This window comes from Lepisma saccharinum, chromosome 20, assembly GCF_977018435.1.
Source record: "Lepisma saccharinum chromosome 20, izLepSacc3.1, whole genome shotgun sequence".
NCBI classification, from domain to species: Eukaryota; Metazoa; Arthropoda; class Insecta; order Zygentoma; family Lepismatidae; genus Lepisma; species Lepisma saccharinum.
The window spans coordinates 66,761,654-66,905,832 of NC_139248.1; the positions used below are offsets into that span (position 1 = coordinate 66,761,654).

General features: G+C 37.9%; 3 protein-coding genes across 4 annotated transcripts; all 3 read left to right on the plus strand.

Annotated features, from left to right (window-relative positions):
* The first annotated feature begins 6,311 nt into the window (after positions 1 to 6,311).
* On the plus strand, positions 6,312 to 24,016 carry LOC146003309 (serine/threonine-protein phosphatase 2A catalytic subunit beta isoform). The gene is made up of 6 exons (XM_083141566.1): positions 6,312 to 6,548; positions 10,232 to 10,441; positions 12,674 to 12,937; positions 15,483 to 15,655; positions 17,174 to 17,281; positions 23,338 to 24,016. Exons 1-6 carry the CDS (start codon positions 6,447 to 6,449, stop codon positions 23,408 to 23,410), a joined length of 930 nt encoding a protein of 309 aa, XP_082997692.1. The 5' UTR covers positions 6,312 to 6,446; the 3' UTR covers positions 23,411 to 24,016.
* Positions 24,017 to 48,994: 24,978 nt separating this feature from the next.
* LOC146003677 (uncharacterized) lies at positions 48,995 to 74,339 on the plus strand. Of its 2 annotated transcripts, XM_083142038.1 has the most exons (5): positions 48,995 to 49,338; positions 59,977 to 60,175; positions 61,341 to 61,511; positions 71,094 to 71,188; positions 73,050 to 74,339. In XM_083142038.1, the coding sequence occupies exons 1-5, from the start codon at positions 49,258 to 49,260 to the stop codon at positions 73,128 to 73,130; spliced, it is 627 nt and encodes a 208-aa protein (XP_082998164.1). In that variant the 5' UTR covers positions 48,995 to 49,257; the 3' UTR covers positions 73,131 to 74,339. The 2 variants fall into 2 exon arrangements, with proteins under 2 accessions (XP_082998164.1, XP_082998165.1); XM_083142039.1 differs by lacking the exon at positions 71,094 to 71,188.
* Positions 74,340 to 90,355: 16,016 nt separating this feature from the next.
* Positions 90,356 to 118,590, plus strand: LOC146003310 (small ribosomal subunit protein RACK1-like). The gene is made up of 7 exons (XM_083141567.1): positions 90,356 to 90,576; positions 95,284 to 95,492; positions 97,974 to 98,084; positions 101,650 to 101,745; positions 111,209 to 111,319; positions 112,635 to 112,775; positions 115,961 to 118,590. Exons 1-7 carry the CDS (start codon positions 90,468 to 90,470, stop codon positions 116,135 to 116,137), a joined length of 954 nt encoding a protein of 317 aa, XP_082997693.1. The 5' UTR covers positions 90,356 to 90,467; the 3' UTR covers positions 116,138 to 118,590.
* The last annotated feature ends 25,589 nt before the right edge of the window (positions 118,591 to 144,179 follow it).

Genomic DNA, 144,179 nt, shown 5'->3' on the forward strand with positions numbered 1-144,179 from the left:
TAAAGAAGAATTATATGAATGAAATAGTTAAAAGGAAATAATTTAATGATAGATTTAGTTTATTTTACGTCACTTTTCTACCATTTTTGGCTGATCGCGAAGGCAGTGGATGAGATTGGGCAATATGGTATATTTTATTTGGTAAGTGCTATATTTTTCATATTTCAACATATTAAACATTTCTGATTCTAAAATGGCGTAACAAAAAGATTTTTTTCACCTTTAACTGATATTTTCAAATCCCAGACTGTTATCCATAGATTAAGATTAAGAAATGAAACTATCAGTAATTTTAGAGCATTTTTAGGCTAAAGTTTTGCAACGAAGGCTTTCAAATATAGTACATGGTTGGAGAGGGCCGAGGTGTCAAATATGGGGCAAGTCGCCACGCTATGCCAACAGCTTTAAAATTAGATATTTTGATCTGTAATTATCGTAGCAGCTAGGTACTTGGTATTGCGTTTGAATGAAATCAGTCTGAGCTTTACATGTCTTTTCAGATCAATGGCCCCTCTTAGATGTTTCAGATTTGAGAGAAGAACCTAAGACTGAAGGCGACCCCCCCCCACTACCCCCCAACCCCGGGATGTCTAAAATATCGGTCATGCCTCGACTTTGCCACCTAAAACTAACCACCCAACATAAAAATAAATCACCCGTGAACATAAGAATGAGCGGTGTTACCTCTCTCCGAGGTCTAAAACTAAGCCATCAGGCCTAAACATGACGTTTAAAATAAAAAACTTTTAATAAATGTAAATGGCCATGAAATAAAAGTTCCTCCCTTCCTACGAGAGGAAGTGGTTCATACACTCCAAAGTTTGCAGCGTTAAAGCCCGAAAGGGCAGAGAACTGATGGTGTATAGGAACGATACTTGTCTGCAGGGGCGGCGCCAGAAATTTTCGACCGGGTGGGCAGAAGGTGTATATTAATAGATTTGGGTGGGCAGTTATAAATGTAAGGCCATATACGTGTGTGTGTGTGTGTTTGTATGTATATATATATATATATACATAAGACATATATGTACGACATACATGCATATGTATACCCTTCTCTCTTACACTCCCGATTTCCCTTCACTTCTTTTCCCTTTGATTTTCATCTTTTCTGTTTTACTCACTAATGCCTTCTTATATCTTTCTTTCTCAGCTTGTTACCTCTTTCTCCATTTCACTTTCTCTCGTTCCATTCCCCAAATGTTTCTCTTAACTGCCATGCACACACACATGTATGTGTGCGTGTGTTTGGTGTCTTCCCTCTTTCTTTTCTAATCTATTCTCGCATCTTGTTCCACTACTTTGTCTCCTTCAAGGAAGTGTTTGTGCGTGCGCAGCCATACATTCTAATCACATTCTTTCCTTCACGTCAATGTAGTGAAATAAATTTGAATTGGTTGTATCTCATTTTGTCCTTCAAGTGCAAAAATACAAGGCACATACCTACTACACTTTATATATTAGGACCGCGACAGTGATAGAAATTGTGATGCTAGACAATGGTGAAGGATTAAATTACTTTTTCGTAATTTAAATGCATGTTCCTGATCATATTACTTTCATCATATGAGTTTTTTGACTGAAACTTGGCTTACAAAGTTATTGCAACTGACAAATGTATCTGAATGCAGTAACGGCTATCGGGTGCCAAAACTTGGGGGAAAGGACAGTTTACTTTTTTTGGTAGAAAAGTCTTAGCATTAAGAGGCCAGTGCGGGTACAAAAAGTGACAAAATGTGGTGGTGGGGGGGAACTCCCCCCACGCTCCTCCTAATCGCTGCCACTGAATATTTGGGTTAAAATTAATGTCTTATTGGGAATGTACACACATACATGGAAAAACCAATTCTTTGTTCATTCTGCTTAAAGTATCCCCAGGCTTATGAAAGGCTATCTTGACAAAATATTGCCCAAAAGTAATAATCAAGTAACAATGAAAAATCTGTCAGCTAAGTTGTTATTCGTTTTCTGAAGTAAGTATTCGTTACTCATGCGGGAGAAGTGACACACGTATGGTTAGATGAACACTTGCACTTAGGTAACAAATAGTTTACATTTGGTAGAATGTGATTTTGGACACAAGGAATTCGTCGAAATTGATCACTATACCCGGTAATTCATCTCTTTTTCACAGATGACTTGGGTTGTATGGCGTGAACTTTTCGAAAGCGCTCAAATGTAAACCTCTATCCTGCGCAGTATACCCTGGAAACTTTAATCCTGCAGGCGAACGAGTCTCTGGCGCCTGGAACTACAGTTAAAATAATAATTTGGGGGGGTTGTATTTTCAATGTCTGTGTGTATTTGTCCCCCCCCCCTTTCGTCACTTTCATCTAATCAACATTGAACCTCATTGTCGACATTATAGCAGAAAAGTGATTTCACATAGAACAAATCAGTCGAATCAGCAACAACTTACTCTTTCAAAAGTGGAGTTTCATTAGTTCATGCCACTCCGAAAGTTGAGGTGGTGCTTTCAATTTCACAGTGTTTCATTGTCGGTTCAAGGCAGTTAACTCCGTGAACAATAACGTTGTTTTCCGAAAGTCTCAAATATTTATCTCTGGCAATACACCCTCTTAAACGAACGCATCTTTTATGGTGATAATATAACGCGTTCCCTGCGAGTTCTTTCTGTATTTTTTTTTCTCAAATGGCATAACGTTGTCGCCTTATAATGGAGAGGTTCTGGTTTCTACTGCCCCCTCCCCTGGTGGAAGCATTTGCATATTGCACACTGGTTCGGACTACACATTAAACTGTAGGTTTAGTCCCGATTAGCCTATCGGAGCATATTATTCGACTTAAAAACAAATAAACAAAATTTTCTAATGGATACTTCGTGACATACCTTTTCTTCTTTACTTCATCTGCATCTACAGATTCTGTTGACCATTTCGGCTAAACCTCTGATGCTTCTAAAGTTTAAACCATTCTCAAAACAAAGCTTTCCTTCCAACCGCTTCTTCTAATTCTACGTAAGTTAATCACAAGAAAAATCGCATGATTACGTAACTGATAGGCAAAATTTATGTCTGGAACCAGGATTTCTAAATAGAATTAGCCACCCATTATCAATTCAATAATTCTGTTGCTTTTTCCAAACCCACATAACTGTTACATCAAAATTAATATAACTCTGTATTGTAGTGGTTATTGTGACTGCTTCTTATTAGTATTTATTAGTAGAACGAATACAAAGTTGTTATTTTGTATACCATGTAGATATTTGAAAATGACAGGCTAATGTAAAATATAAATATAAAAACTGTAATGAAATAAAGAAAAAAACACTTCTGGAATTTCAATGTAAACCCAGTGGCGGCGATCAGGGGCAGTTGCCCAACACTTTTCGCCACTTTTGCCCCCGCTCTCTGCTAAGCCTTATCTACAAAGGGAAATATACTGTCTTTACCCTCCTGGTTTTGGAACCCATTCGCCGCCACTGTGTAGACCTAATTAAAAAGTCGAAATAATTTATTGTGTTGCTGGAGGAAGCAACGCTGAGGTTTTTATTTGTTTATTTAAATATTATTTTAATCATACGCAGGCCGGGATTTATATATGTGAAGACCCGGAGCTTACATCACCAAGACCCCACCCCAATCCCTTCCACACTTTCAGTTATAACATTTCGCCAAGCTACATGAGGTGGTTAGTTATACGTATTTCTACATATTTTTCATCGCATCCGAAGTACCTAAATTTTTCTGTATGTGGTACTTTTCAAAGCAGTTTTTCCCCCAGTGAAGGCCCGGAGCTGCAGCTCTCAAGTTCACCATAAACCCCGATCTCATTTTGACCATACCTTATATAATTTTGCGCCTTATAAGCCTATTAGCTGCTTCTAATCATAGAAGTATTCAATTGATCCCAGTTTTCTTGTTTCAAGATCTCTTGTAATTCCTTATTGCTTTCTAATGACAAAGTTAAATCAGCTTTTTATGGGATGATGATATGTGAACATTTCTAGTATAGATAATATTCATTAGTAAAATATACATGTAATGAACACCAGAATACACTTATTGCAACATTCACATATCTCTAAGTATATGTACTTAGTGAATTTGTTTGGGTGGGCAATCGGGTGGGCACAGAAATTTTTGGGTGGGCGCTTGCCCACCCGTGCCCACCCCTGTCGCCGTCCCTGCTTGTCTGTCTCTAGTCTCGTCTTTTTATGTCCTTTCTCACAGAAAATATAAATTAGTAAAGAAAACGTAAGGAGAGAAGTAAAACTTACCAATCTCTTGATTCTATTTCAGGCGACTAATTGCAGTGCACTGATGCGCGATCTTCCAGTCGATCTACTTTCTGCAAATGATTTAAATGTATATAAACTATATATGCACAGTTATATCGCTTGGTGTGGAGGAAATCCAAACTCATCACTACAATTTAAAGAGTAAATGCCGAAACACGTCTTCTGCAGTTATTCTACTCTGAACAATGACCGGATCGTCTGACCAAGTCTAAATTTGGAAAGGGAAGGGGAGATTAGTTTAGGTTTGAATTTCCAAGAACTTACAAGGTGCTCCTTTTCTCATGGCCGATGACCTTTTTGACAGCAAGGGGTCTCTAAAGAAATCTCGTGCTTGGAAAGTGCACCGGAAGATTTAAAGTTAAGCTGTCCTTTGTGCCCCTCCCCGGTGTAATGTTATATGCGAGCGAACTTGTAGGTACAAAACCTGGCAGGCTTCAAACAAAATTGGAAACAGAAGCAGCAAATTTCTACGGGGATACTTGATTTGCAGAGACCTGACTGCGATGTCACGTGCTTCTTGCTGTTAACGGAAACTTGAGTGCGCGTTCACAAATCAAGTGCAAAAATATTTTTCCAAATATTCTTCACAACCAAGATATATATAGTCTGATTTTCACATCAGGCAATACTGAAAGCACTTGTGGGTAGAGGCGGAACAACCAAGGGAGGATTTTTCATTTCTTGGCCATTTAGATTTATTAAAAGTTTACTGTTTGTTTTAAACGTCATGTTCAGGTCTGATGGTTTAGTTTTAGACCTCAGAGAGAGGAAACATCGTTCATTCTCATGTTCACATGTGATTTTGTTTTTTAACCCGTGCTAATAGCACCGTGCCATGCAGGCACATTTAAGGGATGTGGGGGTAGGGTCCACACATTTTCGATCTCGGACATTTTGGAGGTGATGTGATCAGCACCATGATCCGGCCGCATTTACCCCCAGGGTTGCCCCAGGTACCCATTCATTTTAGGCTGGGTGAGCCCGGGAGCCGCTTTTTGCACGGATAAGGCCAGAAAAATTCTGACCTTACATCACCCAACACGGAAATCGAACCCGAGTCTCCGCGTGGCAATCAGACGCCCTACCCAAAAACAACGCGTCGTCTCACATTCGTCTCGAGTTTTTTCCCCACCTTAACCTTTTTACCTAGGCTCAAGCTCCACCTGACCCCTGGTTCGGAGCCCTTGCATCCATGGAATGTAATAGTTGCAGATGGAAAATAAGAGATTTAAAATTAGGCTGCTCTCTGCCCCCTTCCCATCGGGTTACGCGGGGTTTATTCTTTCACACCGACCGCATCTCTCCGCAAAATCGAAGCGGCGAATTTCTAAGGGGATAATTCCACCTTACACTTGATTTGCGGAGACGTGGCTGCGATTCTTATCTGCACATGGATCTTTCTGTCACGTACTTCTTGCTGGTATCGAAACTTGAGGCCACGTTCATTTAACCATAGAATAACTATTCTATGATTTAACTAGTGCAAAAATATTTTTCCATTTTTTTCAAAACGAAACACAAGTTGGAAAAAAAAATAGTCTCATTTTTAGCTCGCGACCGGGGGGGGGGGGGCAAAAATACTATTTTGCCCCCTCCTCGATCATGATTGGGGGGAGCAAGTCGCCCCCCTGCCCCTCGGTTCCGACGTCCCTGGTCATTTTGACATTAAATTTACCTTCACACCCGAAATGGAAAATCCTAGAGATTCGGATTAGGTGAGACGAGAAATTAAACCACAGACCAATTGGTCTGTGATTAAACGAAACGGTGAGAGTTTTGCCGGGTTGGTAGTATACCTTCAAGGTCACCGGGCCCGGTGGCAATATGCGTCACTCTACTGCTGTTCTCTACATGGCGTTTATTCATTCTCTACTCCTAAACTTTAAGTTACTCTCCTTGTTTTGACGAAATATGTTGTTGGAAATATATTTTACTCGTTTGCTTTTCGTTGTTTTGTTCAGAATACATATTTTTTGTTGTTAAACGTCATATGTTGAAGTTTTATCGGCTACGTTACAAGTGGGATATTTTGTACATTTTGGCAGCACTGATGCTACCTCTCAGCAGCTGACGTCATTCACTACTTAGCGGCCATTTTCTAGTTGAATGTATGTTAGTTAATCAGTTTATTTTACATATGAAATTCGTGTGATAATTGTTTATTTTTGAAGAAAAACCAAAGATGGAGGATAAAGCATCATTAAAAGAACTTGATCAATGGATAGAACAGTTAAACGAATGTAAACAGCTAACTGAAAATCAAGTGAAAACTTTGTGCGAGAAGGTAGGTTACATATCTGTGAACGTTAGTTGCATCGACTCTATATCGAACAGGTAAAGTGTAATTGTTCAAATATCAGAAATATTAAAGGTAAACTGCAGTCCTAGATAAGTAACTGATATTTGCTGTTACTTTCGGCTCAGTACTTTGTGGTCGGTACGCGTGAGTGTTTCGTTATTATATGCAGGAAGTGTGTTGTCAGAGGCCTTGGTGCTTTAAACATATCATGGATGTTTTGTTTCCATGTAACGTCCTTGCTAGATTGCGCTGGAATATTTTTAAAAATAACATTTCATTCTTTTGTAAACCTCTGTCAGTTAAAGACAAGTAAAATGAGGAGATTGTATATTAATATTGTTTAAGTACCTTGGGCGTAGGAAGATACGTTCCCCTTCATTACAAATTAACGTGAGAGTAAGGAACACAGCCTACATTTCAAAGTTCTTCGCTCGACTATTCAAATATTTCGACTCCAACGTAACGTAGCATGATGTTTACATATACTTGTAATAAACAGTAGCTAGTTGTTAATTTGGAGTGATTTTACAATACCGGGAATTTCTCCATTTTATTTGAAATTCGGCATACTCACTAATTTTGGCCCCCTAATCACCAATCCACAGTTAAAATTTGGCGCTCACACGTGGAAATAGCAAAATAATCTAAATTAAGTTCTTATTTCTACACCCTCGATTTCCAAATTTCCCACCGATTCTGGGCTCCGCCCCTGGGGTAATTGACCTACCGCCCCCAACCGCTAACGTGGCCCCGCTTCCGCTCGGCGCCCCGGTTTTCTCTATAGTCTCCCTGTTAAAGGCATGTTAGAAATTGGCTGGATTCACATGCCCACAAATAAGTGCCAAATTTTAAGTGCAGATTCGTGATTACGAGGCCCAAATTTCGGTACTACTTTACTATACCAGAGACACCTATCAATGATTTATTTTGCAATTTTTTACATTGCTAACGTAGTATTCTGCATTGTGGAACATTTATTTGGGTGAAATAATTCATTTCTAACGAAAATAATGTCTATTTCTTACATTAACGAGTACTTACTGTTGTTCCTTATTTCCCACAAACCATCCACGGGTAGCCCCAAAAACCATTGACTTTAGCCCAAAAATTCACGATAGCCCCACGAACCATCACGGGGACGAGGTATGCCTACTAGGTTAGGTTAGGCCTGTTAGGTTAGGTTCCATTAGCACTCCTTTCGTTCAATTTAGCATATACGGACAATCCTGGGCGTATTGTGCTCTCATGCAGAAAGGAAATGGCGGCAGCAGCAATAGCACGTCGGAAATAGATTTTCGTACAAAACCACACACATTCGCATTAAAATGGATCAAAACTACATTCCCGAACATCAACAACGCTACAGAAAATCATTAACGTAAGTACTTTCTCCTGTAAATTTGAAGAAATCTGTCTCTGGTATAGTAAAGTGTTACCCAAATTTCAAACAAATTGGATAAATTCCCTGTATTGTTAAATTATACCGTTAATTTTGGTAAATTTCTCGTAACGGACAGACAGCTGAAATTTGCTAGTTCATTTAATTTTAATATTCGTACTTACGTATTCTGCATTGAGAAGGTGGCCTTTTGCTTATTTCATGGAAATAAGTTCTATTTGCGACATATCGAGTAAGTTTTCTTGGTTTCTTTTTGCCTTCGGGATAACGGTTCCGATTGTTTTATGATTTCTCCTAGCACAAAGACTAATTATCGTAGAATTTTGGAAATCATTGTCACACGAAATTTGAACCTTCCTTAAAGTAATGAGCGCTGTTTGGACTCGAAAAAGTTATTTATGTTGAGAAGAAACAACTTGAAAATTTCCTTACTCACTTCTCATGGACAAGATATTCTCCGTCGACAACCGAGTAAATATCGTAGATGCATGAGAATGAATGTAGAAGTAAATCAGAACCTTAGTAGAATGCATTTAGGGACTTTATTTTAATGCTAAGGGAACCAAACCTAACCTGCCTAATCTAACCACCATAGCATATATTGAACAAAATATTAAGTGATCGCTAAAAGACATAAATCGAAATCGAACCATGTAAAAATTGCATTCGTAGCATGATGAAATCGCAATAAAACAAAAGGAACTTGGGCCCCCAAAAATACCTACGTAGCTCCACAAACCATTGACACATAGCACCACGAACCATTCATACATAGCCCCACTGACCATTTCTGGTAAGGTTATGTTCGGTCACGTATAGGTTAAAATAGTTAAAAATTGGTTTCGAAAAAAATATGCATAGCCCCACAGACCATTCTCGCATAGCCCCACGATCCATTGACACATAGCCCCACAAAACATTTGCGGAAACGTACCTTCTTCAGTTACAAAAACACATGTTTGGAAACACTGACCGGGATTACGTTATCACACACAGGCTACATCGACCTGGAAGTAAATGGATGCAAGAGCTTTCATGCATCAGTCACACATTTATATCCAAAAATTGGTGATTTACCTTCCAAATTCTATGAACGATGCGAGAAAACACTTCCCCGAACTTCCAGAAGTGTAAAGAAACTGCATTCGGTAAGTAATTTCTCCTGTAAATTTGATGAAATCCGTCTGTCCCTTATGAGACATTTACCATTCGTACGTACATTCGTTCTAGTCATATTCCAATTGCAATGTAATTTATTGTGTATAGTTATTTAATTTTTGCAATCAAAACAAATCACGGTAACAGTTTACTATCCTTCGGAGACCTATAACTTCTTAGTATCATCAAATTTTGACATTCGTACTTACCTATCTGCTTCACGGAACATTCCGTGAATGGTGGCTTCCATCCTGGAATCAGTGGGAAATTTAAACTAAAAAATTATTTTCGTTTGGAATTTTTGAGTCCAAATTTCCCACCGATTCCGGGCTCCGCCCCTGGGGTAATTGACATACCGCCCCCAACTGCTAACGTGGCCCCGCCTCCACTCCGCCTCCCTGGCTTTCTCTATGGACTCCCTGCTAAAAGCATGTTAGAAATTGGCCGGAGTCACCTGCCCCCAAATGAGCCCCAAACTTTTAAATTTGAAGAAATCCGTTTCCAGGATACGGAAAACTTACCTGAATTTCACACAATACACCTTCCCGATGTTAGACAATATTACAGAAACTTGGTAAAAATTTACTATCCTTCGGACACCTCTATTTTTTTCGTTTCGTCAATTTTTGACATTTGTACTTACGTATCTGCTTCGCGGAACATTCCTGAAGGTGTATCAACGTTGTTTTGATGAAATTTTAACTATGTTTCCTAACCTAACAGAACTAACCTATCCACGTGCCAATGGTTCGTGGGGCTAGCTATTCTCCGTCGGAGAATTAATTTTCAACAAACAACATGAATTTCAGCTATGAAACATTCCCACATCACACAAAACACCTTCCCGATGTTCAACAATTCTACAGGAACTTATTACAGTAAGTAGTTTCTTCTGTAGAAATGAAGAAATCTGTCCGAAGGATAGTAAACTAGTACCCAAATCACTTTTGAGTTTAAGTTTGGATTATGTTGGACTGGAAAATAAATGCTGACAGTTGTGTTCCAGGGCTTTCCGACCACCTTTCTTAGTTTGGATGATGCATGTTATTTTTGTTGGAAACCCGAAATAGCTCTCTCTAATTATTCTTTTTTTCTTCTTTTTTTTTTTTAGGCAAAGGAAATTTTAGCCAAAGAATCAAATGTCCAAGAAGTAAAATGCCCTGTGACAGTTTGTGGTGACGTGCATGGCCAATTTCATGATTTAATGGAATTATTCAGAATTGGAGGAAGATCACCGGACACGAACTACCTCTTCATGGGAGATTATGTAGATCGTGGCTATTATTCAGTAGAAACGGTCACTCTATTAGTAGCTCTAAAAGTGAGTATTTTCCTATTTTTATATATTTGTGTGCTGATGGATGAAAGTGCATTTCTGTTTTGACGTTTCTTTATTATTATAGGTCCATGATTCCCATTGCATAATGATCTTTTCAAGTTTTACAGGGTATGAGGAATTAATTTATAATCCTGGAAACAGTTGTGTATGTAAGTTTAAAATCCAGAGAAACTAAAATTGCTGGAATTATTAATTTGTGATCAATTGTGCCATGATAAGGAGGTTGCACCATGTTCATAAGTTTCGAGGGTCTACACATAGTGGTTTGGATCCCACTTTAAACTGTAGGCCCATTCCCTATAAGCCTGATTGTGTGTAAAGTGAACTTGTACTTTGGATCAATTGTCCTTAGTGTCAATATTTTTTTTTTTCAATGCAATTGTAACTGACTGTAGTAGTAGTATAAGGCTGAAATATATTATTTTTCTGAACATGCAGCTACGGTATATGAAGGGTTCGAAAAATCCTTGTCGGCTTGGCGACTGAAAATTTCAGCCTGGCGACTGTTATGTCCTGCTGTAATATTGCCGTATTTTCGTTAGCCATTGATTTCTTTTCCTGGCGCCTGATTTTCAGAGCTGGCAACTGGCTTCGAAGGAGATTTTTCGAGCACTGGGTATATGTCAAATGCTTTTTTCATGACCACTAAGTTGACAAATTTAGAATTTTTAAAATGTTCTTTGTAAATCAACTTTCCCTCAGAAGATTCAGCAAGTTTTTTTAATTACATGAAAAGTGTAATTTTTATTCTACATAAGAAAGTAGGGTAAGAATTTACAATACCGGACCCCTCCCCGATATTTGTAATATTTCACGTACTCACTAATTGAGGTCTCCTAATCACGAATTCGAAATTAAATTTTGGGGGTCACATGTAGAAATTGCGAAATTGAGTGAGGAAATTTTGCTGTTACATTGCTATGAAACTAACATTTTTTATCTGTCCGTGATCGCAATTGGCCCACAAACTATTCACGGATAGCCCCACAAACCATTCTCGGTAAGGTTAGGTTAGGCAAACATAGTTAAAATTTGGGGTCGTAGAACCATGCACGGGTAGCCCCACAAACCATTCACGGGAAGGTTTGGTTAGGGAAGCGTAGTTAAAATATGGTGTCGTAGTAATATCAGCAATATATAAATTTCGTTCTAAAACATAAAATATTGCAATAACCGTTGTTTTCGTTCAGAAATCCAGGGTTTTTGTTCCGATCGCGGACCACTCAGTTTTGCTTATTTTGCAATTTCTACACGTGACCCCCAAATTTTAACTTCAAATTCGGGATTAGGAGGCCTCAATTAGTGAGTATGCGAAATATTACAAAAATCGTGGAGGGGTCCGGTATTGTAAATTCGCTCCGAAAGTATTAAATATACAAATTTTTAAGTTGCTGTCTGAAACTTTTTCTATTTGAGTATTCTGTAGACTGTAATGAACAATTCTAATTGTATTAACTGTAGTGTATAAATAGTGATTTCATAAAATAGAAATACCATTTTGGAAGTTACTTTTTGCACTTATAGTGTTAAAAAGTTGCATCAATAAATAGTGATTAGGCCAGTAAAAGTTTTTTTTGATGGTTTCTTTTGTGTCTTGTAAGTGTCTGATAATATGTTCTCATAGAAAGTTCTTTGATGTACCCATAAATACTGTGTCCATGGAAAATGTTGTTCTTATCTTCCAAATACTTAGGGTACTTAGGGAGAAGTGTATTTTTTTAAAAAAAAAAACTAATGGTTACAGAATTTCTGTATCAGCTGGCAAAAATCATGCGAACTACATCAAGGTGACCAGAGATTGCCACACTGTTGATCGTGGTTAGCTCGCGGGGGTCATTTCTAGTAGTTCGTGAAGGTTTTGTTAGGATTCGTGATTCCAGATATCTAATATGATATGTGGAAAGCGATTTTGTAACTACTACTTGGACTAGTGCTTCGCATCTCAAAAGATCACATGCAGATTTAGAGTTTGCAATAATTGTAGAACTTAATGATACTATATTCATTTTAACGTGTTTAGTATTTTGTATATACACAAAATGTTTGCTAAACAGCAGTGATTGATTGTGAGATGAATATACTTTCACCAAAAGTGATTCTGATATCTACAAATTACTTATGTACATTACTGTATAACACAATTATTTTTTTAAATCATGTGATTTAAATTAAACAACCCTGCCATCATATTTAAGTACTTGCATTGTATTCCAGGTGCGTTACAGGGAAAGAATAACCATTCTCCGTGGAAATCATGAGTCTAGGCAAATTACACAGGTGTATGGTTTTTATGATGAATGCCTGAGAAAATATGGAAATGCAAATGTTTGGAAATACTTTACTGATCTGTTTGACTACCTTCCATTAACTGCATTGGTTGATGGGCAAATATTCTGCTTACACGGTGGGCTCTCACCGTCAATAGATACGTTGGATCATATTCGGGCATTGGATCGCCTACAGGAAGTACCACATGAAGTAAGTTACACGTTACTTTGGATTGTGTTATATATTTTTAGTAGTATTTGTGTTACATCATGCTGTCTCTGGTTCATTCCCTAGTGGAGGCATATTGCAGAGTGGTTCGGATCCCATTTTAAACTGGGACCCCACTGCCTATTTTTAATTATAATGCCTTTTTTAATGAAATTTGACAATTTTTTTAAAATAAAATGTGTATATAAATTATTTTTCTCCCGAAAAACGTTGTTGGCATTTATTTTTCTTCCGTTTATTATGTGAATAATTTTCACCTTATTTAAGTAATATTGAACTCGTACATGTTTTAACATTACTGAAGGAGAAAACGTGTTAGAAAATAGTATTTCATGCTGAGTTAGGATATTGCCTTTCGGTTAACATTTCCTTGTGCATGATTGACTGCTGAAAACCTGTTGCAGAACACCTGCACAATTACATCCAGCGTCCGTGTCGGGAGATTATTGACAAGAAACAGCACTAATGCCCAAGGGCCTCTGCATGGATTCCAAAATAAAGTTCTCTATCTTTAGTTTAGTTCTGCACTTTGGAGGGAAAGGATTCTGTAGTTGTCGTCATGCTGAAATTTAGTGTGCCATTAAGTGGTAAGTTACATGGTTACGTGCATGAATTTTGTGAAAGCACATTTTCGACAGACTGTACTATTCTTCTCTGCAAGATATGTGAAAAAACAATCAACCATGAGAAAAAAATACTTTATCTCAGCATGTGTCAACAGCAAAACAAATCTGCTGCTGCTAAAATGATCGGAGAGAAGAAGATATCCCTTATTTCAACAGTGGGCACTTCATCAAACAGGCAATCTCAGTTTTCTCTTGAACTGTGCAAAGCTTTCATGGAAGCAGGAATACCTTTCTGGAAAGTGGAAAACAAGTCGCTGGGGAAATTCCTGGAGAAATACACTAAAGAGACGGTGCCGTCTGAATCTCTGCCGCGGAAAACATATTTAAGTGTCTGCTACGAAGAAGCTCTGCAAAGAATTCGTGATGAAGTTGGTGGAAAGATGATCTGGATTTCAATAGATGAAACTACTGACGCTATGGGATGCTACATAGCCAACATCATCATATGAACTATGGAACCAACATGATTAGAATCCTCGTCATTTCTTCTCACGTCAGAACAACTAGAGAGAGCCAATGGTTCGTCAATAGCTCAGTTATTCTCAAATTCCCTACTTCTGCTCTGGCCAGATTGTATACATCATGATGACGTGTTACTGTTTGTCAGTGATGCAGCTTCCTATATGAAGAAGGCTGTCATAGCATTGAAAATGCTCTTCCCGAACATGCTTCATATCACATGTGTAGCCCACACAATGCATAGAATCGCCGAATAAGTTAGAGTGTGCACCCAGAAGTGGACAGGTTGATTTCGAACACAAAGAAGATATTTTTGAAATCTCCCTTGAACCCGAACATTTCAGGAAGTTGCACCTGAGCTTAGTTTACCTCCGCAACCAGTCTTGACGAGATGGAGAACCTTGATATCACCAGCTACGTATATATTATGCTAACAACCTTGAAGAAATCCGTGAGGTGATCTGTGTTCTTCCAGAAAATGAAGCGGCTTCAGTTCTTGAAGTGATAAAACTCTGTGCTATTCAGAACTGAAGAATGAACTGTCGTTTATTTTTGCACATTATGGTGCATTGCCAGAGACAATTACAAAGCTAGAAAAAAGAGGTGAGACTCTTATAGCATCCATGAAAATCTTTGAGGAATCTATGCAGCAGATGATGGAAGTGCCAGGGGAAAAGGGGTCAGCTGTTGCAGAAAAGTGCAGACGGGTAGTAATTGCAAATGAGGACTTGAAACAATTGAAAACAATTTGTGATATTCTAAAAGGTGAAAATGCTGTTACCGAAATGAGTCCAGCTATATTAGCTTGTTTTATGTATGCTCCAATAACTTTTGTTGAAGTAGAAAGATCATTTTCTATTATGAAAAACATTCTCTCTGACAGACGACTATCAATGAATGTTGAGATCTTTAAAAAACACCTTGTAGTTATGTACAATGAAGAAGGAGAAAATTGAAATGCTCTTCCCAATGTAGATTTTAACATTTTGCCAGAAAGTATAGATGAAAGTAAGTGATTTCCAAATGTCCCTTTTTTAAAGTTTATTTTGCCTTTTTTTTTTCATTTTAAGTGCCTATTTTCCACATATGCCTTTTTGCCTGCCTATTTTAACGAAAATAAATGCCTGATCTTGTGGGCTCTACTAATGACTATAATTGCTGTTGTGGAATATCGTGTTGGGTGCCATATTCACTTGCATGAAGCCTTTGGCTTGCTCTGCTTCACGTTAAGGTAACAGACTTACTATATTTCACAATAGCACATTTCCACGAGCTAAAATTCAACTGAAAAAGTTCATAAACAAGAAAATCTTCATAAACCATGCAAGATATTTCTGTTTCTTGAGGGGTACAGAGGGTCAAGGGTATATTTGCAATTTCCAAAGATTTTTATGTATTTTTTTCAGTGTGTGAGAATAAATGTAAATGCTCATTGCTTGCAGGGTCCAATGTGTGATTTGCTCTGGTCAGATCCCGATGACAGAGGAGGCTGGGGCATATCCCCTCGTGGAGCAGGATACACTTTTGGTCAGGATATTTCTGAGACATTCAATCACTCGAATGGGCTGACATTGGTTTCAAGAGCTCACCAGCTAGTGATGGAAGGTTACAATTGGTACGTAATTTTCGCAGGTCAATTTTTACTATTTTGTTCTGAGGATAGCATCAAAAAGCTATCCTCTCTACAATGTTAGTGTAGCTAATAAAGCATGAAAACTTTCAGTAGTGGAACTTTTTGCAAGATTCTCACTGGTTGTGATTTATCTCCATTAAAGCTAATTGAATTAGTAATGTCTTGTCAGCACATTTCTGGTCAGGCCCATAGCCAGAATTTTTATATTTATATTATCAGCAGCTGCCATCTAAAGGTGAAAAGAGGGGGGGGGGGTGTAGAAGGCCTGAAGATGAATTTCTCAGTATATTTCAACCCTGTGCATGTACACACATGCCATGAATGCATGTGGGGTGATGTGGAGGTAGGTCTCCACATGTTCTTCATATCGGCCAATCAGCATCATGCCCTGCTGTCTTTACCTCCCCAGGTACACATTTACGAGGATGGGTGGGCCTTAGAGCCACACAGACACTGAAATGACTGGTAAAATTCGTGGTCCAGATCACCTACTCTGGGATTTGTACCGGGTCTTCCACATGGTAGCCAGATGCTATACCAATTGAGCTACTACAACCCTGTTTGATTCTGCTAAGGAAGTAAAATTAATTTCCATTAGAATTTTGTAGGATTTTTCTGAAATGTATGTGTAAATATAGATTCCATTTTCTGAAGTAAAACCCATTTCAGTGACATCCTTACATACATTAAAAACAGAGATGAATTAACCATTATTTTCTTCATGCAACAACATTTTTGTATGGGATTCATATTGAACAATTTTAGAGTGATACTTCATCGTCCTGGACTGCATTGTTGGTCTGGCATCTGGACTCTCAGCCAGTATAATCGTCTATGTGCTTGTGTTGTATTTTCTCCTTGTGCGCTTGTAATTGTCCCTTCATCCATTTCATCGTATCAACATGGATCCTCATGTTTTGGGGTCTCCCACATGGCGTAGTGTTAATGTCATCACCTTGTAATCAAGGGCTCGGGTATGATACCCAGTGGAGTCACAGTGGTTCAGATCCCACCTTAAACTGTACTACCAGTCCTGATTAGTCTTTCTGTGCATAAAGTGGACTTAAAACAACAAATTAACCATCTCTTCGTTGTGATTAGCTAAAAGAAGCAGAAAACTAAAGAAGAATCAATCAAACTTTCATCAGCATTGCTTAAATTTTGATGTTGCTCCATCTGCAATGTTTACGGTGTAATTTGAATTGTTTATCTTTTTTAAAAAATAATCTAATCAGTCTTTATGGTGTCTGTACATTACAGGAGTTTAAAATCATTTTGAAATCATTCTACTTTTGGCATGTCATGGTAGTTACAAAATTAATCAACTTAGCTGATTTTTAAAGGAGCGTGTGTGACATTGAAGTTGGTAAGATTTGCGAAATATTTGGAGGTCGAAAGCATGGTTTTCACCACATTGTTCTTGTACTAATTTATTGGCATATTCTGACTATTTTCCATTCGATCTAATGCAGTTTTGTCTTCTTCTTTTTTTTTTTTTAGGTGTCACGACAGAAATGTTGTTACAATTTTTTCGGCTCCCAATTATTGTTATCGTTGTGGTAATCAAGCTGCTATCATGGAATTGGATGATGCATTGAAATACTCATTGTAAGTATGGTTCCGTCTTTTTCAGTATTTATGGGTCTCCATGATAGTGATAGTGTTTGCTATCACATTGTAATCACAAGGTCCTGGGTTCGATTCCAGGTAGAGGCACAGTGGCATTGCCCACCAAAAAAATTAGAACAAGTGTATGTTGCTCAACAATAACTTCCATAAATTTGAAAACTTACGTACAAGAACATTATTTTTAAGTGTTCCAAATTTGAATCCTCAAATTGAGGCCTCTCCAATGACGTAGTGGTAATGTCGTCACCTTGTAAGCAAGGGGGCGGGGCTAGGTTTTATACCTGTCAGAGGCACATTGCACTGTGGTTCAGATGCTACTTTAAACTGTAGGTGCAGTCCAGATTAGCTTTTCTGTACATAAAGTGGACTTAGAAATTCTCAACCAAACTCAAATTCTGAATCTCCATGAAATTCTTAGTTGTATCACCACTTAATGTACAGTCATCTAACAGTCATTAGTGTTTCCTACATTCATTCTTTGTCTGTTCAAACTGTACAGTTTAAGAGTTAATATTTAGGTATCTTATAGATTAGGATTTTGCAATTAACTGTAAACTACCTGGTTCTCGCCATAAGCAGGAAAAATGACAAATTCAAGACAAATGTGTACAGAAAACCCAACTCCGAAACGCAATACATCCACAAACTTTCTGGTCACACTGCATGGCAGAAAAACAACATTTAGATCAACTTCTTCCAGAGGGCCATCAACCATACCTCGGAGCCTGAAGACCTGCAAACTGTATTCGATCATATCTCCCGTGGCATCAGCAATGGGTACAGCTGTGAGGAACTCCTCCGCTTCCTGAACACTACGAAAGGAAAAATAAACCAGCCACGTGGCCAGAAAGAAAAGATGAAAGAAAAATGGATCGGCCTCCCCCGACATCCTGGCCTAACGAAGAAAATTGAAAAAGTTCTAACCAGGCGCAGTTTCAAGATAGCAGACCTTCCATAGCCTCCCACCTAATCCATTCCAAATGATATTGCACCGACCCCAATGCAAGAAGTGGCTCTAAGTGATCACCTGCACACGTGGAAGCAAGTATGTAGGTATGACAAAGCGCTGACTTGATGAAAGGCTCAAGGAGCATGATGCTGACCATCGACTTAGGAGGACACGAAAACCATAACATAGACTCTGCCAAAATAGTTATGCAAGCAAAATCCACATTGGAAAGGTTTTCAAAAGAAACCTATGCAATACTAACCCCAGGGCCCTCAATAAAACCTGGGTTCCCGCTATCAGGAATGTGCACACCCACCCCCTTCCCCTCCATGACAACAAAACAAGCACCGGCCTCAAGCATTCTCAAAAAAACTTACCTGCGCATGTGAACAAGCGTCGTTCCATGAAAGCAGACGACGAGACTGAGAACCATCGCGTACAGTGCCAAAACCCCGATGCACGGTAAATGAAGGAAGCACTAGACCCACACGAGAATGGCAGAAAGTGAAAGGACCATGTCAACTATCGCTGCCACAAGCAGAAGAAGAAGGAACCACGCCGCCCGCAGCAAGACAGTACATGCCTGATGAAGCCACCAGACGGGTGGCGATATCGATCGTGAGAAAAATTTACGCGGATAAATGAAAAGTAAGCTTATCAGAGTAAATTAACTGTATAGTTGAATGCAAAGATAATAGTGATCATAGATAATTATTGGGTTTGTTTACCTTGCTTTATGCAATAAGAGGTTCAACAGTTGAAACAAAATCACTAAGAGGATTTCAAGGATGGATCAGTGAAAAGAATAATGTCCAATTTGCCTACTATTGTCTTCGCACTCATGCTACAACGAATTGTTTTCGCCTTTTATTTTATAAAATAGTGTTCTTGATAAACTGATTGCACATGAATTGTTACTTAGAGTAAAATGCTATACCTGATAAGAATATAATATCACATCGCTTTTCTACCTCTATAGGTTAATCGCGAAGAGGAAGAATGATGAACTAATCCCTTGAGGTGCAACAGCAATTCGAGGGCCAAAGCCCGCAAGTGAAGTGGCTCTTCATTGGCTGAAGCGTGTTTAGTGCCACAAGTCGCACAGTTTTCTGGCCAATGTTTCTTTCAGGAAGCCTCTTAAGCTGTGCTCTCCATGCAGGATTGGAATTTGAGCAGGAATCGTTAAACAAGGCAAAATGATCAGATGAAATAGCTGAGTGACAAATGTCCATGCCTGGGCTGGAAGTCACCCTATAGTTTCTCATTTGGAGTTAAACAATGGAATAAGATGATGAACTTCCACATATTCTTTGTCAGCTCCTCTTGACAGCTTCATTACTAGCAGTACAGTGTATATATGCCACTTGGTATTTTTATTTATAATAAAAAAGAAGTTTTTTTTTTTTTTTGCATTTTAGTCATCTTCTAACATACATTTCTTAAGGACGTCAATGAACCATACATGTTCTTCAAGGACCACATGAAATATTAAATCAGTTAACAGTATTGGACAAAATCCCTATTTTTTAAAAATGAAAGCTAAGTCACTTGGTCATTGATTATGCACATTTTTTGCCTTGGTTTGCTGATAATAGATTTATTGTTAACATTCAGTCTGGCCTACTTTACTGTTCTAGAATTTAGTGATTAGATGGACATGTTATCAGCTGATAACATTTGTGTTCATTCTTCTTGGCATTATTCATCAATTTCCCAGAAAATCAATCATACTAATTCCCATTCTCACTTTTATCTGGCTCTTAACTTCATATTTAAGTACCTCCCATCATCGCTGATGTTGCAACACTGCAATGTAGTACTAGCCAAAAAGTTTCAAAGTAGAGAACTATTATATTTGTAATAGTGCATACTTAGAGGCATGCATATTTCATTTTTGACGAAAACACGAAATATGAAATAACACACTCTAATGTTAATTTTTAATGTTTCTGAAAGGCATGAGGTGTATTTTCCTACCCTATTTTGTCACGAAATAATGCGAAATGAACTGCAAAATGCGAAATAGACTCTTAAACATGAAATTTACCATTTATATACCGACGCGACACTTTCTGAAGTCTGAAGTATCCTGTGAGTTATGCAATTCGCGGAAAATTCTGCTACACATGAATTTATTTAGATAGGTCGATTTGAGTGGTATTGTTCACCAAATTAATGCTATTCATATCTCATTTCATCCCTGCACACTCATTTTTACTTAATTCACACACAGAGATTAGCATAGTGTATTTAGAATAAATTTAAATACATGGTGGTTCAAAATGGCTTCACAACTTTCCAAGTGTATAAAAGTTTATTCGGAAATGTTACAGAACTGGTTATTGTGCCATTTTGTGAGGAATACATCAAGTTTGACTAGCATTGCCAAATTCCGCCGGTTCCATAAAAAATGGCTGTTTTCAAAAGTCAAGAGCCAGTTCGCTGTTTGTTGTGGCCACGTCCACTTCCAACAAGATGGCACACCAGCTGACTACCTCATCGAAGTCTGGGTTATCCTAATAACCTATTTCCAGGTCAATGAATGAAACCCCAAATGGAGGGGTGGCAGATCAGGTGAAGGAGGTGGCCATGCAATTGGCCCACCTCGACCTGTCTATCAACCTGAAAATCTGTGATTAAGTACATTGCGGACTTCATAAAAGAAGGTAAAAATTGTCCGGTTAAAAATGTGTTAAATGCCCAGTGTCTTCATGCAGTTTGTTACTTTTGAAACATACTTCATCTCAGATAATGCTCGGAGATACATTTTCGGATTGTTACATGAATCTTGAGGTATGTTGTTAGTGATTGATTAGTGGAGTTAAATTTACCATATTGTTATTAGTTTTAGAGATTGAAAAAAAATACATGAGGCATCATGTTCTATTATTACTTTGGACCTTTTTTTTCTGAAAGTACCAATATCAAATGCCAAATTTTAGCAGCATACAAGGTCTGACAATTAAGTTTACGAACTCGCCACTGTTTAGCGCTGAATGCAGCACTATACAAACAGCTCTAAGATTTTGTAACCTTGGTATTTGTGTCTCTCAGCAGTGTTCGCGTTGACGCGTAGCGGATTTGTGCTGAGTGGCATGCATTGTTGTTTGTGCTTGTGTGTGTTGTGCTGTTATGAAAATGGCTGAGCTGGAATTAGAGCAAGGAACAAACATCAAATTTCTGGGCAAGAGTGGGAGTAAAATATGGGAAATGTAAGTGCATGTGTGTGGCGAGAATGCCATGAAGAAAACAGCTGTGTAGTACAAATGGATTAAACAATTTTCTGAGGGGAGGGAACAAGTGACTGATGAAGATAGGGTAGGATGGCCAGTAACGAGCTGAACAGATGAAATCATTGCCAAAATTCATCAAATTGTGCATGCGAATCGGCAACTGACCATGAAATCCATAGCAGACCATGAACATTGATAGGTTAACTGTGTGGAAAATTTTAACTGAAGACTTGAAAAAGCCGGACGTAAACGACCGGAACTTTTTGCCAAAAACTCATGACTCGTGCATCACGACAATGCACCTGTGCACAGTGCACTGTCTGTACAGGAGTTTTTGACCAGAAAACAAGTAACTTTGGTGGCAAACCACCTGCAATACTCGTCTGACCTTGCCCCCAATGACTTCTTTCTTTACCTGAAGATCAAAGAAGTTTTGAAAGGAAGACATTTTGAGGACATTAGGGCTAATACGACAGCAGCTTTGAAGGCCATTCCAAAAACAAAGTTCTAAAATTGCTTCAAAGAGTGGAGTAGGCACTTGCATCTGTGTATAGCTTCCCAAGGGAAAACTTTGAAGGTTACCACAGTGCTATTCAGCAATGAGGTATGTAGCATATTTTCTAGGACAAGTTTGCGAACTTAATTGTCAGACCTCGTATAATACCAAGTTGGTACCATTTTTAATTATCACGTTGTGGCCATGCTTCTGTTGGGGCCTACCAAATTCAAATTTTGCAAAAAGAGAAAAAAAAAAGTTAATCTATTTGACAGGGTTTTTTTCATAGGCCCAATATAAATATAACCCAATCTGTTCTGAACAAAACAATGTACAATTTGTAACTACTGTTCTTACTTTCCGAGATATTAAATTGTATTTAAAACCTTGCAGAATTTTAAATTTTGTTCTGGAAACAGCTTCGATATCTAAGGGTTATAGCTAAGGATATACATATTTCATTTTTGAGGGAAATGTGAAATAAAACACTGTAATGTTCAATTTTCATGTTTCTGAAAGGTGTGAGGTGCTTTTTTTTTTCTCCATAATTTGTCCCCAAATGATGCAAAATAAACCCTTAAATATGAAATTTAGAATCTACCAGGTGGTTATAATTAAAGTGACGGTGTTCAGAGTGGTACAGCACGGGTTATAATGAGAGTAGCAGTCTGAAACTTCGTAGATATGCTAATGAAGCAATGCGCTCGCGAATTATGCAAAAAAAAAAAAAATAGTTCCAATTCTCGCCACCAGGGTAAAAAATGGCGCTGTAAGCAGTCAAAACGTGGAATTTTCCATAACTCTGACATCAAAGTCGGTGACATTGCCTAACCATTGTGTGAGCTCCCTGGTTGTTGTTGGTGACGCTTGTTGATTTTTCCTTTAGTAATGTTCATGTAATTCGAATAGTGAAATTGTAGCGATATTTTATTACAAAGAGTATTGTTTTCTGCGATTTATAGTGTTTTTCCTGTAACTATACCAAGTTTTGACTGCTTACAGCACCATTTTTTACCCTGGTGGCGAGAATTGGAACTAATTATTTTTTTGCATAATTCGCGAGCGCATTGCTTCATTAGCATATCTACGAAGTTTCAGACTGCTACTCTCATTACAGCCCGTGCTGTACCACTCTGAACACCGTCACTTTAATTATAACCACCTGGTATTTACAGACAACACCTTCTGATTCACCATTTTAACATCAAAATGTCATTTTATATACTGCTTTTGATCCTGAAATGAGCTCCATTTTTGAACTGAAATCCTGAGCTTTTATTTACCATAAATTTGTGCCGTAGCTTATAGTAAGCTGCTATTTGGAAGTAACATGAAGTGTATTTTCTTTTCTTTTTAGCCTGCAGTTTGATCCGGCACCCAGACGAGGTGAGCCGCACGTTACCAGAAGAACCCCTGACTATTTCTTGTAAGGCATATCTCAATGGGTGTACTGTACCAGCATTGCCACTGCAACCTCATGATGCAAAAAGAAAAAGTCTAAATGTCTTGGTGATTTTTAGAGCAACTCCATCGCCAAAATTTAATGTCCTTCGTGTATTTCATGTGAATCACCTAGACTTAGAACTTTGCCCCTAAAAATGCTAAGTAGAAGTCGTTAGGGTGAAAAGAAAAAAAAATATGAATAAAGAAAAATCCCTATCCTTGAGGCTTGAAGAAAAAATTTCCCTGGACTAGATTTTCTTTGGCATAGTTATTTGCAGTGTGTGTCAGGATATTGGAGACCTTGAGACGGGTCGGACTAACCTTGAGTGTGAGGTATTTCTCTCAAAAGTGCTTTTTTTATAGCCTGTAATCACAGCCATTATCCTCTACAAAGTCTGCATTGTGCAAATTGCTGAATCATGTATGTATCAGCCCTTTTTCTTTCGTTCATAAGTTTCTCTTCATGTTTTCTGAACCAGATGATGATTTTATGTATACATGAATTACACCTGTTTTGATCATCACCGTAATATTTGATAATACAATGTGATATGATTATCCTTACAAATAAAGTCTCAATATATATATATATACATTGTGAAAGTTATTTTGCATGCTGTGGGTATTGCGTTATAGTGATGGGTAGAAAAGTACAGGCACCTGGTCTCAACCACATGCAAATTTCCATCAGCCACCTAAATTTTTAAATTTAGTTCTAATTTTCTTTTTTAATCAGGGTGACTACTCACCGGGAATTATTGGCTCCGGGAGTTCTGGGTAAATTTCTTTTATTAACCCAAAATTTTTTTAATGTCCTTTGCAGAACAATGTACAGGTAAATTTGAGTTTGAAATTATTGTACAATTAACATTTTTTGGTACATTAGTGTATCCTGTAACATTTGTGGCACATCTTTGAAGATGTATTTCGAGTCCGAGTATGTGAACTGACAAATGTAAGCTCCACACCTTAAATTAAATATTTTTAATATAGTACATACCGTTTAATTGAATTAGAATTTTTGGATACATTGGAATCATGCAGACCCTTTATATTGTTAATATATTTTTGTATGTACATGTGTGGGTGGTGAGATTCGTTAATACACAAGATTGAAATTGAGAAAATATCTACTTGTATCCTTGAATTTTCGAAAAGTTCGTCTTGAGAACTTGGAATTATACTTGAATTTTATCATAGTCTTAGTGTGGCCACGCTGTTAATATTTCGATTTTGTATCCGGTAATTTCCATTATTCCCCTTCCCCCTTCTTTTTAAATAACTTGCACAGTATGTGTTTTTTTTATGGTATGTTTTCTGTATCACATGTATCAATGAATCAGAATAATAAACATACCATTTTAAATTTTTGCACTGCTGATTTTAAAATCTGCAGTGATATCGTAGAGTTGACCATATATTAGATTGCATTGCGTAGTTATTCATGCTCTTACCAGTTGAGCCTTCTTTAGGAAGGCTGCTTTGGGGCAAGAATTAATTACTTCCAATCCAATCTTGCAGTTGGATTCATGGCTTTCTTAGTCTGTCTTTGCAATAATAATAATAATAATGCTGGCTCATGTAAGAAAAAGAAGCTGGCGCCTGAATTATTTTTAGTTTTGTCCCCCTCCCCAGATTATAATACTGATTTACATTATAATTAGGGGCATGCATATTCCGTTTTTGACGAAAAAACGAAATGTGAAATAACACATTGGAATGTTAATTTTTAATGTTTCTGAAAGGTGTGAGATGCATTTTCCTACCCTGTTTTGTCACGAAATGATGTGAAATGAACTGCAAAATGTGAAATAGACTTAACACGAAATTTACCGTTTATATACCAACGCGACACTTTTTGAAGTCTGAAGTATCTTGAGTGTTATGCAATTCACGGAAAATTGATTAATTCTGCTGTAAATATTTGAGAACCAAAATTGATCCTTTTGTACAGAAATAAATTTAATATTCTGGTAATGATTTAATGTGCTATTAGGAGGGATATGTTTATTTTGTGTAATAGTGCAGTTTTTAAATCAAATTTAGGATTATATTCACATTTTAAAAACCAAAATGTCATTTTATATATGGCTTTTTCACTGCTATAACAGCGAAATTTCATTTTATTTACCACTTTTGAACCTGAAATTGACTGTATTTATAACGAAATTTTGCTTTTTTATTTACCAAAAGTATGTGCCTCTAATTATAATTTGACAACTAGAATTTGATTTGAGTTGCTAATTTTTTGTGATTTAAATGAAATTTGGCATCACCTGATCCATGCCATATGGGTGTTTTTGTGTGTTGCCTGGTGCCATGTTTATGAGCCTTCGGAAAATAGCCAGTTTGGTAGATATCACTTCTCATTGCAAATGTTGTTAGATTATATCAGGTGCAGCTCGTGTATTGTATCCTGGGAGTTCAGTTTCCACAATTACGAGGGTCGTTCAAGTCAATCGGGGACTTTTTTTTAAAAAAAATAGAAGAACAAATTTCAAAGTGTGGTAACTGGATTTATTTTTCCACATAACGTCCTGCTACAGTTATACACTTATCCCAGCGTTTAACTAACGCCTAGAATGCTTCGGTATAGAAAGATTTATCATTACGGCGGAACCATTGTAGGACAGCATTCTTCACTTCATCACCAGTGTTGAAATGTTTTCCTCTAAGGAATTCCTTCAGGGGTCTAAACAGGTGAAAATCACTTGGCACTAAGTCAGGACTATAGGAAGGTGTGGTAATATCTCCCAGCCGATTTCCTGGAATGTTTGGAATGTGCGTTGAGCGGTATGCTGTCGTGCATTGTCTTGCAAAAAGAGAACACCCTTTGTGATGAAACCCGGACGTTTCTTCCATAAACTCTTATGCACATCATTGATACTTGCAATTTCACGACAGGTTATGCGACGATTGTCCAGGATCAGCTGCTCCACGCGCTGAATGTTCCCAGGAATGACTGGCGTGGGCTGTGATCCACCACGACCGGGATCGTCAGTAATAAAGATACGGCCATCTTTGAAGCGCTTACACCATTCAAATGTCTTACTGCGACAGAGTGTCTCATCACTGTACTGAGCCTGAAGTCTTCTGTAAATTTCAGCAGGTTTTCTGTCCTTGTTCACTAATAAACTTCATCACAACATGCTGTTCCATGTAGACGTCCACACTGTTGTCCGCCATCTTGAATAACGGTCTATACAGAAGCGCGGGAAATAAGCGCCACCTACCAGTAACAGCACACAGTTGCCAGTTCCTACTGCATACAAAACCTCCAGCCTAGGCGTCTATTTAAACCTGGAAAAAAAATAAGTCCCCGATTGACTTGAACGCCCTAGATACCTTTCTCTCCTCCCAAACCACAGGAAACAATCCGGGAAGTGGGCATTAAATTTACTTGCAAGTAATAAACAAATTGTTTGAAAAAAAAATCTGCTTTTTAACTCAAATTTGAAACAAACACAGGTGCTTTTTTTACTTCACATGTGCTCCATGCAATGAATGAAATGTGTTGCCTGCTACATGTCCTGTGGACACTGATTATGGATATTGGTAGGTGTTTATTATGTGCAAATTCTGAGAAACCAGGGATCTTCCAGAGGGCGCAATGGTGACGTCATTGCCTTGAAATCAAGGGGTCCCTGGTTTGATACCCTGTGGAGGCACATAGTGTTTGGATCCCAGTTTAAACTACAGTTTCGGGCCTGATTAACTTACCTTAGCACAGAGTGGGCTTAACTAGCTGTTTTGCTATTTTCAATTTTCAACGCATTTTGTATAACTTGGCAGTTTTCAATTATTGTTTTGTTAAAAAAAAAACTTAATTTAATTATACAAAGAGGGAGAAAATCAATCCAAAATTGCAGCAATGGCTCCTTTATTTTTTCAGATTCCTAATTATTAAAATTCCTACATATTTTTGTTGTCACAGGAGAGGTAGTTGAAAATAATCTTATATTTTGCTGAAATTGAAAATGAGTAATGAGTATGCAACATAAAACAAAAGGGACCCGTAATTAATATGGTACGTCTGTCAGACTGTTCGCTAGGAATAGAATTGTAATTGTAGAATTCAATAAGTTTTGAAATCACAAGGCAAGATCTCACGAGTTTGGTTGGAGGGGTGCGATAAAGTAAAATTTAAATTCAGTGTGGTCCGAGAGATAGTCCATAGTAAAGGGTTAAAAAGCAAACTAAACTTCAATAAGAAGCTTATACTTACATGAACATCCGCAGGATTTTTTCCAGGGAGGGGCAAGCAAGGTAATTTTTTCCAGGGGGGGGCAAAGGGGACACATTTTCCTCCAAAATAGTGATGGCCTCTCAAAAACACTATTTCAGTCTGAAATTATCATGTTTCTTCAACGAATTTATAATAATTAACCAAAATTGCTGTGATTGAAATGTTAGTATGTAAACATTCATTTTCCATGGGGATATGCCCATGTTGTGGACAATGATGGAAGCTACACAATTACTCTGAAAGTAAGATAGAGGGGTAGACTGAAAGATATGCCTGGTAGAGTGGTATACATACATGTTGCCAGGTAAATTGTCTATCACTGTTAATTTACATTCATTTGTACAATGCTTGTATCAAGAATTCAAACAAAATACCAATGAAGGCGTTCATATCTGCAACATCATGAGTACAGTTGTGTCCCTTAAAAATGCATAGATGTTAAAGGAAAAAATAAAATTAGGTATTGACAGTTTACCTGGCGATACTTATACCCCCAAAGTCATGGCCGTAGATAGGAATAAATTTCGGGGGGGGGGGGGGTTCATTCATAATTGTTCCCATGGGCATCGCCAGAAATTTGAATAATAGAAATAATAACAATAATTGTACAATAATAATTAAAATTTCATAATAATAAAACAATTTTATTCCATAATAATAATACTAATAATAATTATTATTATATTATTGTTATATCCTTGAGGGAGCTTACTCAATCCAGCAGATGAGTGAATATCCAGCACAAGTTTCTTTTTGTTTTTTCTTTACGTTTCATACAGTGTGTACTGAAATGCACAATTATTATACTTCGTCATTAAACTTTAGATACCTTCAAGAAAAAAAGTTAGATGGAAATTTTAGTCATAAAGCTTTCGTTGTTTGACTTTAAAATTATTTTTTTTGAATTTTTGAAAAGTGTGGAACCAGTTATTCTTTTTAAAAACTTAGCCTGGTGCATGGATTGTAACCTCAATCGCGAACGTAATGCGCTACAAAACTGGAGATCCTAGGTTTGAACTCCTATCAAGGGGGATTTTCGACTTTTATCGGACATGGAATTTAAAAGCTGGAAAGGGAATTTTGGGACAATAATAAGGGAATCTTCAGTCTATATTCCTTGTGACGCAGGAGCAACACTGGAAAGATGACAACAGAAGTGATAACGGTGGGGTCGCGGGTGGGCTACGATTCTGAGAATAAATCCTGTTTCACTCAAGTTTCAGAATTCCAAATGTATGAAAATTCTAGCTCGATCGTTTCAACATTGTCTCCATGTATTTTTGTGATGCTTTGAAAAAAAAATTGAAAATTTGTTACAGATTTTGGTTTCTGAACTTCCATTAATCCAACATGTCAGAAGTTTTGGGGGGGGGTTGAACCCTAGAAACCCCCCCTCTAAATACGGCCATGCCCGCAGTGTAGTATCTATCCTACGGCAAGTAAAAATAAAATTAATGATGCATCTCATCTGTTGGAGCCAAACAAAAATTCAAGTAATATCTACTTCTGAGAAAAAGTGAAAGCACACCACGAGCTTCGCCAGAAATATTTGTAGGTCAGGCCACTGATAAAACTCTAATAACAGCAATATTAATAATTATTTTGTTAGGATTATTATTTTAAATTAATACAAGAGCTTCCGGATGGCATAGTGGTGGTATCGTCGTCACCTTGTAATCAAAGTGTCCAACATTCGATACTCTGTGGAGGTACATTGTGGTTCAGATTGTGCTTTAAACTGCAGGTCCAGACCCGATTAACCTGTCTGTGCATACAGTGGACTTAAAAACTCAAACTAATAAAAATATACCATTTTATTCCAAATTTTTTATATTATTGGAGAGTATTTTCTACTTTATACACCTGATGAGTGAATATCAAGCACAATTGTTTTTCATCATCTTTTTATATTTCATACAGTTAGTGTACTGAGAGGCACAGTTATTGTATTTTGTTACTAACTTTTGCACATATTCAAAAAAATGCTTTAAAAGTTTGTAATAAAATTTCTTGTGTGACCTCTCATAAATAACTTAGCTAATCTTGCGAAGCTGATGCCCGAGTCGAATCGACATCTCTGCTCCCAACTGCTAGTTTTTCGATCTATTGTTTTTATTATGCCTAAATTCTCTCACATCCTGTGTGTTTTTAAGCGGGGCATTTTTATGTATGTCTGTATTGCTGCTACAACCATTTTCGTCGTTTTCTAAGAGACCCAAACCCAACTGGCCTAACCTAACCACCACAGATTATTTACTACCCCAAAAAGCTACCAGCCAATGTGAATGCTTGAAAAGGTAGCAGCAATCACTACCTTTTAAAAATGTATGCTGGTGCAGAAGTTGTCAACAGGTTGTCTTGAGTTTTCTTTTAATTCCTGGAGCTCTTATTGGGGCAAATAAAGTGCACGAGTATGGTGATGTGCAATTTGCATGGTAATACTCATCGATCCCACTGTACTAGACTAAAATTCGCTTGCCCAGCTGTAACTTCTGGATCCGCCACTGTATACAGACTGGGCTATGTACTGCAAATTATGTAAATTAAATTCTAATCTCTACCATAATCAAGAAGAAAACCCCATTTCCGCATTTATGCTATAATGTGATTTTTGGGCACAACTCTTGAGGAAGGATCTGGCAACGAATCCGAAACGTCGGAATTTGGAAAGAACTTCTTAAACCTCCTGTAAATAGTGACTGATTACGCGAACCTTAAGAAATTAATACAAACCCTGATTTCCCGATGTATCCGTAAATTAAATTAAATGAAAAGGATTTTGAGGAAGAATGTTGAACTAATAAATGAATTAGAAGACAATCACCAAGATGCGTTTAGGATTCGAATCCAGGGCATCTGGCTTCTTAGCACATTACATATACCACTCTGCCACAGGAGGCAAATATCGTAATATTTAGATATGATGGCAAATGAGTTTTTTTTTTTTTTGTTTTTTTTGCTGCTTGTATGGTTATCTGTGTTGTCCATCTCAACTTTGCACTTGGACAGTAATTTCACGAGGAATTCTTGGTAGTAATTTGCACATGTTTTTAAATAATTTTCCTTGTGCCATCTATTCTTCGACATATACTTTGTGAGAAATGAGTAGTATCCTAAGGTATTCTACAGACAACGAGCGTTATTTGTTTCAATTTATTTGAAGGCAGTAAATATTTAGTTTTTATAATTCCTCTATTTAACATTAATTTGATGTGTGTTTGTGTCTAAACAGAAGCTAACAGTACATGACTTTTGTTGCATAACGAGAACATAATTATTTTATTGGGAGATGCTTGACACTAAATTATCCTACTGTATTTAGGGGCGAAGCCCAAGGATCCGGACCCCCCCCCGTCATACTAAAAGATTTACCTAGTATTAACATTAAATAATGAAAATATACTTGTTTAGCATTTGCTTTGTAATTGAGGGTGATTATTTATTTCCGCCGAACATTTAATGACCGTACCGAAGATATTAATCTGAAACTTAATTTTCCTCAATTGGATTGAACATTCTTTCTTGTTATTTGATAAATATTCAATTCTTTATCTATTGGCACTGATTTGCTTGTCAGGGCAGTTGCTTTAATACAAATTTTAGCGATTTAGAAAATTAAATAAAAATAGGGAAAATATCATGAAAATAGTTAATTTTACATATAGGCTATGTAAGCAATAACATCTCCCATTTACGTATGAAAGACAATGTCAGGCATATGTCCACCCCTACTGAGTCTGCACGCATTTATACGCTCCACAAAATTATTGGTAACCCTCACGCAGATCTCTGTCCCGATGCCTCCAATCACCCGTGTGATTTCCGCCTTCAGTTCCAAAAAGGTTCGTGGTTTGTTGACGTACACCTGTAATTTCACAAACCCCCATAAGAAGAAATCACAGCATGTAAGATCAACCTCCACCTGCCAAAACCAACACCACGCAGTCGTTCTCAGCGGATGGATAAATTTCACGCTCCTGGATTATTCGAGGATTTTCGGAAGGAAACCACAACAAACAAATCAAAACAATTTAGGCTACATTAATCGGCATGACAACAGATTCCAACTTCGAAACAAAACAATAGCACTCGATTCAAATTCGGCGTCCTATACGGAACACCCTTTACAATATCAATTTATTATTATTTTAATTTAAACGTTTATGTGATTATTATTATTTCTGAGACATTTTGTTCGAACCCCCCCGAAATAAATTTCTAAATGCGTGCCTGTCTTCAGAATATAAAATTTATTTTCAAATACAATACGTCTGCATGACGTCACCATTAATATAGGCCATAGTAATCTCACTAATCAGCGTCACATGGCCTGCCAATGTCTTACAAGCTGTCGCAGCGAAAGAGATATGCATTGCGATCCATATCGAAACCGAAACGTCTATAAAAGAATCGCGCGAGTCATTATCACATGAAAGGGACAAATCAGTTCGTCTATTTATACATACAGTATTAAGATTCAGCCATACTTGTAATCTGCAATGAAGTATGACATTGTTGCAGTGGCGTACGCAAGGAGGGGGTTACCGGGTTTAAACCCCCCCCCCGCCCTTGAGCTTTTGAAATATTATGGAAAATGCTGTAGAAAAAATAAAAATGGCTAATTTATCACAGTCAAAGGTCTGCGACAGTAATAATAATAATAATAATAATAATTTGAATTATTATTCCCATGCAGCATGAAGAAAACCACAACATTCCAAACACAATCTAAGCGGCCGCAAAGTTCAATTTTTTTTTATTTTTTATTTTTTTTATTTGCAAAAAATCGCGCAGTGACTTTCGCGAGAATTGTGAAAATTCCTTGCTTCGTCGCTGTGTGCCGACCATATTGCAAACGTTCTTCCCGGTACTGATTTCGCATCCCCTTGTGAACTCTCAAGTGATGCTGAGTCTACATCCACATCATTAAATAATGTTGAAGTGCTTTGTGAATCACCTAGAAGTGATAAATGTGTTGAAATGTCTATAAACGTACTTTTCAACGAAAACATAGACTCAGTGGAATTTAGCAACATGTATTCTCGCGCTTCATCATCATCCTGTGTGAGTTCCATAGGTAAAGGTAATGTAAATTCCCCCGTGCATATAGCACCGTGCCATGAAGGCACATGTTGTGGTGTGGTGGGCCCCAAAGATTCTCGATCTCGAACTATTTTGCAGGTGATGTGATCAGCACCATGCTCCGGCATCCTTCATCCCCCAGGGTTGCTCTCAGGTACCCATTGCTATGAGGCTGGGTGCGGAGACAAGGCTGGATAAATTCCAACCAATTCCGAGAATCGAACCCGGATATCCCACGAAGTTGTCAGACTAGAATAAGCGCGGCTCCTTGAATGAGTTTGATATTTCGATTATTTCAATAAATTTAACATATTTGCTTGTTTTTATAGACTTTCTTCACACTTAAAATGTCTCATTTATCATATACAAAAAACAGTTGACTAGACAATTATTTTGTAACCAAGAAACAGAAGAAATGTAATTTTGTTCTATTTCTTTCATAAATAGCAGCTGCATTAGTAGTAATTATTAATAGTAATTAAACTAATTAATTATAAGAATTATTAATTAATTTATTATTATTAATTAATTAAAGTATAATAAAACAATGGTAATGCGAATTTGTAGAAACTTTTCGAAATAACACCCCCCCTTGATGACATCCTGCGTACGCTACTGCATTGTTGTTATTAGTAACGTATAAAGTGCAAATGATTAGGTGCAGCATCCTTGGACAAAGGGAAATTCATAGAACCTTCATTTCTATTTAAATTGTTCATACAATTTCCTTTCATCCATTTTTAACCTCAGTCATCGTTTCTCGACCTATGGGACGTTTTGTGAGTCGCGAGGTTGGGCTCGAAAAGTTATTTACTGTGTCTTAAAAACCTATTAAATTTAAATTACTAAAATATATTGTAACTGTTCGTTATATCGGAGACACATTAAAATCGGATATTTTGTGTTTCGCATAGTTCCAGGGACCGCGCCAGGGGTGGGCACGGGTGGGCAAGCGCCCACCCAAAAATTCCTGTGCCCACCCGATTGCCCACCCAATCAAATTCAATAAGTACATATACTTGGAGATATATGAATAATTCGATAAATAAGTGTATTCTGGTGTTCATAACATGTATATTTTACTTGTGAATGTTATCTATGCTAGAAATATTCACATATTATCAACCCATAAAAAGCCAATTTTGTCATTAGAAAGTGAAAGTAATTACTAGAGCTATTGAAACAAAAACTGTGATCAAATGAATACTTCCATGATTAAAAACAGTTAGTAGGCTTAGGAGGCTCAAAATTATGGAGGGTATGATCAAGATTAGATCAGAATTTACGGTGAACTTGAGGACTGCAGTTCCAGGCCTCCACATACGGATATAAATCCCGGCCTGAGTATGGTTAAAATAATCTCTAAATAAACAAATAAAATCATCACCTTAGCGTTACTTCCTCCAGCAACACAATACATTATTTTGACTTTTTAATTATTATTATGAGAATAATTTAATCAAGAAGACTTAGATGGGCAGGCCATGTGACACGAATGGCAGAGGAAAAAAATAGTTTACAGGTTTCTTGTTGGGAAACCTGATGGTAAGAGACCAGTAGGAAGGCCAAGACGAGGATGGAGGGATGACGTTGAGATGGACCTAAAAGAAATCGGCAAGGATCAAAAAGATTGGATTGATCTTGCCCCGAATAGGGACAGATGGAAGGCTTCTGTTGCTGAAGCCATAAACCTAGAGAGTATAATATAGTTTTAATTAGCTCTGCATTCAAATTCCAGAAGTGTCCCTTTTTTTATTTCATTACAATTTTTATATACTTGTTATCTTCAAATATCAATATGGTATGCGAAATATCAACTTTATATTCATTTTATTAATAAGAAGGAATCACAATAATCACTACAATACTGCAGTGAATACATTTTAATAAACCAGTTATGAATGGAAAAAAGCTACACAATTATTCAATTGCTAATGAGTGGCTTATCCTATTTAGAAATCCTCGTTCCATACATAAATTTTGCCACATGAATCAGCCGAAAATGTCAACAGAATCTGTAGATGCAGCTGAAGTAAAGAAAAAAGTTATGTCACGATGTATCCAGAAGACGATTTTATTAGTTTGTTTTTAAATCCACTTTTATGCTCAGATAAGCTAATCGGGACTAAACCTACAGTTTAACGTGGAACCAGTGTGCATTGTGCTTCCACCAGAGGAGGGGGAAGTAGAACACAGGACGTCTTCATTATAATGCGACAGCGTTATGCCTTTGGGGAAAAATATACAGAAAGAACTCGCACCAAACGTGGCATTTTAGTACCACAGAAGATGCGTCCATTTTAGGAGGGTGATTGCCTGAGACAAATATTTGAGACTTTCGGAAAACAACGTCATTGTTCACGGAATTAGCTGCCTTGATCCACTAATGAAACGCTGTGAAATTGAAACTACCATCTCAACTTTCTAAGAGGTATGAACTAATGCAACTCCATTTTTGGAACAGTAAGTTGTGGTTGATTTGTTATATTTATCCTTTAAACAGCCGAGCCGGTTTTCGGAAGTAACCCCTCTCTCGCCGCGGCCTTCGCGAGCGATTTTTAAATTTTTACACTTATTTCAGAAAAACTTTATATCTCGGAGACTATTTGAGCAATCTACTTCGGATAACTTTTGTTTGAAAACAAAAACATCGGAGCACGCGACCGTGTACAATTTAGAAAGCCCAAGTGAGAAAAACGAGGTTGGGAGGGACCAAGTCTCCAAATTTCAATGAAAAAAATCGCGTTCGCCGTTATTAACTTAGCTAATAATCTCTTCAATTCTGAAAAGATTTTTCGATCTTGTTTGTCAGTGATATTCTGTCAAAATAGCCTTTGATTAGCCTAGGAATAATTCATGGACAATGAACAAAGAATTTGATTTCCGCGTGTGTTTTAAATCATTCCTAATAAGACGTTCATTTTAATCCAAACATTAGGATTAGGAAAAACTAAGTATGCTGACCAAGGCAGTAATTTATTTTATCAAAAACATAAACTAAACGTCACCTTTCAACCTTCTAGCAAGGTCTTCATCAGACTCTGTAGCAAGTACAAAAGTAACAAGATACACAAAAAGGGCATTATATATACACAAACATTACTCCTTCCAGACTATTATGGGGGACTTAAAGTTAAACAAATAATGGAAAAAGGTGTTAGAAAGAGTGGAAATGACAAGAGAGAAAGAGGAGAGGAGAAGGGAGAAAAATGAAGGAAAAAGAGCGTGAGATAAAAAGTCCAACCACATTCTATATGAAAGTTTTTATGTTTAGCCTTTTAGGTGAACATACAGTTGGCAAGTGAAAGCCACCTGCTAGAAAGTTCCAAACAACTTTCTAATAGTCTGGAGGGAGTAATGTTTGTGTATATATAATGCCCTTTTTGTGTATCTCGTTACTTTTGTACTTGATACAGAGTGTGATGTGAAGACCTTGCTAGAAGGTTGAAACGTTACGTTTAGTTTATGTTTTTAATAAAATAAATTACTGCCTTGGTCAGCATACATAATTTTTCATAATCATGGAAACAAGGCTTAATGGTGTTATAATTAGGATTAGGAGAACCGGGAAGTGGGGGATGCAGTTCCCTCGCCAAATGTAGCCACTTTTTGCCCCTGCACTATGGCCTTTTTATGCTAAGCCTTTTCTACCAAGAAAAAATATATTGTCCTTGCCCCTCAAATGTTGGCATCCAATCGCTGCTACTACAAACATTCAGATAGATTTGTCAGTTGTACAAACCTTGTAAGCTAAGAAAAGTGATCCCCAAAGGAGTAAGAAAAGTCTTTCAGTCAAAAACTCATATGATGAAAATGCTCAGGAACATGCATTTAAATTACGAGTAACTTCACGATTGTCTACCATCGCACTTTCTATCATTGTCGCCGAATACAAAAAATGAAGTATGTGCCTTGTATTTGCAACAGAAGCTTAAACCTAATTCACATTTATTTCACTGTATTAACATGCATGAAAGAATATGATTTAGAATGTATGGCTGGGGTATGGCTGCGCATGTGTAAACACTTCCTTGAAATAATTGTGTCCATCAGAGACTAAACGAAAGGAAATGGAACAAGATGCGAGAAGAGATTATAAAAGAATAAAGAGGAAAACAAGGAAAGGGAAAAAGAAGTAAGAGGAAAATCAGGAGTGTAAGAGAGAGAGGGGGATACATACGTCTTACGTACTGTACACATACATGGTCTTACATTTATACTGCCCACCCTAATATATCAATAAGGAGCTTCTGCCCACCCGGTCGAAAATTTCTGGCGCCGTCCCTGCATAGTTCGTACTTACCAATTGCGTATTACGGAACATAGCAAGGTGCCATTATGCTTTTTACACGAAAACAAACACAATTTTTCACATACAGAGTGATTTTTTTTATTCCTTTCTTCGCTTCTGTAACACACAATATGGCGGGCACATTTTAACTCACGTTGTGATTATGCGGTGTTTCCAATCTTCTTCACAGAAAAATACCTACTATCGTGTCCGTCACGTGTGAAAATTTTACATTATGCCCGGGTAGCTGATGAATAGCCCCACGAACCATTTACGATAAGGTTAGGTTAGGCAAGCATAGTGAAAAAAAAAGGGGTTGGAAACACTGACAGGGGCTTACGTCATCATACGTACGCAGCATGCAGTTCACGTAGCAAAAGCAATGGCGATTGTGCGTCGGTGAGATATTTCTCTTGAAAAATATATGATTTCCCGGTCAAATATATTCCACGATGAAAGAAAATACCTCGACGAACTTTGGAAAGCTTGGAGAAACTCATTTCCGTAAGTAGTTTCTTCTGTAAAAATGAAGAAATGTGTCTGCGATATAACGAACTGTTACCAAATATATTGTTTTAACAATTTAAATTCAACTCGTGCTGTACGTAGTGTAAACTCTACATTTATGTTACTCGCTCTGTACCATTGCTTTTTACCGGCATCTCGGTAAAATATAATCGGTTTTTAGTTAGATGTTAGACTAGAGTAAATTTGCGTTTTAAATTACATATTTACTTTTCTAGAATGAGGTATGTTTAATTTGTTTCAGCAAACGTAAAAGTGAACTTCTAAGAGTACTCGATGTTAGCAAAAATATGATTATAAACTGGGTGCACACCCCTACAAGTAATTCAGCCGGCGCCCATGCTTGTATGGGCCCCATGAAGTGTAATATCCTTCAATGTGCGTCCCGGACTGAAAAAGGTTGAGAACCACTTATCTTCCAATCTCTTCTATCCCTTTTGCCCTATTTGTTTCCCTACTTTATTCTCCTTTCCTTTTCGGATCTTCCTGTCTTACTCTTTCTCCTGTATTCCTATTTATTTTCTTTGTTTCTCTCTCTCTTTTTTCATCTGGTGTCTTTATTATCTCTGTTTCTCTTTGAATGTTAATTTCTTCTTTTCTTTCGTTCTTCACCTCATTTTTTGTTTTTGTATCGCAATCGCACTATTTTTTTTAGAAGAACCTGGATGTTACTTTTTCCTCTCGTAGTTTACAGAAGGAAAGTCCCACAATATTAAATTGATTATTTTTGTGAAAACAAACAAAATGAGTTTTTTTTTATCTGCCCACGTCCACAGTATATCCCACTTCAGGATGTCCTTGTTTATGCCCACCTTATAAAACATTCTACACATGTAGTCACGTATCTAGAAATTTATTTGAGGGACGGGTCTGAAACGAGTACATTATAACAATAATAATGTTTAAATTAAAATAGTTATAATTATATTTAATTAAAATAGTATTTTAAAATATTCAAATTAATAAATCTATTTTTATTACACGAGTATATAAAAATAATGTATAAGGATAGTGATAATATCACCAGCACGTATTTAATATCACCAGCACGTATTTATTATCTAGTTTTCGTATGGTTAAGGTCGGCAAAATTTGTAAAAATAAACAGCTGCCGTGGCAAGGAAATGAATGTCAAATAGAGACAGAATTGAATATCAAAAAAGGATGTTAAATCCAGTTGACGGAAAATAAAGTTCCTGGTAATATTTTATGCATATTATTATAAGTAGTAATAAATTTTCTTTGATACTATCATTCAAAGTCGTATGATCCCAATATAATTCCTTGCCTTCCAATAAGTTCGGATGAAATAAATGACCCTCGACTAATAACTCGTATATATTCATTATTTAATTTTAGCGATTTTATTATTTCATTATTTTCATTGTTTAATTTTTGAACTAAATAAGCCTTTCGGGGATGCGGGGTGTCTGGACTCCCCAAAATTCGTCCTTGATTCAATTTTATTCGTAACATTTTTTCGCGGCACGTCACCCCTATCGAGTCGGACATGACAAAACGGGAGTTTTTGTGTCTTTCTGTATTTGAGTTGACAAATGTCGCACAATGGGCCTCCCCGATGCCATTGTAGTAAACCGGTTTCATTGCAATCAAGAAGTCCAGGATTCGATCCCGGGGGAGTAGTTTGGATTATACTTTACATTGTAGACACAGTCCCGATTAGCCTATTTGAGCATGAAATGGACCTAAAACAAAATTTTGACATTTTCAGCGTATTTGGTGTTCGTGTGCCTATTTTTTTTAAAAAAAATTCTGGTACCTATAAATTAGCATTTCAATATTAATTAAGCAGTAACCAGTCCGCCCCTGATATGGCCATGCACGAAATGAACAAGGTGGCCGAAGTGCTGTTCGCAGCTTATAAGGCGAACGTAGGATCTGCAAGCTGTAGCACGAAGTCATTTGCATTCGCTGCGAGCCTTTATCGTGCTTGGGCTGTTAACAAGGCACAAGGACAATTACATGTCACACATCCTAGAAGCAGGGCGCATGGCTGCTGAATTAAGGATTGAAGTTTATGATGTACAATGTCGGTTTAATTCTTATAGAAGGTAAACTTTGTGTGATGTCATTCACGATTGGGTATTACATAATCGCATTTACATTAAATTGGTTAGTTGTTGTCACGTGACGTTACGACGTGAGCTTGTGGGCGTCGGGATAAGGTGGGGGGGGGGGGGTTCGAACAGGACCGTCAAAGTTTATTTCTTTTATTGTTATTAATTGAAATGAAGTTCAGTTAGTAGAATAACTAAGTAAAGAAAAATAGGGCACACAAAGGGCACTATGGCTAAATTTTCCTTTTTGAATCTTTTTTTTTTAAATAGGTGCGAAAGTTAATAAGAAAATAGAATATGCATTTCAGTACAACTAGCTGTGGGAAATGTTTAAAATCCGTTCCCTACTTATAATGCAATGCGGACGGATCACGTACTACACTAAAGATTAATATTTTGCTGCTTTTATTTATATTAAAATGTGTAGAAAAATATCTCCAATTTTATTGCTCGTTACAGTTAACTATTTCAAAAATTAACTAGTTAACGTTACTTGAAAAGAGTGAGTGTAACTATTACTTATTATCCAATCCAAACATTTCTTAAAACACAAGCAAAATACAAATAGAAATTCACTGTGTGGTGAGCTCAGGTAACGCTAACTTACGGAACTTAATTCCCAATATCTCGAGTATTGCAGGAGTATTGTTCTATCGTGCTTATGTATTTACGTTTTCGCTCGAATAAATTCTTTGCCAACGTCAGAATTACGTCACGGTTAGGTTGCTTGTTTTTGCTAATGCTCCTGGGCTAGCTTCCAGACAATACCAAGATAGCAGGTCAATGGCGTCAGAAGAATTAACATTTTTACCAAGCCTGTACCCAACGGGAGGCTACGGGGGCCATGCCTCCTTTTCTCGAACTGTGAAATTATTTAATGCTAAACTACAAAAACCTACGAAAAGAAGCCCCCCATCCTTTCCGAGAGACTTACCAAATACTGAAATTAAATTATGAAAATAAATTTTTTTGGCATTTGTTTTATGATCTATGGTTATTTATTTTTACCGAACTTATTGGAAGCAAAGATTATATTAGGATCATACGGTTTTTTGAAGTGCAGTATCAAAGAAGATCCATGTTCAGTTTTTCATCTACTTGATGTAACAATTTAACATTAATTTCCTTCCCAGGGAAGTTGTTTTAATACAAATTTTGGCGATCTCAACTATACGCGTAAGCTAGATAATGAATACATGCTGTTATATTTATGTTCTTATAGCGTCTTTTTGCCCATTCATGTAACAATAACAATGCAATAAAATTTATTTACATATTTAATTAATATTATTATTGTAATTTGATCATTATTATTATTTTATTATTATTAATGAGACACTTGGTCGGACCCCGTCTGAAATATATTTCTTCATGGGTGCCTGTTGTAGGGATGTACACTATGTTGAATATTTAATTAATTTACTTAATAATGTGCGTATTGCAGAGGTTCCCAAACTTTTTCGTTTCACGGCACCCCTAGTGTTTCAAGATTTATCCGCGGCGCCCTAGTCAGAATGTGGGCCTATCTAACACTTGCAACGCTCAGTTAGTGTGGCTAGGTTGCTTGTCTTAGTTGAAAATATATACACATATTTCAAATTCAGAAACATTTTACATATAAAAAGTACTAAATAAGCAAATATTTGAAACAACACAATCATTTCAGTGAAAATAATGGAACATTTCGCGGCGCCCTGAAACCCAGCAACGAACGACGCACCCTTTGGGTATTGTAGGTATTCAAGGAAACTGCCAATGTACAATTTGTGTATATCATAAATAGGGCTAGGATTTTTATGACCAAAAAATCACCAAAATATGCAAAATAAAATATGCTCTTATGACCTAAAATTTTACAAAATATGCCCTTATAACTGGACTGTTTCAAACATCAATATCCAAATGCTGAGATATTTTCACATACGTACTATTTTTAGTTCACATTATGGGCCCTGAGTTGCAAAGCACAATGAATACTTTCTCTAAATTTTCAAATAAAAATGGAAAAGATTTTGCTACAGTCCAAAAAAAACAACAACTCTGGAGTAAACATGGGAGTAAGAACAAATCCACTTCGAAAATGACTGCATATTTCTTGAAAATGCAAAAATATGCTGAATATGACCGAAAATTCATCAAAATATGCTAAATCACTAAAAAATGGCCAAGTGTGCCAAAATATGTCCTTAAAAAGCGCCTTAACTTAATTAGTTTCTTCATAATATGAATTTCTATATGTTTGGGGAACACATCACCCTTACCAAAAAAAAATATGCTAAATCATGTAAAACCTAGCCCTAATCATGAAGATTAACCTTGACTTCACACTTCGCTGTTCATGCTACATCTTGGCGAAACCATTGAAATACCCTCTTGCTGTTAATTAACTAGAAATGCATCTCGGAGGTTCTCTACTATATTTTCCACTCCTTCCAAGTTTCCTTACTTACACAACTGTCTTGACATCATGTTCCCATCATGTCCAAACCATCTTAATTGGTTCAGTTCTACCACTACGGGGTGGTCCGGAAGTCTTGTTACGCCGCATGTTCTTTGCACAGATGTGTATTTCATGTCTATATTTCACCTCAGATGACTGACATTAGTTGGTGGATTATGTTTGTGTTAATGTATAAACATCCAGCATATCATTGTGAACACAATACCTCGAGAAACCTTGAACAAGTTGCCGCATGTCCTTTTATCATGATCAATCAGTTCATTGACAAACATTGGCCTACACTATTTTAAGTGCAAATCTTGTTGTATGTGATGGTAGTCAAGCAGACGCCTTCTTTCATGTTTAGTCCCTCTCTTCTCGACCATTTCTTTTTCTATGTTTTCCCTCCCATTTTCTGTTTCTTCTTTATTCTTTCTCTCTATGGATTTTCTGCTACTTCTCTTCATTCTCTCTCTCTCTCTCTCTCTCTCTTTTTGCCCGTTTCCTTATAAACTTCTCTCTTCTTTCTCTCTTGTTGCTCCCCCCTCCAGAAGTAATGGTGAATGGTAATGTAACATGCTATTTTTTAAAGAGTAGCATTTGTGTGGCAAGAATTGATCGTTTCGACATGCTTCCTTGCCGGCTTATGAACCTGAAAGATAGTGTAGTTGGAAAGCTGGCCCAAATGATAGAGAACTCAAACATCCAAAGGTTAACCTCTTCGGTAAGTTGAGAAAGATGGAAGGATGAGTGTAGGAAAGCTGAAATATACGGAGTTACCATCTCGGCATTTTCCTAGGCAGTGGCGGATTACCAAATAGGCCCACTAGGCACGTGCCTAGGGGCGGCAACTCTTTGGGGCGGCAAATCTTTTTTCAGAATATCAAGAATAATAAAAAGTGTCTTACGTACACAGTGACAATTTAGACCTATGAAACCAATGTTTCAAATCAACGGTTAGCAACAGTTTCGCTTCATACGAAAGAAACTTTCATATATCGGATTTGTGTGTTATCAAGAAATGTTTCGTCTGCTCTGCCTCCTTCAGGCGCCAATCAATTTGTTTTTAACCCTTGCTGTGGCTTTTATCGCTTACAATAACAATGCAAGCCGACCAGCCTTTGTTGGTTTGTTTTTGTAATGCATACCCCTCGATCTTCCACTAAGCGTTTGTTAATGGCCAGGCAGGAAAGAAGACTGATTGTTTGAAACTCGCATCTGTAACAATGCCAGTCTTAAAACAAATAACACATAAACACTGCTGATAAGTGAGTGAGTGAGTGCAGCTTTCGCGTGGACCGCAACTAGATCTTGTCTTACTGTATTCTCTGGCTTGTGCATTCAGTTTGTTGCTAGTGCGTTTGCGATTTGGTGGGTTCTTTTTTTTATGCAGCAGGCAGCATGAAGCGGACGAAGTTATGTAAGGCGGCTTATCGTAAACTTGCAAACGAAAAGCGTGAAAGAGAAGCAACCTTACAGAAAAAGCTTGGTAGAGTGAGATCACTTTCGTAACATCTCTGGCTGTTTTGCATTGGCAGCTTTTAAGCGAGTCATAAGTCCCGGAGCAGCCAATCAACAAACGAGCCGCTAGCGTCATCTCTACCCAGCACCTATTGCTATCCCTGTTGCTCGCGCTCTGGACTGTTGGTAGGCTCACTAACTGGACTCGCGCGGTCAGCTGGAGTTGTTATGAAAAGAATCTGACTCTACAGTGGACACGTTTTTTAAGCGAAAGGAACAAGTGATTTCCGAAAGCAGTTTAAAACTTGAAGTGGAAGCGGCTACACCGAGTGAACTCTGTGAAACGAAAAATGTCGAAAATATTGTGGGTTTAGTGGAGGAAGAAAGTGCACCTGAGGTAGTGAGTGTCCCCTCAGTTCGTAGGAGTTCCTGATTGTGACAGTGAGAGTGCAAATTTCGTTAGTGACTATCCTGCCGAGTGGTGTCTGTATGAGTCTACAATTGACATCCTTCTAAGACGTGGAATTAATCAGAATGCTGAAAACGATTTTTCTAAATCGCAAAGACTCATAGCAGGTAAGATATGTAAAGCGGAAGCGGCTTCATTTATGACTGGTGAGTGGTGAATTTAATTTCTCAATACATTACATAATTTTAGGAATAGCAGATACAGAAAATGAATTGTTTGTTATTGATTTTTATCCTTTGTTTTTTTTATTTCAGTATGTCCACTCATTTTTATATTAGCCTGTAAAAATACTGCCAAATAAGTTACTACGTTTCTTTTGAGAAGGGCGCACATTAAGTTTGTGCCTAGGGGCGGCGAGGAAGCTTAATCCGCCACTGTTCCTAGGGTCGCCAGAACAACCGTCAAAGGGATTAAGCGCGGAAGTGAAATTTTCCCGGTGTTCCTTTCGCGGTTATTCCGGTGTTCTATTTTGGTTTCGTGCTTATTCCGTCGCGTTTATTCCGTTCGAGCTTGTTCCGTTTCACTCTTGTTCCTTTCGCGTTTAATCCTGTTATGGTTAGGTTAGGTTAGGTTTGAAAGCAGCAAATTTGCGCTGAAAATAGGAAATAAGATATTCTCACAATCAGAGCACCGTAACTTTCTAACAGCCAATCACAGAGCAAGAAATGAACCCGCATTCACAAGTTGACTGGAAAAAGAAAAAGCGCTCGCGGTTGTGCTCTTTAGCACTTAGTTCGTTTCGCGCTTAATCTCTTTCGCGGTTATTCCACCACCCCTTTTCCTGGAGTGATAGATGAATGGTCTTGTACTGTAAATATCTAGAATACGCGACAGAACGTACCATCGACAAAACGTACCTATAACCTGGGCGGCTACCTGCGAATGATCTTCTAATAAGTCTTAAAATAATTGGAATGCGATAAAACGTACCATTTGATGGGACGGCATCAAAAACCATTTACCGAAATTACGATTTTCTCTAGTTTTGCTGATTTCCATCACACTTTATCAAGGCTTTGCTTGGTTGAATTGGTGTTTTTAAGTCCACTTTATTCACAGTAAGGCTAATTGGGACTGGATATACAGTTTAAAGTGGGATCCGAACCACTATGTGCCTCCAGCGGGTATCCAACCCGGGACCCCTTGATTACAAGGCCACGACGCTACCACTGCACCATCGGGGAGGCCCTATCCAGGCTTTGGACTGGCAAAATTACTATATAATGTATATATAGCTATTTTGGCGTGTTTACAATCAGCTGTGGTTAAGCTCTCGTCCACATTTTTTTCTTTTGTTCTATCCTTTCGTCTTCTTTTTTTTATTTTCATTTTAGTTATGTCAGCAGCAAGAATATTCTCTTGTCATGTCGGAGAATCGTTCTGTTTCATTCCAATTTCTGCGTGTAAGCTATTGCCTTCAAACAAGATCGGTTCCGTTTTCTTCATAAAGGCGCTTCAGTATTCCTTCAAGGCGTTCGTCATACTTTATATACCTCTTCTTCCTCTTCGAACTTTCATTGTTTAACTCTGACCTCAAAAATGTAAAAGTAATCAAAGAAAAGAGTTAGCTTCGCTCATTCTAGGGCTTGAGAGCGAATTTCCAGCCATCCATCATAAACTTAAACATTAACAACCTAACCTAACCTTTGTCGTGTAGGTTGCCCCCTAGAGTATCGTTGTAAATCTTGGTAATTGGCGTGTCTTCCTCTCGAACCCTTTTCTTCGCCTCTTGCATACGCTTCTTCACATCTAACTGAGCATCATTCGGGACTCCACAAACGGGATTCGGGTGGCAGATAGCGCAAGTTCAAGCGTTTTCCTTGAAGTGGTACGTTTTGTTGCGGAGTAAATATTTTGAAGTTATTATCCTGCACAGGTAGATGTTTATCTGAGTGGTACGTTTCGTCGCGAAAAGCCAAGTGGTACGTTTTGTCGGGACACCGACAGGGGCGGCGCCAGAAATTTTCGACCGGGTGGGCAGAAGCTACATATTGATAGATTAGGGTGGGCAGTATAAATGTAAGATCATATATAGTATATACTAGTATTTGTATGTAAAACGTATGTATCTCCTCTCTCTTACACTCCCGATTTTCCTCTTACTTCTTTTTCCTTTCCTTTTCTTGTTTTCCTCTTTATTATTTTCTAATCTATTCTCGCATCTTGTTCCATTTCCTTTCGCTTTGTCTCTGATGGACACAATTATTTCAAGGAAGTGTTTACCCATGCGCAGCCATACATTCTAATCACATTCCTTCATGGATGTTAATACAGTGAAATAAATGTGAATTAGGTTTAAGCTTGTGTTGCAAATACAAGGCACATACTTGAGTTTATGTATTCGGCGACAGTGATAGAAAGTGCGATGGTAGACAACCGTGAAGTTTCTCGTAATTTAAATGCATGTTCCTGAGCATAGTATTTTCATCGTATGAGTTTTTGACTGAAAGAGTTTTCTTATTCCTTGAGGGTCACTTTTCTTATCATACAAGGTTTGTACACTGACAAATCTATCTGAATGCTTGTAGTAGCGGCGATTGGGAGCCAACATTTGAAGGGCAAGGACAATATACGTTTTCTTGGTAGAAAAGGCTTAACATAAAAAGACCATAGTGCGGGGGCAAAAAGTGGCAAAATGTGGCGGGGGGAACTGCATCCCCCACTTCCCTCTCCTCCTAATCACCGCCACTGAATGTTTGGATTAAAATAAACGTCTTATTAGGAATGATTTAAAGCACACACGGAAAACCAATTTTTTGTTCCTTGTCCATGAAGTATTCCTAGGCTAATGTAAGGCTATTTTTACAAAATATCACTCATAAGTAATAAAAAAGTAAGATTGAAAAATCTGTTCAGAATTGAAGAGATTACGAGTATTAGCTAAGTTGCTATTCGTTTTCTGAACTGCCATGTTACTAATGCGGGAGAAACAATACACGTATGGTTACATGAACATATTTTTTGAGGTAACAAAATGATTTAGGACACAAGAAATTCATTGAAGTTGATCACCGTACCAGTAATAATTCATCTATTTTTCATAGATGTCTTGGGTTGTATGGCATGACCTTTTCGAACACACTAGAATGTCAACCTCTATCCTATGCAGCATACCCTGGAAACTTTATTCTTTCAGGGCAACGAGTCCCTGGCGCCTGGAACCACTGTCAAAGTAATAATTCATGAGGGTTTATATTTTGAGTGTCAGCATGTGCTTGTTTTCGCTTCTTCGTTACTTTCATCTAATCACCATTGAACCTTACCGTCGTTATTATCAAAATTAGAGCAGAAAAATGACTTAAAATAAAACAAATCAATGGAGTTTCATTAGTTCATACCTCTTTGAAAGTTGAGGTGGTAGTTTCAATTGCACAGCGTTTCATTAGTGGATTAAGGCAGCTAATTACGTGAACAATGACATTGTTTTTCGAAAGTCTCAAATATTTGTCTCAGGCAATCACCCTCTTAAAATGGACGCATCTTCTGTGGTGATAAAATGACACGTTTGGTGCGATTTCTTTCTGTATATTTATTTATTCCCCAATGGCATAACGCTGTCACATTAAAAATGAAGAGGTCCTGTGTTCGATTCCCCCCTCCTCTGGTGGAAGCACAATGCACTCTGGTTCGGACTACACGTTAAACTGTAGGCTTAGTCCCGATTAGCCTATCTGAGCATAAAAGTGGGCTTAAAAACAAACTTAACAAAATTGTCTTCTGGATGCTTCGAGACAACTTTTTTTTCTTTACTTCAGCTGCATCTACAGATTCTGTTGACATTTTCGGCTGATTCATGTGGCAAAATTTATGTGTGGAACGAAGATTTCTAAATAGGATAAGCCAGTCATTAGCAATTGAAAAATTCTGTAGCTTTCTCCATGCATAACTGGTTTATTAAAATTTATTTACTTAGGTATTGTAGTGATTATTGTGATTCCTACTTAATAGTAGAACGAATATAAAGTTGATATTTCGCATACCATATTGATATTTGAAGATGACAGGTATATAAAAATTGTAATGAAATAAAAAAAGGGACACTTCTGGAATTTCAATGCAGAGTTAATTAAAACTATATTATACTCTGATCACATCACCTCCAGCTTCGGCCGAGATCAAGAAAGTATGGGACCCAAACTCCAAACTCCACACCCCCTATACGCCTTCATGGCGTGGTGCAAAGCATAGGGGAGCACTTTACATTACTTTTTTATTATACTCTCTAGCATATTTAAACCCGAAGGTTTATGGCTGCAGCAACACAAGCCTTCCATCTGTCCCTATCCGGAGCCTCCTAAGCCTACTAGCTGCTTTTAATCATGGAAGTATTCATTTGATCACAGTTTTTGTTTCAATAGCTCTAGTAGTTACTTTCACTTTCTAATGACAAAATTGACTTTTTATGGGTTGATAATATGTGAACATTTCAGCATAGATAATATTCACAAGTAAAATATACATGTTATGTACACCAGAATACACTCATTTATTGAATCATTCATATATCCCCAAGTATATGTACTTATTGAATTTGATTGGGTGGGCAATCGGGTGGGCACAGGAATTTTTGGGTGGGCGCTTGCCCACCCGTGCCCACCCCTGTCGCCGTCCCTGGACACCGAATATCTGACCTCCCTACTTAGATACGACTTGTTTACAAGTTAAACATATTGACCTTGACAGTTGGAGAAGGCGAGTTAAGAATGCAACAAAGAATGGCAAGAACTTTTAGATTTCTCACTGAATCATTTGCAACGACATTATCTATATCTTTATCTAATTAATGTAGATAAAGAACTTAAGAACTTCTGCATTTGACCGTATCAGAGATAAATCTAAGAAGAATCGTCCCATCACGAGCAACTCTGTTGTTCTCTATAAAAAGCTAATGGCCTGTACTAATGCGTTATGTGTACCTAATGATACGTGAAATCAGTGCGAGGTCAAACTTCCGTTTCTATCTTCAAATTCCACCGTGAACTAGAGTGTGTTGCTTCAGAGTCAGAATAAGATCCAAAGTAAATGCAGTGGAACAGCTGTTATTTCAGTTTCTTTAATTAATCACCAGATGTCACCCTATCTCTAAACCATCTGTGTAATGTTGGGCATAGGGAAATAAGCGGACTCGATGTAAAGTGCGTTATCTTGTCTAAAGGATAAAGTTGACGTCTTTGGCTCTTGATAGGCTCTCAGAGCAATGAGATAACCTCAAAGAACAAGTGCACATCGGGTACCGTTTACGATGGCAGGCATGGTGCATTTGACTCCAAGATCTGCTTTTGTTTGGATAGTTGTCGTGGCTTCTACTTTGTCCACCACTCAGGTAAGCACTTGTATTAAGAAGATTACTGCTCGGTGAGATTTAGAATACAAAAGTTTAGCCGTTGGTGTAATATCAGTGGTGTATTTGGAATCTCACTTTGACTTAAAAATTATTTAGTCATTTTTTATTAGCGTATATTTTGGGGAGCTCACAACCAATAACCCCTTTAGGGCAAGTTTTTCAATGGCCAACGTTTTGGTTAGCCAACCACCAGTTTGAGTTTACCTCCAGTCTTAACCAACATCGGGTTTTTCAATGTGAAAATAACCAAAGGTTCTCTGACCGTAGGTTGGGAACGTAACAGTTGTGAGTTGGCAATGCTGAGGCGAGAAATTCGACCACTGCCATCTGGATGTCTAAATTCAAATCAAATTTCGCCTGGTGTGAATAGGTAAAACTACAATAAGGCAAGTGCAGTTGTTCAAATTCATTGTTTACATTATAAATACAGAATCTAACGCGCACGCATTGCATTGCTACAAAGAAATACATATAAGGAAAAAAACATTAGGCTTACTACACATTTGACTTTTTTTTTTCCTAAAACAGATGCATTTCATAAACCGGAAAAAGGTATTACGTAGTATAAATAATTAAACAAAACCAATGTGACTTTTTATTGAATTCCACCGTGTATTTCTCGTTCAATGTGACTGAGAAATTGTCTGGTGGAAATCAATCTTCCAATGAGGCAGCCATGTTTATTAGCAACTGCCAGTCATCTCGCTGACTACCGGATAAAGTACGGAGGATGGAAAAACTCAAAATTGCAAGAAAACGCGCGTTCTAATTGTTGTTGTTGGTTTGGTTTATTTTACTTCACCTTTCTGCCATATTTGGTTATCGCGAAAATGAGGATGAGTGATGATGTAATGAAATTGATGAGGGGACCTCACAAACAACAATTTAGGCCGGGATTCGAACCCGTGACGAGCGCGCATTCTTGTTCCTATGTGTTGTACTCTGCAGTGAATAATGAAATAATGTGGAATGAATAATGTATCCCAGAACTTAAAAAGCCAAATGAATATCATTCAAGAAAGTAGAAAAAGTGTGTGTTTTGTTACCTGTTTATCTCCTCTACATCGCTTTTTCTTGCTGTATATATTTAATCGCGATAAGTAGCTAATGAGCTTATGGAAGTCACGAGGGACAATCATAAACAGAGAACTCTGGACTCCTGATTTCACAGTGCCCTGCAGATGCACTGGGAGGAAATTATTTGTATTTTCTTTTTCCCTTCTTTAGCGTTGCTTCTCCATCACCTTACCTAAATTCTGCCATGACGATGAACGTTGAGTAAATTAAACGGATGAAGAGTGGTTACAAAGGAAGACTCATGAACAGGCCAGGGCTCGAGCCCGGATCCTTCAGTAACGAGATCGTAAGATGGAGAAATTAGGGAAATCAAGCAATGCAATTTGTTTGAAGAAACGTTAATCATATGCAAATACGGTGGAAAATGCAGTTTACTTTACCGATACCCACGTATCCGAATAGTTAGAGCTTTCCATTCATCTTTGTTGTCGGCCGACCTCCGTGGGGGAAGTACAAGTGGTTCCGAATCGGTACCCGGTGGAGGCACATAGTGGTTCGGATTCCACTTTAAACTGTAGGTCCAGTCCCGATTAGCTTTTATGTACATAAAGTGGACTTAAACAACAAATCAACCATCCGCGGGGGAGTGGCTATCACAGCACGCTATGACACCAGGAGTTCTGGGTTCGAACCCCGACCTCGGCATGGATGTTTTTTATGTGTTTGTATCTTCATTAACTTCATTTGTAACTTCGCTTTACCTCCACTTTTGGCTAATCGTCAAGATGATACGATAAAATTGATGAAGGGACAAACACAAATAACACCTATGCCCAGGTTGGGGTTCGAACCCGGGATCTCTGGCTTAATAGTCAAATCACCAGGTTTTGGATTTTCGAAAGTGGGTGGGATTAACGTGTGCTTCTTTTCTGTAGTCCTTCCTCATTTTGCAATCCTTTCCTTTCTTTGACGTTCTATTTTTAGGAATACTGGGCCCTAAAGGGGGAGGAGGATTATGACCCACACCAACCTCCCTTGGGCACGCCACTGAATGCCACCCCAAGTGTCGACATCACCGCACGTCACTGATTTTAGAAGTAGTTTCTAACGGTATGATGCGCAAACCAGATGCCGGTACAAGCCAAATCGAAACGAGAAAACAAATGACTGTCCACTTTACTTCTAGAGTTTGCCGGGTTTCTTCGCATTTTGGTTGAACTGTAGCTACCTACCAACTCGTAATTGCAGCCTTGGGTGAACCTTGGGTTTGACCCAGGGCTCGAAATGGAAATTTTCATAGAAGAGAACACTTTACATTCGTTAACATGATGTTGTCTTTTTCTTGTCTGATAACTATAGCGACGGAATTAACTGATAATGAAATGTGCGCTGTATTACAATTAATAATAGTTAATGTTGAAATATACACGTAGAGTTGAAATAATATAACATACACTGGACACGAACCTTCTGGATTTTTTTCCCATACAAAAATTGAAACAGACTGAAATCGCATGAATGGTAGGCAGCTCGCTCAACAGGGAATTTTTAAGAAATAAAGTGTACGTATTCTCATGAGCAAGTACAAGATATTTTTATATTGTTATTTTGTGTATGATCAAGGATTGGGTTTATACTTCAGAAAGTCAACTTCAGATTAGTGTCAGAAATATAAAAAGCATGCCGCAAGAACGATTTGATTTGAGTTTCGATTTCAACCAACCCAACCCACATTGTACAGTGGGATCCATGAGTATTACCGTGCAAATTGTCCATGACTATTTTCATTAATTTTTCTCTTACATCCTATGTGTTCTTAAGTGTTGGTTTTTTATGTATGCTGGTGAAGAAGTTGTCAACAGCGTGTTTTGAGTTTTCTTTTAATTCTTGAAGCTCTTATTGGGTCAAATAAAGTGCACGAACATGGTGATGGACAATTTGCAAGGCAATACTCATGGATCCCACTGTACCATTAGGTTAATCAGGGAAACTATAAAATGTGGAGATATGGAAGAGAAAAGAATGACCACAAAAAGAGAACCCGAATTTGTGTATAGCTCTTGTGCAAGAGGATACCTCTGTCGGAACAATGAAATCCACAAGACACGACAAATAAAAAAAACAAATAAAACTATAAAGAGAACCACAAGGCACAAAAGATGAAGGCAACCTAGACGCCATCATACGCTGTGAAGTCTCTCGCAGCAACAATATATCTCCGCGTTGTACAGTGGGACGCATAAGTATTACTAAGCATATTGTCCATCAGCATGTTCATGCGCTTTGTTTAACCCAATGAGAGATTAAAGAAGTGAAACAAAGCACTAAACAAGCTGCTGGAAACCTCAGTACAAGCATACTCTAAAAAAATCTATTTCTTAAAAACATGTACGTATGGTGCAACCAGCATTCCACTATACTATTAAAGAGTTTTAACAATTTAGAAGACATTCCTTGTGTGATATGAAAGGCTTGGTTTTGTTAGGCTAATTTTACAGCGGGATATTTATTTTCGTGTCCATGAAAATTAAGTCTTAAGTTTATGAGAAAACGGTGTCGTGTCATTTGCGCCGAGTCATTTGCGTTGAGGCTTCTTATCGGTTCATTTCCGCCGTGACACATGTCAAGACCTTCCTTGGCTGGTTTTCCCACAATCCAGAGTGTCATCACCGCCGGGCGCACGTGTGTTTATGGCCACATGGTGCATAGTGCATAAAGTGGACTTAAAACATAAAATCAAACGTGTGTTTATGACGATGCACAACTGTGTTTACACTGAAATGTTAAACCTATCCAGAGAGTCAAATATGACTTTTCTTTACTCATTTCAAAAGACGTTACACATGATTACTTGTATCAATTTTATTCCACAACACAAAATACATAAATCAGTATCAGCCTTTTAACTATTAATCATTTATCGTTAATCGTAAAAAAAAAACATTGTAAATACAGTATTGTTAAAATATTGGAAGCATTCTAAAAGTACTTCGTAAATGTACACTTTGGAAGCAACATAATTGTGCCAGTCTATTACACTTAATTATTATACACTACATAAAATCGTCAAAAACATTATAAATAGAATGTAATTTTTTTGCAAGCATTATATAAGTACGTATATATAAACACAATATTTCGATACACTTGCACAACAACAATACAAACGTTATTTGGATTATTGTAGGTATGCAAATGCTCGAAGGCATTCCATGCGTTGTTTCTATCATTTCCATATATTCTCAGCCATCTTGTCGTCTCTCACAAGTCTCAGTTTTACGTAAATACTAATTTCCCAATGTATATCCCTCATATATACTTTCATCTTACATTTGTTTACCAATCACCTTAATTTTCAATCGAAGATAAACACAGCTGGAGCTGGGCAACGTCATAAACACACATGCGCGCGGCGGTAATGACACTCCGGATTGTTGGAAAACCCACCAAGGAAGGTCTTGACATATGTCGCAGCGAAAATGAACCGATAAGAAGGCTCGGCGCAAATGACTCAGCGCAAGCGACACGGACTCTGAGGAAACACTTGCAACTCAGGAAAAATTCAATTGATTGATTTGTTGTTTTAAGTCCACTTTATGCAGTAAGGCTAATTGGGCCTGGACCTACAGTTTAAAGTGGGATCCGAACCACTATGTGCCTCCACCGCGTATTAAACCCGGGACCCCTTGATTACAAGGCTACGACGCTACCACTGCGCCTTTTGGGAGGCCAGGGAGAAATTCGAGCAAGTACTTCAGACGTCAACATAAAAATATAATATAAATTTTATCGATTGGTTGGTTTGCCAGACCACGAGAAAATAATCGTTACAATGAGACTTAGCTATCAACATCTCATGAAACATGGCACTAAGGTACAGATATACCCAAGACAGCCGGGAATTAGGGTTTGTTTGTGTGTGTGTGCAGAGTGTACTCGCTTTAAGCCCCTCCTTACGCTAGTCACATATGGCACAATTTAACATTTATAGCTTAATCATGCAGCACTTTAGATTTGAAATGAATGCTGAATACTGTGCTTGGTTTGAAAATTATAGGTTTTAGGGGTTAAAGAATTTAAATATAACTTTTATTCTTCTGAATACTTAATGTTATGTTTTTCAATTTTTGTGTAACAAACCAATCACATACGTATTACTTGCTTCAAGAACTTACACATTTTCAAATCCATGATATTAATATGTACTATAATTTTGTATCAATTCTTTTTCTGAAATTTTACATGCAAATTTACATAAATATATTTTAACAAAGCTTTGTACAATGAGCATATAATTATTAAGTTGTAGCCCACAAAGAGTTGATGTGGACATTTCTATACACTCCAAATTTCTTTTGCCGGCCCCGTGGCGGAGTGGTTAGCACATCGCGCTACAGCGCCAGGGATCCCGGGTTCGAATCCTGGCCTGGGTATGTATGTTTGTGAGTGTCTATTCATCATATCATCACTCATCCCCATTTTCTCAAATTAGCCAAAAGTGGCACAAAAAGCGAAGTAAAATAAACCAAATCAAACCAAATTCAAATTTCTTTTTTACGATATATTTCAATAACTCCATCAAGTAAAATCACTTGTATGTGTATCATTGATACCTACATTCACCTTCACAATGATTTTTTCACAATTTAAAATTATCCTTTTTTTCTATTACTGATTTATTTAAAGATTGTATACATGACATCTACAGCTGTAAGCGATAATTAATCGTTGCTGCCTTCCAACAACTTTCCTGATACTTGTATTTTTCTGCTTACTGATAATAAAAACATTTCATTTCCGACTTGTGTGGCTGAGTTGAACATTCAGAAAGCTTCAGTTGTATGGCTAACGCGTTTCACGGTTGATAAAGATTGCAAAAAGTAGATATTCATTGTCTTGGTGTGTAAATTAATTCCCTTTTGCTGCTTGGAGCGCTTTTATTCGAGGAACAATTCTTTATCTTCGAGTGTATACTGTTGAAAATAAGATTATGATGTTAGAAGTTATTTAAACGCTACAAACGCCTTCCTTCTACCTTCTTTCATGAAATAAACAAGTAAAAGGACTTGACATAATGTTTCTATTTTGTTATTATGATTATCACATTAAGGAATTTTAATAGTCGATGGTCTCTCTTGCTTCTGCTCCCCCAAGCGTCTAATTTTTGTGAAGCCCCCTAGGCTATATAGCATAGCAGTGGCGTGGCGTGGATTTTTAAAAGTGTTACCGGTTATCAGTAGGACATTTAAGGGAGACTTGGGCGCCTCCCCACCTCATGCCCCCCCCCCCCAAATGTCTTCCAAGTAGTTAATATAATATTAATCTGGTACGTATGCAATTCAATACTAGATTTTGGTAAAGTTATTAATCAGGAAAAAGAAATGTTGACATAAGGACTAAATTGAAATCGCAATCATTGGTTGTTGACACAATAATACGTAATTTGAAACTTACAGAAACATCGAAGGCTAGTTATAGAGCAGATCAATCCGACTTTGAAAATAGTTATATGATGCTGGGATCCCGGGTTCGAAACCTAGCTTGGGCATGGGCGTTTGTGATGTCTATTCATCAATTTAATCATATCATCACTCATCCCCATCTTCGCAAATTAGCCAAAAGTGGCACAAGCGAAGCAAAATCAATCAAATCAAATCAAAAAACTTCTATGATGCTGTCATAAAGAGAAGTTTTTCATTTGAATTTGAATTTTTGGGTGCGTCATGGTCATGGTCCACGTTATCCACATCTGAATTCGACACGTTTTTTTTTTTCACCCGAAAATAGAGTACATGGCCAACAAAAGAGTTTCGACAACTGCACACATCGTTATACCACGAAACATTGAAATGTCGGTCATATCCAGCAGACGACTTGGTTTTTAAATCGTTCAAAATAGGCTTTGGCCTCCCTTTCGCCACAATTTCGATTTTTTCTGCAAAATAACGAACAGAAAGTTTGCTTCAAAATATCTTCTATCGCACGATTACACACACTGTCCAGATAGGATGAACCCGCCACCTCGGAACTCGGAGCAAGCTTCATAAATTAATTGACAATGCCCGAAAACAACATAAAGACGAAAGACACCAGTCACAAAACTCCCACTGCACAGTCCCTCCCACAAACCGTTGTTTACTTTTGTAACACGTGAAGCACCCTCCTTGCCCCGTCCCCTCTCAGCATCGGCCCTTCCCCAATATTTTCTTCCGAACCTGCAAGAAGTCCAGTTCTACTAATGTTGCCATCTTAGTTCTTTTGAAACCAGATTTGCCCAAATCGCGAAACTTTTCGTTTCAAATAAGACGTATGTAGAGTAGATGTAGTCTTCATCTGTTTCCTAACTACTCCCACTCCCATGTTTTGCTAAATCCACTGAAATCTCATTTCTGACACCACTACTATTTCGTATATTTTACGTCCTTTGCTACCTTTAAGGCTTTCGCTTTATAGGATAATCGTGACGATGAGGATGCATGGTGAATTATTGAAATAAAATTATTATTTCTTTGTGTATGTAATTATTAATTTTTATAATTATGTAAGTAAAATAATAACAACGAACATTGAAATAACCATTTCTTGCTGAGGATTCGAACCTGCAACACCTGACACTTCAGAGCGTGCTAAGATAACAATCGGGAAATTATGCTTGTAAGTATTGTTTTCACCCAAAAACAGTTCTACCACCTCAAAAACATTGCTTCAATCCGAAATTATTGCATTCCTGCGACAACGTATGTCAATCTCAATCAGTATTATCAACAATTATCACAAATTCCTGTAACCGAAATAATATTATATGTGTGAAATATAGAATTTTAGGTTGACATTTTTAGAAGGACAGCGCACCCCTTGACCATACCCATCCCTCTCCTCTCCTTCTCGCCCATGATGTCGAAGAAGGACAAAGAGAACTTTCATAATCGCTGATATTTAGTGTAAATACAAAATATCACTTGGTAGTTTGCTTTTCCCTCAGTGTGATTTGATTTTTTTAAATTTTGATTTGGCGATTTTAAGTCCACTTCATGAACAGTAATGCTAATCGGGACAGTTTAAAGTTGGATCCGAACCACTTGTGCCTCCACCGGGTATCGAACCCGGAATCCCTTGATTATAAGGCGGCGACGCTACCACTACGCCATCGTTCCCCAGTGTGACTGGATACCTTCAGAGTAAGATAGACCCGATAGGCGACTTAGCTCTTTTCTGTCAATTGAATATGGCAACACTGGTATGTTTCCGGTAAGGGTCACCGGCAACTGCGCCGGCTAAACAGGCATACCATAAACCCGCCTCTTCCTCCCGTGGTCAGTCTTTGCCGCAACGCGAAGTCTTCCTTGGATGGGCTCAGGGCCCTTTCCTCATGTTGCCTGTGGAGGGTACCGGATCAGTCCTTCTCTTCGCTTTTGCCGGTGTCAGAAAAATGTCAGTCTGCAATGTTTACTTTACGACAATATTACCAGTTTATGTACGTAATAATATTTTAAGACGGGTTCTTCAATTCTTTATATTTTGGTGTTACCTACGGTAAAAGCGGCTACATGCACGCCACGCCTCTGTAGCATAGGATAGCCTAGTGGATACTGGTTGAATTGTATTGAACCTTACACCACTCCATCCATTTTGGGCTACACATATTCAAGTCATAAACTATCGATTGATTGGCTTAGTTTATTTATAACTTCCTACCACCCCCATTAGTAACTGTGTCAACTTTAAATCCCTAACTTTATTTTTTATACAATTTCATACACTGTACACTAGTATTAACCTTCCGATTACTAACCTTTCTCTCTAAATTTAAGCTCCTAAAATCAATAATTGTAGATCTAACACAATAATATTTTAACCATACTTACACTATTATATGTAAACCTATGATTATTCTGGTTTTCGAATAATCATTGGTCCACTTTCTGGTATGATTTTAAATCATACCTATATGTAAAAAAAATAAAATAATAATTACAAATACAGAATAAAAACAAAGATAAAAGGGGGAATCCCGTAAATATTTTGTGCAACTGACGTTCCGGTATAATTTAAGGCACCGGGACAATAGCGTATACCTCCGAATGTATGCTGGTGGAGGAGGGCATTTTTGGGGTAATCCCCCCTATAAATTTAGTTTATTTTACTTTGCTTTTCTGCCACTTTTGGCTAATCGTGACCAGTGGCGAAGCTAAGGCGTAAATACTGGGTAGGCTGAAAAATCTGCTTATATATTTTTTTTATACAGCAGGTTCATGCGTCGATTCTTGTTGCTCGCAAAAGTATCAATTACTCTTTCCTTGAAGCTTTGATCAATAGAAAGTTCTTTAACCAGTTATTTTTCAATGGCTATTGTACTGAGAGAACTTTATCTTTTATTTTTCATTGAATTACGGAGATATTTTTTTTTACTCTCTTGAGGGTGCTCATACTTCTTTCGGTGGAAGCTGGGAATGTCAAGACCAACTTGATAAGTTGTGTTACTTCTTTGTAGATTGTTTGAAGATCATTGCTAACTATGAATTTTAGAAGGTCTGCAGGAGGTAAATGCTTTTCTTCATCAGCATAGATATTCTCTAAATCATTTTCTAATCGTTCTTTGTTGAGAAATGGATATGTGGACAGAAGGTTGTTTAATTTCATCACAGGAAAATGTAGTTTATATTCCCCAAAGCTATTTTGGTCTACCAATTCAACAAATTTTATCTTTTCAAGATTTCCAAAACGTATTTCCAGTTGTACAGTCAGTGTGTCCAAGATTTCGTAGGTTAAGCATCTGAGAGCCACGAAGTCTTGTTCACTTACATTTATTTTACTGCAAATCATCTTAGTATTATATTTTTATAACATAAATACGTACACTATGTGACACACACACACAAACACACGCGCGGATGCACTTGAAGTAAATTAACATTCAACAATGCAGCGCGTGAACGACGCACTTTGCACAAGAAGACTAGAAGCACAACAGAACAGGTTTGGTTCTGAGGTTAGCCGCTTTTACCCAGCGAATCGGCAGTCCCCTCCCCTTACCCTCCCCTCCCATCTACACAGAGCTCACGGTGTAGCTGCCTTTTAAACGCGAGGCTTTTCGTCAAAAAGCCTCACAGTTCGGCCCGAACGCGCTCTCTCTTTCTGGCCTGCCTGACGAGATATATGGAAGGATCGGCGGAACCAAACGTCCGGATTACATAGTTTAATTCGTTTTAACGAACTTTGATTGTTACAGGGTACAAGAACATTTTAATTTCAACATTTTTTTGGGGTAGGATAAGCCTCAAAAGCCTCATAGGAGCTTCGCCACTGATCGTGACAATGAGTGATGACATGATGAATTTGATGAAAGGACACTCATAGAAAACACCCATGCGCAGGCCTACATTCGAACTCTTGAACCCTGGACGTCGTAGCGCGCTGTGCTAACCATTCCGCCACGGAGCTCGGCTCAAAAGCTATCGGGCTAACATTTCCTCATAAAGCTGTTAACCTTTTTCAACTTCGTGACAGAAATGGACGCTAAGATATCGGTCATGGTTACATTGCATCATGTGGTTTTTCTATCATATCGTACCTGATACCATGTTATTTTGTTTTTTTCAGGCTGCAGGATGTGGACACGACGAATGCGGGGAGGGCGACTTTGTTTGCTGCGGGAAACACAGCGATGTTTGTTGTGGACCAGGAGTTGGGTTTTACTGTTGCGAGACCCGAAAGGACCACAACAGCGCCTGCTGCTACCAACACATCCCTCATCCGGTTCCCCGCTCTCGGGAACATCGGTGGTCGCTTTGGTCTAGCTGTGAGAAATCATTTTGTTCATTTCCTGTATCAGTCACTATGTACAGAGGCGCAACCAGGAATTTTTGTCTCGGGGGGGGGGCGGCAAGTAGCAGGATAAACGTACCAATAATAATAATAATAATAATGTTAATAATTATATTATTATTATTATTATTATTGTTGATTTCCTTTATTTTACTTCGCTTCTTGTGCCACTTTTGGCTAATGTGCGAAGATGGGGATGACTGATGATATGATGAAGTTGATGAATGGACACTCATAAACATCCATCCCAAGCCGGGATTCGAACCTGGGAACAACATTTGATTATTATTATTATTAGTAGTAGTAGTAGTAGTGGTATCAAAGACGTTATTACCCTCGTAAATTATGCAAAAAGGGGGTAGAAGTTGGTGCTAAAGCATATGCGTTCGAATAGAGGATTTGAATTATTTTTTCAACACGTTCAATTTGACATTAATAATGGAAAACAAGCACACAAACTATTTTTCAAAGACAGAAAATGCTTGATAAATGCATTCCAAATATAATCTTTTTTACATTAACATGTATAACTTTCATGCACGATATATATTTCACATATATGCAACATGGAGCGACGCGGACACTAAATTGTGTACGTTCCCTTTCCTCAAAACAACAACAACAACCCAGCGAGAAAGACCTAGGGGAAATTGTCCCTCCTCGCCTTAATGCAAGAATAATACAATTATTATACCATTCTCTGCATGCATTATGGCCACATTACATCCTTTAATGTTATGAAAGTATTAAATTTTCGATGAGAAAATTTAATTCAAGGCGTTTCATTATTCACAATATCGAAAGTGAATGCATTTGTATTCTTTTTTTAATTTTAGTGCACATTATCATGCTTATTTTCCAAAGTTTTAGTGAGTTGGTATTTTAAGTCCACTTTATGCACAGTAAGGCTAATTTGGACTGGTCCTACAGTTTAAAGTGCGATCCGAACCACTATGTGCCTCTACCGGGTATCGAACCCGGGACCCCTTCATTACAGGGCGACGACGATTAGTGCTTGCTTGCCTGCCTATTTGGGCAGCTTTGCTCAGAAATGCGGGCTCTAATAATACGTCATTAAAGTAAGTGGTAGTGGTTGTTATTATGAAGGAAAGTGTAATTTATTTATACTTCTTTCGTAGGGTTGAATGTGACGCTAATTCTGATCGTGTGCATTCTCCTCACCTCCTTGGTCTTCACGTGCTGCTGCAAGAAACGGCGCCAGAGGCTGTCACATCTCTTGTCTCCAGAGTACCCAAGGAGAAGCGAGTATGGAGCGGTGAGGATCCGGCCGGTGGTGTTGGCACCTACAGGTGAGTCCTGGATCAAGGGAAAACGGGGAAGATAACGCTTCCTATAAATGTATCCTACAGAAAATCTTTTTTTACGGAACTCCATCGAAAGCAAGTCTCTGCCCAAGTAGTGACTCAACGGGCTCGACCAATGAACGCCTTAGAGGGGAAGTGAGTGCATGGTGGGGAAAATGCGGCTTCAGCTACACTCTGTCCCTTTAATCTCTGGAGCAAGCGAACGAAAACAAGTCCTCTGCGCAAGTAGTGGCTCGAGAGGGATCGACCAATGAACGTGAGAGGGGAAGTGAGTGCATGGAGGGGCAAATATTTATTATGCAGCTACCGGCCTTGCTCCACAGATTCCCGGGACATACATAACATAAGACTTATTTCGGTCGTATCTGCGTATTCTTTGGTTCCCAAATACAAATTCATTGCTGTTGTTTGCTTGTTTAATCATGTAGCGTCGCTTTTCTACCGTCTCTGTCTAATCGCGACGACGAGGATGAGTGAAGATTAAATAAAATTGATGAAGGGACAGGGGTGTACGAGATTACCCTTTCATAAAACACCCAAGTGAAAAACTATTCCCCACGTAGTACACCCTGGACTGGTTTCTGCAACCTAACGAGGCACTGGCGCATAGACCTGCAGCTAGGATAATCCTCTGTGGGAATAGTTTTTGTCCCTTCATCCGCGGAGAAGATGAACTATACCGCGTTTGTTACAACCTGTCCCGGTTCCCGCGCTAGCTGATCGCTGGCTTTTCTCCGTGTTGGGGAAAATCAAAGCCAGGCAGCCAATTAAAATACGCAACGTGGTAATAGCGTCTACGTAAGCACCTGTCTTCTGGCTTCCATTCGCTCCTCGCTGCCCAGCAGACGATTTTTACCTCGTTTCTCATTGGCACCGAAACTGTCGAGCGATCCCTAGCGCGGGAAGCGGGACAGGTTCTAACAAACGCGGTATAAAGATAGGTGAGAGGGTCTTGTTTGTCCACGTTCACGGTCAACAAGCTTATGGTAATAGTGATCATAATAAATATCAAGCGATTAGTGGTGAGTGTCTTTATCCAGTTACATCTTCGGGATTGCCAATATAGTGTTCTCAACAATATGTACACATATACTGTAACGCTTGCAGGGTGTCGGGCGTTACGAGGGGGACTATTTTCTCAGATGGTAGACATTAATACACAACCCGTTTAATATATATATCTGTTATTTATTATTCTAATGGTTAACAGTAGTGATTATAGACTAACTCCCCTATCTCTATGGCCATTTAGTGACTTGAGCTATTCCTCTAAGTAATAAGTCCCAAGTGTCACCACTTGGTTAAGTTGAGGCTTACCCTCTAAGATAGGAGCAGCGAGCTATGGCGCGGCCTCTTGTCGTCTCCCCGAGTATCTGGACTCCGTCCTTTTTCTATGATTCTCCTAGTATTTATTAACATGGGCGTCCTTGTCTCAATTCCCCAACCCAACTTAGTATACCGCAACCTTGTGGTTATTTTAGCTGACAGTCCTTTCTGGGGGGGGAGGTATGGCCTTGCTGACCATGACGAAGGCTTGTGGTCCGTAGACCTCGAGCTTATCGTCCGGGATGCCCCCCAGAATATTCACGGCCAAGGCTCTGGCCTTGTTGAGCTAAACCACCAAACTTCCTGTAGGTAACCTTGTCAGGAACCTTGCCCTTGATAGTTTTGGGGGGGGGGAAGGAAGGGCCTGGTCTGTATCATGGTTGTTGAGGACGAGACAAGTGATAGTGACGCAAGTCCTATTTCCTGGTTTTGCTTTCCTACTCTGGGCAGAGACAACGCCCCATTATGTAACTTGCAGAAACGCTCGTTACATATCGCCCCTCCTTATCTTAGATGGCCTCCATCTAAGCTGACTATTGACATGCCCTCATATATAAGGCTGGTTAGGCTTCAATTGTTTGCCTATGTATTTAAACAATCTGGTTGCTCAAGTCACTGGACCCATTTGGAGTTAGATATAAATTACATGATAAGTTAGTTTACATAATAAGAGTATAGTGTTCTTCAAAAGTTTATGGTTAAGATTTGCTTTTTATTCCGTTGTTGGTCACTGCACTATTCACTTTCACTTGTGTTTGCTAATGGTGTAGGTCCCAGGGTTCCTTCCTGTTTCGTCCTAAGGTGGCGATGGTCCTAGGGCGTCCCTCGAGAGTGGCTCTCCTTGGATAGGAATAGGTTCAGTCATTAAAAGGAGTAAAGTTGTCCATAGCTCTGAAACTGAGACTTGATTTAACAACATGGTAATTACTCCAAAATACATTCATATACAGGACATTTCGGTGCTTCGTAGGAAGGAGGTCTATCGTGTTGCCCACGCATAATGACAGGAACTGAAGCATTTCGCTTGGTTGTATGGCTTCTGCGATAGATTCGGTAACCTAACCATGATAAGAATGTGACCATTACACATGTCAGTAAGCTTAACCAAATGTGAAGGTGAACTAAGGATACTATTTTCTGGTTCGTAGGTGATTCCATTTGTTTGACAACCATACATTGAGGTTTATTAATTATATCGGATGTACACTCATAGTTAGTTATATTAGTTTGGCGGTGATTTACCCAATGTATTGGTAAAAATTGGGATATTTGTGCCTTTGTGGGATCTGGGAGAATGCAAGGGAACTGTGCCCTATAACATTTAGAATTTATACACATTACACATTGACAACCTAATTGAACTACTAAGGTTCCATAAGGGGAATCTCTCTTAAAACTAAAAAGTATGCTTTCGCATTTAACTGTTATTTCCACATCTGGTGGTGTCAATACTAAATAGGTCGAGACGTTTAATAGTACAGGTAAGTTAAGTACAGGGTCTTCATGACAATGTAGTGGGCAGTACTGTTCTATAGTAGTAGCATCCTGTGTAAATATAGACTTTAAACATCTGTAATCTGAGGTGTATATGTTTCTGTAAGGCGTAATAAAACATAGTATATCATTAGTTAGAGAACAAGAGTGTTCGTAAAACGTCTTTTCATATTCATCGATGAGTACTTCATCTGACGTTAGCGTTATTTGGCATATGTTATTTTTGAATTGAAATGGTAGGGGTTTTATGTTGTACGCTCGAAATTTGGATCGTTTACGCATGATTGGTATTTTCAGGCCAATTAGGGTATATTGTGGTCCTATGGTACATTCTAGTATTGGAGTGTTGTAATATTGCCCTAAATTGGTCGTGGAGATGGCCAGAGTATAATTATATTTAGCTATCTTTCCTTCAAGTGTATCTAGATGAGATACGAGGTTGTTGAGAGGTAGTATAGCTGGGTGTACCTTTCTGTTTTGGCATGCTGAGGTTAGAATATGTAAAAATTGAGGTGGATTGACAAAAGTAAGATCTCGAATATTAACCCAATTTGTTGCTGGAAAGTTCTGGATTCTATGTTGAATTTCGTTTATATCCTGTTCCTTTAAGAAAAGAGTACGTATGTGGGTTTTAGTAATGCGGAAATAACTCCATCCTTGAAGTGAGGGATCGGTAGTAATCGTAGTGTTTCCCAATGAGGAGGGCAAATCTTCCCAATCAATTATTTCAGAAAAAGCAGCATTGTACTGTAACCGATATAATAGTGGTACAGAAGTTTCGTATAATATAGGTGGGTCAATTTCGTTGATATAGATTCCTGATGTTACGAAGGTTTTAATTGTTAAGCCGTCAACGAGTATGGGTGAGTGTAATGTAGAGATAAGGACGACTAGTCATGCTGTCATTGAGAAATGTACGGGTTTATTTCCATCATTGAGTTTACGGGGCAGTGGTTTAGGAACTGTTCCTGTTCCTGGTTGTATTTGTACTTTAGTAGTATTGTCATTAGTGAAGAGAACCTGTCTAGAAGTGGCGTGTGAGGGTTGGCTTACTAAAGGAGTGAGTTGACAACAACATTTTACATATTTCTTACATATCCAATACACAATGAATATCACTAGAATTAGAATTAAAATAACAATAGAATAATTAAGGAATTCATGAAATATTTCCAGTGAAGTACCCAAGGCGTCAGTGGTTTGGATTTGACTGAGTGCAATCAATTGAGTGGTCATAAGACGATTCTTATATATTGTCCATGCTACCGCAAGAGTAAGGACTATATTCCAAACAAGACTTAATGATATTTTGGAAAGATTCTCGTTAGAGATATCAGTTTTTATATCTTCCAAATCAAAATTAAGATCGTCATTTTCCTCATTCGGCTCTGTCTGAGTTGATATTTTCAAGAATGGTATCTTCTTGGGCCAACTAGCGTCTAAGCAATCATTAAAATGTTTGAATTCTGCGGCTTTACCTCCGGAAAATAAGACGTCTATTTTCATCGTTGGTATTTTTCCCCATGAAGCGGGCAAAATATGGTAGCTACGCAACTTGTCACTAGTCTGACTAGAGCATGGAAAGGTTCTAGGAATTACAGTTTCTTCTGTTATTGATAGAGAGCAATTACATGGAAGGGTAATTTCGAGTGCACCGGCTTGAGTTTCATAAGTATCTAACGTAAAAGATCTGCCGTTGCATTCGCCTTTTATTTTTGACGGCGGGTTGGTGATTACATAATGGTCCTGTGCAACTTCCGTTACGATAACATTACTTCCCTCGTAGCATTGATACATACAGTGTCCGGCTAATTCCTGAATAGTTGCGCCTTGGCGTATCTTTTGGGCACACGAAGAGCCCAGGGTGGCATCGTGACCAAAACGCGGTAGATAACACATTGGAGAATTGTGCGGGTCGCAGGTATCTAGGAAAGTACCTGACAAGAGTCGAACCGAATTAGTACTAGTGGCGGAAAATAAAGGTGGATGTATTATGTTACAAGTGCTGTTTTGCCATCTAAAAGGCACAGTGAGGAATTCTTCTAAAATAGGGGTCTCGCCTATTTTCGTGATTGGAACAATGTCACTGAACCTGTCCTTCTAGCAGAAATCTTAATATTGCGAGGTAACATACCAAAATGTAACAAACTACAAGTACTACCTGTGTCTATAAGTGCTGGAAACTTTTTCCCAAAAATTTTTACATTTATCATCGGTCTTTTGTTATAGTTTTCGTTTCCTAATGAGAAAGAAGAACAATTTTCTGCACGATACGATCGTTCTTTCAGGGGTTTTGTCTGACATGGGCGAAGGCGACCCCTGTAGCGCATTCCCATTATGCGTTTGGGTTTTCTGAGTTTCTTGGAAAAGGAGAAGGATTTCGTGGCCCTCTGTTAGGATTTCGCTCATAATTCCTATGATTATGTCCCCTAGAATCACGGCCTTGTATTGAAAAAGATCCGCGTCCTCGGGTGGTCGAATATCCATTATTTGAGGGGTATGATCCTTTGTTGGGACAGTATCGCGCAAAATGAAATCTAGATCCACACGTAAAACATAGCCTATCACCATTTCTACCATTGTTACTGTTATTAGGTCTACCTCTAAAAGATGTAGATTCTCTGCCTCTTCCTACACCTCGCTGCGAATGAGATTTCCATCTAATTTCTTGTCTCTGATTTTCCGGGATTTGAGACTGCTCCATCGCATGCACATAGCGCTTTTGATTTTCCGATGGTCCTGAAAAAGTTCTCTGTCCGAGATTTGATCCCTTTACAACTTGTGCGTAAGATCGCGAAGCAATGTCAGCTTGTCGTTTAGCACGCTCTAAAAGTCGCAAGTTGGCTAATAAGTCGTCCAATGTTTGTGCTTTCATAGTTACTAATTTCTCGGCGTCTTGCGCTTGTAACCCATTACAAATGAAATTAATTTTCCCTTCGTTATTCATATTCGGATCTGCTTTGTTACACATTTTCAACACATCATAAAAGTAATTCTCTATTGACTCTTCGGGTTGTTTCTTTCGTGCAGCTAGATCAAGATAAGCCTGTCCTACCGGTAAAAGAGGTTGAAAAGCCTTTGTTAACGCTTCTTCAACTTGTGCAAAACCCTGCAAATTTTCCAGCATTTCACGGTTTAAATCCCAATACGCTAACGCGCTTTTCTTTAGATACGCCGGTAAAAATGTGACCTTTTGTGTGTCTGTCCACCCTAAAATAGAGGATACTCTCCGATATGTGTTAAAAAAATCAGATATACTCTCTCCCGGATCCGCGTTGAAATTTTCTGGTTGAATAGACGGGGTTCTAGCGTAAGAACACATGGCGGGATTCGAATTAGTAGCTGCAGATGCAGGGTCAGGCATTTCTAGTATGTCAGTTTCGATAGGTAGAGGTGTACGTATTGCTTCCTCAGAGCAAGCAGGGAGTGGACACGTAACGGTCGCAGTAAGTAGGGGTTTGCGTTCACCAAACGTCTGTTGACGCGTAAGAACCATTAAACAACACGATTTTTGTACAACGACCAAGCGGACATCTTAACAAAACACAACAATCAAGTTTCGACAACTACCTCATTTCGAACAACAGACCACCAAGAAAGCACAAGAGACAACCTAACCAAACCAAACCTAAAAATTTCAAACAAACCTTCGTCAGGGAGCGCGTGATATATGCTCCACTGTGAAACAGAGAGAACCGTAAAAAACACGTAGCAAGGTACTGGGTTCTTCCCTCAGCTGTAAGCAGAGAACCGCACCTCCACCATTCTGTAACGCTTGCGGGGTGTCGGGCGTTACGAGGGGGACTATTTTCTCAGATGGTAGACATTAATACACAACCCGTTTAATATATATATCTGTTATTTATTATTCTAATGGTTAACAGTAGTGATTATAGACTAACTCCCCTATCTCTATGGCCATTTAGTGACTTGAGCTATTCCTCTAAGTAATAAGTCCCAAGTGTCACCACTTGGTTAAGTTGAGGCTTACCCTCTAAGATAGGAGCAGCGAGCTATGGCGCGGCCTCTTGTCGTCTCCCCGAGTATCTGGACTCCGTCCTTTTTCTATGATTCTCCTAGTATTTATTAACATGGGCGTCCTTGTCTCAATTCCCCAACCCAACTTAGTATACCGCAACCTTGTGGTTATTTTAGCTGACAGTCCTTTCTGGGGGGGGAGGTATGGCCTTGCTGACCATGACGAAGGCTTGTGGTCCGTAGACCTCGAGCTTATCGTCCGGGATGCCCCCCAGAATATTCACGGCCAAGGCTCTGGCCTTGTTGAGCTAAACCACCAAACTTCCTGTAGGTAACCTTGTCAGGAACCTTGCCCTTGATAGTTTTGGGGGGGGGGAAGGAAGGGCCTGGTCTGTATCATGGTTGTTGAGGACGAGACAAGTGATAGTGACGCAAGTCCTATTTCCTGGTTTTGCTTTCCTACTCTGGGCAGAGACAACGCCCCATTATGTAACTTGCAGAAACGCTCGTTACAATACAGGGTGAGCCTAAAAAATAGACAGTTTCAAAGTTTTACAGAAACAAGGGTTTTAATAACATCGTTAAACTACTTACATTTTTTGAAGAGTAAGTCCTGAAGTTTACATGGCTAAGTTACAAATGTTCTTGTGACCATTTTGTAACAATGCGTTAGTCCAGCTCTCCCCAAACACGTCTCAGCATGTCGGCCATATTGCTGGACTGAGGTCAAGGGCGTTCACGTGATGCTGACGTCATGAAAATAACGAAAAGTGAAGACTATCCGCACATTCGGATTTTCAGCGCTGACTTCAGTGCTTAAGCATTTTCATTCGGATATTCACCGATGGATTCAGAGCTGAATCCACCAGATTCCACCTCTTCCACCACAAACAGGGGCTGGTGCAAGCGGTGGATTTTAGGAATTGTGGGTAATTGTAGTCTGCTCACGATGAGCTACAATGGCGTCGATGAGAACGATGGAAGTGAATTACGGGCCGGAAACCTATAGAATAAATGTGTGTGTTCTGCCATTGCACTTGTAAGTAGAAATAAATCTTCCTCTTCCTTCATACTATCCTTAGGTAGTTGTTCTTTTAAATTGATTCAACAACGGTATTTCCATAAAAACAGAAGCAACAGCTGAAACTGCAGATAAAAGAGAAACTGTAGCCTCCATTTTGAAACAATTTGTGATGTAAATTTGAACGTTAAGTGGTGGAATAGGCGATGACGTCAACTGAAGCTTCAGCGCTGAACTCAGCGCTGAAAATCCGAAGGTACTGTTTCTCAATAGAACAGTACTAAATGATTCCTAATAGAACAAACAGTTTTCGATTTATAAAGCGTTTAATATGTCTATTTCTTTTGGACTCACCCTGTATATGCATTACATCATCGTATGAGAACCAGACGAACGTAACTTCAAAAATGTTGTTTTTGGTTTTGTTTAATGTATCTTCTCTGAAGAGATCTATTTGGAATCAGGTCACATATCTCCATTTCTAATCCCTAGAAGTAAGAAGGAGTCACTGCCTCTTTTTGAGAGTCAGACAGTCCTAAGAATACATTGTTTCCTCTCTCCTGCATATTTGATAAATTGGAGTTTATTGAGAGCTTTTTACAATGAAAGTACCCCTGAGGGGAATTAGTGCATGTACATAAAAAAAAGGTTTACATAGCACATAATAAACACCCCCCCCCCCCCACACACACACCGGGTGTCCCAGAAGTCGCCGAACCCGGTGTTTACAACCGTAGAACTGAAAAGTTAAACGGAATGAGAAGAAACGCTTTCATCGAATATAAGGCCCTGTATGTTGAGAAAATTATGTTATACAAACATATGGAATATCATGCATGATTTAATAATAAATAATTAAAATGTTGCCAGAAACGAGAAAAAATCTGCAAATCGTATTTTATTGACACACAGAACTCACTGAGGTAAATTATTGCAACATTTTTCAATATCGCCGAACAATCTGGATGTAATTATATTGAATTTGACAGAAAAAGTACGTTGATGAAGTCTTACAAACATTGCACAAGGGTATGAATGAGCTATCCCCAAATTCCATGTTTTTACGAACCACACTGGCAACACTGTTGCTTGCAAGTGTCACTGGCAGATGTGCCTGACCTCTGGCTATCATACTGAGGCACTTTTAACGAAATAGGAGAAAATTGGTTATTTTAGAAAATATATATATCAATTGGGCACTTTGTTTTTTATAATAGCATAACAATTGTATAATACAATGTAAAATCAACAAAACAAAATATATCTTTAAGTTCTTATTAAATAGTGAAGTAGTGTTATAAAAATACAAAATTATGTAGTGTATACAATATAAATTTATTTTATATAATTATTTAATTCCCGAAATTCCTCAACTGAGTATAATGTATATTTCAATAGCAAATTTTTAACCTTACTTTTAAAGACCGTGGCTCTCTCAAAATATTTATAACTCTTTGGTAACGTATTGTATAACTGGATGCCTTTGTAAAATGGTCCTTTTTGGTATGCAGTTAGCCGAATTTTGGGTATGATAATTATTTTTTGTCTGGTATTGTAATTGTGAGTGTCCATGTTCTTTAGGCAGTTCGATTTCGTTTCGTGCATAAAAGTAAGTGTTTCAAGTATGTATAAACTTGGAAGCGTTAATGTGCGAAATTTAAAAAAATAAGTTTCGTTCCTCTGGTTCTCACACGACGACATAACATTTGAAGGTTTTAAGCTTCATGTATTTCTTTAATATCTTGCAGAACCTGTTTCGGAGAAAGAAACCGAGTTCTCTGGACCATCTCACCCAACATCATCTCGTCCGCCACGATACGCCACCCAGAATCACCAACCTTTGGTAGGTTTATTTATTATTTATTTTTTTGTTTGTTTCCTTCCACCCTCCCCCCTTTTTTGCAACTCTTTTGTCTCTTTCTATCTTGTATCTTCTTTCTATAATAGCTTTCGACATGTTCTCACTTTTAGTACTTCTTCGTTCGTGTTTACTTCCACTCTTCTTCACCATTAACATTACATTTTCTCTGTATCGATCATCTTGTTAAATACGTTAATGAACACCGTTGCCGTCGAGTAGATATTGCCTAGGACATTTTTCTGCAGCCGACAGAAGCGAAGAGAGAGGCCGGTCCACTACCCTGAAGGAAGAAGAGGGCGCCAATGCAAGGAAAGAGCGGGGAAAGACTTCATGGGGTTATTCATATGCCTGTTAAGGGGCCCTGTTGCCGTTCAAACCTACCGGATCAGCCAGTGTTGTCACATCGGATTGGCAGAAAAGAGCTAAATCCCGCCTAAAATAGGAATACCATTTCTGTGAAGCAACTAGAGGTAGACTGCAGAGCCAAGGCTGGATTGAACTTCAACTGAGACCAGTTAGGTAATATACGAAAATATAGTTCCCTGGTGTGATTCGTGAATTGAACAAACCTTGCTCCAAAATACTAAGTTGGCAATACGTACAGCTGGGCGCTTCCTTTCCACAAAGGAGCAGAGTTCTGTCGTCTGCTCAGTGCTCACCACACAAACGTCAAACTGACCCGAGAAAAGTGTGGTTCTTCTTCTTCCCCTTCGAACCTCATTGCAGATGAAGAATTGACAAGGGTCTACCACTATTCATTGGATTTTCGTGGTAGTTATTTCTAGGAGTGTTTGTTGCTAAATCACTGTTCTCATTGCAAAACAAGAACGAAATGAACAAACAACTAGCTCCAAGACATGTTTTCTTTACCGGGTGGGGGGTGGGGGTGGGGGAGATAACGTCTAGCAGGCACAATTGTCGTACTGATAGCCGGTAACACTTTTGATAAAGTCACGCCACGCCACTGCCTCTCTCTTTGTCTGCATGTGTGCTGTTTCGCTTCTTTATTTCTGTTTCTTTTTCGTCTCTCATTTGGGTTTTCCTTTTCTCTCACTCTTTCTCTCTCTGTTACTTCTTAAATTCTCTCATTCTCTATCGCTTCTTTCATTTCTCATATATTACTTAAAGCACTTCTTTCTTTAAATGACATGTAAACATATCAATCACTAGCGTGCCCAAAGGGTTGGTTGATGGGGTTATCCTTTTGTCCAGTATTCCAAAATAAAAAAAAGAACATCAAATGCAGGAGAAGATGGAGAAATAATGGCTGACTACTTCAAGAATTTACACGTAACGCCATCCTTTTGAAAATCCTGGGCACGCAACTGATGTCAATATATCTATCTTGAAGGATCGAGCTTTTCGATTTAGATAGCCTATCCCTATGGAATATTTTCTGCGGGCGCCCATGCAAGAACCACTCAAAATATTTGGTATGATAGCGCATTCATGTACTTCCACACACGTGCGCACGCTCACACAAACACACACATTTCTTTTGATATAATAAAACTTTATAAAGAAAAAAATGCCGGTAAGGTATCGCCAGAAAAAAAATCTCTGGTTACTTTTATCACAGAGAAGCGTATTATAAGATATCACAGATAACGTATCAACGTTGAAACCCAGATATCTGGGGTTCTAATTTACCAGTGCCATCTCTTGATCTCTTGTAAACGTTTTAGTCTAGAGGTGAAAGCAAAAAGGTGCCAGTGCTGCCTCTCAGCGGTGACTGGCAGAACTTCTTGCGGACAGTAAATCAAAGCGAAGATGGTTTGCTCCCCGAGTTCAATATCTGCCTGTAATACGTTTGTCTGTGTTATTATTATCATTTTCTTTTCAGGTTCCACCACCGCCGCCTTCTTACAACGAGGCTGTTCTCGACGCTCCTCATGTGACGGTGACTCATCCTTCTGGTTCTTAGGGATCACATATGAATATGTAAAGTGATACAAATGAGTTATTCTCTTGTAACAACCATGATAGCCACTTAACAAGTCTCAGTGCTTCGCTTCACTGTGCATATTATCATCATCTGCTATTAATTCTGCAGACACAATAATATTTATAAATATAATATTATCTTTCTCCTATTAATTGCCAAAGCAACTAGGGTAATGTGATCATTGCATAATTGACATTATTTAAATTGATTATATGCATGGGCGCCGTGAGAAATATTCGTGGGAGTTAGGCCTTTGAAAAAATTTGAATAGTAGAAATAATAATAATATTAAATCATAACTATTTTCAACCAATAAAATAAAACCATTTTATTCCAATTTTATTACTTGTACTACTACATTCCACTAGATGAGGGAATATGCATCACAATTGTTTCACAAATATTTTTTGTACATTTCAGACATTTTGTTTACTGAAAAGCATAGTTATTCTTTTGTTATTATTTTTTACACCTCGTTCAAGAAAAAATCTTTAAAAGTTATGGGAAAATTTTAGTCTCATAAAAATATCATTTTTTGAAACTTTGAAACTATTTATTCATTGGATTAACGGGTTAAGTTTGAAAACATGACTTAGGTCCTGCATTTTACACTCAAGTTTTTCCGATCTAATACATAATCCTGTTCGAATATGAACTAACTGAACTTTTCTTTATTACTAGACCTCGTATTTTTAGGTTCTAAAAAGTGTGCTTCTATTTTACTAAAATACGCTCTAAAATCCTAAAATAGATCCTAAAATCCTAAAATAGGTTCTAAGAATATTCGACGAATCGGTTCGTCCCCTCCTCTCGACGCCCGTGACAATATGGTATGAATGACATATACCCGCAGAAAGGGTTTGTACTTAAACTTTTAATCCCCATTTCATGCATCGAAACAGAACCTGCAATATACTCAGTACCCGAAATATTGAAATGGTTTGTTGCTATATGAACAAAAGCACTTAACATACGTGATTGTGGGTAACTTGACCAAATTGTTAACAATTAAGTAATGAAAATATTTAAAATCAATAAATCAAAATATTTTGCAAGTAACATGGATGTTGTGTTTATTTTTATTTAAGACTTGTGAAATACCTATTTTACTACATTTTATAGCTTATTTATGCAAAAAGAAGACTATTCTTAAACCCAAACTCTTGTATTAAATAGAATTCTCTACTTTCTTGGTTTGCATTTATTTCACTTCATAAATTTTTATTTGTACTGTTTAATATCAATCTGTGCATACAATACATAAATGCAATGAAAATCACTTGGATTTTGAAAGAAAAATTTGCATAGTATTCTGAAAAGTGTTTTTCTGTTAAATTTAACTGCGAGTTAACCCCAGATAGCACATAAGCTTGGGGCAAGCTTGCGATAGCTTCCTTTTAGCTTGTCAAAGCAAGCTTCACATGGCAAGCTCGATGTAAGCCTGATGCATGTGATAACTAGCGTGATAGGATGCATTTTTTAAAAAATAAAGCAATAGAGACACCCATTTAATATAACAATAGAGATACTTACTAAACATAAACAGTAGTGACAAAATGAAATAAAACTGAAATACAGTGGAATGAATTCCAGTGTGAATAAAGCACGAAAGCTTTTATTTCATGCGGCGTACACTAGATGGCAGTGCAACTCAAATGTAAAATAAACCCATGATAAATATTTTTATCTCAGACTATATAATCAGGAGCTAAGTACGATCTCGACTCAGGCAAGGTTTATTATCCACTTTGCCTTGACTCGTCTCACTCAACAGGTCGCTTGGTGCCGGAGCTTGTCCCGAGTTGATAGCTTCCTTGAGATGAGGCCTTGCTCGAAAAGGTTTATTATCCATCTCGACTCAGGCCCTGGAGATGAGGCCTTGTTCGAAAAAGGTTTATTATCCGATCTCGACTCAGACCATGAGCCGGTTATACGTATGTGTTGTCGCCCATAGATTACTGACGCATCTCACTACTGCACCAACACGACCGCTGACAAATAGACAGCAGTACAAAACAACTCTTCACGAAGCAATCCAGCTGCCTCTCCACGTTGCAACCCCGGAAGATATCGCCACGGTCCTTGAGGAAATCGGTGCCAAGATCACTTCAGCAATTTGAAACAGTACCCCCAAACAAAACCGTCAAGAGCAAGCAAACACAACGGACCTCAAGCTACACATCCTGTTGCACCTAAAGCGATGGATCAGACGCAAATATCAACAGACACGACATCCACAATACAGGCAGCTCCTCCAGAACCTGAAACGTCAAGTGAGAGAACACCTTCAAAGATCAACGGAACACCTTTGGGACGAAAAACTAAAGAGCTCCGACAAGCCAAACAACGAATTCTGGAAGCTCGCAAGAAATTTCCGCGGACACACCGCCAGCTCAACGACGCCAGTCCTCCACGACCCACAGGGCAATCTTCTATTTCAACCACAAGAACAAGTTGACGCAATCGCAATCATCCTTGAAGAACAGTTTTCTCCCAATACAGAACCATGCGACGAGGAACAAATAGCAACGGTGGACAACTTCCTGGACACATTCAGAGAGCAGCCGCATGCAGACATACCACACCTAATTACTCCCCGAGCGATTCACACAGTCATACGACGGCTGCCAAACAATAAAGCGCCAGGCCCGGACAAAATACCGACAGAAGCCTTGAAGCAAGCCCCAAGGAAACTCCTGATTGTCCTAACCCAAATATACATACAATGCCATTCTTCTCACTCGCTACTACCCGAGAGCTTGGAAAGCCGCCAGAGTCTGTTCAATCCTGAAGAAGGGGAAAAGCCCGTTACACCCACAGAACTATCGGCCAATAAACTTACTGTCTCACGTCAGCAAGGTCTTCGAGCGCCTCCTCCTGTACCGATTACAAGACCACGTACAACACTTCGATCTACTCCCAGACCACCAATTTGGTTTCAGGCAACACCACAGCACGACCTCCCAGCTGGTGAGGGTGGTCGACCATCTCTCGGTACGCTTCAACTGGAAACACCACATATTAGCCATATTCCTCGACATCCAGAAGGCCGTCGACAAGGTTTGGCTCGAAGGACTCATATACAAGCTACACAAACTTGGTATACCTGACTGTTATGTACGCTTGCTGGACAGCTACCTCCATCAACGCACCTTCTTCGCAGTGTTTCAAGGAGCCATCTACACCATTCAAACAACCACGGATGGAGTACCCCAAGGATCCTCCCTCTCGCCGCTGCTGCACACCCTGTTTACAGCGGATGTACCAACAGCCTTTGGTTGCCTCCCAGCCACTTTCGCAGACGACACCGCATACTTTTGCCGCAGCCAAGGATATATGACCACTGGGCAAAACAATGGAGAGTGCGAGTGAATCCCGACAAGAGCACAGCCATCGTGTTCTCTCGTAGACGCCGTCCGCACGAATACCATCTCAGACTACAAGGCCAACCTGTCCCCCACAAACAAACCACAACATATCTCGGCATGCTGCTAGACAGAGGGCTCTATCTCAGAGACCACGTAGCCAAAATCGTCAACCAAGGAAACAAACACTTTACCCGATGCTACGATCGCCAGGACTGCGGTTGGAAACCAGACTTCAACTGTACAAGGCAATCATCCGACCAGCTCTGCTCTACGCCTGCCCTGCCTGGCAACACCTACCCAAGACGACCCTCCGCAGACTCCAAGTCATACAGAACAGGGTCCTGCGTATCATAAGCGGACACGGACGGTATACAACAAACGTCCAGCTCCACGAAGACCTCGACATTCCACCGCTAGATGACGTGATCAAGCGGACAACCGCCACTCCAGGAAAACTCAAATCCAACGGCACGAGCCATTGGTACCGCCAACCCACACAGACACACTCATTGTCTACCAAGACCCTGAGCCGACCTGCCAGGACAAGTGAAAAGTGACCACAGCCTAACCGCCACTGCCACCCTCACTTTCCCACCCCAAGCGACAGCTGCAGGAGTAGAATTCAACTCCGAAAACATCGCACGCCATATCGAAAACAATTCAAAGAGGAGGCAAGGTGTCCACAGACGCTGGTACTCCACATCATATTGCGCAAAGCAAGCCAAGACTCGTAACTGGTAACGTAACGGGTAACTAACTGCAAAGAAAAATTTTAAAAAACTGGCAGAGAATCAGTGATCGGTTAGTTCATTGAACTCTCCAGCCTAATTATTGCCTATTTTTGTGGGAGCAGGAAAAGGTTTATTATCCATTGTGCCTCGACTCATCTCACTCAACAGATCGCTAGGTGCCGTGGCTTGCCGCGAGTTGAGAGCTTCCTGGAGATGAGGCCTTGCTCGGAAAAGGTTTATTATCCATGCAAAGAAAAATTTATTACCAGTGTATAGTTACAGATTGATTAGTTCATCGAACTCTTCAGCCTAACTATTGCCTATTTTGGGAGAGCACGAAAAGTTTTTATAAGCTGCAAAGATAAACTGTGACGTTACAAACATGGGTGTTTGTCGTGTTTGTTGTTATTTAGCCCCAATCAGTGGCGTACGCAAGGGGGGTTACCGGGTTTAACCCCCCCCCCCTTGAGCTTTTGAAATATTACGGAAAATGCTGTAGAAAAAAATAAAAATGGCTAATTTATCACAGTCAAAGATCTGCGACAGTAATAATAATAATAATAATAATTTGAATTATTATTCCCATGCAGCATGAAGAAAAACACAACATTCCAAACACAATCCAAGCGGCCGCAAAGTTCAATTTTGCAATTTTTTTTTTTGCAAAAAGTCGCGCAGTGACTCTCGCGAGAATTGTGAAAACTCCTTGCTTCGTCCTTATTGCAAACGTTCTTCCCGGTACTGATTTCACATCCCATTGTGAACTCTCAAGTGATGCTGAGTCTACATCCACATCATTAAATAATGTTGAAGAAGTTCTTTGTGAATCACCTGGAAGTGATAAATGTGTTGGAATGTCTATAAACTTACTTTTCAACGAAAACATAGACTCAGTGGAATTTAGCAACATGTATTCTCGCGCTTCATCATCATCCTGGGCGAGTTCCATAGGTAAAGGTAATGTAAATTCCCCCGTGCATATAGCACCGTGCCATGAAGGCACACGTCGTGCTGTGGTGGTGGGCCCGAAAGATTCTCGATCTCGAACTATTTTGCAGGTGATGTGATCAGCACCATGCTCCGGCAGCCTTCATCCCCCAGGGTTGCTCTCAGGTACCCATTGCTATGAGGCTGGGTGCGGAGAGAAGGCTGGATAAATTCCAACCTATTCCGGGAATCGAACCCGGATCTCCCACGAAGTTGTCAGACTAGAACAGCGCGGTTCCTTGAATGAGTTTCATATTTCGATTATTTCAATAAATTTAATATATTTGCTTGTTTTTATGGATTTTCTTCACACTTAAAATGTCTCACTTATCATATAGGCTACAAATAACCATTGACTAGAGAATTATTTTGTAACAAAGAAACAAAATAAATGTAATTTTGTTCTATTTCTTTTATAAATAGCAGCTGCATTAGTAGTAATTATTAGTAGTATTTAAATTAATTAATTATAAGAATTATTAATTAATTTATTATTATTATTATTATTATTATTATTATTAATTAAAGTATAATAAAACAATGGTAATGTGAATTTGTAGAAAGTTTTCGAAATAACACCCCCCTTGATGAAATCCTGCGTACGCTACTGGCCCAGCCGCGGCTCGTGCATAATTTTCCTGGGGGTTCACCACAATTATGTAAAGTGGTCTTATCTAAACCTTTTGAGACACTACACGCTTGGTTTGTAGAGATAGTACTGGGAAAATTATCAAATTTTGGCCGGTAGATTACTGACAAAGTTAATTTGCTTTATGTTCAGATAACAGTGACAGCACCAAGGAGTGTGTGTGTAGGGGGCGATCATTTTAATTTAAGATTTTCGTATGGTATTGTATTTAGGGGTATCTCAATTCAGAAAATATTCTCGCCTCAATTTTGCCTTTTCCACTCTTGCCAACTCTTTTCTGGTCCCACCACTGGCAAATAGACTATATTCTTGGAACTGGATCCTGAACCTACAGTTAAAAATACAAATCTTTGCCTGCTAAAATGAGTATGTATCAATAATCGAACCCAAGACCCCTTTATTACAAGATAATTCATATATAACTATTCGAAAGTATATCGCTAAATCAAAGCGATTCGATTCTATTCTATGCAATATGTTAACTTCGCACACAGCAACAACTACACTCCTTCCAATACACAATCCACTTCCCTCCACTCAACGTATCACCACGCCAAATATATTTCAATCAGCAGCCACGCACTTCAAAACAAACTAACAAGTATGGAGGCAATGACACGTAACAAAGTCAATCGCGCGCGTCCCCTCGAACACCCTCTTCTTACATCTGTACTCTCGTTCTAGAGTATAACTGATCGCACGAAACCCAAACAACTTTTTGGTCGTCTTCTGACGTAAGTGCGAAATGTCTTCATTGTTAGGTTAGGCTTGAATAAATAGTAAATACTACATTTTCGGTCAAGCACGGTATAGAACCCGAAAATTGCAGTGTATATATTCTAAGACAACTAAACCTAAAAAGCCTAACATGTCAACGAAAGCATTTAGTCTGACGTAAGAAGAAGACCAAAAGGTTGTTTAAGTCTTGTCCGATAAGCGACCCCTCGCCCTCGCGCTATTTTTGACTTTTCGGCTCCTTCCACCTGAAGTGTTTCCATCTTAAGGAAGAAAACTCTGAATGTGTAGGCAAGTTGTTTTATATCATATTTATCTTATTTGTCCCATCATCTTTACATCTAGCTTTCGTTTGGGGTCACCTCTACATTTATATTACACCCTCTTCATTAATCTAATAAGTCTTGTAAAATATAAGTAATACAAAGAGAATGCCAAATAAATTCAAATTGAAACACACAGAGCAACACTGGAAGAGAGAAGAGCGTGGTTCACTCCAGCTCGCTGGTGATCCTACGAACTGCGCATGTCCGTTTTGACGAGACGACCTTCCTGAAGTCTCAGACTGCATGTATTTTCGCCATATGTACGCGTCGAGCTTCTGCTAGCCGTCCAATGCTTTAGCATGGTAGGGGTTGCCTTGCGGAGGTTCAGCGGAGACTTTGCACGAAACGGAACTAGAGGAGAGCTGAGTGGCTCTGGCCCGCGGTTTCTCCTTCTCACTAAGAGAATTTGCCACTCTACGCTTATGAACATCTCAGTTATTGTTTATTTTGTATATTACTGGGGGTTCACTGCACATTTGCGCTATACAGCCAACCGCGCCTGTACTGGCCCCAATTGTTTCTAGTTTTGCTGTTATGCATATATGTGTATACAATGTACATTACAGCCATGTTTATATATATATATATATATATATATATATATATATAAATTTAGCTTAAAGATACACATTATGGCTTACTTCGAGCATTGCATTCTGTAAGCTTACAGCTATTGGTGAGCCCAACTTAAGAGTTCAGTATGGGGCTTATGGGAACAGTGTTGCCGCATGGTGCGCAGTACAAGAAAGCTCCAGCGCGCATCGAGCGTCTGCTGTAGTACACGCCGCAACAAAAGTTAGTGGTCAACGGGGCTGTTCACTGTCAAACTTTTCCACTAGAGTCGCTAGCCCTGTTGTGTCCCTAAATAATTTCGTGCGTCATCTGGTTGCCCTAAGCTTTACATTGAAGCGCGATAGGAAAGCTTTTCAAACGTTATTTTCAACGAAGGTAAGAATTTCTCGTGTAAATCGATAACAAAAATTGTTTAGCAAACCTTTAGGATTATGTAGCAAGTCATAAGTTTCTGAAAATTACGTTCTAATGAACCTAAGAATTAATATATTAAAGCGCAACGACAGGGTAGCTCAGACGGGCTAAATATAGTATATTTATGCACAAAGAGCACTAAACTTGACGTTATTTTGGTCGTCCCTAGCTGACATGAGTCTATAATAAAAAAAAATAGATTTTTGCACTACGCTTTATGTTTCCTCTTGTTGCGACTTGCGAGTATGTGCAATTCAACGGCAGGAGTAGGAATCGGGGAAACTACCCAAATTACAAAGAGAAAATGTATTAAGTGGAAGCGCATAATATTTATTATTATACACTATGCCCTATCCATAACTTAATATTAACATATGTTTTCTTTGTATTAAGCAGACATTTCCCCCTCGTATTTTCGTCCTTTTAAAATTATAATTCCTGCAAGTAAGAAAGTCCTAGAGGTTTTTTGTAATAACTATTCTTCTCGATAAATGTGTATGTATAAAATAGAGAACCATATTTACTAGCCATGAGAAAAAGTATGATATCACTAGCTATAAAAAAGTGCAGTCGCATGGAATTATTATGTATTATTATTTACCAGATTCACAAGAATAAAGCACTTAAATTGTGAAAATTCAAAGTGACGTAAACAAGTACTGTGCAAATTTTAAGGCTTTTTTTAGTTCCGATATCTTTTCTGTTATTGACGATCGTCTTATTAAAATTCGTAGTTTCAGAACACTGATGTTCCGACATAATTTCCGATGTTAAGATGAAATTAAACTTGCAATTTAATGTAATAGCAGCACGTTCAGCATCAAATTCCCCATATATTTAAATGGGAGAACAATTGCCCATCAAAAGCGTGGGGTCGCAACATGGGTGCTGGCACCTACAATAGTTTGCTTTGACCAGGAACTTACAAGAATGCATGACTTGGTGGGAAGCTGTTCATTCTTGAGCTGTTGGTCCAGAATAATGATGGTCCGTGGAGGAAGATTTGAAAATAACTGTTTCCGAATATACTTTTCATACGTCTTGCTCTCTACTTTATCACAGTGTTTTTCTTTCCTTTATGCACAGAAAGGCAAATCGGGATTGGACCTACAGTTTAAAGTGGGATCCGAACCACTATGTGTCTCCAACGGGTATCAAACCCGGGACCCCTTGATTACGAGGCGACGACGCTACTACTGTGCCATCGGGGAGGCCTCTTTCACATTTTTCGGTGCACTCTTTCATTTGAAACGGAACAGTGTTCATTATAATACCGGCATACACCAAAGCACCCCGGTCGTCGCATTTTAATTAAGGGATTAGGGTTCCATACCCGGTGGAGGCATTTAAAGGTTCGTATCTCACATAAAACCGTAAGTCCGTCCAGTCCCAATTAACATATCTGTGCAGAAAAGTGAATTTAAAACTCAATTAATCAATTACTAGAGTTGTGAAATAGATGAAGTTCTGTTGTATTTGTGTGAACAATGATAACAGAAAGAGAGAGACATTGGAAATATTCAATCTAAAATGCTCTCGCTTTCTGTCCATCAATTAACGTTATTGCCTTGCAAGCAACAAATCCCGGATTAAATTTACTTAGGTATCTCAAAAATCTATTCCCTATTTATGCATTTGCGTCAAACTTTACTATCTGGAAAAGAACTGCTCGATCATTTTATGTCCTTTTAATATAATGCTATCAATACTTTTTATAATAGTTAGTCATCCTTTGGGAAGAGAAAGTGAACCGGGGGTCTCCCGCTAGATCCGCCAACGCATACAATATGCCTGTTTTCAGAATTCCCCAAAACGAGAAAGCGCACACACAAATAATAAATTTTTTGACCTGCCCCCAAGACGGAAGCCTATTCACGAACTTTTGCCTGGCCATTCCCCACCCCCTTCCCTCTTCCCAACACGTGTTTGCAGCGAGTGGCAACAGGCGGACGGCTGTTATTTTTGACTCCCCAAATCGCGCTTAGCATAAGAAAGGAAAGCGCATTTTTTGAATGTTCTGAATTGTAATAGAAGGTATAGACCATCAAAACCTTACATTTCCTCTCCTTTTTGCATATTTATTATTTTCTCTTCGCATGTTAACGACTTTTGTTTCTGACAGAATGGGGGTGGTGATCTCAAAAGTAAAAGCCCATAACAGCCCATACTGAACTCTTAACTTGGGCTCCTCTATAGTTATGAAAAGCTTGATGCAAGCATGCCTTGGCAAGCTTGCTGCAACTTCCACTTCTGGTAACTAGATTGCTTAATGCAAGCTTGCATCCAGCTAATAGCTTGCCATGGCAAGCTTGCTGCTAGCTACTTAGCTTGCCATGGTAAGCTTGCTTCATGCTTGCGGCAAGCTGTCTGTGCTATCTGGGACGTTTATTTTCTTTGTTTTACTCAATGAGAGTTTCAAGAATTTAAACAATCTGCTGATAACATCTGGAAAAAAAATCCAATCCTTAACGCCTTGTAATCAAGGGGTCTCGAGTTCGATACCCGGTGGAAGCACGTCGCACAGTGGTTCGAATCTCACTTTAAACCGTAAAAATATAATTTGCACATTTTACCAATAGAAGTTACTAGCATCTGCGGCCTATATGCTTCGCAGACAGATTAATCCAAAATGTACTAAATTTTTAAAGTGTCATACACGTAACGCACTTTTGTTAATGCTTTTCATACATTCAGCCTATGCCATCATAGTATTTTTTTTTTCCATTTGTTAGCAGACACCACAAAATACTTCATAATTCTATGAAATCAGTTCATTATGAATATTTTATTCTCATCTCATGTCTAGAACCTTAAATTTTGTGTCTAAAATGTCACACACGTAACGCTGGAATGTCCCATTACAGTCTTTCATAAAACTGTTTAGGATTGTTTCATGTCAAATCAACCAATATAAAAATATTTTTGAACCTTTAGGATTCAGATTTTTAAGATTTTTTGTTTATTCATAGTAACTATCAAGAGGACGAAAACTACCAAATTTCAGATTTTTTGGGCCCATAGTTTTTGAGATATTGACTTTCAAGAAAACGAAAATCCCAAACTTTGACGACATTTGAAATCTTTAAACAGCTGTAAATAAAAAAGTATTTGACCTAGAGAGCTCAAATTGGTGTCATTCTCTTCTGATTGTATTTGATCTTTAATTTGAAATGCAACATGACTGTGTTCCTTGAATTTTGTAATTTTCCAGACACTCGAAAAAAAGTTTTTTTTTGAAAATCTCGAAAACACCCCTTATAATTTTTTTTTAAAAAAATTTGTTTTGAAGACATCATTGACTATTTGTGTGCAAAATTTCATAATGGGACGGTAATGGGTTCTTATGGAAATTAAATTTTTTGTGTTGTAATGTGTGTGAAATTGCCCCGTATAATATGCTCATGGAAGTGTGGTGAATGTAACATCTGAAATTTTCGTTTATTTGTCCTGTTGTGTCGACAGGAAGACCCATGAAAAGTAGGGAAGCATAAATTCACACTTTGTGGTTTTCCATTTCCTCTTCCTTTACAATTTAGGAAGTGGACCTCGTTATCCAATGGTAAACGTGAAAAATAATGTGTACGAAATTACGACAAGTCAATAAAAAGGCAGAAGGCACTGTTGCAAATCCCAGTCAGTTTATTCCCCCTTCCTTTCCATAACGTTACACACTAAGGCACTTTCTATTTGGGAATCACTGTCATTTGGTGAAGAGAGTATTCGATTCTTAATATATTTTTTGGCAACGTTGTTGGTTTATATCTTTGCGTTAATGTATGGACGCCGTTAACGTAAAATCATTGCTTATTATCGCCTGTAGATTAACTAAGCGATGTCTTGGGCTACCATCAGGGCGCGAAATCATTGAAAACTGGTGGGGGGAGATAGTTCTTCATCTACAAACATATGTGTAAATTATTCGATAGACATATGTGTAATGTTATTAAAAGTAGAAATAAATAACTCAATTAAAATATATTATTATTATTACTGTTATTATTAATTACATAAAGGAAATTAATTTGTTACTTTTATGCACATCAGATATTGCAAAGCAGCTAACTAATTCCTTTACTAACTGGCTAAAGATGTTAATAAATTATGAAAAGTTCAAGTAGTTTTATTATGAGTAAGTTTGTGTTTAGTTTGTGCTTTATGTTAGATAATATAAATCAATTAGATTTCATAGTTATTATTTTCTTGCATTCTTGTTTTACTTTCATTGTGCGTATTGATGTAGATTTGTTATTGAGATCTTGATGCATTCAATACTCACAACTACACTTATTTGTGTGTCTTTTCGATATTATTCTTAGTAAAGTATATTTGAAATTAAAAGTAATTGCTTATCTTTTGTTTGTTATAACAAAAACTCTTCTCCCGGAAATTTTTGGTGGGGGGATTTCTGAGGCCAAGATTGTTGGTGGGGTGGAAATCTCCCCGTCCCCCCAGGATTTCGCACCATACTGTCTTGTCCAAATTTCACGGCAAATACCGCATGCAATTAAATGTGAGTGACACACTGGCATCGAGTGGCCTGCAAGGCAGTGTTCGCCGACCATCGATTCGGACCTTAAAGTACACGAAACATGGGTCATTTAAGATCTGAAATTTTCCGCAATGTCTCCGCATAAGGCGGCTCTGGGGATCACGCAGCCTCACATAAATGGGTACCTTGGGGACAAAGATGCTTATCACATCACCTCCAAAATGGCCGAGGTCGAGAATGTGTGGGGTCCCATTCCCACGTATGTGCCTTCATGGCACGGTGCTACATGCACGGGGAACTTTACCTTGCCTTCCTATTATTATTATTATTATTGCCGTATTCTCCAGATATGCCATGCTTGACTTCTTGCGATGTTTGGTTGACAATAGTAGATAATAATAGTTTTCTGCCTTGGTTTAATAGCATCGTAACGAAGCGTAAACCTGTACATTTTCTAAAAGCTTCAATCTGACCAATGGCCATTCACTTATTCTACCAGCAGTTGCTCTTCTTAGGCACGTCAAATATGCTAAGTAAAGTGTAAAGAGACTTCGTGGAGTACAGTGTGGCCAGAAAGTCCCTTTACACCCGAACTAAATGCGTGTAACAATGTAAGATGGTAAGTTATTTAAGATTTTTACCTTGGCCGCCTCGAAGTCCGGACCTTACGACACCAGACAATGTCCTGTGGGGTATCATCAAATCACACGTCAGGAAGAAGCGGTACGTGGACAATGATGCTCTTCGGGCAAGTGTGCTTGAAGCCTTCCAGCTTGTGACACTGCAGCTGCTAAAGCATATGAGTAGGAGGACATGGAGGCATATCTAGCTGTGCAGGGATCATGGAGGTGCACATACGGATGTTTTGGACAACTAACTGTAAATATTATTAATGTAGGGATGAAATAAGTGGAGGTGTAAAGGGACTTTCTGGCCACCCTGTACTGGTGTAGCAAACAGCTCACAGGTAAACAGGCAGTAATTTTGCTAAGACAATAGGAAGTCAAAACTTGACGAATCGGCACGGAGGAAGACTCCACTGTCAGAGTGACAGAGGAGAAAGGCACTCTTTGGATTGGTTTGGAATAGTCAACAGCTCTCTTCGGTTTTGTCTTCGAACAAAGTCAGTCTTCCTGACTTAGCTTGAGAAGAAAGCCTTCAGTACGGGCTTACACTTCGTTCTTGGATTCGATCATCAGACTTCACGTTAGACAGGTAATTAGCCTTCTCTCACCATGTATGATTCAGGTTCGAAGGTTTTAAAATCCAAGTGTTAACTGTTTGCCATTTCTAGCTCTTTATTAGTGTATCTTGTTGCATTAGTACCTCTTGCACCTTACCACCAGGCTCACTTTGAGCAGCAAGTTGCTCTACCGTCAATGATGAATGGTTAAGTGAGCTACATTCCCAATAAGATCCCTCATACCTAAGAGTATGATACGGCATAAACTTCAGTAAACTTCACTTGCACTATGCACTCTTGTATTGGTTCCTGTCAGCAGAAACCAGCTATGTTCTAGAAATTAGTTTCTTTTTTCTATTTTTTTTCAAGGCTTGAAATAAATAATTATTATCATTGCATGTTATTATTATCAATATTCCTTCCGTAAGCTGAACGATCAGATAAGAGGAGTAAAATGAACAAACATAGAAAATGAAATTAATTCCCTCCAAGGGTCTCGGGTTCGATTCCCTTTTGAGACATCTTGCAGAGTGGTTCGGATCCAAATTTTGTAAATCCAGCCTAACATGATCAAAAGTGGGCGTAAATCGAATATTAAAAAAAATCTTGAAAACATGTTAAATTTAGTGATTACAGAACAGTTGAGTCTTGAAAAATTATATATTATAAAATATGGCAGTTGTGTCGCCCCTATCGCCCTCTCCGTGATGTTAAGTAAACTACAATCAAAATTAAATCCCAGTCGAACACAACCGAAAACGATAGTGTAAAAGTGGGGCGTGGTTGGCCGAAAGCGGATGCAATGTCATTTCATCATATCCCGCTCCTGTGTTGTTTTAAGGAATGAAACTATGTTGGTTCGAAGCAAAGCAGGCATTGCTCTCTGCTTATTGATGTCGTCATTATTTCAATTCATTGTCATCACAATGTGTAATCTATGGCAGTGGCGTCGCGTGGACTAAATCGTTGGGTGTTCACACCCAGCCTAAATCCAGAGAAAAGTTTACCTCCCCCCCCCCCGTGTTCACACCCAGCCAAAATTCACAGACCCCCCCCCCACAAGACCGGGGAGGGGTACAAACACATTGAGAACCAATTTGTTGATCACAATCACAGAGAAGAAAACGATAAATGTGGACAACTGATTAATTGAGCATACAAGAAGGCGAATTTTGAGCCAAGAATCGAAGCTATGACTTCCGTTTTTATGCCCTACACTAGCCAAGTAACAAGATTATCTCGGTATTTGTCTAAAGTTTCTGAGGACAAAAATATAAGCAAATTTAATAAACATTAAGAGCTGAAACGTTTCATGTTGACACTATCAACTATTCTGCGTCAATACTCGCAAAAACATATCACTGTTTACCTAGTTTTAAACAAGGCTACAAAAACCTATGCTGATCGATTTGATTAACGTCATTCATCTGGACGTTATGACAGAAGGTGACAGAACGCAGGAAAGCCCTAGAAAGTGGTAAGCGACGTTCATCAAAGGTATCACCCCACCATCCATCGGGAGTGACTGAAGGAGGCCACGGATAACCCCAGAATGTCGAGCCACGAAATTTTAACCCACGACCTCCCAAATGTGAATCATTGATACATCACCACTAATTCAGAATGTACACATGCTGACCACACGTCACCCCATTACCGGTTGAAGAACTCCACAGCTCTAGATAGGATTATGGGAGGGAGACTGGCAGTCGGGAGATAGGCCAAGGCCCTTCGAGGGCTGAGGGATTCCTCTTCTTTTTAAATAAACCTTTTCTCCTTTATTGTATAAATATAATTTATATTTTAGTTATACAAATTTGAACGATACAGAACTGTTCTAGTGGTCAGAATATATTTCGTTAATACATTTAAGGGAGAATTCACACCGAAGAAACACGCAACACGCGACACGCAACATGCAACACGAAACACGTGTCGCTTGGAAGCCAACCCTCAGTAATCAATGCAACCTTTCGAACCGAAGAGACACGGCAAGATGCACGTGTCGCAGGTCGCTTACGTGCCTCTCGGACTGTGCCGTTTTCTCAATACCGTGCATCTAATCTGTGCCGTGAATCGTGTTGCTTCAGTTTCTTGTTCGCGCATGCGCAGCGAATGCTTCATTCCAACGAGCTGTATTTAGACTCTAGAAGAGAGCCCAACCAGCATTATGTTTGATCCTCTAATTTGTTGATATAATAAAGTATCAATATATATATATACACAATGTTTTAAGATTTAAACACAACGTTCATTTCGCTTTATCAAGTTTTTTGATGCAGTTATCTATCGGCTGTAATTTGCCTTCAACATCGTGAAAAGAGGCCGTGTTTTGGCCATTTACCTGACTGCTTTTATTTGAAAAAGCCAGCTTATGGAGGCACTTTAGTCTAAACTATATTAGTTAACATGGTAAAGTAGTCTAGTGCATTGTTTTTCAACCGCCGGGCCGCAACCCGATACCGTGCCCTCGTATCAACTATACTGAGCTGTGAAATGTTCTGCTGAAACTGGTTGACAACTATCGTAATCCCAATATCATATTTGAGTTGTGAGTTTTCGTTTTTAAAGTCCATTTTATGCACAAATAGACTAATCAGAACTTGATCTGCCCGGTGCCTTCCCGTTTATCGAACCCGGGATCACTTAATTTCAAGGAGACGACGTTACCACTTTGTCTTCCATATTTTTATATTTGTCAACAATCCTACACACGTAATCAAACTATTATTACTCTTTATGATCATGCTAGAACTTATTTATCAATATTTAATTTCATAGGTACATGTTCATTCATGCATAAAATCTTAAATACTGTAAAGATTTACGAGGAAAATTCTTCGGCTAAGGGCATTGACTTAAAAAAAAATACCTTGACATGGTTTCACGAAGATTGAGAACCATTTCTCTATTTCTCTAGTGTTTAGGTATTCGCTTTATTCAGGCTGAAAAGTCTAGCGTATACAGTTTGAGTTCAGTGCATATTATTTCTCAGTTTTCTCGTGCACAACATGCCTCTCCCAAGTTTCAATAACTTGCACAAATTTTACAACGCAGTTTACATGTAACGATGTATCTTGTTACGTTATTTTCGGGTGACCACGCAAACTGAGCAAAGAAACCAGTGTTGCTTGCCGCGTGCATCTTGTCTCTTCGGTGTGAAACACTCGTGTCGCGTGTTGCATGTCGCATGTTTCTTCGGTGTGAATTCTCCCTTAGATTACAAGAAAAAAGTAAAACAAGAAATATGAATAATTATAACAATTAAGTCATGTTTTATGAAGAATACGAACCTGGGACCTTGTACTGTGCTAGCCTGTCCGCCAGAACGCCCACCGAAAATCCATTTACAAAACACAGGTCAATTTTCATTTACTGTGAATTATTATAGTTTCCGTTTAACACCCCCCTCCTCGCCCGTCAATGCCCTCAAAAACAAGGAAACATTACTAAGGTAAACAATACATTTTTCCGTTCAAATTATTGAAGTGCCTTACTTCTCTCCTCCACCATTTCCACTAACGGAAAATTTTACCAAATAAATTGTGGTATGTTGTTTTCTTCTTCATGGTCAAGTCCCGCCTTCGTTTTCTGACGTACAGTTAAATGTTTTCGTTGTTAGGTCAGGCATGTTAGGTTTAGGGCTCCTAGCAGGATTACGGTTTAATTTCTGTGACATCAAAATCGAAGGGCGTGGCTTGATCAGAGGTGGTTCACAAGTGTGCTATAAGTGAGACCAGTGAGTTTGCAGAAAGAAGAAGAAGAAGAAGGCGACGACAGAGGGAAGTCTGAAAGCAGAGAAACACAAGTGTGGGTGGTGAATTAGAAAAGTCTGATTGTTCTTCCATACGGTGGATTAAAATGTCTGAGTCACTGCAATTACGTGGCACCCTCCGAGGTCACAATGATTGGGTTACTCAAATTGCAACGAACCCAAAATATCCTGAAATGATATTGTCTACTTCTAGAGGTAGGTGCATTTATAATTTACAAATTCAGCCTGTTTCGCATGTGACAAGCAACCTGTACGAGTTGATTTTAAATAGTATTTATTTTAGTAGTTATACTTCTGGTAGGTTATTTTGAGAATAACTTTAAATGAAACTTCGGAACGTGGTAACGGTATGCCTTAACTTTTGGGTGCTCTACATATTTCCTTCGACCGTTTCCTAACCGATTTGAATAATAGGCCTATTCTGCGTTTTTGATTTATACGATTTTCGACGTTTCATCTATCCGTGTGGTGTTGAGTGAAGTTGCTCTAGTCGCCCATATAAATATTTTTAGATATCGCTTTTAAACAAGAACTATCTTCTTTTCAGGATAGTTATAGTAAACATTTTTCTAGCGTTTGCATTTCTTCCAAAACGTGTAAATTTATTAACCGGAGTTGACAGATTGGTAAAACTTCGATAGCGTTCCAACACCTCTCACTCGTTTATTTCATTTTTAACGTTCGTACTTAACTATTCTGCATTGCGAAAGATTCTTCAAGGTCCTATTTTGCTTTTTTCTCGAAAAAAGTTCAATTTTTGACATAAAGAGTAATTATTAAACCATACATGGGTAGCCCCACAAACCATTGACATTTGCCACAAAAACCATACACGGGTAACCCCACAAGCCATTGACGTTAACCCCAGAAACCATCCACGGGTATCCCCAAAAACCATTGATGTTAGCCCTACAAACCATCACGGGGACGAGGTAGCTATGCCTACGAGGTTAGGTTAGTTTCCATTAGCACTCCTTTCATTCAATTTAGAGTATACGGACAACTCTGTTTTTCTCGATGAAAATACCAACAAGAATTTGAACTTGATGCTACAGAAACTCATTTCGGCAAGTAGTTTCTTGTGTAAAATTGAAGAAATCCTTTGGGACGCTATCGAAGTTTTACCGACAGATTTGTAAAACAAGCCAGATGGTCGTAAAACGTGTCATTAATAACAGGGAATTGAAGTGTCTCCCGAGACCTTTTCTTTCTGTTAGATACGTCGCAGAAAAGGGTCTTCTGAACTCCCACATGTGTTGATTTTTTTATTACTTAACAGGATCTTTTGTACACAATAATTTCCATCCCACTCTTATGTTATTAGGTTAGGCAGGGCAGGTTTGATTTTGTGAGCACTCTTGTGTTCTTGCATTGCTACTATTTATACGTTTTTAGGCTTGGATTATTTGGTTTTATTGCATTGATGTGGCATTTACACCATGATAACCAGGAGCAGAAAGTCACATGGGAGTGGAATTTTTTTATTTGCTAATAATCCACTTGTTACCTTTGACATTTTCCATGCCTATGTGTCACAGGTTTATGGAAATAATAAATATTATTATTATCTTAACTCAATAGTTAACAATTTCATCGCATGTAACAAATAAACCATTTGTGCTAGGGCAACAAGTTTTATTGTATATTGTGTGTAACAATGCTCAAACTGTATAAGTAAGGTAAACATCCCTAAGTTCGACAGGTTAAGTAAAATTTTTGCAGTTAATTGCTTGTAGTGGCTTTCGTACTTCATAAATGCGAGTAATTTTTTTTTTGCCTGAAAGTTTAAAGATTCTACTTTCACCCAAAAAGTATTTTGCATTCCCCCTATACGCCTTCATGCGTGGTGCTATGCACAGGGGAACACTTTACCTTTTTTTTTACCTTTTATTCCAACGGTTACGTTGCATAATTATAAAAAAATCAAAAAGTGAATCCTACAATATGTCCCTAAGTTCGACACCCTGTCCTTAATTTCAACAGTTTGTGTACAAAAATTCGACACCCCCTTATATCTCAACATCAGACACTAAATATGCAGATGTTAATAATACTAATAACTGCACATGTCCTTCTATTGGCATTTTATTATATTCAACTGAGTTTACAGATTTATCAGGGCCTGAACTGAACAAAAAAAGATTTGTTGTTAACCCCCCCCCCCTCTTTTATGATCAACAAAATTTAAAATATTAACATGAATTACTTACCATGCCAAAGGCTAGGTACATCAAAGCAAAAAAAACACTGCATTTATATTACAACTTTGAAACAATGTTTTACAGGGTGATTCCCAATGGTGTATCAAAAACAAGGAAAAAATTTTGAGGACTAACTATAACATTTACTTAGCCAAGCCTAGATGTTAAGGAACAATTGCTGTTGGTACCTGTGATATTGGTAACATTATACATAACACTAATAATTAACATAAACTTTAAACAAATGCAAAACAACTTTGTCTGAAGTTAAGTGTGAGTCCTCAAAATCAAAAACCTATCTCTCTTAGACATTTTTTTTTCTTGACAACATATCTGACCCATTCCCCCTTCATTACCAAATCTGGCAACTCAACACGACCAATAATTTGACGGTCTGATATGAATGAAACATCACTTTCATTGGTGACAAATTCCTTCTTGGCCACATAAACACTCTTTAAGTCCAATCACTTTTATTACATCTTTCAGGATCTCCTCAACAACACATAGGTAAGTAAATTTTGATGCATTTCTTTCCCCCCTCCCTAAAAATTCCACAAGAATGAAATCCCCTTCTTTTACATCACTTTCATTGACAATCTCTAATGGCATTTCATCTGAAGATTCTGAGTCTCTCATTTCAACCCATTTCTTTCCCTTTTTGCCTAAACTCTTTGTCTTCTCGTTCTGTGCAGCAAGTTTCTTCATCTCTCTAGCTCTTTTGCCTCCTCTACTTGACACTTTTTCTCCTCCTTTGTTAGCAGTGGTAGGATCGTCGCCTTGTAATCAAGGGGTCCCGAGTTCGATCCCCGATGCAGGCACATAGTGGTTGGGATCCCACTTTAAGCTGTAAGTAAGTCCAGTCCTGATTAGCCTTACTGTGCATAAAGTGAACTTAAAACACCAAGTCAATCCTCCTCGTTTGTAAAGTATTTGATCATTTAAGGAGATGTAATCACAGCAGGCAGTGTTTCTCTTTGCTTTCTTGGAAGTTTTTGGACTTGGCCAAAAGAAGCTAAAGTAAGGAACAAATTAGGCTGAGTTTAATGTAAATTAATTATCAAGCGGCTCCTTTGTACAACCTTTGTTCCTTGCTGGGCAAGAACTTTGCCTCCTTTAGGATTCAGAAAGAAGCAAGCTTGTCTCCTTCTTACTCATTGTGAGGATCACGAAAAACTGATTTTAATGTCGGAGAATAAATTAAAATTAAGCTTACTTTTATTCTCATTTTTGCAATTTTGCAACATTTTTCTAGGTGTGTGCAGGATCCCGAAAAGATTCCAGACTTTTCAGGATCCAGAGCAGTTGGGAAATACCGAATGGTCGTTTTTAAAAGTCGTTAGTTCTCGATGTTTTCTGCATTGTAAATGGCTCGAACATATCGAAAATTGTTAATTTTTGTACCAGAAATGCAAAAACAATCACTTAAAGTGAAAATGACGTGTAGAATTCGAGATTTCCAGAGCTTCGGGAAATTTTAAACATTTCCCGTCCCGACCCAAAAAATTCTGTCCCGCACACCCCTACATTTTTCACAAAATCGTAGAACAAGGAAAATCATGTACTGTATGAGGCCAAATTTTAGTTCAGTGTAATATTTATCATTAATCAGGCCAATTTTGCAACATTTTCACAGAATTGTTAAGAACATTAAAAAATTGTAATAAGACAAAATTTTCATCATACGGCAATTTAATTTGCATGGAATTAGTTCAGTTTATCACATTAAGACAATATAAACATGTAATTATAGTGTGTCATTTTTTGGTGTTGTTATTGCAATTTTGTATAGTTCAGGTCCCTCACATTTAGTGACACAGGAAGGAGGAGCGATTTCATGAAAATAGCAATGACAGAAGACAGAAATGGCGTTTCAGGGAGTGTCACAAAATTCGACATGCACGGCACCAAACTTCGACAACCCTCTGTCCGATTAATGTTGCAATTGCCGTAGGGCAATGAAACTGGTATTTTTATGAATGGTAAACAACATGCCTTTCAATGCACATCAAAACCCAACGTTGTGTATTTTCGAATAGGGTTCGACACTTGTTGAAATTTGGTGAATCACCCGTGTTTTGTGCTCACATGTTCGACAGCTCCCTTATTTTGTTATGTGAACAACCTTTGTCTGCCACAACAGACGTCAAGGAGAAAAGCATTGTGCTTATGAGAGTATTATTTGATTTGTTCTCTTGAGAATATCAAACTTCCGATGGCATAGAAAAATAGATCGACGGAAAGAGAGCAGTTTGATGAAGGTTTTGACCAGCAGAAAATTTGAAACTTCCATTTGATTAGTTGCAACTTGAAGTTGAAGTTGTTGAGGTCTTTTTCTCCATAAGGAATACATGGGAGTCTGAAAATTCTCACTCATCATATTTTTCAAGTATTGTGTCTAGCTTAATAATAATAATAATAATAATAGTTAAAAAAACTCTTCCACTTGCAACATTGGGAGAAATTCATACTCTTGCATACACCCAGATTTTTTTTTTTTAGCAGCAGTGCCCATTCTGATGATATTGAAATAAATACACACCTTACACTTGACAGTTACTTTACATATGTATGAAATTGTATCTTATTCTGACAATTTATGAATTTAAAATACCATGAGTTGAAATCGTTCAAATCATTTTAAAACACTATGTATAGATATTTTTATATTAATATTTTCAGTTGTTTCTATTTCTTGCAGATCGCTCGTTAATGCTGTGGAAACTTACGCGTGACGAGATGCAGTATGGCATCCCGCAGAAGCGATTGCATGGACACAATCACTTCGTTAGTGATGTTGTAATATCTTCAGATGGACACTTTGCCCTTTCAGGATCATGGGACAAGAGCCTTCGCTTGTGGGACTTGGCTAATGGTGTGAGCACTCGTCGTTTTGTTGATCATACAAAGGTAAGGCTGATCTATTTGCAGAGAAATAAATATGGAGCACAAGTTCAGATTGCTTTATTCCAATATTAGTATTATACATGTTTAATTTTTCAGGGTTTCTACCTGTCAAGAAAGTGTAGCAAAGGTAAAGAAATTATGCTTGTGGTCAAGAATTTTTGCTATTTTTTTTTACAGTATAGTGAATTTACATTTTTATATAGAGGAAAAGGTCTAAATATGCCCCCCCCCCTTTTTTATGTTGTCATTTTCCGAGGAAAATATTAATATATCAAGCACCTGCTTTTAAAATGCATATCTTACTTAAATGTAATAGCATGCTAAAGTATAGAAGGTCTCAATTTTTTTTTTAAAAAAAAGCAATTTCCAAAAAATGGTAAGTGATGTATTTCAAAATTGTGGTCTATATATGGGCTACTAGTGGCAATATGACAAAAAGCAATTATAAATTTTTTAAAAAAAGTCATTTATCGCTAAAACATTATAAAATTCATATTTATGAATAATCTGTTGTTTTGAAAATCACACGGAATGGGAAAAATCGAAATTAAGAAAAACATCCAAATATTTGTTGAAAATGTGATCTCAACATTAGACCTCATGTCATAGCCCATATTTAGACAATCATGCTATTTTTTTTCTTCAATTTATTTTCGCTCTCTGTGGTACATATTTCACAAACAAATCATGGCATTATAAAAGCCCACATTTGTTTTATGTACCACTAGTATCATAACCTATACAAAGCAGATGAAAATTCAGAAAACGCTGAGTTAAAACATACCTGCAAAAACTTTTCGTAGGTCGCAATTCTGTAACAGCGTCCAAGGCTGAAATAACCATCACTTTCTCTTGCAAATTGGCACTGTAACCTTTGTCCTTGACAGATAACCAGTTCCAATAGCCTCTGCCAGGCTGCAGCACCCGGCAGCGCTGATAACTCCAAAACCCATATTTAAACCTTCGCCCATATTTAGACTTTCTCCTTTACCTGTACTGGGATTTGATAAAATTGAATATTTGGAAACCTAAAATTGTATTGAGTTGTGGTTAAGATTTGTTAATTTTGTTTCCTAAGAAACGTGACGTTTTGTGAAAATATTAAATAATGTAGTCATTCCCCAACCACGATGAAGTCTTAAACATTAATTTTTACATGCATAAATACAGCTTCAGTTTTCATCTTAACTGGCCTTGTGGTAGGGGTTTTTCATTGAATAAAAATATCTATTTTCTTAATTTCCAACTGTACCTAAGTAGGGGGCGATTAAATAAATGTTAAGAAAAAAGGGGTGGGAAGGAAAGAATGGTCAAGATAAAGTCTTGAAAAAGTCAAGATGTTGGATTTGTTACTTTGATAGAAACCCTGTTTTTGACATTAATAGAATTCTGTATGTGTGTAGAGGCACATGTTCACTTTGTTATGCATAATGATTTATCCATCACATGTACTGAATTTCAAAGTGATATTCCTTTATTTTATTTTCCATATGTTAGCTTTTTGTTTGTTTTTTAAGAATAAATATTTTACCTCAAGATTGTGGTCCTGCTCCAGTATGTTTGAGTAGGTTTAGTAATTGCTTTATAATTCTAGTACTTCATGCTTGCTGTTACAATTTGTAATTTGTAAGTAGTTTATGATTATTGTTTGGTTATGCACAGTGTGTCCAAGAAGTCCCGTTACCCCTATTTCCATGTATCTTGTTGCAGCCATATTGAAAATTGGCTGGTAGTCGGTTGCTTGGGAATAATTTCATTTTTGTGGTTGGCATAGGTCACGTGGAATACTCACATGATTCGATTTGGTAGTTGGCTGATGTGCGCAGACACAGTTGCAAGGTTGAGCAGCTAGAGGGTGCATACAGATACTCTAGGTACATTGTTTGTTGTTTGTAAGAATGTACTACTGCAACATAATGTTAATTACACAAGCATATTTTAATGTAAATATATACATATATATGCTCTAATAAATAAATATTGCATATATTCAGGGGTAATAGAGGTACAAAGACTTCTTGGACACCCTGTAGAGTATTTCCTCCCTCTCCTGTGTACAACATTAATCACTCAGAAAAAAAAGTGCTTCAGTTGTAAGTTATGGCCAGGATTACATTATATCAGATTTTCTAAGCTAGATTTAAAAAATTTGCGCTACGACGCCAGGGATCCCGGGTTTGAATCCCAGCATGGGGCATGGATGTTTGTCAGTGTCCATCAATTTCATTATATCATCACTCATCTTCGCAAATTAGTCAAAAGTGGCACAAAAGGCGAAGTATAATAAAGCAATTCAGCCAATCAATCTAGATTTTTTAAAAAAATATGTGGAAGTATTTTTTGCTGCCTAAGGAAATAATGAGAGGTTTTCAGAGCACAACTCAATTGAAGATTTCTTCACGATATAACGCAATATCAAATTTCCGATATCGTCCAACCCTAGTCACAAGTTATAATGGGGTAATTGCATTTTTTCTTCTTTAGGATGTGCTGAGTGTAGCTTTCTCGGCAGATAATCGCCAGATTGTTTCCGGCAGTAGAGACAAGACGATAAAGCTATGGAATACATTGGCCCAGTGCAAGTACACAATGCAGGTTAGTTGAAGATTTTCTTTACTATAAAAATCCATAGTGTCACATCAAAATATTTGAATCTCTTTTCAGATATGACTAACTTGAACAAGAGCAAATACAGTTGAACCTAAGGTATACGTATGTCAAGGTGAAGAGAAAATAATGCTTATAACTGAGAATTTGTTATTATATTTCTGTAATTGTATCTATTTTGAGGAACAAGATATATGTACTACATGTTATTTCTGTTAAAGTGGTAAATTAACTAATCTAAAAGTTTAATTCTTAAATTCATTACATTTTTTGCCTCTTTATTAGTGAACACTTTGAATCTTAAATACTACAGTAGACACCATAGTTTTGTAGTTTTACTACCTATTTTTTAAAAAATCGTCTAAAATAGCATTTCTTTTACTAATGACCAGGGCCCGGATTTTGATGACGTAAAAACCTTCGAAAAATTACCCAAAAATTTGTACAAAACTCAATCTGCTTATTGAAAATAGTATAACATTCATACAAAACAGAAATTGTTGAGCTTCTTATGTTTCAGCATGCAATGACAAATTTTTTTAAAAAATGACAAAAAAATATTTTAAAATGGCCTAAAAATGATGCCAAATTTTAAAAAATGACCCAAAAAAATTACATTTCTTCAACCTGAGGAGGGTGTTCAGGATTTCTGTACTAGTTAGCAATGTCTACGTTGCACCAGTTAAAAGATGAAATGTCGTCAAAATCTGGGCCCTACTAATGACTGCACCAAGTGTGGTAAAAGCAATGCCTAAATCTGCAGCTATTTCAGTTTTAGTTTTATGTGGATTAGCATCCACTTCCTGTATAAAATTTTACTTTCTGGTGAAGCGTGTAACTTTTCCTTTTTCTATTGTCCATGGCAGACAGTCACAACTACATATTGTCACTTCTGTGACATTGTTGAAGCTTGATTATGTACAAATCAACTGTATTTTATGAAAATTAGTACGTATTACACCAAATTGCGTATAAGTGTATTACGTACAAATAAGGGTTAATGAACACGTTTTTAAATTATAATTTGCCGGGACCTTAATTTACTTGTATAACACAATTACTTAGAACTGAGTTATGTATAAGGCAGTGTCAACGGTATTGCCGTTTCTGTAAGTTTCATATCTTTATTTATGTTCCAAATGAGAAAGTGGTGCAGCACAGTTGTTTTTGTTCATTTGCATTATTTTTTTGTTACAGCAGCCATTTCTACATTTCTGGTTTTTAAATAAAGAAATATTCTACATTTTATCCAATACATGATTTCTGTTCTTGTTTAAAAAACCATGTAATCTTGATGGTGGAAGATAATTGTCAACACTGTTGTTTATACCATGATCTGTGTTGATCCCTTTAAAATCCGGTCTAGATATGGACTGTAAAGTTCTAGTGTGTTACCTCCATTTCTTTTATTGAAATAAATTCAACCTTTTTCCAATATAAAGATAGGAGACATTTCAGTGCCCCCTCATAGCATTTGTAAGAGTGTGGACCCTAGGGTTATCAGCGAATTTGTCACCATGATGTATAATTGCAGAAAAAATTGCTGTGGATTTTTTATTTGTGTTCAGTATCTGTGGACAATTACCATTACAGAGTTTGCTAGTCATTTGTAGCTTCCCAATTTCCTCACGATATGGTGGGAGGCCACCGACCTTACACTGGCCAAAATCTCAGGAGAAGGGTGCGTTTCTCCCAAGATACTCGAACCAATGTGCATTCCTGAGCCCAAATCCTGATGCCTTAGATCAGACAGCCATGGTGTGGGACAAATTGCAATCATTCATCCATCTAGAACCTAAATCAGTTGCATTAGTCTTCATGGCGTAAGCATCAGCAAACATGAAATAACACACTCACAAGTTAAAGTCGTAGCTTTTTTATTAACTGGTCATTCTCTAGAGCAGGGGTTCCCAAACTTTTTCTTTTCATGGTTACCTTAGTGTTTCAAGATGTTTCCGTGTTGCCCAAGTCAGAGTGAAGGTCTATCTAACACTTGCAATGCTCAGCTAGTGTGCAAAGGCATGGTCGGGAAAAGGGAAAGAAAGGTTCTGAAAATGTTTTCAAAAAGGTGCTGATAAATTGCCTTTATTCAATGCTATCTTTTTCTGCCTCTTCTGGATATAATGTGTGCGGACAACATAGAGAATTGTGGTTATGTCGAATGCTCTTCTTCTCTCCTCTCCTGGGTTCTTCTACATTATCTTGGGAATTCTTGGGGCTGCAATGATTATATTTTACCATTTTATAGCTCTCGTTCTGCTCTACAAAATGAGACTATAGGATTCTGCGTAGCTGCTGAACAAGAGTGAAAATCATTTATTTTTCTATCCATTTTTTTAACAAATTATGGAAGGAAAAAGGTGATTTCATGTCCTAAGATACATACCTGAAGCGATCAGTATGAAAACCGCTACAGAGCATTCCCTGACATTCACTACGAAACTCGGTGGCAAGCAGCCCAGCATCAGCGCTTGTCTTTCCCGGTGAACGGGAAAGTTGCTAGAGTCAGCTATTAAAATTAGTTTTCATATTGTGTACTAACCTTGACTATAGATGGTGTTGAATATGATGTCCCTCTGCTGCAACACATTCCTGGCATCTCCGAAGGAAATTGGCATTTACACGTGCAAGTTCGTCTACTGTAATTCTCCCGATTTCTCGTACAATACTCTCTTTTAACTCATGGATGGTGTGCGGAATGTCTTTGTATACTTCATTTTTCTTTCCACTTTTATTCAGAACTGACCCTGTTACTCTAAACTTTTTTGCGAGGTTTAATATAGTGGTCCTATGTGGAACGGGAACACCAGGAAATTTTGTTGCAAAATGTCGTCGCACTTCTCCACAATTCCTCTTTCTGAAGTAACACTCGACAAGATAAATCCTTTGTTGTAATGTAAACTTTTGTGGTGCCATATTAAGCCACAATCTTCAACACACGGACATGACACAACACAACTTTCGAGGGAGGATTATACTGGTGTCAGTCTGCAACGTCGACAGAAAGGGAAAGAGAGCGAAGGCAGGAAGAGCGAAAAAGAACGGACTGTCGTGGATCCCGTTCACCGGGAAAGACTAGTGCTGATGCCGGGCCGCTTGCTGCAGAGTCTCGTAGCGAATGTCACGGAATGCTCTGTATATTTTGGGAAAGTTACTTCACCGTAAAATCTGTTTCCTAGTGATTAGTTTCCAGCCTTAAGTTAAAAAATAAACACACTATTGGGGTGCCATGGTGCACACTTTGGGAATCACTGGTCTAGAGTCCAGTGCCTTGCTATGTTATTTGTTGATGCATTGTTATTAAATAGTTCACTAAAAGAGAAGAGACTGATGTTGTCGTGTAACTTCCATGGGTTTCATCTGAATTTTCACAGTATCAAAATTTTGTTTATAAATTTAATTTTCTTATTTCCACCTGGCTCAGTTCAAAGTTTCTTCACCTGGTATATGTTCACAAGTTTGTACCATATCAATAACCCAGACACATGAAATTTTGTAAATGAATCATGACTAGACTTTTCTTGTGTTGATATGTAAATGTTGATTCTTTCAGGATGATGGCCACACCGACTGGGTATCCTGTGTTCGCTTTTCACCAAATCTGCAGAATCCAATTATAGTTTCCTCTGGATGGGATAAAGTAGTGAAAGTAAGTACATCCTAAAATAAATACTTTGTGATTAGAGGGAAGCAAATTAATATTCATACTATTTTTATAAACTCACCTTATCACCTTAGGTAAGATTATACGAGGGATGATCAGAAAAAAGAAAAAAAAACCCTGCAAATTCCAGTAGGTATGTATTAGACGAATACAAACTGACTCAACGTGAAAGGATGCTTCATACACTACTTCTCAACATAGTCTCCTCCAGTGACGGATCGTGCTACTTATTGTTAGGAGGGTTGCATTCATAAAAAAAAAAAAAAAAATAGCTTTCCTTAACTATTTGAAGATGAACTCCATGTGGCGGTCTTTCATTGTAGCGAACTTGTCAATCACTCTTCTATTGAACTCTGTGAAATTTCTCATAAAGTCGTTTTAAGTCTGACACACCTTTTTCAACCCATGCCATGTTTACTGCATCATCCTTAATTCCAAATAAAATCAAGAGAAGCAGAAAAATTAATTACTTACTTCACAGCCACATATCCACTCATATTTCTGGTAAATTTCAGGATTGAAACACCTAGTGTATTGTTTCTACCGGCTTGTTGTACTTTGCATTATATTCAACAATGGAGTTGGTCTTCCACATATTTTTGTCATATTTCTCTTGCAGCGTTAAATAGCTAAAATGAACAGACTTTAAATACTGTACTGAATTATTCATTTTTACTTGTACGATTTACCATTCAGAACACCATGTTATATAACTTTTGACCAGAAAACACATCTCTTTGAATCCATTCGAAAACTTAAACTGTCACACACTTACTGACAAGCGAAACGAATGCGTTACATGGACGGCCACTGCTTCTCTCGGTAATCACATGTTTATGCGCTGTCGCCGTATCATAGTGCGAGAGCTTTCGATTTCTACCACTTGGCAGCGCCACCGTACATTAGACTGCAGCAGTGTATGCAGTCCGCTTTTTAGCATTGACAAGGGCCTATCAGGGAGGGAAGTGGAAGAAGTGTTTACATTAGAGTTAACATGGAGATGTACTGGCAGTCCCACGAGGGGGAAGCAGCTTCATATATCATATACCAGTTTGCTGCTTGTCGCGTGCCAAGTGAATTTGTAAGCTTCACACAGCGCAACGTGACGCAGTAAGTTAGTGGAAGTATAAATATTTATTTTTTCCAATAATGGCAACACAATATAACTGTCCCCTCCCCCCCCCCACTTCATCGGCCGCCACTGGTCTCCTCTCTGGTTCAGGCATTTATCCCACTGCTTCACGAGGTTCATGCCTGTCTCATAGAACTTGGGGGATCCTGTCGTTGGAGCACAACCCTTACTTCGTGCCTGGCAACATTATCTGATTCAAATCTGCGTCGTTGCTGCACCTACGAACATCTCTGCTCCTTTTAAGAAGCATCTCGGAGGACACCGGTTTTCACTCAGATGATGATGTATAGCACGAAGTAAGGATTGGGCTCCGACACCAGGATCCCATAGTTCTTTGAGACAGGCATCATGAATCTTGTATAGCGCTATAATAATTGCTGAACCAGTGAGGAGATTATGTTGAGAAGTATTGTATGAGTATCCTTTCCTGTGAGTCTGTGTGTATTTGTCCAATTAATACCTACTGGAATTCACAGGCTCTGCATTCTTTTTTCCGATCATCCCTTGTATTTGGGTCTTAACCTGTTGAATCTCAGCCTGTAGATAGAGAGCAGAATCCCACGACCATGTTACTTCCATAACAGTCTCGTAAATGTTTCTCGCATTAAAGAAATGGGTCACATGATCGTCACTTAGTATTTATTTCTTTTTAATGCTGACCTCCGATCGTCGCTTAGTATTTATTTCTTTTTAATGCTGATCTCAGATCGTTGCATAGTATTTATTTCTTTTTAATGCTGATCTCAGATCGTTGCATAGTATTTATTTCTTTTTAATACTGACCTCCGATCGTCGCTTAGTATTTATTTCTTTTTAATGCTGACCTCCGATCATCGCTTATTATTTATTTCTTTTTGACGCTGACCTCTGATCGTCGCTTAGTATTTATTTCTTTTTAACGCTGACCTATCATCGCTTAGTATTTATTTCTTTTAAATGCTGACCTCCGATCATCACTTAGTATTTATTTCTTTTTAATGCTGACCTCCGATCATCACTTAGTATTTATTTCTTTGTAATGCTGACCTCCGATCATCGCTTAGTATTTATTTCTTTTTAATGCTGACCTCTGCGGCGGATTGGTTATAACAGCGTGCTACAACAGGTGCCCCAGGTTCGAATCCCCGCCTGGGCATAGGTGTTCTTTGCGAGCGTCCCTTCATCAATATCGTCGCTTCTCCTCATCTTCGCAATTGGCAAAAATGGCAGAAAATCCAAGCAAAATAAACTAAATCTATTAATCAGTAATTTCTTTTTAACAATATTATTCATATAATTCTTTTTTAACACGTGACTGATTCTCACGTGCATCACTGATAGGATCATTCACGTATATCCAATCTCCGACAAACTTTGCCTCGTCTTCCACATCGGATATATCTGAATATTCAGACTCACTACAGTCACTCTCCTCTTCTTCCGGAACATAATCCGACAAAGTACTATCCTCCTCCTCCATATTTTTCTGCTTTTGTTTTACAAATATGCAACAAAACAAAAACACACAGGTCTCCTCAATAGCATGGTTACGTACTTTCAGCAACAGATGGCATAACGAGCATGCTTTGCTCATTGCTTGTGATAGTCACGTGCTCAAATGATGTCACAGCAACACGTAGACTTCGGTCCTTCCCAACCAGAGGCATTCGTACATTTTCTTGGCAATTACCATGCAAGAATATTTCCTTTTTGGCCAATAGTACCAGCTACGTACAGGCTGTACGTAGTGGTAGTTAGAGGTTAATGTCGGAAGTACAGGGTCTCAGAGAATGAATTGTGGGGTTTCGTGAGGTCTCTGTGAAGTATGTATTCTGTGTAATGGATTTAAAGTGCTTTTATTTTATTGAGTCCTTCAAAAAAATATTACTTACAACATTAGTAAGTTTCAATATGTGCACCGTTAAAATGTTGACTCAGGTCATAATGATATTCAATTTAGGGCCACACTGGCAAGAACATCTGGAGTGGTGCTTGCAATTGCTTGTCTGATTCTTTCCTTGGGGTGTAAGAGGTGACCCTTCCACATAGTACACCCAATTGTCGACCTTACTTCCATGTAGTACACCCAATTGTCGACCTTACTTCCACGTAGTACACCCAATTGTCGACCTTACTTCCATGTAGTACACCCAATTGTCGGCCTTACTTCCATGTAGTACACCCAATTGTCGACCTTACTTCCATGTAGTACACCCAATTGTCGACCTCACTTCCACGTAGTACACCCTAGACTGCATTTTGCAGACTAACAAGGCTCTGGGGTCTGGACCTACGGCCAGTATAATCTTCGACCGTGTGTCTGTTGTCCTTGTTTGTGTGAATCCCTTTACAGCCTCGGCTTTTGCCTGAAGTCAGAATATCTTAGTCTACGGCATTATAGTTGTATTATTAGTTATCTTTTAGATGAGGTAAGGGGCTGGACCCCGTATCATGTGATGGGTGCAAAATGACCTAGGTACAGACACACCCAAAATTTTTAATTCAATCAATCATTCTTTCCTTGAGGTGGTCAAGGTTATCGATTTCTATTTTTAGCATAGGCCCAGAGGAAGAAGTCGAATGGAGTTAGATCGGGACTTCTTGCAAGACATGCTACAGAACTTTTGACAAAAAAGGCCAAAAATCTTGTTGCAGATTACGCCACACCAGACATTGACCTTAGGAGAATCTCGAATGTGTTCGTGTGTGACATGTGGATTTTCAGAGCCCCAAATTTGGCAATTGTGCCGCTCACATGGAATGTGCCCTCATTCGAGAAGAGGATACAGTAGAACGTCGTTTATCCGCAACGTCAGTTATCGGCACACTCAAAAAAGCAAGATTCAGTTTTGAACAAATTTAAGCAATTTCTTCAATTGTACATTGGATCTAGATGTGTTTTAGTTTTTTTGAAATGGACTGATTTTTTTTTTGTGCATAAATAACACAGTACAGGTACAGTACTGTAATTTAGGCACGTACTGTACTTATATTACAAGTGGTTTTTCATTTTCTCATGTATTTCGTTTTCTTGTACTGTATACGTATGTATTACTGTGTACTGTCTGTATGAAATAAACCTGTACTGTACATGCTTTTCTTTGATAAATAAACACATTTGATTATCTGCATAACATTCAGTCCCAATTAATGCAGATAAACGACGTTCTACTGTATTTTCAAGAAATTATGGTTCGTCATGTCTCTGTAGCATGCCAACCAAGAGTATTATAAGTATAGAGGTCGGTTAATCCCTTGTTTTCCTCGTGATGACGAAACTATGGTAAGAAGTGAATCTATCCATGAGACGAATTCCAAATGTGCTAGTGTTGCACAATGCAGATAGGAAACCATGCCAGAAAGTGAACACATAAAATCGAGTACACAAATTAGCATTTCCTGATGTAAGATGCTTTCTTCTTTATAAACAATAAACAAAGTCTTCGAGATACTGCAGGCCTGAATCTGCGATGTTAAAAGGCTGGTGAGGTCAAAGCACTGACCTATGTTTTGGGGAAATATATCTATTTGAATGAGCAAGTAGTTCGGAAAACAGGTCGTGTAAATTTATTTATTTCACAGAGTAATAATAATAATAATTATAATTGCACATTAAAAAATATTATATCCTGATCAATCATGTAAATTTGTGCGTTGTATTTAATACAAATGTCAGTTACATGTTAGTGCAAAACTGTTTGAATGTCCATATTTTTGTGCATGAGTTGTTGGAAATTATGCAGTTTTATGTGTATAGTCAAGTTTTTTTATTTCTAGCCATAATAAAGGATATTCAGTTCAGTCTTCAATAACATAACGTCAAATAAATGTAATGTCCATCAATAGAGTTTCACGACTTAATTCAAGTTTAATAGCATATTTCACAAATTGTAGATAATTTTGCACCTTTTTACTCAATCTAAACAGTGGATATTGTATTATTCCTTGCAAGAATATTTCTATCAAAAACAGCAAAATCTTTTTAATTATTGCAATGTAGTTAAATGTGTACCTCAAAGTAACATTTAAAGGTGTATGGAAATTTTAGAAGGGAAATCTGTAGACAAGGTTTAAAGTGAACATTTGCTATTTAATGAATAATGATTCATACCTTTGCATAATGTCATTGCATTTCGTGTAACCTATCTGCTTTATTTTCATTAATGTTCCGCATGGAATAGTCACAATGCGAGATATTTTTATCCTAACCTGTTCAAAATGTAACAAGGGGAAAATTTATATTTATTAAATTATATTTAAAGTTGGCATCTACTCGATGGATTAATAGCCGGTGGAGGTGCATAGTCGTTCGGATCCCACTTGAAACAACAAAAAATAATGGAAACTTGAACCACTATCCATAAAGAACTATTAAATCTCCAGTCCCGATTAGCCTGTATGTGCATAAAGTGGACTTGAAACAACAAAAATTATAAAAATCCTCAATGGTTTAATTAATTACTAATCTTGAATTAAAGAAGTAAATGATATCGTTGTTAGGATATTCTTATACTGAAAAATAACTTGCATTAAGTATTGTCTTTTGATTTTTACCATTACTTGGCTTGTCTACCGATAAGAAATATTTGCGGGATTTTAGAACAAAAAATTCTTTTAACAACTGGTTGTACAGTACATGAGGCCTACTGTGTTCTCTTGCTTTTTGATTTGGATTTATTTAAATAAGTTGCTTTCATTAATATTCTCAACCAGTTTCATTTTCAGCCTGGTCATAAATCCCTTTCCATAGGCTTGAATTAGTAAGTTAGGTCATTTAAGTTTGGTGTTCTTAGCATCCAGGCATTTCGAGTAGGTTAGCTAATTAAGTTCGTTGCATATTTGTACACTCACTCTTTGCCTGAACATGTGTCTGTATACAAAATTTTTAATGAGAGAAATGCTTGTGCAGCCAAATATTTACCAGATTTCTCAAAAATTAAAAATTTCTGCACATTACAAACGGGAATTGCGTTAAAGAGGTTTGCAAGCTTATTTAAAATGAAATTCAAATCTTTCTCTTTCCTAATCCTCTTGTATGTTAAATTTTCGAAAATTATTTTAAATATAAAATTGAGACACATAAATTCTTGTTACATGGCAATTAAATATATAAACGTTGAGAATTCTTCACAAATTTAGAGTTAAATTCAAATGTATGATACAGTTTTATCTAATTTGAAAAATAATGGTAGATTATGTAGGAGTGCAAAGATTGGATTTAATGTTTGACAGTGTTTTTATGTATTTTCAACCTATCGTGCATAAAAGTTATACATGTTAATGTAAAAAATAATTATAGTTGGAATGCATTTATCAAGCATTTTCTGTCTTTGAAAAATAGTTTGTGTGATTGTTTTCCATTATGAATGTCAAATTGAACGTGTTGAAAAAATAATTCAAATCTTTTGTTCGAACTCAAAATGCTTTAGCACCAACTTGCCCTTTTTGCATAATTTACGAGGGTAATAAAATTTGATACTACCACTACTACTATTACTACTACTACTACTAATAATAATAATAATAATGTTTGTCCCGGGATCAAATCCCGGCTTGGGCATGGATGTTTGTAAGTGTCCATTCATCAATTTCATCATATCATCCCTCATTCCCATCTTTGCAAATTAGCCAAAAGTGGCACAATAAGCGAAGTAAAATAAAGCAAATCAATAATAATAATAATGTTATAATATCATTAACATTATTATTATTAGCATTAGCATTATTATAAAATTATTATTATTATTATTGACACGTTTATCCTGGTACTTGCCCCCCCCCCCCCAACAAAAATTCGTTTTTGCCCATCTGGTTGTACTCAATGCAAAAGCATCAGGATTATTTTTTCTTTTCTTGGTCAGTTATAAACAATGCACAACCAATTCCTCAGTATTTAGTACATAATGGAGATGTAGACGTAGAGAAATGCAGGTTCGATCAGGACTCTAAGCTAGGTACAGATATTTGGCCCAGCATTCCATATCTGCTAATAGCAACATGCAATGCCAATCTCATTTGATGAGTACCATTTAAGAATTTTGAAATGACCTGCTTTTGTGTATTTCAGTTGGTTTTTATATTTTATTAAAATTGTAGTTAGCAGTGCAAATCTCACTATTTTTTCATGATTGTTGTGGTTAATGTGTTCAAATGTTCTTTTTTAATGCACTGTCCTTGTAAAATTGTGGCTACTGATATAAAGTTCTTTGTCATTTGTTTTTAGTACTGTCATTTATTTTTCGAAGCTGTTGTGGTCTAGTCAGTAGTGTCTCTGACTCCCACATAGGAGACTGGGGTTTGATTCCAAGGTTGGGTGGTCTAAGTTCAGAACCCTTCTGTCCTTGTCCCCACATAAAGTGGTCCTGGTCTCATCCAGCTTTAAGTCAATGGGTACTTGTGGGCAACTGGAGCATGGTGATGATTACACAACCTCCAAAATGGCAGAGATCAAGAATGTGTGGAGCACTATGCCCGCATCCCCCAAAATGTGCCTTTATGGCAAGCATGTCCAACGTGTCGATCGCAGTTATCTATTGTAATTATATGAATATACGTTATAAAATAAAAAATATAAAATAGCCGATAATCTTTTTGAGGGAAATAAAAACCAGAAAGAGATCTCAGCTGCTGTTAAAGATGTTCAATTATCAAGAAACACTGTCGTGCTGCGAATAGACAAAATGAGTAAAAACATAACTGAACAATTGTTGGAAGATCTTTCTAATTGTGTTGCTTTCTCACTCCAATTGGATGAATCTACGGACATCAGAGACAGCTCAGTTACTAGTTTTTATTACGATGGTTTTGGTAGATTTTAAAGTTAAAAAAGAACTGTTAGCAATTATATCTTGGAAAGGAATAAGTACAGAACTACAGTAAACAACGTTCCAACATGACATGAGCATCTCAAGGATTCCCTAAAACTGTCCCTCACTCAATTGACTTCCAGAGACTGGTGAACGACATGCAGGCTCAGATGTCTCACTAACCAAAAGGTAAGTCATTTCATTTCAACACACATTTCTTTTATTGTATTATTTATTATGTTTTGTATATTTTTCCTACGGTGCTTAACTATTAATAGTAGCTCACTGTCTGTTGTGACACTAAAAAGTAGATCACTACTTGATTGAAGTTGGACATGCCTGCTTTATGGCATGGTGCTGTATGCATGGGGAATTTTACCTTACCTTACCATACCTTTATTTATTTTTTTATTAACTTCGAATCTTGCTAAAGGTCTCCTGAATGATGGTCCATACATAAGCTAGATGAATTGTACATGCCGAGGAATGTTGATAGCCAAAGGCACAGTAGTGAATATTGGTCAGAAATTTTCAAAAACAACACTGAGATATATATGCTACTCTCAAGATTTGGTCATGGCATGTTCAGTCCTACATCATAACAACAGTGATGTGCAGCAATTTTTTTCAATTGACATTTTTGACTTGTAAAATAACTGTATACCTATGTCAATGTATAGTATTTTATGGACAATATTACAAGTGTAGTAAATAAGTTTTTTTAAACATATGTATAATCAGGGCTCGAAAAAATCCCGGTCACCATGGCGACTAAAAATTCAATCTCTTGGTGTTAATATTGCAGTTTTTAGTTTGCATGTACGAAATTTTGAAGATTCTAAGTTAAAATTGCAATACAGCGTAAGTTAGCAAATTATTTTTTTATCAACATTGTAAACATTCCATAGAATCAGTAATAAATTCTTACTCTTTGTCCCCCCACCCCGCATTTCCCGTTATTCTCACATAATTTAGTGATGTTTATACTGTGATGCTCAGCTTCTTATAGATTGATTGATTTGCTTAATTTTTACTTCGCTTCTTGTGCCACTTTTGGCTAATTTGCGATGGCGATGAGTTATATATATGATATGATGAAATTGATGAATGAACACACACAAACCTCCATGCCTAGGCCTGGATTTGAACCCGGGTCCCCTGGTGTCGTATCAGTCACGTGGGCCGGCTCAGCTTCTTATACGAGTAGTATGCACAATTGCTAGTAGGTGGTTTCCTAGCACCTGATATTCAAAGCTGGCGCCTAGCTCTGAAGAATATTTTTCGAGTACTGTGTATAATATAGCTTCGTCATCAAATCCCCAATTGAGCTCTGTCTCAGAAGAGGAATCGCTGGTCCTTTTCAGATGTCTTTATTTTTTAAACAATTACATCTAAATTCTTTTCATCTCTGATTTCTAACTAAAACTGTATTTAAATACTCTATTGCAACATTGCAACAAAAGTTTCAACATTGGACTGTGACTTCCTTTGATTACTAATGTTTCTAATGCTCTCTCTTCATGTTGTCTAGGTGTGGAACCTTACAAATTGCAAACTGAAGACAAACCATACAGGACACACAGGGTATTTGAATTCTGTAACAATTTCACCAGATGGATCTCTCTGTGCATCAGGAGGAAAGGTAATTTTGTTTCATTACAAAGTGAAATGTATGTTATTATCTGCTTTGTATTTATAAGCAGCACATTGATTACTTTATAACAGGTAATACGAGGAAAAATCAAAATGTAAGTTACGCCTGAGCCTGGTGGCAACACTGCATGGAATGTTTCCTCTCCATACCCGAACCAGTGACAATGCAGAGTGTGTGAATGCAATCATTCTTGCCAACTGCCACGTGAAAAGAAATTGCAAGTGAACTAAACCCTGTGACTACCACCTTTTTGATCCTCTCAAATAAGACCATGAGTGTTTCATGTCAGATGGGGTAGTCAGGAAGCAGTGTCAAAGTGGTTGAAAGAAATTGGATGAAATTTTTACCCTCAAGGAATCGAAAAAAATCAGTTTTCCTGTGTGACAAGGTTGGCGGTTTTCCTACCTTCCCCCACACGATCGCTGCTTTGTTTCGTGATCTGTTGGTTGTAGGTTACTGGCGTCAGTGGTATCAGATAGCAGATTCATGTTGTGCTGCTTACAAGAGGGAAGGTGAAGGAAACCGCAGTGGAATGTCTGGCAATCGCAAGCAAGGTTCGCTGCATGGCAATGTGTATTGCACCCCGTCATGATCTCTCATCCGCACAGGCATATAGTCACATTTTCAATCGGATCAAGTGTTGCCAATTGTATTCGAATTATGGTATACTAACTCTGGTTAGGGTGATCATTTTTAAACTTATGCGTGCTGTTCCGTTCTTTCTGTCATAAGAAGCATTTTTGTGTCCTGAAAATTATATACTTTTTTCTTTTTCCATTTATTATGAAATCGCTCTTTCCTCAATTTTAGTGTTTGGAAACACAGTTTTACCATTTTTCAAAGGTAATTGAAAACATATCAGGCAATATGCAGGTACAGTTTTGTACCTTCACATTCTGACAATGCCCGTGTGGGCAAATTTCATGATTTTTTTTTTCTTTCTTATGGAAAATTTGTTTTCTGCTGCAACCTTATAGCCCAATGTGTACTAAACAAAACTAGGTATAATTTGTAACTCTAGCATTCTTATTTCCAGAGATATAAAAGTTTTTGTAAAAGCATGTGGAAGTTTAAATTTCCTGCTGAAAACATGTCCGTAGTGTGTGGGTTCACTGGAAAACACGCTCCATTAAAATGAAAGTCCAAAAGTCTGAGCTATCTAGTTTTGGAGGTATCATTATTGTTCTTGTTTTTGCTTTGACTACCAAACTGTTTTCAACTATCTTTGCACATTTTTGAATAGTGCTCTCACATGATTTATTTTTATTACAACAAATGACAACAAAATGCATTTGTTTGACAGGACTGGAATGTGATGTTGTGGGATTTGAATGAAGGAAGACATCTGTATACATTGGACCATAAGAGCATCATCAATGCACTTTGCTTTTCTCCAAATCGGTATTGGCTGTGTGCTGCCACAGGTCCTTCCATTAAAATATGGGTAAATATATTATTTTTTTAAAATTATTTATTAGTGTATGGCTCAGATGTTTGAGTAACTACATATCAGTAGTAATAATAAATTTTATTCACTTCTAACAGCAACAAATTATTCTTCCAATGTTTCAGCATGTTTTTATTTTTCAGGTTCAAATTACAAAGGGTTAATAATGTGTAGTTTCATGAATTAAATTTTCCTTCACTTTTGTTCCTGTTTTATGAATTGATTAGTGAACTCTCTAAATTAAGCCTTTTTTGTTGTTGTCGAAAGCAAACTTAATACTGCATTCTGCTCTTTATCCCTTAAATCCTTACTGAAATACTTTGTTTCCTTAAGTGACATGTGTGACTTTTGGAGGTACTATGTACCTGAGAATTAACCCAGGGTGTCAGTTCCGTGAATTTTTTACGGATTTCCCTGCTTTTATTTTCATTATCTTTGTTTACAGTATTTATTTACAGTTAGTAAGAGTAGGAGGTAAATATATGTTAGTGGTTAACATTAATAATAATTATGAGTACAGACACAAAATTACATAAACATGTAATTTGTTGGGTATTATTTTAAGATAGGTTATGTTGTGTGGATTAGTGTTTATGAATTAGATGAGAAGTAGTCATTAACACGATTCTATGTATGTTAAACAGCCTCTATGTTAGTGTGTAATGTTTTATATAGTGGGATATTTTTATTAGCTTTGAGGTGTAAGTATTAATATTAGGAATGAAGAAGGGATATGAAAGAACGAGTGGTGATTGATGCAAGGATACTTGTGGGAGACAAGCTAGAGGGTGTCGTTCTGGGATGAACATTAGTACGGCGGTTGGTATCCGGGATATCATCAGGAAGGAAAGAAGGAGGAAGAGATTTCCTGGGAAGTGGAAGTATCTGGTACTTAGAGGTATTAGAAATTTGGAGTTCTTTCTGCTGCAGCAGTGTCTTGTGTAGCATCATCTTCTTGGTGTTCCTGTGAGAGGTTCCGTTTCATTATCCTCTTGGTTGTCTTAGTCCAGTTGGGAAAGCTGCAGCCCAGATAATGTTCCCAAGATTCATTTTTGCACTGTGAACTCCAGAGTGTGCCACGAGTAATTTGGTTACTGTCGTGACCATATGGCATGACGTGGGGAAACCCACATATCTTTGAATGTGCAGTTTTATAATTGATTTATACTTATTCATAGTTTTTATTTTTCTACTGACACAGAGTAGCGGGAGCTCGGTTGGTAGAGCATCTTGGCTACCAAGCGGAAGACCCAGGTTTGAATTACGGAGCAGGTAGTCTGGACCAGGAAATTTTCCAGTCATTTCCCTGTTTCTGTATGGCTCTGAGGCCCACCTAGCCTCCTATCTGGGAGCAACCCTGGTGGTGTAAAGGTGGCCGGGCATGATACTTTTCACGTCATCCCAACTATGGCCAAGATCAAGAATGTGTGGAGCTCTATACTTCCACCCCACATGCCTTCACGGCATGTGTGCACATGCACAGGGCACGAACTCAATCATGATGTATAAATTATAACTTTTTTGGTCATGTCTAAAAAAGCTAAATTGATAATTACGTTGTATAAAAGAGAAACATGTAAAGAATGGAGTATTCTGTGTTTAACTTCGGGGGAACCCATTTTCTAAGTTGGTATGTTCATGCCAAGGATCTATTTTTTCGTGAGGAATTAACTTTTTGTTCATATTTACTAATGAAAGCATGAAATCACTTATTTTTACAAACTTTGATGAATTCGCGTAATGTGATAAATGCCTGAAAGGTAAAAATCCAAGTCAGAAAGTGATTCCCTACGGTTCTTGATCTGCAAGCAATATAATGAGAATGTAAGGCAGTCATACCACACACCAGATCTTGAATTTATTATTATTTTATTTCAGTTTTGTTTATTTTTTAAGCAATCTGTGTGAGAGAAGGAATGAGTATCGTGGAGATGGAGTGAAGAGCATAGATTTGAACTAGGCACTCCAAACTGGGTTCTGAATGTGGTGACTTACATGTGTGGTACCTTTAGGCTGTCCTTTGTTTGGGAGCAAGGGAACATTCAAGGAAGCAGCGACTTCATTTTGATTACTAGATGGTGGAAAAGACTGTTTTCTGTTTTATTAGTAATTTATACTGATTGAAACTATATATGATACGTAACTGCCATTATCATATTCGAAGATAATACTCCCTCTGCCCATAATTATAGTCCGGTATGCCAAAATGGTGACTTTTTATTTATGTTCTTTTGGATACTTGATCGGCCAATTATAACTGATCCTTGAGTAATAACGTTGTATGACTCATTCCCATGTTTCATTCTCTTCTTCTGTATACATCAATGTCACAGTTTGCCTATCTGACAATTATTAAGGGACAACGAACAAAAGTGTACCGGACAAGAATTATGCGACAGAGGTAGTACTTAAATTTGTTTAGAGCAGTACATATTTTAAGGTTTTCATCTAAAAAAAAGCTGGGAATTCCAAATAATACCACAAGTGTTAATTCCCTATTCCTTACATTTGTCAGATATCCTCAATATGATAAGCAGGCTTAGACATGTAATTACCGTGACCGTGTAAGCTTGAATTACGATGATAAGAATTATATACAAGATTCCAGTTTCATATTTGAGTTGGAAACATTGTACCACACAGTTGATTATTCTAACATCACTTTTCATCTTCTAACAACAAAAGTACAAAAATACATGATAAAGATTGTGCGAATTACTCGCAAGTATATATTAATAACAAAAGGAGAATTAAAAGGAAATGGGGCAAGAGATGAGACATCTGGGAGAAGCAGAACTTCACAACAATTAGAGTGCAATCTAAGCTAACTTTTCTTTTCTTAATAATGACAGAGAAACTTGGTACTCTCGGTTTACGCAAATAATAATAGAAAGTAATAGAACAATAAAACAGTTTCGCAGAAAAGTTAGTTCATAAGTTTATGCACAGAAGGCTAATCAGGACTGAACCTGCAGTTTAAAGTGGGATCCGAACTGCTGTGTGCCTCCACCAGGTATCGAACGTGGGACCCCTTGATTGCAAGGTGACGATGTTAATACCACACCATTGGGGGGGCCCTACATTTGATCTGTATTTAAAATTTCATGTTCTTAAACTCGGTGTTTCATGTTTAATTGTTGCATTGTATAGGGAATGTGATATTTTTAAACATTATTTTACAGGATTTGGAAGGGAAAGTACTTGTGGACGAGTTGAAACCTGAAGTTGTGACCCCAAGTGCCAAAGCCGAGCCTCCCCAGTGCCTTGCTTTAACGTGGTCTGCAGATGGGCAGACACTCTTTGCTGGGTATTCGGATAACTTAATAAGGGCTTGGCACGTTGTCACTCAGGCCCAGTGATTGTGATAGGATCTTCAGAAGTGTTACTTTCCACTTTGGCTTTTTGAAATAAGGTTGCTTCAAAATAGCCAAATATTTTGTTTCTTTGTTTCTGAGATTGTGCTCAGACTTGTCCCTCTTTGAGTTTTTTCAGTTAAGCAAGAACTGTGATAATGAGTGATTTTCTAGTTTTCCTTAAGATTAAGGAAAAGTCATTCGCAGTATTAAATATGTTATTTATGTGCAAAGTTTTTTTTTACAGTGATTTTGCTGCAGCCATCACCAAATGCACATTTCTGTTAGCTCTTGTGTGGCTACATGTATATTTATATTTTTTTCTGAAGTGTTAATGTTTAACATTAATCAAAAAGAAAGGGAAAATTGAGTTTTAATCATATAGACCAAATTCTGAATACTGCAAAAATAACACTGGCAAATTCAATCTTGATTAAAACCATTTGATAAGTTTTGAAGTATATTCTTGCATAAAGTTCTACATACAAAAAACATAAATTCTGTATGTATATGCATTCTAGTTGGTTCGTTTGTGCCTAAAGAAAATTAGATTTTTCTCAATATTAAGTTATCGAAATATTCTTATTAAAAAGTAATTATTTACATAGTGGGGCTCATATGGGTGAGAGCTGCAGCACTGCCAGTGTAGTTGTGGTTATTGTACTTAGTATTTATGTACTGTTCGTATAAGGGGTACTTATGTTAGTTATGTAATATACATCCATCTAACACCAACTGAGAATTATTGTTGACATACCTTATGGCTGTGAACGTCTAGTCTTATTTTGAAAGATACAAGGTAATATTGAATTAATTTGCAAGAAATTGGACAGAATAATTCTAGGTACATGTGGAATGTCGTGTTCTGTTTCTTTCTAGATTTATTTGATTATTATTTATTTTTAAGGTGGAATATTGGTAAGTCCTGTTCATTTATCTTTACTATTTTGATCTAGAAAACTTGACAAGGGTGTTGTGCATATTGAAAGTTAAAAACCAATTGTTTCAGGATCAACTGGCAAGTGGTGAGTGTATTGAAAATTGAAATTTCATGTTTATATTATATTGTTTGACATCATTAGTGCATCTAAAGTTTTTGAAATAATTTTTACTACAAAAGTTTTAATTTTATTTTCAGTATTTTAAAGAAAAACTTACATCTGTTAGATACAGATTTAACATAACTTAACCTAATTCCATCACTATTTACTAATATGAAAATAAGCCAGATTTAGCTGATGCATTTTATACATCACTCGTGTTTTGCAAGAAACAAGCCTTAAATTAAAATCATATTTCATGTGCAAACAGTTGAGATGTTAAGTTAAAAAGTGCAAATTATAATAACGAAAGGTTCGAATCCCGGGATAGGTAATCTGGACCAGGAAATTTTCCAGTCATTTCCCCAGTTTCTGTGTGGCTCTGGGACCCACCCAGCCTCATACCTGGGAGGTAAAAGCCACATAGCACAGTGCAATCTAATTGTTCCTATTTCTACATTGTTCTTGTCGAAAAAGCAGTGAGATTTTCGTAGAATGCTTTCATGTGCAATGTGCAGTATAAGTATTGTTTGCAATGAAAGTGTGATTTGTCGTGTTTTTTCAGGTTAAGTTGAAACTGACTGTTCCATGTTGTAACTGCATAGCATTTCAATTATTATTTATGCTCACTGTATATTTTTGTCTTTACATAACAGACAACAAACAACTCATTGTTGATTCAGTAACTATAATACTGCCATCTCAGTTTACCAAAATTAGCTCAGACATTTTATATCCACTGTGCTCTTCCACACAGATAAAATTCAGTATTATTGGGAGTTGTGCACTAGTTTTCATTTATTTTCATAGCTTTATTATTAACACAGTAATTAATTATTTGTAATTAACCCAGTATTTAATTATTAGTAACATAGTAATAAATTAATTAGTAAGTAATTTTCTAAATGTAGAAATACAGTTTCCTAATGCTGGGCTTCCACTTGCTTCATTGTTTCGTAAAAAAATAAATGTTGCAACAGTATTTCTGTTTGTTGCTCAGCATGATGCTAAGATATAGTTCCTTAATAATACTTGTGCAATTAAAAAAATTGTTTGTTCTCATACATTTAGTAATCTTCTATGTACAAGTGGTGATAAGATTTAATAAGACGTGTGATATATACATATTTACAGTTGACTAATGCCACAAGTGCTAATTGCTAATGTTTTCTCATTTTGCTCTCAGTCCATACATATATGTTGGTTATTAAACTTTATTTAATGACTGGAGAACAGTATTTTTGCCTGTCCAAATTGACTGTGATACAGGTTAATAATAAAATAGTATTAATGCTGTTCTTCATGGGTATGGTTTAGAAGGCAGCATTGATATAGAGATGTTTGTTTAGGAGTTTATTGTATTTATTTTGTTATGAATAAAGCACTGAAGCAGTTTTTTTAAGTTTTCATGTAGACAAATGTAAATACAGAAGGTCGATCCGCGTATATGTGTCCGATTTTGGACTAGCACTTACCTTATGAAAATACACGGAATCACCATCGGTTGGCCGCAATGTGATCACAGAGTGTCTTGGCAATAGCCCTGCACCATAACTTCCATTGTAGGAGGCTACGATGAAGTACAGGAAGTGGAATCTTCTGCCATTCCTCCTGACAGGCTTTCCAACAGGCCCCGGAGAGTGGTGACACGATGAGAGGAAAGTGCCCGTTTCAGTAGACCAAACCCACAGAAATTCATGGGACTCGCATCCAGTGACTTCACCAGTATATCGTGAAATGGAATACCCCGAATGCCGATGTCTGTCGCCATATGTGGCAGAAAGTTCTTAGTAGAACGAGATGTATGTGATGAGACCTTACACCGATAGGCCTCACTGAGGTAATGTTCACGGTTTTTAAATCCTTCCGGAGGTTTAATTTCACACACAAGGTGTGGTTCACAGTTGACTGGGCCACGTGGAGTCGTGTGGCCATCACACGTTGCGTCGGGAGGTTTCCTTTAGTGTCATTCGATGCAGCTTCCGAGACACAGGTGGCATCACTGCAGGCTCCCTTCCTCGTCCCCCTGGTGGGCGACTGAATAGCTGGAACCTCGAGGTTTTTATGCTGCTTGATTATGTTCTTGATGGTTGTCGAACTCAAGGCACATCCATGTTCTTTGCACTGTTTCTGAATTTTTGACACCGAATATTTGGCGTGGAAAAGTGCAACTACGTACCCCTCCCAAAAATTGTTCACCTGTGGAGCCATGATGCACACAACACACACTCGTGATAGTGCAACGATACTACAGGCTCTAACCGTCCTCCCATGCTTTTAACCGCTTGGATCGGTCGATTCTATGCACAGGGGCGACGGTTCAAAATCTGACACACATACGTGGATCGACCTGCTGTATATGCTATATTCTCTATTTAATTAGGGGCTTGGTATTAACTTGAACTGTACCCTAAAACTTCTTTGTACATAATATACCAATCGGCTGTCCATGTATGCATAGTCAGGATATATCCAGATGGTGAACGAGAAATTAATTTTTCATTAATTCATGAAAAATCTGAAACCATTATTCTGCTTTAGCTTCGATTCCATGTTCGTGTTTGCCCCATCATACCCTTTGTGCATTTGTTGTTTTTCCACTTTTCGCCTGGAAAGTTGGTGCAGGACTCTGGCCAGCTAAAAGTGATGGTCCTTCACTACTGTGGGTTTCTGCAAGTGTTGCAAACTCTTCTGTATAATTCATTCATTTTACGGGGCCTCCCCGATTGCGTTGTTGTAAAATCGTTGCCTTGTAATCTAGGAGCCCCAGGTTTGATACCCGGTGGAGGCACATAGTGGTTTGGATTCCATTTTAAATCTGTAGATCCTGTCCCGATTAGCCTTTCTGTTCATAAAGTGGACTTATCAAATCAGATCAAAGAAACTATCATTTATTTTAGTCATGCACTGAATGGCTGATGGAACTTTTCAATCTTTACATTTCACATTGTGCCATGGATGTGTATTTGTGTAGTATATTTTGCTATTATTTTTTGGGTAAGAAATAAATCCATGTCCATATTCATTAAAACAGATTGTTTGGTTGTAGTGACAGGAGCTTAGAGTATGCAACACTGTAGTAGCGAAAATCAGGGGTAAACCCGTGGCTTTGAACTGACTTTTGCTTACATTTTTCTTTCTCTTGTTTTTAAGTATTGTGCTTCAATCTTGCAACCCCTGACACAAATACAGTTAACACATGAACCACCAATATTTGGAGGCACTGCAGGGGTATGAATGGTTGGAAAGCTTAGTTTTTAAAAACTGAAGACTAAATGTCGGTGGATTGCGAGGCCAGTTTGCACCTCAACTGAGGCAGTGAAATAGCAGATCGACCAACAAATCTTTTAATTTAGTGCTCTTCCCAGACTTAAACAATTGTCTCCATACTGAACCTACATTCTGCTGTAGATTTCAGAAGGTTTCACTCCCTATGACCACAAAAAATGAGTAATACTTCGTTGCTCTTCGGTGCAAGTCAACAGTGGAGCAGCCATATACAGTGTCTCTCAAAAGTTTTAGGACAACGACATTTTAAACTAGGCAACCCAATTTACACAAGCCGTTGGTGGGTTGCTTGTACAGTTAGGCTCAATTTCAGGGTTGCCACATGCACAATAGATATTTATAAAATACGCGAAAGCAATAAAAACAAGTAATATTGTATACAATTATTAAAAATATTACTATTATGTCGCAAGTGACAAAATTCTTTCTGAAAAAAAAAAAAATAGGTTTTCTAGTATTTCATCGCTGATGAGTCTACCGAAAGGAAAAGAAGGGAGAGAAAACGAAAGGTAACAAAGGAGAGGAGAAAGAGAAAGTGAAAGGAGAAGAGGAAAAGTAGAGGAGAGAAGAAAGAGAGGATAGACGAGGAGAGGAGATGTAGTGAGGAGAATGGAAAAAGATTCTAGGAGAGATGAGGAAAATAGAGCAAAGAAGAGAGAAGAGGAGATGAGAAGAGGGGAGTGGAGAGTAAAGTAAAGGAGAGAAGAAGGAAAAGAAGAGGAGAAGAGTGCAGTGGAGTCGGGAATCTAAGACAGGAGAGGAGATACGAGGAGTGGAGATGAGTGGGAGAAAGATGCGAGAAAAGTTGGGAAGGCGATATGAGATAAAAGCAGAGCGAGCAGAAGGAGAAGAGAAGAACAGAATAGGCTGAAGAGAAGAGGTAGTTGCAGAAAATATCGTCTCAACGCCAAGAATTGAAGCATTGGTCAAATTATCGACATGAAACATTCAATAACATTTTGAAATGTATTGGAGAATGTATTAGATCGGTTCGAAATGCATTTTAGTTTAGTTCAGACGATAATTGTGTACTGCTTCCAAGACATTGACAAATATTAATGAAATAACTATTTATATATGTGGCAATTTAGGACATACTAATTTTACCCCTTTTCCCACTCAAGTTCAATGCAAGGATACCTCCGCAAATATCGAATGAAAAGTTTTCATCATGTGCAATTCCCCATTAAATATTTTCGCCGAGTCGTACTATCTTCGTTTTCTTTGTTACAAACAAGTATTGTTTGCACATTAGATGTAGAAGGAGAGTTGCATCTACATTTCACATTGGTCAGCACTTTCTACTTACTTTCAGTAGCGAAAGCTTGTAGGGTAGTGTTTAGCGTTCAGGACTGTCAATCTGATGGTCGTAGGTTCAAACCCTTCCGGTGGCAGAAACTTTTCGTACGTTTTAGACCTATCCCATTGTGCTCATTGTCGACGCCGAGTGAAACGGAATGATTCAGTTTGGAATTAACGATGGGGGGAGGGGAAATATTAAATTACAAAAGCTCCATTTCAACGAACCGAGAAGTGGACAAAAATTGAATAATTCTTATAAATATTCAAATTACATTCATGTTTTTAGTGGTATAATCGCAGGTAAAATCAAAGATCTTACATGGAAGATTTTACCTTGCTCTGAACTAAACTAAAATGCATTTCGAACCGATCTAATACATTCTCCAATACATTTCAAAATGTTATTGAATGTTTCATGTCGATAATTTGACCAATGCATCAATTCTTGACGCTGAGATGATATTTTCTGCAACTACCTCTTTTCTTCAGTCCCTTCTGTTCTTCTCTTCTCCTTCTCCTATCCCCTCCTTCTGCTCGCTCTAGGCCTCGCCATGGCGCAGTGGTAGCGTCGTCGACTTGTAATGAACGGGTCCCGGGTTCGATACCCGGTGGAAGCACATAGTGGTTCGGATTTCACTTTAAACTGTAGGTCTAGTCCCGATTAGCCTTACTGTGCACAAACTGGACTTGAAACACCAAAACAAACCAAATTCTGCTCGCTCTGCTTTTTATCTCATATCGCCTTCCATACTTTTCTCGCATCTTTCTCCCACTCATCTCCACTCCTCGTATCTCCTCTCCTGTCTTAGATTTCCGACTCCACTGCACTCTTCTCTTCTTTTCCTTCTTCTCTTTTTCTCTCCTTTACTTTACTCTCCACTCCCCTCTTCTCGTCTCCTCTTCTCTCTTCTTTGCTCTATTTTCCTCATCTCTCCTAGAATCTTTTTCCACTCTCCTCACTACATCTCCTCTCCTCGTTTATCCTCTCTTTCTTCTCTCCTCTACTTTTCCTCTTCTCCTTTCGCTTTCTCTTTCTCCTCTCCTTTGTTACCTTTTGTTTTCTCTCCCTTCTTTTCCTTTCGGTAGACTCATCAGCGATGAAATACTAGAAAACCTATTTTTTTTCTTTCAGAAAGATCTTTGTCACTTGCGACATAATAGTGATATTTTTAATAATTGTATACAATATTACTTGTTTTTATTCCTTTCGCGTATTTTGTAAATATCTATTGTGCATGTGGCAACCCTGAAATTGAGCCTAACTGTACAAGCAACCCACCAACGCCTTGTGTAAATTGGGTTGCCTAGTTTAAAATGTCGTTGTCCTAAAACTTTTGAGAGACACTGTTCAAGCTACTGCACAGGCGCATACTACTCAATCGTCACAACACCTTTATGACCTGTTGCTAAGGAACCATTTTGAGTCCCGAAATATATATTTGTGCATAAATCTCCATGAAGTTTAGATTTATGAAGTTATTTAATGACACCTTTTTAGAATAATTTCGTATGGTTCACATGGAAATTTACACGCACTCTTATTGTCACAGGTACATCAAACAATGTGCCCAGAGAGGCTACTCGCCGGGAATTCTGCATGAATTTTTATTGCATAACAATATGTTAGACTTATTTTCCTGTAGTTTACGATTATTACAAGAATAAGGAAACAGTTTTTCGTTGTGACATTCCAGGAGAACATACGCTCCCTTCATCAGACATTTATTTTCATTTTGACTAAAGATACAGTTACAACAATGGTTAGCAATTTTTTAAACAAAAATAATCCATTATATAATGGATGTTGTCAATGTTACATTGTTGTAATATAGCAACTTAAATGTGAAAAGAAACAGTCTGTTTTATTTTTATTTCAGATAAAAAAATTTTGATCACATTATTTTTTTTATTTAAAATTATGAATCCCAAATATCATCAGGTAATTCAAATTCATCATTGTTTTCACAAAGTCTCTTGATGTTTTCTGTTACATTAAATTTTAAAGATGGTGGCTTACTCCATTTGTGGAAAACGCCATACTGGATCTATGTTACCATTTTCATTATTTAATTTACAGGAATATAATTCTACAATGCAAGCAATACGTACACACGAGAAGAACTAATATGTTAGACGAACAGGATTATTGCAAGATAAGATAGTTTGAAGTTGATTAGGTAAATTTAGTTTGATATCCCTGTACAATTAACCATTTTTCGTAGATTAGTATATCCTGCAACATTTGAGACGTGTTCGAAGTTGTATTTCGATCCTGACTATGTGATATGGCAAATGTAAAGTCCCCACCTTAAATTAAATATTTTAAAGATATACTGTATATACCATTAAATTGAATTGGAATTTGTAGGTAGGAGAGAAATCTCACAGATCCTTTATATTGTTAATATATTTGTGTATTGGGGGGGGGGGGGGTGAGGTGGTAATATGCAAGGTTGAAATAGAGAAAGCATCTTGCTTGTACCCTTGAATTTTTGGAAAGTTTGCCTTGAAAATCGGGAATTATACTTGAATTTTATCATTGACCTAGAGTGGTCACCCTGGTGCGACATCAACATCTTGCCATTCATGATGCATGTGGCCCATCAATCTTTACGGATGCTATCACACACCAACACACATTGGTAAATGTTCTGCTCTGGGTCCAATTTTCCATACAACATTGACTAAGCACAGTGTTTACAGGGTTCGGAGTCCTTTTGTGTCGCAGGGAGATGCTAGTTTTCTTCTGTTTCTGGCGATATTTTGGAAATCTGATATCCAAAGTTGGAAAAAAAGCTTGTTCAGAATTATTTAATCATTACTACTTTTTGTCCATGTATTCCCTACACATACGAATAGTGCTAAGTCCCTGGTTCGATACCAACTGGAGACAGTGATTTGGATTCCACTTTAAACTGTAGGTCCAGTCCCAATTAGCCTTCCTGTGCACAGCTCTGGTTTTCTTTCTAAACATCAGTTAATTTTTTTAAAAAGAATATGGGATTCTTTGTTAGTGGTTATAAACCACAAATTTTCGTCGAATGCCATATGGTCTACATCACATCACTAGTCCTGAATTACACCCTATTTAGGCTTAGTATCAAATTAACCCACCTACTCCACCACTTTTAATTCTAAAAATGTTTATCTCTAGCTTTAAATTGGACTTAAGTCTTCACAACCTGTTCACTTCTTCGTCCTGTTTACACTGTTCAGTGGGATGCACAAGTATTACTAAGAAAATGTCCATCAGCATGTTTATGCACTTTGTTTGACCCAATGAAAGTTTAAAGAAGTGAAACAAAACACTAAATGAGCTGCTGAAAACCCCTGTACCAGCATACTTCACAACATTTGTTCCTTAAAAACATGTATGCTGCAGGAGGGGAAATTAATAAAAAAAGTGATGGACAATGTGTGTGTCCACTGTAACTGGAAGAGGTCTCGTTCCTCTTCACTCCATGTTCCCATTCTATAAAGAGCCCCCGCCCCCATGCCCTTTACCTGCAACCTCCCACCTCAGGTTGTGAAATTTTTCGATGCAGTTCTTCCACTACATATGTGAATCAACACATGCAATGTAAATTTACACTTTTTACATTTACATGAGTACACCCCCTCCCAACCATGCCATCTCCCTCCTGTCTACCTGCCCGATTTCCATTAAAATTGTCACATTCCATTTATCCTATGTGTACATAGCAACAACTCTTTTCCACTCAGTGTACAAGTTGCCATAATGCGAAATCCACTGGAACATCTGATGGGTGAGCGTTTCTAGACCTCCATTTCAATTTTTCAGAAGGTTGCCTAGCATTTGTTAGCTAAACTTATAAGAGCGGCACCTTGTAATGAGAGGGTCCTGGGTTCAGGCTCTTGGCTAGTCACTTTGCACAACGGTTTTCACCCCTACTTGACTGTCCCGATTAGCCTATGTATGCATAAAGTGCATGTGTACTTAGACAAGACAAGTTCAGTACAAGGCAAATTTGTCCTTCAGCATTTACATGATTCCTTTCCTTATAAACAAGTAGAATGTAAGAACTACATGAAAACAAAATGGCTATTCTTTTTTAACATTATTTTGTGTATTTTCCTTATATTTGTGTTTTATTCTTCATTTAGAAATGTACAAACATGGTATTATTAAACATTGAATATTTTAAAAGAATGTCTTGATTGACAAGCCTGTACATACATTAAGAATGAAGGCGAAAAGTTCAAACAATGAAAAGCAAACAATAATAATATTTATAACACTGTAAGTAAGGAATGAATGTAATTTTAAAGTTTTACAAGATATAGTGCATGCTTCTAAACTTTTGTTTTTCAAAATCTATCAAAATTGAATTTACGAATATCAAAATTTCGTGAAAGATTTTTCTTCTATTACTAGCGCTAAGAGCCGAACAAACTAAAGACGTTCAATGCTTGCACAGTCCGTATCACAGTGCTGCCTTGTGCCTGGCAGTATCCCCGAAGCACTGCTAGGTGGAGGGGTGAATGGGGGGAGTAGGGGAGGGATTTGAGCACAAAGCGTAGGGTAGTGTTGTGTTCTAGGGTTAATCAAGTGAAGGACATTCTTAACATTATGTTCCCGATCACATCAAACCATAAGATTTGACAGTATTAAGGTCACTGTCATTAATGGCCAAATTCCACGAATAATATAATAGGTAGCAGAAGCAGGGGCGTATCCAGAAATAAAATTTGGGGGGGTCCATCCAGAGATGCCCATCCCTCAAGGCCAATAAAGCATCAGCCCCCCCCCCCCAATAATAAGAGAATGGTTATTTCGCTCTTTTATTTTATTCTTGGAATCTCAATTTCAGAATTAAATGTTTGTTGACACTTTTTTTCATTAACGTTTTTGAAATATTTGGCTGAAATTGAAATGTCCTCGTGTCAGGGAAACCTTTTTTTTTTTAATTATTATATTTTGTAATGCTCTAATGAAATAGGTAATAACATGAATACAGATATGTATGAGTGTGTGTGTGCTGGTAGGATTGAACAAAGATTTGATAATTAGTGAAAAAGCATTTTACATTTTTATTATTATTTAGATTTTTATATTCTTTGCATAGCAACTATGTATGTACACAAATCAGAGCAGAGTACGGAGTGCCCGGAGCCTCGAGAGGGGAGGTAAGGTGTGGAAGCCAGGCAAGTCACAAACTCTTCATCGTAAATATCCCAAAGTTTCTGATTCTGTTTTGTGAATTAGTAAGAGCAGAGGCTAAATCGTGACGAGAGGGCTCTAAATACTTTTGACAGCTGAACAGTAAAACTCAAAACCTTTTCACAGATAAATAGTGTAATTGTCACGTCCTGTGGTGAGACAGGGGCGAGTACCTGTGTGGAGGGGATCGTCAGCCGGTCACTCTACTCTATTTATCTTATCCATATACAGAGTTCACGGGAAGAGTAGGAGACATACCTTTCTCTGGTATGCCTACGGACTAGCCTTGCCTAATTTAGTGTATACAGTTATAAAGCTAGTGACTTCATTATAACAACGTTAAGGGGGGAAAGTGTAAGTGCGAGAGGTATTCCTTAATGGAAACACAAAAGAGATGGGAGTGTATGCGTGGAGGAATACTTACATTCAATATGATTATCTCAGACATTTCTTTCTACTGTGGTGGCAGGAGTGCCTCCTTCATATGCACGGCTGCTATGGATATTCTTAGTGCTTAATCTTAGAATAAATCTTTAGTCTATTACCTTAATAACAATCACTGTGAACTCATATGATATTTGTAATCATGGGGATAACAGATAAAGCAAAGTGTTGGATTTTATAGTTTTAATAAGCAACGAAACAAATAAAGAATAGAATTAGATGTAATACAAGGATCAAGACACACAAGCTTTTAAGGCATAATGATGATTACAACATGATTACATTGACCCCTGGGGGTTTTGTGTTCAGTACATTTAAGACATTATAATAATGGATATCAATCCTTCAGACTCTATAGCGTAAACAAGAATATAAGGGCAGGCGTAGAAATATGTCCCTTCCGACATTAGTTCACTTGATCCAAACATAGCTCTCCTAATAACGGAGGTGTGTCTTTATACCAATGAATCTACTGATTATAATCCTAACTAATTCTGGGTGTGTATGTTAGTGTTGTAGCGTATGGGCAGAGGATGTGCCATGCTTGTAATATAGGGGAGTCTGTCCCCTGGAGGAGTAATCTATTTATCATACTAAGTACTAGCTAAACATTTATAAAAGATTATGCTTACCTTCGCTAGAAGAGGCTGTTACCACTGAAGAATCTCAGCGATCGTCTCTGGTGAGGGTGTCGATGAGGGTAACAGACTGAGCTCAAAAGCTTTGAGCATGACGTTTTAAAGTCAGATTATGAGCAAGTGGGAGGTTCCCTATTCTGTGCAGTGCTCGCCCACGGGTCAAGAGGAGGGAGGATAGTCGAGGAAGGGAGGGCAGAACCACAAAAAAGGAAGAAAGGGGGATTTATGCCATATGTGCGTTGGTGATGCCATATCCTATGCTTGGTAACAAGTTTCCTGTTGTACCCTATGTGCCTACGCCGGCGTGTTATCTAGCAAGAAAGCGGCGGAACCAAAAGGGTATCCGGTTTCATCTTACTTGCATGTCTGGGGCGGTTAGACATCAACTAACCTTTGACCTCCCCAGTATGATGCTGGCAAATAATGCCTTCACTCAAAGTTTGTATTACCACATGTGCACAGGCAGGGATCTAACAGCGGTCCCATGATGATCACAATTCAGTTTCAAAGTTCTTATGAATTAAATATGGCATGCTCAAAGATAAGTTGTAGGCCCTTAAATAAAAATCTACCTAGGGAGCGTACAGGGTGATCACTGCCAGAGAGGACTCCGTTTGAAAGTTAAAAAATAAATGAATGTCCGAATTTCTGGAGGTGACAATCTTCTCCTCCTTAAAATTTACTTATTTTCCCAAATAAGTGTTTGTAGTCGGGGTAACAGCCTTAGCGGGTAATAAGTGTCGAGGGTCAGTCTTATATGTTGACCCTTTAGTGTTAAGTACCGTTAGTAACTTACTTTTATTGTTATGTATCTTAAAGACAATACCTCTACCGTGGTGATATCAAATTCTCACAAGATATGTTTCAGGCTAAAGAATGCAGAGAGAATAATTGGGTAACATATAAAGTTTGAAAATCATCTAAGAATGACAACTTCTTAAGATCCTTCTCTGTGTATGTCTTATGACACTTGGAATCAACAGAAAGTACGATGTTTCTTTAATCATCTGGAAGCTTATTCCGTTTACAGGAGGAGCTTTTGCAATGAGTACATTCATACTTAACATGTAAGTATGGATATGGAAAGATCAGAAGACATAACACTGTAAAGTCTTTCTCGTAGACGTAAGTACCGATGTTAGAAGCTTTATATAGAATTCGATCAATATGGTCCATAAGAGGACAGACAGTGTTTGGTACGGAAGGATTCAATACCCAAAGATCGTACTATCTCAAGAACATGAACTATGTTTTTCTCCAAGGTATACAGGTTATGTTCTCTTCTCATCTTCCTATACAAAGGCTTAAAACAATCAGGCATACGATTTATGCAATCATCCATGTTAGAAATTTCCAGGATTATGTATCTTATAAACAAAAATAAAGAAATAATCAAACGCAAACAAAAAGTAAAAGAAAAAAATAATCAAAAATAAAATGAATGAACTAAACTTATTGGAGAGGTGTTCCTAGGAATTTATAACTAGGAGAGACTAAGTAAGTTACTGTAGGTAGATTAAGTATATAAATATATATATGTGTGTGTGTGTCAATTAATCTAAAGTTGTAATACTATATGTGAGGATGTCTTATCTAACCCTTCATATATGGGTTCTGATGTATGTATGGAGTAGAGACAAAAGAAAGATGTACGGCAACAAGAATACAGTTGCAATCGTATATGTGTGTTGAAGCAAAATAAGTACTTGAAAGGGTGTACTTAGTACTTCATTGTATATACCTACAAGAATTATATATATATTAATGTAGTTTAAGTGTAGTATGTAATACGTGTAATATGAAGAAGCGTAATGTTCCCTAGCTAATTTACAAACTAGTATGACACGTTTAGATAGATGTGTCCTTAGTATTAATTCACCTTTTACCTTAGTTTAAACAAAAGAGAAGTATATGAATTTGTACAAACAACTGTGATTAGGAATAAGAGTAATAGGCACAAATGTTCTTAGTCACTTTTTTTGGGGGGGGGGAGTTCTCGGGTCCCTTTTGTTTTCTTGAAATGGTGTCTTCTTTTTTCACGTTTCAGTGTCTTGCTGCTGGCTCTTCTAGTAGCTCTCAAGCCACGCAGTCTGGGGTGTGGATGTTTCTAAAATATATAAAAAGAGAACTGCAAGTATCATGTGATCGGTAGAAAGACAATATTAGATAGTTAAACAACTGTTATGTAGTTTAGTTCCACCTGTCTGGGAACTTCATGTACTTCAGCTGTCGCTATATTTGAACGATCAGCTGTGGCCATATTAGGCGGAATGCCTGGTAAGGATCTGGAAGGTGAAGGTTCATGCAGGGCCCTTGTAGACCACTGTCTAATGAACATCTGTGACCCTGTGGGCATTACGTCATCATAAAGCAAAAAAGGTGAAATTAGCCACTTCTTGCATATCAACCAGAAGAGAATGCCACAGACGGCCATAGTTAAGCAGATTAACCAAATTATCTGGTTATTCACGGGCGACTTGCTGTCGCTCAGGGGTGAATCCATTGTGCAATCATTCTTACACGGGTAAGGGAGTTTCCTTATGCTGTGCCTGAGTAAAGTATTGTTGATCCATTGTATTGGTATTAGACGAGATAGTCGCTTTTTCAACATGTGGTAGTATACGAGGGAAAGTGGGTTGCAAATGATGACTATCATTCAATTGCAATTCACATTGACATCCCACATTTATAAGAAAGACTCCATCATCATAAGATGGATGAAATTTTACAATATCTTTACGTTTTATAGAAATGGCTTCATGTCCAATGTGATAAATGCATACGTCGAGACATTATAAGCATATATGGGTGTTGTAGGATTATATAAAGAGCATTCTATCAAACAACGCTGGCGAATTTCCATAACATGATTTTTTATATGTGCTAAGAAGCATCGGTCAATTTTAGAGAGAGCGACCTTTCTTGGTGTTACAAAGCATAGATTATCCATACTCAAGTCACAATGTGGGTCATACAAAAGTTTCAAGGATAAGTCCAGGGTAACCTGGTACAAGGGTTCTATGATAGACTTTACATTAGAAATTTGATTTTTCCTATGAAAGTAAACAGGAGAAACGTTCCAATTCTTCAATTGAACATGGTGTCTCATTAAAGGTACTTTAAGTGCGATCAAGGCCTTATCTTTGGAAATCACACATTCCAAAATAGGTAAATTATAATATTGACCCAAATTTTCTAACTACAACAAGGGAATAACTAAAATTACTTATCCTATGTTGAAGAATAGTTAGGTCATTCTGCATTTGGCTGAAGTGTATTACAGAAGGGTAGTTGCAAATTAAAGAAATGCATATCATTAAGATTGGAGCTAGCTTAAGAAATCCAATCCTTAGCAGGGGATTCATAAATGCGTTCTTTAATATTGTCATAACCATGTTTCTCTACAAAAAGTCTCTTAACGTGTACCTTTTCTGCTCTGAAATATTGCCACCCTAACAATATAGAATCTGCTGAGAATGTATCATTGTGTATAAGAGAGGTTAGTGTTTGCCACTGATAAGTGTCGTCTGATTTAAACACCTCGTAAGAGAACTCGTATAATAAAGGTAAGGAAGTCTCATAGTAGATTGGCAAATCTGTTTGTTCTGTGTGTAAGCCTGATATAACATATGAAGGTATGTCCAAAGAATTTGCATTGGTGCTGAGGAGAAGAAACACAAAATATACTAGTCATGTCAGTAGAGTATCCTGGGTTCTGAGTGGTGGGATGATGGTTTCACCGTTACTCTTTTTCATATGTCTCATGCTGGGAGATGGTCGGGTGGAGTTGGTGGTTAATGATTCAGCCTCTGCTAGGTTAATAAATCTTAGACTCTGGGTTGATTGCATCGAAGGTGGTGGCTGGGTTTCGGTAGACTGTCTACATTTCCAGCACAGTTTCCTGACAAACACTATCCAACTTAAATAAAGAGCGAAAATGGCTACAACTATAATGACGATGGCTCCAGAGTAAACGGCTACCGTTTCAATTAAGGTTGGTTCACACGCATGCGCGTCTACTTTGCCTATAGTCATGGTGCCAAAAGGGATTCCAATGTTTTGGATAGTACGTGAGTTGTGTTGCATTTTGTAGAGTAACCATAAGGTAGTTACGGTCAAAGCAATATTCCAAACATACAAAGTTGTGGGGGTAGAGGCGGAGGGTACTAAAGAATCATCTACATCTGATAGGACTTCATTTATCTCTTCCATTCGCATGACTTTTGATTCTTCCATGTTAGTCTCTTTACTGGAGATATTTTTATATATGGTATTTTCCTAGTCCAATTTTTGTCTAAGCAATCATCATATGATTTAAAAACTGATATCTCTTGTTTTCTCTGCATATCTGTAATTTTCAAGGCAGGGATGTGGGACCAACTTGCAGGTAATATGGTAGAAATTTGGAAGTTGTCTTTAGCATTAGCTGAACAAGGAAAAGTGGTTGGAATGGAAATGTCATTGTTCACTTCTACAGAGCATTGACATGGTAGGTCACTTTCTGCAGCTCCTGGCTGTTTACCATGGGTTTGAATACGTCGCATTTGTCCCTTACAAGTAACATTCATCGAATCAGGTGGGTTTGTAATGACATACCTATCAGGGTTTATTACTGGATTACCAGAGATGCATGAGAAAGTACAAAATTTAGCTAATTCTTCAATCGTTGCTCCTTGTCTTATTTTAAGTGGGCATCCTGTACCTACTACAGCATCGTGTCCGTAGCGGGGAAGATAACACATCTTATTAATATGCGGGTCACAGGTGGATAAGAAACTTCCTGATAATATTCTAACTGAATTTTGAGTTATTGCTGCATAACTGGTGGAGTGAACCAAAGTACATGTGGAGTCATTCCATCGAAAGGGGACCCTTGATATGGATGGCTACTTGTGTATCAGAAAACATGCAGTGGGAAATGGGGAGAGAGTAATACTTGGTTAATTGATTAATGGGCAAGGCCAATTGAAAATTTTCTCCTGCTATTTTGGATACAATGGTTGTCAAATCTTGCCTCAAATTGGTAGGTTTGATTAGAACCATAGGTATTTTATTTTGGAAACGGGCTGTTTGCAAATCTCTATATTCTTGTTCTACCATTATATTCAAGAACAGTTTATAAAGGATGAGAGACCTTAGTTCTGTAAGGATTTGATATTCCGAAACTTCGGATTTGTTTAATAAGGAATCAAATTGACGTCTCTCAAATAAGGCTAGTCTATCAATTTTGTCTTCTACATAAGCTAAAGATTCATTAACTTGTGACGCTATGCTGGCAAGATTGGACTGCAACACATGGATGTCAGCGTTGTGGTGCTTCAGTGACGGAGTTATCCGCAAAACTGCTTCCTTTAATTTACACGTTGTTGTAACGCTATTGTCAAGATCAGAAGTGACAGCAATTCCATAACACCATTTGAAAAAGGGCCCTACAAAAGGTAGGGGGTTTCTTCTGTTACGTGTCACTTGATTGGAAAAATATTCACTGGTGGGAAAATCACAGAGATTGATTGATATGTTGATAAAGTACCTTTTGCATCTTATCATTGAGCTCATCAATATAACAGAAAAGAGAATCATGCTCTTTACACATATTGTTATTTTCGGCTGTGACCATATCCATCAGAAGTGGCCTGGTTAACATTTCTTCATAGACCAATGGCACGGAGGCCTCATATACCACTACATTACCTAAGGGTTTCCAGATCCACCACTAATTAGCTTGATTGAACGTTTTTCTGGATTGTCCCACGTCGTTGCCTTGGTTGCAATGGTCACAATCAGCAACAAAAACATGGAAGGAGACATCATTAAGGCTCAATCTGTAACTTAAAGAAATATTAGAATCGTCCTTCCTTACATATGCTATACAAAAAACCAAGATTCTAAAATACGATGTTGAAGATTAATTACTCGTGTCTTCTGAGTATTATATCAGTGTAACAATTTACTGATTATACCGGTATACCAATTGAAGATTAATGTAGAACAGGGATGTACCCATGAAATGCAAGAATTAGGCATAACAATAATAATAATGGATTTGAAGGAGTATTCTCGATATTCTATGTAAGTATAATAATTGACAACTTTAAATTTCAGGCAGTAGTGATAGTCGCATTTTTATTAGAGAAATAACGATCACCTTACCAAGTGCAAAAGCCAAGAATTAAAAAAAAACAAAAAAAACAACGTGTTAAAGGACAGGAACGAGGAAAACATTACAACTCGTTCTTTCCTGTTATTTGCCTAGAGGGTCGGGATAAGTAGTAAATTTGACCATCTTGGCTATTCCAAAGACAATGGAAAGTCCAACGGTTGCCGAAGTTTAAAACATTGCGCTGTACAAAAGTTTGTAGCTGTGTAGCACACTGATGTAGCCAGGCATGCTGTTCTTCAATGTTAGGTCGTAGCCTTAATCCTTCTCGGATGTAAAAGGGGACGGTAGTTAACACATAGTTTGGGTTATGTGTATGACCTGGGGCTACTCTATTGAAAATATTTATTCCTGAGATTATATGAGGGTTCTCAGGAGTGATAAAAGCATCTAAGAAATCATGTGTCATGAAGTGAAGGGTTAGTTCGTTAATGGCTGGATCACATAATGTGTCCTCATGAAAATGCACAGGTGCTTCATCCGCAGATGAACAATCTAATCCTTCGGTACTTCTAGTACAGGTAGATAAAGAAGTAAACCCTGTTCCAAAACTTTGGCTAGCCGCCAGGAAGGGAGTAGTGTCACTCTCTACTGTAGAGGGTCGTATTAAGGTAGATGCTGATCCTACACTCCTTGAGGCAGGGCTAGAAGGAGGTACTGATAAGAACGCTGAGCTTACTCTGCTTATTGGAGAGAGTGAAAGTGAAAAACTCTCTACAGGACGTAGATGAAGAATAAGAATTTCAGTTATTATTGACTGGCTAGGTCCGGACACTGATGTAGAGGGTTGTGCAGGGTCTACTGAAATTACTTCTTGACAATCATTGTCTAAAGGCAAAGTATCATGCAATGCGACTAGTTCATTAACAACGTCCTCTTCAACAGACGTAGGTGGGCTAGAGGTAGTTTGTGGTGAGAAAGGTAAGGTCCTCGAAGATGGGGAAGAAGACTCACCTTCAGTTGAAGCTTCATTTAGCTGTTCAGCAGCGAATTGTTTAACAATCTCATTAGGGGTTAAATCGCTTACCTCGGAAGGTTCCATTTTGCTAATATGCAAATAATCCTAAACTGTTGTCAGAGGGGTGATATACACACCACTCAAAGGTCCATTCTAAGCCATAGTTGGCCATTCAGGTGTAGATAAAACGTCGGAGTGTGGTAGCTACTTGTTTAAGAAATAGTTCCTTACAAGCAGGGTTTTGTACTGGTTGGGCTAAATTAGCCTCCAAGAACTGTTGTAATCTAGCAGGGGAGTCAACCTGGACAATTTGTTCTTGTATACTTTTATTAAGAGGGGGTACGGTAAAAAGTGTGTCAAAATGGGTTTTAATCCAATCGTTAATTATTACCATAATGAAACAAAGTTAGAAGGTAATAGTGTTAAGCCGGTTTACTAAATCGTCATGAGTTAGGCTCCAGGTTGTGTGAAGCTATAACAGTACCTTGTGGTAACAATAATGAGGTGATTTTGATATGTCCTAACACCATAGATCCATACAATAGGTGTCATAAAGTGGTGCAATAAAACGTCGACGCTGGTCAACATTGTAACATTAGTTTCACAACAAAGAGGTGCCGTACAAGATAATACACCTTTCAAAGTTGGACACTACAGTGGTAACAAAGTGCTAACAATAATCAACAAGATAATACACCTTTCAAAGTTGGACACTACAGTGGTAATAACTAACAAAGTGGTAACAATAATCAACAGTTGTAGAATTCAACGCATGCCATGACGCTTTCAAGTCCAGAAAAAGTTAGTGGTAACAAAAGTGATAACAATTTGATGAAGGGAGAAGCAATACTACTACTGACACAATTGAACAACAATGTGCTCTTCGATAATCTGGGACTGAGTCCAGATAAGATACAGCGGTTAACGTACAAAATGATTCACCTGGATTTTAATTGGGCAGGTACTGTTATGGATTATCTTAATAGCCGGCGTGAACAGGACAGGGAGTTTGGTAGAGTATACAGATTTCAAAGAATTTGGTGACTCATGTGTTCGTCGAAAGTTCTGCCAAAGGCTAAACGAGAATGATCTCTACAGAGCCATCGGCCTTGAAAGGTTACTAATTTACCAAACAATGTAGGTAGGTGACTAAGGTGGATGTCCCTAAGAATATAAATATGAAGTGTATGTGGACCAACTTTCACATGTCTAATCTCACATCGAGGAATTTGGGGGTCGCCACACAAACCTAGCAAATACGCCTTCTCACACAAAATCAATCTATGGAAGAAAAAGACGTCGTCAAAGAAGTTGATTGTGCAATGGGGAGGTAAATAACCATGCAGATGGAAAGGATTTATATCTCTATTAGGGGCCTCGTTTACGATTAGGGCCCATAAGTCCATAAGATTAAATAATAATGTAAAAAATATACTCAAAAATGGAATGTCTGTGAAGCACAAGCGATAATTCAAAAAACTTATCCGTTCAAGCTTACCTGTTTCTTCAGGATGAACGAAGAATTATATGGGGAATCCTAAAACAAAAGAACATGGCGTTAAGGCATAGTCACCTTCATCAATGAATCTTCGAAAGGGCATGAAGAGGAACGGATCTCATGCCTCCAACCCTATCCCCCTTTGTACTTATAACGTCCCAACCCCAAGGATCTGTGCAATAAACGTTAAAAAAAATCCCATGAAAAAAAAGTCTAAGAAAGACCCATGTTGGTTATGCATTTCTCAAGCAAAAAGGCAACACACCCTTCCAACCAAAAATAACATAATCTTCATAATAACATAACTGAAATATGTAGATATTTATACATCCACATATGTATTCGATGAAGGAAGTGCAGGTGCGCTACGCACAATGCTTCCTTGTCACTCCTGGGTGCCTTAGCCTCCTCTTCACCAAAAATAAAAAAAAATAATTGTCCTAGTTACCCAAGGGTGCCAATAATTCTCGAGAGGGTGAATAATATAAAAATTTGGTACAATGTCCCATCCGGGTTTCATAATTTTCGTACGGTTACTATGTGAAGTACATTTATTTACCCTGAGTGGGGATTAAAACTGGTCCCCCCTCACATTACATGCATGACTGCAACATTATTGTGGTATCAATGATGACGGTATACTTACCAAGGGGAAGTAACAAAGGAGTAAGTAGGTAAAACGTCTCAGGGGTTGTGACCATTTATACTCAATAATCAAAAACTGGTATTTAATTGCACCTATGTGTATTCTAAGACAGTGATCAAGATTTCGCAAAACACAGAAAAGAAGAAAAAAAAATCTTGAAGAATAGAAAGAAAGAAAAAAAGTACAACTATGTGTACTATCGTTGTTGCCACCCATTAAGCCATGGTGTCAAGAAGGCTCCTCGACCAACCACCCATTTCAGTGCATTGTTAATCTTAATTTCGAAAGTAACATTCTCGATTATCTTCAAATTTAGCGCAAACGGTGTGATGTCTAGTTGATTTGTAATTAAAATTTTGGCAATAAATGCAAAAATATGGTCTAGGTAGCATGTAGAATCTTTCAGGGCTGAAAAGTAAGTTCTCTTCGTGCCTCAAAACATAAGTTTTGAATTTCTCGCATCCCTGATTAATGCAATATAACCGTTCGAATCCATAATCTGGAAAATCAATGAGGTCGGTCTGTTTGCATTTTGGACAGTAAATATGGCCCTTTATAGGCTCTCCATACTGGTCACTCCATGAGTGTTCCAAGTACTACTATTTCCAAGACGTTACTTTCCCGGATCCTACATGCGAAAGCTGCATGAAAGGCAGTGGTCCGTAATTAGAAATTAAGGAATATAGTTGCTTAATTACACCTTCAAGATAAATAGGGAAATATCTTACATTAAGATTTTCCAATGCTTGGTTAATTTCAGACTCCAAGGAACGTATTTCAACGTTTCTCATCAGTACATCCACCGTGGTGTAGAGTGGGTAGGAAAAGCAGTATAGGAAGGCTCTAAAGTCAACTCTTCCGTTCTGTCCTTGGAGACGCAATTCCATACTGGCAGGGAGAAAGAGAAGCAAAATACGAGTTGGATTGTCCTGTTGGCTATATTAATGCTGCAAAGAAACAAAACAAAAATAAATGCACACATGACACTCATACTAGGGTCATGTGTTAGTCAAGTGAGCTATAATTAAGCATGCTCTTTAGTTGTTTTTTTATTGGGGGTTATTGGTGCAATATGAACGCAACCCTCGCTGTCTGCCATGACTTTGAGCCTCCAATCAAGATTATATTCTTGTCTCCAGATCTTTAAGTGATGAACAAATCTTTCCTTTACTTCCTGGCGAATTCAAACCATTTATTGGGGGTAGCTTTAGGAGGAAAAAAGAGTGCTTACCAGGTAGTGATTCCCTAAAACTTGTATTAGAAAGGGGATTGACCTTTCACCTAATATTCCCGACAGTTGTGGTATCGTGAGGTCGGAAAAGACTTCCGATATCATTTCGTTTATTAGATATATTCATTCGATTACTACTCTAGGTACTTCAATTCTTTGTAAAGGGGTCAAAGGTATTTGCTCGTTCTCGCGGGCTGCCATGGGCAATTGGGGAAGGACACACTTGACGATAAAGAATTCAAATCCTCTTAATTTGGGAAAACAAAATATTTGCCGTCAGGTTTGTGTTCATTAAAACAACTTACCACGATATAGGTAAAAAATTGTCTCTGCGTAATAGCGGAACTTCAGTTTCCTGGTCTACAAAAGAGTAATAGGCATCGTTGTCAAACGTCTAAAAGAAAGAAACATTTGTCAAACGTCTAAAAGAAAGAAACATGATAATGCTGGATGAATAGTAATGAGGTGATGAGTCCTCATTACTCACACACACACAAACGTTAGATATATTTCATGAAATAGGGGAAAATGAGGTAGTTTATATTTATATACCCGTAGAGGATCCCTGAATATTTTCCTTCTTTTATGCAAAAGAAAAAGGGCGATGAATAAGAGAGTTATCATGAAGTCATATGTCGAGAGGAAAAAAAAAAGGAAACTTAGCAGTTTAACCTGACAAGATTCAAACCTTCTTTGCCGAGTTTTGAGACTACTTAAAGTTCATTAATCTGAGTCCAATGTCAAGGAGACTTTAGCAGGTAATACCTGGAAGTCCTTTCTTTTATTCCACTATAGATATAAAATACCAAAAGGGACTTAGGAGACTTTATGACTCATGCAATTTTATCTTTGTATTGTTCCTGTCATTGTTGGGATGTAGGCCTCTAAAAGAGATTCTACTTCCGTCCATTAAAAGCAAAATAAGGAATGTTTCTTTTACGTTCTTGGCGGGAAAGCGTACCTCCAAAACAAAATCTTCCCTGTAGGGGATTGTTTTCTTCTTTTTTATGGTGTAACTTCCAAACTTTTACCACTGGTTAGGAGGGTAATAGCTATTCAAGCTGTTAACGTTTACTCTTTGTTCTTTTAGTTCTGCTGGGGTCCCGTTAGGGTCCTACTTGCGTATGCTATAGGATTTACTAATTTCTTTTTCTCGGAGGGGTCATCTGGGTCGTTTCGAACTTGACAAAGTACGATGCCTAATCCCGTATTAGATGCGTCGGTGTGTAATTCTGTAGGTAAGGAGGGGTCAAAGTGCCTCAGTACTGGAGCTGTCATTAAACACTCTTTCAGTGTTTCAAATGCCTGTCTCTGGTCTGGACCAAAATGAAAAGTTGCATTCTTTCTTGTTAAGTGACTAAGGGGTCGTGCAATGTGACTGAAATTTTTAACAAAGCGGCGGTAGTAACTTTATAGCTTTATTTTATGCACTAAAATAGGCAAGGCTAGTCCGTAGGCATACCAGAGAAGGGTATGTCTCCTACTCTTCCCGTGAACTCCGTATATGGATAAGCTAGGTAGAGTAGAGTGACCGCCCGACGATCCCCACCGCACATGTACTCACCCCTGTGTGCCTCTGTCTCACCCCAGGACGTGACAGATTTAATGGTGGAGGTGCGAGGCAACTCGTCAAATTTTTGTTGAAACACTGCCGGGCATCTCTTTAAATTAATATATACCAGTCACCTGTTTAATACACTCTACGTAGGACAATAACATACACACTGGTTTTGTTGTTTTGCACCCTTACACCTATAAGGTCTACGTTACTAGTTATATGATTTCTTGCCAGTACCATGCAGTGGCGTCTCCTGATCCTGAACTTCAGGCGTTGGCAAAGAAGGAATGTTAACCCCTCCCCCTCTCATTTCTGTGAACCAATATTACAAATTTTCTCCGTACCTTTGTGGTGTAATTTTATAAATATTTAGAAAAACATTAAATTACATAAATTATTTTAAATGAAGTAAATACTTCATTTAAAGTATTAATATATTTGAAGGGTAAGGAGAAAATTAATATGTTCAATACTTCACCATACAATTAATTTTTAAAGCACGAGTTTGCAACCAGAGGGTTTGGTGGAACTCCTACCTATCACCCATAAAAAAAACACCGTGGACATAAGAATGACCCGTTCATTGAAAAATCGCTAAAATGCACATTCCCAGTTTTTCCCCTTACCCTTCATTTATCCTTCCAAAAAGTAAATTTTGAAAAATCAACTGCTCATTACTTATAGTTACTTGAATTCCAGTCTATTCTTCTTTCTTTAGAGAGAAATGCGCTGATCACCGCCTCATAAAATTTGGATTTATCCCCTTCTCGCAGCTTGGAAAGTAATTCTTTCTGGATGGAAATAAGACTTAAATTCGTCATTCGGTTCGGAGTTTGAGTAGATCGGCAGAATGTGTGGATCCTCTTCAGTGATGAGAACGATGTCTCGACAGATGACGTCGTGGAAGGAATTGTTGCGATCAACACTGCTAATTTATATATTTCCGTAAACCCATCCACTAGATTCGTGTCCAGTAGATAATTTACAATCTCAATTGGTGTTTTCTCTGAGCCTTCAGTGGAAGCATACCAAACATATAGTTCATTCTGCAGTTTGATTAAATTAAACAGACTGCCACAAATTTCCTGCAATTTATGTACGAGATGGTGAGGAAAGTTCTCTTTTTTATTCAAGTAGCCCCGTTTTGTGGGATTTAGTAAATCAAAATATTGCAATTTTTTAAATGATGCGAATCTAATTGTTATCTGGTTGCTGATATTATCAATGATTTCAAAATAAAGACTCCGGCAGTGGTCTTTCTGTGATTTGTTGTTCAGTCGCCTCCTTTTCATTTCAACAATCTCTCTCCTCTTCTACTGCACCAGTTATAGAATTCCATAGTGTTTCAAAATTCTCACTTTCCTTTTTCAGCTGTTGTTGAAATTCAGTTATTTTATTACTGCAATACAAAATATCAATATTTTTAGACTGCAATATACTGATAATACGTCTGAAAAGGCAAGCAAGTTGGATAAAGCCTTTTTTTAAAATATATTTTCGAAATACTGCAGGAAGCTAGAAAATCCTCTTGGAGTCATTGCAGTCAAATGATCGAAGTCTCCACTTTCACTAACATGTTCAAAAGACATAAGCAGTGCTTCTCTGTTGTCATTGACTGTCCACACTAGCCTAGAGGTAAAATTTCATCTGGTAGGACATGAAAGAAAGTTCGTGTAACCTCTTTGGAGAATGAGGTTTAAGTGATTTAAGACCACAAAAGAAGACCTTAAGCTCTTTGTTACATTCTAACAATTGTTGCAGCAACAAGTTCATGATATGAGCATAACAATGCGTAAAAAAAGCTTTCGGATAATTTTCCAAAACTTTACTTTGAAGGCCATTCTCATTACAGAATATCCATCGTATGTCTGGGCAATTAATGTATCCCCACACTTATACTTATCCATTATTTCAGACCCGTGACTAAAAAGAGCTCCTGCAGTTTTATCGGCGCTCATTTCATGAAATCCAAGAAAACCTTTCAATGACTTTTTTCTCTGAGGCCGAAAAAAAACGTAATACTGTTGACACCTGAGATTTTTTGCTAATGTCTGATGTTTCATCGACCATGATAGCCACAAAGTCTGTGTTTTGAATTTCATTGTAGATTTCATCTCTCAGGACATCCGAAACTGAATTTATTAAATCATTTTGAATGTCTGCCGAAGTACCGCGAAAAAATTGTAGAATTTAATAAATGTTCTTTTAATGAGGGATCAAACTTGGCACTTGCAATAAGGAATTCCATGTAATTACCCTTATTTAGAGATGCTGCATTTTCCTCATGGCCTCGGAATGACAGTTCTTGCTTTGCTAAATAGCAGACGGCGTTAATCAACCTCTTTAATATTTCCCTGTTCTCTTTTACTTTTTCATTGTGTAGCTCTATTTCAGCTTTTCGTTGAGTATCCAAAAGAACGTCAATTATAGTAGGGGTGGCAACAAAACTACTAAATTTAAAGAAACTATAAAGATGCAATTCAGACTCGCTGTGTTTTCTCTCTGCAGTATTGAGATGATTCAAATCCGCATACCCTTGATAATTCCCAACACCTTTTTTAGTCTAGAATAATAAACATGTACAACAGTAAAATTTATTCACCACATCACACTCGCAAAACCAGTCTGAAATTTCATAGTTCTTTTTGAAAATGTCTCTCAAAACCTTTTCCAGCACAAATTTTTCCTTTAACACATGTTGACATCGTGAGATTCGGACATGGTCGACAATTGTCAATCACTTGTTTCTTCTCTGAATACGAAAGCGAAGAAAATGAATTATTTAAATACTTTTGCACAACGCTTTCACTATTCTCAATCTTAAAATAATCACTTCACTTCACACCACACGTTTAAAATATAATGCGCAACAATCACGAGCAAAACAACGCGGAACGCGGGGCGAATGAAAGCCAAATCGTTGGGAACAAATACAACGCCTTGAGAAGGTAACCATGCTGGAGGTTGGCAGGGTGCGCATGCGAGGTCATGCTATGTTTTGGCAGTGGTAAGACGTTGGATTTCCTCGCAACGCCCTGCCCTTCACGGACCGATCTGCCTGCCTGACAACCACTGCGCGCTGCGCCGCGTTCGAAAACTACCGGGCGCTCGAGACTGACAATTGAAGAAAAACGCTCAAAATCGTAATTTATAAAAGTACAGATACTTTCATCTTTATTTCATTTTCCTTTGGCCGTTGACACACGACTTACACACCCAGAGAAATCGCCACTGGTACCATGTCTTTCCTTTTAAAATCATAAACTGCAGTTCAAGTGTTCCTTGTGTATGCAATGCATGCTAATGTGTGTGTTAGTAAATGGAAGATTTGCATAGAAGTGAAAAATTAAGGTTACAAGCTAGACAGCAAGACCCGAATGTAGAGACCCCCTTGACGACCAATTTGGTGAACATTTACATTTAGAACCAATCAAGAAAGAAGATCCTACTGTTTTCTATAGTTCGGAAGAAGTTGAACACCCAGAATCTAACATGCCTAATGATATAGAGAATCCTAACCCTACCACAGGGTGTAGGAACAGCAGAGTTCCCTCAGTTCATCCAGATACCTTTTCTGGAGGACGTGGAGAAACCATTAAGCAATTTGTGGAGACTTACGAACGCGTAGCGTCTATATTAAGTTGGTCAGAACAGGATAAGGTTAAGTATCTCCCGGCCTATTTGAAGAACGCGGCGTCGGATTATTGGGAATTGCATCGCGAACGGTTGGAAGCCTTTATTTCTTTTTCAGCCTTAAAGACAGAATTGGAGAAAGCCTTCTGTTCCATTTACCCTGAAGGTGACGCATTGTTCGAGTTAAATGCTAGAAACAAAGATGATGTGGGAACGATAGAGCAATATTTTTACAGTGTTTTAAAGCTTTGCAATAGAGCTGACCCACATATGAATGATAAATCAAAGATGAATTATACTTATCGTGGGTTACGCGAAGAACAGGTGGAACGTTTAGTTCCCATGCAGCCTAAGAATATTGATGAACTTTTAGCAAACATGAGAATTGTAGAGAGAGCCAAGAAGCAGGCTTCTTTCACAAATAGGGTGTTAGCCAAGCAAAAGCAAGAAACAAAGGTACACGCACCTAGGTT

What these genes read in the sequence shown, in the direction of transcription:
- LOC146003309 (XM_083141566.1), top strand. Translation starts at nt 6,447, where the DNA reads ATGGAGGATAAAGCATCATTAAAAGAACTTGATCAATGGATAGAACAG. An exon ending in TGAAAACTTTGTGCGAGAAG is followed by an intron (nt 6,549 to 10,231) that starts GTAGGTTACATA and finishes TTTTTTTTTTAG; the next exon opens with GCAAAGGAAATTTTAGCCAA. An exon ending in TACAGGAAGTACCACATGAA is followed by an intron (nt 12,938 to 15,482) that starts GTAAGTTACACG and finishes CATTGCTTGCAG; the next exon opens with GGTCCAATGTGTGATTTGCT.
- LOC146003677 (XM_083142038.1), top strand. Translation starts at nt 49,258, where the DNA reads ATGGCAGGCATGGTGCATTTGACTCCAAGATCTGCTTTTGTTTGGATA. An exon ending in GTGGTCGCTTTGGTCTAGCT is followed by an intron (nt 60,176 to 61,340) that starts GTGAGAAATCAT and finishes CTTCTTTCGTAG; the next exon opens with GGTTGAATGTGACGCTAATT. An exon ending in CCCAGAATCACCAACCTTTG is followed by an intron (nt 71,189 to 73,049) that starts GTAGGTTTATTT and finishes TTTTCTTTTCAG; the next exon opens with GTTCCACCACCGCCGCCTTC.
- LOC146003310 (XM_083141567.1), top strand. Translation starts at nt 90,468, where the DNA reads ATGTCTGAGTCACTGCAATTACGTGGCACCCTCCGAGGTCACAATGAT. An exon ending in GATATTGTCTACTTCTAGAG is followed by an intron (nt 90,577 to 95,283) that starts GTAGGTGCATTT and finishes TATTTCTTGCAG; the next exon opens with ATCGCTCGTTAATGCTGTGG. An exon ending in GTTTTGTTGATCATACAAAG is followed by an intron (nt 95,493 to 97,973) that starts GTAAGGCTGATC and finishes TTTCTTCTTTAG; the next exon opens with GATGTGCTGAGTGTAGCTTT.